The sequence below is a fragment of the Pogoniulus pusillus genome, chromosome 8 (genome assembly GCF_015220805.1).
Source record: "Pogoniulus pusillus isolate bPogPus1 chromosome 8, bPogPus1.pri, whole genome shotgun sequence".
Taxonomy (NCBI): Eukaryota; Metazoa; Chordata; class Aves; order Piciformes; family Lybiidae; genus Pogoniulus; species Pogoniulus pusillus.
Window position 1 is genome coordinate 22529661 of NC_087271.1, and position 143371 is coordinate 22673031.

The 143371-nt window shown below is 43.8% G+C and overlaps 2 protein-coding genes and 2 long non-coding RNA genes across 8 annotated transcripts in view; 2 read left to right on the forward strand and 2 right to left on the reverse strand.

Moving 5' to 3' along the window:
• The window catches only part of LOC135177499 (uncharacterized), a 15789-nt gene extending 14362 nt beyond the window's left edge, over positions 1-1427 (forward strand). The window contains exon 2 of the long non-coding RNA XR_010303082.1: positions 1-1427. This exon is cut by the window's left edge and continues 2423 nt beyond it. This is a non-coding gene — a long non-coding RNA (uncharacterized LOC135177499).
• A 7458-nt stretch (positions 1428-8885) lies between these two features.
• SPATA6 (spermatogenesis associated 6) lies at positions 8886-58590 on the forward strand. 5 transcript variants are annotated; one of them, XM_064147571.1, is made up of 13 exons: positions 8886-9279; positions 15278-15415; positions 17501-17549; positions 18367-18408; positions 20222-20346; positions 24809-24889; positions 27458-27757; positions 29348-29402; positions 31132-31172; positions 32787-32962; positions 44456-44555; positions 48224-48312; positions 52297-58590. In XM_064147571.1, the coding sequence occupies exons 1-13, from the start codon at positions 9232-9234 to the stop codon at positions 52454-52456; spliced, it is 1404 nt and encodes a 467-aa protein (XP_064003641.1). In that variant the 5' UTR covers positions 8886-9231; the 3' UTR covers positions 52457-58590. The 5 variants fall into 5 exon arrangements, with proteins under 5 accessions (XP_064003641.1, XP_064003639.1, XP_064003640.1 ...); XM_064147569.1 differs by having other exon boundaries at positions 8887-9279; positions 29348-29435; XM_064147570.1 differs by having other exon boundaries at positions 8887-9279; positions 20225-20346; positions 29348-29435.
• A 7914-nt stretch (positions 58591-66504) lies between these two features.
• LOC135177501 (uncharacterized) lies at positions 66505-68245 on the reverse strand. Its single transcript, XR_010303083.1, has 2 exons — positions 67478-68245; positions 66505-67201 (listed from the first exon to the last, which is right to left on the reverse strand). It is a non-coding gene; the product is annotated as an uncharacterized LOC135177501 (long non-coding RNA).
• Positions 68246-68717: 472 nt separating this feature from the next.
• On the reverse strand, positions 68718-98196 carry SLC5A9 (solute carrier family 5 member 9). Its single transcript, XM_064148301.1, has 15 exons — positions 98129-98196; positions 97164-97358; positions 95593-95664; positions 92892-92996; positions 90455-90619; positions 87284-87389; positions 86860-86940; positions 85939-86144; positions 84997-85132; positions 83727-83834; positions 82710-82860; positions 80911-81079; positions 80069-80284; positions 73099-73246; positions 68718-69622 (listed from the first exon to the last, which is right to left on the reverse strand). Exons 2-15 carry the CDS (start codon positions 97290-97292, stop codon positions 69414-69416), a joined length of 2001 nt encoding a protein of 666 aa, XP_064004371.1. The 5' UTR covers positions 97293-97358; positions 98129-98196; the 3' UTR covers positions 68718-69413.
• Between the last annotated feature and the right edge of the window lie 45175 nt (positions 98197-143371).

Sequence of the window (143371 nt, forward strand, 5' to 3'; positions counted from 1 at the left end):
AGAGGAGAAGAGAAAGAAGCTTCCCCTTCAGAAAAAAAAAAATCCTATTACTTTCAGAAGTTAATTGCTTAGGACTCGGATGTGTCTCCTAGTACTCTGCATTTTAGCTTCTACATTTGATGGATCTGGAATTCACTTCCAATCTGCTAACTCAATTTTTGCTTTTTAAAGCTCATTTAAAACATTTCCTACTTTCTTCCTATGCCTGTGATTAACACTGATGCACTCTACCCTTTCTTTCCTACTGCTTCTTATATTCGCCCCTTGCTGCAGACAGCAAGGATTCTAATTGGCATCTGCTCTTCTTTTTGGGTTTCCATTTTCTTCTTTCTTCCTGCTCCATTTTCTCTCTGTTGCTACCTGGGCTGCTCTATACCACCCTGTTATACTTTCTAGCCCAGATCTGCCTAGTGCTGTAAAGGATTTGATGATTTTCTTTAGGAAAGACTCTAATAATAGGCAAAATCCTGCCCCTTTACAAATCTTCCTTACAATAAAATGTAAAAAATATGTTCTGCCCTCCAGAGTGAAATCCATTCGAAACCAAAAGTTCTTATTAAGAAAAAGAAAATCCCTCTACATTCTTGATGGACTGAAGAAATTTTAAAGGAGCCATGTTATAATTGATGGGGAATTGGAGCATAGATCTCAGAGCTCCCTATTAGACTCCACTAATACCTTCAGTTGTTTCAGTTTTCTTTTTGAATACAGCAAAAAACTTCCATTTATAACAGGAAAACAAACTAGCCAAAAAGTCCTTGAGGTTCTCTAGTGATTTTGCTGTTGTCAATCAAGTTAACATGGAAGATGCTCAAACACAGCTACTTTAATGGGCAGATGGACAAACCTCCTGACATACTCTAGAGAGGCTTCTGAAGAACAAGCAGCTAGATGCCATGTGAGCTGGATGAGGCTAACTGAGCCCAAAGCCTAGGACTATAATGGGATATGATGGATTTCAAGCTTTAACTGTCACTTCAGGTGGCCTGTGCCAAAGCTGTGATTTCTCAGCCCCCTATTCGCCTTCTGCCTCAGCCACACTGCCCAAAGGTGATGCTTTCCCCCCTGAAGATTGGTGTTTGATGCTTGTTTTCTGGTTATGCTCAGAAGTAGCTTGGTTAAGACAACTTGAACAAGCTCAAAGCCGTTTTATGCCTCAGCTTTCAGGGCCTCAGAGCCAGCACTGCCCCCCAGCATCTCCTTTGGCAACGCCAGGTGCTGCAATGTACGAGCTCTCTCCTCTGCTCTCTGCTAAGTAAGCAGCACTTTACCATCTAATTTCTTAACACAATTTACAAAGTCACAATGTTTACAGACAGAACATTCCATTAGACCATTAGGGTAGCTTCCTGTACATCAGGGACCATTAAATAGTGTTGCTACTCTTCTTGCTGTTTGAATAAAATATATTTTGTTTTGGCAAAGTACTTCTTTAGTCAGCTTCTCGTTTTCCTTTGGTACTGTCAGAAAGTGGAGAATTCATTTTCCTTTTGATAGCTTGTCCCAGTGGTTACCAATTTTCTCTGTTACGCTATAATGCTCAATATCTAATTCAGTTTTTTTTTTAGCTCCAGTTTCTAGCAACTGCCTCTTGCTATGCCCTTCCCAGTTATGTTAAAGATCCATACAGTATCCCACACTTTTCAACACACAAAGGTACTATCCACTGCAACCAAGCCACAGCTTTTGGCTTTCTGCTCAGGATACTATGCTACTGCTGCTGCAGCTACAGCCATCACAGCTAATTCTCTGTGAGCAGCATCTCTTCAGTGCGGAAAACAGGTGCCCTTTTGCACACTTCCAATCCAGCTGCTCTTAATTACTGTAGGACCAGAGTCATCATCTCTGAGATGGCAGAAGAATGGACAGGAATAGCTGGTTAATTTCTGCTTCCTCCATGACGATCGTCCTGAGCTGCTTTGCCAACTCAACAATGTTCTTTTCCTCGCTTTTTTAAATACAAAGCTGCACATACATAAGGAATAAAACGCTCTAATTTATTCTGCAGAAGTGTTCATCAAGTGAGAGACAGGACTCTAGGAAAAGATTAAGAGCTTACATTTTTCATTTGACTTATTTCACATAAAATTTCATAGAGGATAAAATGATGGGAGGCAAAGAAGCGATGATATTTCTGTTTTATCTCTGTCTAAGGACTATAAATCTTCCTGAAGTATCATTAATTATAGCAGCGCCATTCACAACGCTATTGTTAAGGGCCTATCAGCAGTCCCATTATAAGCCCCTATTTTCAGGGGTTTATAACTTCGTTAGAAGAATTTTGTTTCAGGCAAAAACTTCACTGGAGCAATGTCTCCATTTAAGACAGTATTTCTTTTTCATGTGCAAAACACAAAAGGAAGTGTTACCTCTTTTGAACTGACTAAGGGAGAGCCCAAGAACTTTCTAGGCGTATAAAGCTAATGCTGGCTTGGCTGATTGTATCTGCACCATTTGTGAATTCATAAAACTGCATTCATAGAAGTTACCTCTCAGGTGAATTTAGATAATTCCTTTGCAACACAAGTTTCCAATTACTGCAACTGAATTCAAGATATGGAATATTTCTCTAGTGGCTGTAATCGAAGCAGATTGGATTTCTCCTTTAGCTGCAGCCAGTCGAGAAAGAATTTAGTAGAACTGGAAAACAGCTTAAGTGTTAAGAAAACTTCACTGTTGTTAAGTAGCTTGCCTTTTCTTTCAGGCATGAAAGACATTAAGAATCGGTTAATGGTCACAACCACCACAGCAAGTATTGTCTTAGCAGCAACACAGAGGATTTGCTCTGTCATGGCAGAGCCATGGTGAAATGTTAGAGAAGAAATTAATTTCTCCAGATGTGTAGTGAAAAAATGCTCCTCAATGGGCACAGCGAGAGGACAGGGAAGAAAGGTTGCTGCTTCACCTATGTACCAAGACAACCAGGTGGCCTTTTGCCTGTAGCAACTTGTAGGTTCATCAAGGAAGCCAGAGAGCTCTTCCCAGTTGTGTCACTGCACGTTAGGAAAGAGTAAGACACTCAATAATAAAGGATCAACAAAATTACTGCAGCCTTTCTCTAAAGCAATAGATATTAATGAACACTAACTTCTGTGCAACTTTTTTTCCTGCTTTAAGGTAGAAAGATTAGATGAAAATGTATTTTGTGAAGAGTGTGCTGACACCCTCAGGTAATCTCCATTGTCTGTCCTCATCAATAATCTATCACTCTGCCTTCCCTGTTACATTACTGTCTGCTGTAATACAATTCACTTTGGTCCCCTTAGATCCTATTAGAATCTCTCACATTACAGAATCCTTCCAGTTCTGCTGTACAGTGCACTGGGATTGTTTAGTCTTAACTTCTGCTGGCTGTTTTCCTCAACTACAATTCTTTGCACAGGAATTGACTTTTGTGGATTGCACATTTAACCTAGCACAGTGAGTGAGAAGATTAAAATAAGTAATGCATGTGGGTATTGTCCTATGGGGTCCCTAAAGCACTTCAATTCTTGCTTTGAACACAGTTGAATGTATCTTCTGATAATGAGTTTTGCTATCTAAAGTACTTTCTTCTATCAATTTTGATTGTGTTGTCTTTTAATTTCATTGTATGTGTCCTTCGAAAGGATAAATAGGCATGAGTAAATAGGAGAATCCATTTCTACATATTATTCAATCCCTTATGTGTACCTCTTTTGTATTACATCTTACTTTCCTTCTCTCCAAAGAAAACAGTCTTAATGTTTTGTTTGTTTACCTTTTCTAGCATAGAAATCTTTCCATATCTCATAATTTGTTGCTGTTGTTTGAGCAGGTGTCTTCCTGGAATTCTCCACAATTATTAATGACAAGACAATCGTATTCAGTGATGATATCTCAGTAAAGGGCTCAATGAGCAGTAAGGCAGAGGTCTCTTCTGGCTGCTCTGTCAACATCAGGGCCTGAAAAGAGACAGCAATGGCTCTCTGACAACTCTCCTAAGAAACACAGTAGAGGGTGAGAAAATGTGGAAAGCTCCTTTCCTTCCCTCGTTCTTACTGCCAGAATGACTGTGCAATGCCACCTTGCACCCAGCATAATGCTTCCTAAGTTTAAGAAGAAAAGCATTTTTGGCTTCTTAGCTAAAAGTGAATCTCTGACTAATGCAGTGCTGTTAGACTTGCTCTCTGATCTCCAGTCTTATCTGATCTAATTCTGTCTAATCCACAATTCACAGCACTTTTCAGATTCTGATCTCTAGAATATCCACTGATTTGCAAACCTAACTCTCTTTTTCCTAGTTTACCTATTTTGTAACATATTTCAATACAGCGAAAATCCTGAGGCCTGATCATCACAAGCCCCCAACCCCAATGATATGGTACAAATCTTCTGACAGTTATTGCAAACCAGTGCAATCTCAGTCTTTTGACAGTTACTCCAGATTTGCAGTAACAGAAATAAGAGCAGAATTGAGTATTTTGATGACATCAGGTTTTCATAGCAGGCACATCATAAGGCCTGGAGGACAGAAAAAAGATGAGGCTTTTCAATGGAGGAGATTGGGGAAAAAACCCTTACCATAATGCAGAGCTGTCATCCAGGCTCTGTTATTACATGGAACTAAGCATAAGTAGCATTACAAGAAGATTTACTTTTGTAAAAGCAAAGGAATCCATGCATTTTCACAGCAGGGAAAATTTAGAGCAGTTAAAACCTCTCAGGTCTATTAAAGTAGCACACACTTTTTTGGTGGATTTGCTTATCAGGTTTGACTGCTAGCAAATAGATTTGTGCTCAAAGTCAGTTTCCTCAAATTGACCCCTCAAGATTTCTGCATCATTGATTTAGTAGTGTAAATGCAAGGCTAAATCAGACTTTTTGCTATAACGGGAGGGTCCAGATGGGTGTCAACACTGCTGCAGAAAGGTATGGACAAGAAAAACATTGCAGTAGCGTCAGAAGCCTTTCTTTCCAAGGCTTAGTAGGACAGAGTGGCAGAAACTGCAGACCAGAAGGATGGAGGAGCATTGCTGTGCAGAGTGCATGTCCCTCCTGTCTACCCTTGATTTCCTCTGGTTTACCAGGGAAAAGCACTGAAATTCATCACTGCCTTATCACCCTGGAGAAGCTTTCTGTCCTTCCTTGTGCTCCTTTTCCAAGGGTTATAAAGTACTTCTGTTCCAGGGCACTGCACATGGAAATTAAATTTTCATCACAAACATGATGCCATTTTTGATTTTAGCATTTATCTATCTTCTGTTCTCATATGGCCACACTTACCATAATATCTCATACTTCACAATCTTTAACACATTATTTATCCCTGCAAAGAGCATGTATGTGAAAGGCACCTGAAAATAAGCAATAAAGCCTTTTAATACTGTTACCATCTGATGCTATGGATCTTTGAGAATTTTTCTCTCACTAACTCTGGAATGCTATCACAGCCTTGAGACTGACAATGCATAGAAAGTTACTTTATCCAAATGTCAACCCCATCTTAATAGATGTATTATAGGCCTGCAATTCAAAAATGAGTCTTTTCCAGGCTCTAAATCCTGTCCTTTGCTCAGACAAAAAGGACTTGCATCTGTTGTTGAAGTCACATTAATGCCTTCCCAGTCATTTATTTATTTATTTTTAATAACTGGTACCAAGTATTAGCAACTATACTTGATCCACCTATAAATTACATTTTTATCTGGATAGGCATATTATGCTTTGTGCAGTTTCATACAGGCAAACAAACACCACCCCCCTCAAACAAAACATTAAAAAAAACATTTTGAGAAGGCTGTTTGTTTCACTTAGCACTGTCTTTCTAAATCGCTCAGTAGGACTTTTCCTTTGAAACTGTCAAATTAAAGGAAGTCATAGGATGCATTTAAGCCCCTGGTGTTCTTTTTGAGGTAAGTGAAATCATCCACTGAGTTTCCTCCCCTCTGTACAGCTGTACTTGTGAATTTGGGAAGAATATTTAATGGTTTGAACCCCCTCACAGTTTGAGGCTGAAAAAGACAAAACAGAAAGTCAAGACTGTGTTGGTGTATTACGTGACTGCAAATACCCTGAGAATACTCTAACAGTGAAGACACTGGGGAATGCTACTGCCAATGTCATAGTGGTGATCAAGACCAGTGGCACAAATTTCAATTTGTCTAGCAGCAAAAGCAGAAACTTAGGCCTGAAAAGGCAGCATCAGGTACAAGCGTGAAGCCACCTCAGAATATGCCACATCCACTCTGTCTCATCCAGAGAGGGCATTAAAACAAAATCCTCAAATAGTCAAAAGGACCTAGAAGGCTAAAGCACAATGTATCACAGTATCAGGGTTGGAAGAGACTTCACAGATCATCAAGTCCAACCCTTTACCACAGAGCTCAAGGCTAGACCATGGCACCAAGTGCCACATCCAATCCTGCCTTGAACAGCCCCAGGGACGGCGACTCCACCACCTCCCCGGGCAGCCCATTCCAGTGTCCAATGACTCTCTCAGGGAAGAACTTTCTCCTCACCTCGAGCCTAAATTTCCCCTGGCGCAGCCTGAGGCTGTGTCCTCTTGTTCTGGCACTGGCCACCTGAGAGAAGAGAGCAACCTCCCCCTGGCCACAACCACCCCTCAGGTAGTTGTAGACAGCAATAAGGTCACCCCTGAGCCTCCTCTTCTCCAGGCTAAACAATCCCAGCTCCCTCAGCCTCTCCTCGTAGGGCTTGTGCTCAAGGCCTCTCACCAGCCTCATCGCCCTTCTCTGGACAGGCTCAAGCACCTCAATGTCCCTCCTAAACTGTAGGTGAACTCTGATCCAGGCTGGTGTTCCCCTTTTCTGAGTGGAAGGCTCTCTGCCTCCTTCTGCAGGAAACCCAAGACAGAGGGATACAGACATGTCCCCTGATCCGTGCTCCTTTCACATGCCTCACAGCAGTCCTTTGCTCATGGGCACACCTGGTTCTCTTGGCTACACACCAGCAAGCCACCTGTCAACACAAGTCACAATCTCACCATGGTTGTCTGTCCTTTGGAAAGCTAAGGATTGGGGAATTACTCCACTTTTGGTACACTCCAGCAGCATTATAGGCCAGGACAGCCTGTTGTGTGCAGTACCGGGGAAGCGATGGTGCCCCTGTACTCAGCACTGGTGAGGCCGCACCCTGAGTACTGTGTCCAGTTTTAGGCCACTCACTACAAGAGAAGTCACTGAGGTCCTGGAGCAGATCCAGAGAAAGATCTGGAGAACACATCTTAGGAGGAGCAGTTGAGGGAACTGGAGTTATTTATTCTAGAGAAAAGGAGGCTGAGGGGAGACCTTGCTCTCCACAACTACTGAAAGGACCTTGTAGGAAAGTGGGTGTCATAAATAACAGGCATAAACTTAGAATCATAGAATCAATCAGGTTAGAAGAGACCTCCAAGATCATCCAGTCCAACCTAGCACCCAGCCCTATCCAGTCAACTAGACCATGGCACTAAGTGCCTCATCCAGTCTTTTCTTGAACACCTCCAGGGACGGTGCCTCCACCACCTCCCTGGGCAGCCCATTCCAATGGCAAATCACTCTCTCTGTGAAGGACTTCCTCCTAACATGCAAAATAAGGCTTTTAATAGAGTTGCAAGAATCAAGCAATGCACAGGCCTGGGTGCGCGGGGAGACTCTGCTCTACCCTAACGTACACCCTTTGTTTTCAGTTTTCTCTTTTTATATCCTATCCTATTACATAGTCATTACTAATTCTAAGAAAAGGTTGGGTTTTCCTTATCAGTTCTAAGAATGGGAGGTGTCTCTTCCACGCATGTCTCTTTGTATCCAGTGGTCCCTCTGGTGGTCTTCAGTGATGAAGTAAGGGGTCTTCCTCAAGTGTCCTTTCCATGAACTCCAAACTGGTAGTGTCCTTTGTATGATTCTTCCTCTGTTTGCTCATGTGCAAAGACTGTCTCTTCCACCTGCCTTCCTCCTCCACAAACCTTTCTAGTCTCTAATTATTTATTGCTCTGTAATCTTAAGCCAAGTGTATACTTTTGTGATGGTTGTGCAAGGAGGAGTGCAGCTCCATTCAAAGTTCCCCTTCCCCCCTGTCTGTGGCCTCTTGCCACGAATTGATTGGATGAAACATATAATTCTCACATGGGTGTCAGTCTCATCTCCCTAATAACAACATCTAGAACAAGAGGAAATTATCTTCCTGTTTACTTTAAGTAAGAGGAGGCTGAGGGGAGACCTCATTGCTGTCTACAGCTACAGGAAGGGACCTTGTGAGGAGGCTGCTGGGCTCTGCTCACAGGTAACTGGAGATAGAACAAGGGGGAATTGCCTCAAGCTGAGACTGGGGAGGTTTAGATTGGACATTAGGGAAAGGTTTTTCATGAAGAGTGGTCAGGAACTGGAATGAGCTGCCCAGGGAGGTGGTGGAGCCACCCACCCTAGCTGTGTTTAAGGGTGGTTTGGATGTGGTGCTTAGGGCTATGGTTTAAGGTGAATCTTGTAGAGTAGGGTTCTAGGTTGGAATTGGGTGATTCTGGGGGGCTTTTCCAAACTGCCTTTTTCTGTGACTCTGTTGCACCAATGGGTGTTTAACCTGGATATGGGAAGAAACTTTTTCACTGCAAGGGTGAGCACTGGAACACACTACCCAGGGAGGTGATTTAAATCCGTATCTCTGGAGATACTGAACAGACACACACATACGGTGCAGACGAACATGGTTTAGCATCAGTCTGGGTAGCTATCAGTTGGTCTTAACAACCTTACACGTCTTTACCAACCTCAAAGGTAAGAGCGCAAGTGGCAGCACCTGAGAACACCGCGCCCATGAACAGCGGCGAGGCCAAAGGGGCTCCAGGCGAGCCTGGGCAGGCGCTTGCGCGGATGAGTACGGGGCAGAGAGGAGACCACGACATGACGGGAGAGCAGCGACCGCCGGCGCACGGCATGGCGGGAAGGCGCATGCGCGGCCGCGCAGGGCATTGTGGGAGCGGCGGTGGCCGTGAGCCGGCCGAGCGCGCAGCGCCGTGCGAACGGGCGGAGAAGCGCCGCCGGGACGGGCAGCTGGCGCCGCCGGGGCGGTGCGAAAAGCAGCCGGCGAAGGCCAGCCTGGTCTAGCCCAGCCTGACCGAACCGGCCCCGCCGCTATCCACCCACCCCCGGCAGGTGGGGGAGCGCATGCGCGTTGCCTGCAGGAAGCTACTTGGTTGCTGTGACAACGGCGTCGGCCCCGCGGCGGCACTGAGGCGGAGCGGGCCGGGAGCTGGCGGGCAGCCGCCCTCGCCCGCCCATGCCGCGGAAAGCGCTGCTCTGCGTCCTGCAGCTCAACGTCCGCTCGGTGAGTGCCCGGGCCGCGGACCCTCCCCGTCCTCAGCCGGGGCGCGGCGGGTCGCAGGCTGGAGGAGAAGCTGCGGCTTGCTCTTCCGGTGCTGCTTCCCGCCCAGCTTCCCCCTCTCAGCCGCCGCCTCGCTATCCCAGCGCCGGCCCGGGGGTTCTTATGGGACGCTGGTTCAGGCCCGGTTTTTGGGTAAAGTATGCACTATCCGGGATCCTGTCCTTGTACCCTTGGTGGTGGTGGTGGAAGCCGGCGTCCTCCTCCTCCGCAGTTCGGACGTTCCTGTAGAAAAGGGCAATTTGTAAAAGGCGCTGGATGTTCGGAAGCTCTGTAGTGCGAGAAAAGCATTCCTGGGGAAAACAAAACGAAAACAAAAACCCAACAAAAGCCAACTAACAACAAACAAAACCCAAACATGCAAACATAAAACAGGGATCGCGGAGGGAGTCAAAAAAAGCCGGGAAGCAGCGGCTTGTACATGGTTTATGCGCCCCTATTAGGTGTAGGGTGTGGCACTGAGCATGGATCATGTTAGATCCATTCCTTTGTGCACTTTGTACATATGCAGAACACACATAAGGTGTGAGTGAAGTAAAAGTCTGTATTGCTCTCCTGACCATTTTAACAAAGTAGTGAAGGCTATTCTGGAGTTGTTGGCTTTACATGCCATTGCTGCTGTATGCCAGAGGTTACGAGTCCTCCTGGGGCAATGAGAAGCTGAGGTGCCATCAAAAAAATGAAAAAGGGAGCAAGTAGAGATCCCGGAAATGGGACATGGACCAAATGTTCCCACTTGCTTAGCCCCTTTTGTTCGCAAACTTCTGTGGCTACTCAAAAACAGCTTCACATAAGTGATGAGAGTATCACCCTAATAGTCCTGCTGTAATGCCTCTTAACAGCTACTGTTCGTATCGCAAAAGCCTGATTTGTGCTTGGAAGGCAGTTGCTCTGCCTGCCTTTTCTGTTCCTACTGCCCTGAGTTACTCCTGCACCAGGCAAGGTGTTCCTCCAGCACCAGGATGCTTAAGTTCGTGTGTATTTGTTGTTCACTTTGCTGTCAAGGCTACAAATAACTGTGGAAGGGGATAGAATAGGAAAACTACAACAGAGATCTGAGTCTCCCTTTCATCACATGTAGGTTCAGTTATATCTCTCCTATGCTGTATAATTCCTCTCTGATAAGACTTTTAATAATTGTATTTAGCCTGGGTTTGAACCATGTGTTTTGTCTTTTTTTTTTCCCCTGGAGCCCACTTTGGCATTTAATTCCTAAACTTCTTTCTAGCAAGTTGGTGCCCTGTACTTACATAAATGTCAACACTGGCATTTCACTTAAATAGTTTTTTCCTTCCTTGGTGAGTGCTCTCTTCATATACTTTTTGAGCAGTAGTTCTGTCATTTTGCAGTTGATCTTTGTCAGATAAAGAGTAATATTTTTTTGTGGTCAGCTCAGCAGTCTTTTGATTCTCATAGAGATGGTTGCTAGTCTTCCACTTCAAATTTGCATTGATCAGGATCAGAACTGAATTCAGCATTCCATGGTGCATCTTGTTGTTGCCTTAGGTGATGTAATTTACTAGCACGCTCCTCATCTTTCTCTCAGCCAGTGTTGAAGAGTTCATCCACAGTGAGAGCAGAAACTGTGGGCACACCTCATCTCTATTACTGTGGTCCCACATACAGGTTTTTCTCTACGTCTTTCTTGACCTCTAATGATTTTATTATTTCAATTGGGAACACTGACTTCTTGTGTCATGGTCATTAGAAATGTTAAAAGGCATGGATCCCAGGTATACAGCAGACTGTTTTTATTAGTAACCCTCAACTTGATGCTTCTCAGTTTTGCACATTACTGATGGTTCTGTATCATCTTAGGACCTTCATACTGACTCCCATCTTCCACATCTTAAGTAATAATAGATCGTGTGTTAACCTTTTGTTCAGAAAAGAGGCTGTCAAGAAAACATCAGGTTTTCCTTAATTGATCTACTTTTATGAAACATGCACTGCTGGGCTTTTTTTCTAGTCATATTCTCCTTCATATCTTTATTACTGTCTACTTTAATGTATTTAAATATTCTGATATAATTTTTCAGATTGCTTTCTCTGAATCATGTGGACCTTTTGTTGTTGTTTTTTGGGGGGGTTGTGTGTTTGTTTGTTGGATGTTTTTTGTCAACCGATGGTACTGTCCTTGTTTTCATACTATAGGTTCTAGTTCTGTATAGATCTAGCAAGAAAAATGACATTCAGAGCCTGGGCTGAAGGTGATTCAGTCTCCTTGTAGCTCCTTGGTTCTGGTGCATACTAGGTAAATTCTGTTTTCATAATTTTATTATCTAAATTGTTTGTTTGTTTATTTTCTGGACTTGATTAAGTATGTAAAACCTAGGGAAAATATTTGGTTATATTTGAGACACAGATTTGTTGCTTTTCCCATTTTACCTGATTGATATTACATCCATTTGTTTTCTCCTTGTCTGCTTTTTTTGGTGACTAAAGTCTTGTCCAAATATCTGATACCTTTTCCTATTCTTTTGCAATGCTCTGCCTATTCCTTAACCCTCTTAAAAAACTATGCACTTGTGCTAAAAGTTTTGTTCTCTTTGGTTTTCTTTTCTGTTGAGATACTGACAGATTTTGTTCCTTTTAATGAAATTCCAAGATATTTTGATCTGAGTCTACCAGCCCTTTGCTTTATTACAGTGCTAGTTTTCTTCATTTCTGAAAGGCTGCTCTTCTAAAATGGAAAGCCTTAGTTAAAAACCTCATTTGGTTTATCCTGCCATTAATTGAAACTGAATAATTCATGATTGCTCAGACTGAGATTTCATAGTTATTTGGGTATTTGAGACTAATTTTGGTGACTACCTCTGCTGCTGGCATTTAGATTGCTCATGTAACAACAGAATGAAATTCACATTTTTCTTCATGTCTGTCTTACATGGAGAATTCACAAATGAGGCAGTGAAGTTAGGTAAAGCTTTAAGCACTAAGATGAATTAATAGCATTGTGGATTACTGCCAGGTAAGCAGACTAAAATGGTGTCTCTTCACATTGAGGAGATTATTTTTGCAACTCTAAACCCAAAATGCCATTCTGTCTGGAAGGTTGCACTCAGCAGAAGTTCATTCTGTCCACTGTCCTTCATAGGGAATTCCTCTTGTTTTACTGGTAGCAGGCAATTAAAGGATTTTTTTTTCAAGGCCTGTCCTTTTCAGTGGGCTACAGATGCAGCTGCAGTTTTAGAATTGCCATAGAGGATTGTGGGTCAGTAGAATTCCGTTCATTTCCATGAGATCATAGAATGGAAGGGGTTGGAAATGACCTCTGGACTTCATCTAGTCCAGTGCCCCTCCTCATGCAGGTACACCTAGATCAGGTTGCACAGGAAAGTGCCTATGCACATTTGGAAGTCTGCAGAGAAGGATACTTTACAACCTCTCTGCAAAGCCTGTTCCAGTGCTCCATCACTCTCAAAGGAAAGAAGTTTCTCCTTAATTCAAGTTAAATCTCCTGTGTTCTAGTTTGTGTGTGTTTCCCCTTGTCCTGTTACTGGCCACCACTGAAAAAAGCCTGGCCCCATCCTCATGACTTTCAGATGTTTATATGCATTTTTAAGATCTCCTCTCAGTCTTCTCTTTTCCATACTAAAAAGCCCCAGGTCTCTCAGTCTTGCACAGAATCATAGAAAGGTGCTCCAATCCCCTAATCATCCTCATGGCCCACCACTTGACTGTCTCCAGTAGTTCCTTATCCCTCTTCAACTGAGGAGCCTGCCCAGAAATGGACATAGCACTCCAGATATGGTCTCACCAGAGGAGAGTAGAAAGGGAGGGGAACCTCCTTCAGCCTGCTGATCACACTGTTCGTAATGTACCCCAGAATACCATTTGCCTTCTTGGCCATGAGTGCACATTGCTGTAGCATAGTGAACTTTTTGTCCACCAGCACTTTGGTGACTTCCTTCTGGCTGCTCATGATGGTACACCTTCTAGATTATCTTGGGAACTGCAGCAGAGAAGTCCAGGATAACACTGTCACAGGCACTGATCATAGTCCTCTCAGTTATTTGTAAGATCAGTTAATTGCAACAGTAATATTTGTGTTCATTAGCTGATCCATAGGTAATACTATTACAGTTTTAAAATGGGCCCTCATCCTGCCTGAATGGCTTGCAGTCAGATACCAGCTTCAGTTTGTCTCCTTAAGTGTCGTGCAGCTCCATGCATCCATATTATAAAACAATTTCATGAACTGCAGATGGGTGTGTCATTCATTTTTGGAGCTGCTGTGAAGTTACATGAACATGTAGATTAGGTATTCCAGTCCAGGCACTGAGTTGTGCACTTTATCTCACAGGTAGCAAAAACACAAGCTTCCACTTGTGCAGTCTTGCCCTATATGCTGATTTGTAATAATTTATTTTCTTTCCTAGGATATAGCCAGAATAAATGATACTTCTTGTTTTTAAAGCTCTCTACTTTTTATCTCAGTAAAAAAGGCAATTATTGATTGCTTTCTGTAAGGTGAAAGGCGTGAAACCCTAGGTAAAAATGATTATAAATCCTACAAAAATGTCAAGAAGAAAATTGAGAACAAATGTAATACAACTTGTAAGACATAGTTTGAGGGGGCTTGCCTTGTATGAGTGAAATCTGCCTCATTCACTCACTCCTGTTCACCCCTGCAACTGTGTGAGTTCATACAAGTTGTTGAATGCTTGATGGTCTGTTTTGATTGGGATATCTAATATCATGGCACTTTCCTTGCAGATGTTAAGCCTTTATTTACACAGAAAGGAAAGCCTTGTTTTTTTCCTCCTTATGAGTAGGAATACTATTTTTTAGCTTACACTGTACTTATAATCACCTATCACATTTTGTTTTCTATTATTTCTTTCACCTGAGGCTGTTTTTCTGCTGTTTATATAGTTACCTTTTAAATATATTTAGGATTTCTCAAGTAAAATACTCCTTTTGGAGTAGAAGACTGTAACCAAAGCACTTATTTTAATTCCTGTCACTTTCCTCCTTTGTCTTTCTACTTGGCAATTGAAAGTCTGAACACTTTCTCTAGCAACCTTATGTTGGAAGAGACAGCCTCATATTTATTATACTGTGATAAAAAGTGAGCAGTAGAGCTGAAGTGAAAGGTGACAATTCTCTGGCTGGGTAATAGAATAAAACCACAGGGCTTGGAGAAAATAGGAAGTAGTTTTGCAGTGAGCTGTGTACATCCTTGCAGTGAAAATATGAGTAAGAACATCTGACATTCATTAGAGCTTTTAAAAGAGATCAGCTTATTCTTACTTAAAGAATACAAATTGTCCAGAGCAGGTTGAGAGATTTGTAGTATTTGACAGCCTAACGAAGAGCCTTCCTTGCCTTCAGTTACCCTCAAAGGTGGTCAGACTTCTGAGGTAAAACTTTGTGTTCTGTGTGTTTGATAGTAACAGGACAGACGTTCAATTTGCTCATTTATGTATTAGAAGACAGAATTCATATAATATTGGCATAAAACCTTTCTCTTTTTGATGGCCAGATAGAGTATGGTTATGTAAGCATGTATGTTTACCAGCTTTCTCTCTGTAGCTAGGTTAAAATTTGCATAGGCTTTTGTTTCTTGCCATCACATAAACTTCATCCTGTGGGACTCTTCATGTAGATGCTGATGTAACCCTTGATTGGCATATAGTCAGTGGGACTGGGATACCAGGTTTCATTTTTGCTTGAAGACAGTGGTGTATGTTTACTTACAGTAAGAAGAATCTGTTCCTGAGTATTTTGTAAATGGTGACTATTTTTCCTGGTCAGTCTGTACAAATGGAATTGCTTCAGGAAAGAAATTTTCTTTTCTAAAGAACAGACTCCAGTCTGTTAAAATCTGACTCTCAGAAATCAAACATTTTGGCCCTTGCCATTTCATTTTTATCTTGAAAACAGCTTTTACTTCTGTAACTGAAGTTCAGTTTGTTTAATGAATGTGTTACTCTTACAGATAACTTGCCCTGGAGTGCTGCTGAAAGACAAAGAAGAACTTTACCTCAGTGTCTCTGTACTTGGCCAGTACAAAAAAACTCAACATGTCCCTGCAGCATTTCCACTCTTCTTTCAAGAAAAACTAGTATTTGAAAAGGTAATAAAATGTCAAGAGCTAATACAAGCCAAATAAAACCCATCCCAAACTCCACAAAACCCCATTGTGAAATCCCTGAATACAAGTGATGGCATAGTACTCTGACTCCTGCTTCTCTACAGCACAAAGCGGAGGTGTATGCCTACGTTCTCCATACAGTGACTCAAGAATTATGTGGAATTTATAATGTATGATGAGACTTCTTAGGTGTTTGTTCTTTCTCTTGTGAAATTTCCCTTTTCAGTGTCTGTTTTCTTGGCTTGGGAGCAACTGAACACTGTTCTAAAAATTACAGCAAGGCGAAGAACAAAGACTATGTGGTATAGGAGAGTCAACTTAATTTAGTAGAAAGATAGAATAGCAGCTCAAGCATTTTTGGTGATGTCTTTCTTCCTTTGAGATTTTTTTTTTTCATGGTTTGTGATCAGAATTCCCAGATTGGTACTCTGGCCTTATAATTTACAGTTGTTTATCACACATTCTGAGTCCCTACTAGTTTCATTATTAGTACCACAGGGATAATGAAACACAGTATCTTAGAGATATGATCTGGCTTCTTGACTACCTATGCATAATAATTCTTTGCCCTTTCTACTTCTTTTCCTTTAAGCATCCCCCAGCACTTTGAGAACCAGACTGAGTAAACATCAGTGATGCTCTGGTGATGAGTGTAAGAGACAAATGGTGATAGTTTCACCAGCTACTGAAGAGTAAAAACAGTTGTTTAAAGGCAAACATATCACAGACTACTTAAGGGAAATGTACTGAATCCTATTTCCAGTGCAATTTAGGGAAAGTCCAGTCTATCTGCTTACAAAACAAGGAAGCTCAGAATAGTATCAGAGAGATGTCTTCCTACAAATTGCTATTGATTAGGTCTACTGGTGGAGCTCCAGTGCTTGATGGTTTTTAGTACCTTGGACAACAAAGTAATCCACAGCCCTGCACTGAGGCTGTACAGAGTAAGAGGCAAGTTATTACCTGTTGAATACCCAGTGCAGCAGCCTCTTCTATTCCATGCCATCTGTTCACATAACATTCAGGTTAAAAAAGCCCTGAACAGTAATCTATACATCACTTCCAAGAAATTGAAACTTGAAGAACAGTTGCACTTGCAGCCCAGAGAGCCAATCATATCCTGGGCTCCATCAAGAGAAGTGCAGCCAGCAGGTTGAGGGAGGTGATTCTCCTCTTTTACTCCACTCTGACAAGACCCCACCTTGAGTAGTGCATCCAGTTCTGGAGCCCCTATTACAAGAAGGAATATGGACATCCTAGGGTGTATCCAGAAAAGGGTCATGAGGATGATTAGAGGCCTGGAGCACTTCCTGTGGAGACAGAGAATTGGGGCTGTTCAGTCTGGAAGGGAGAAGGCTCTGAGGAGCCTTCCAGGATCTTACAGGGGCCTACAAGAAAGCTGGGGAGGGACTTTTTAGGATGTCAGGTAGTGATAGGACTAGAGGGAAGCAGAGGGAAGGACTAGAGCAAAACTGGAAGTGGGTAGATTCAGATTGGATTATATGAAGAAATCCTTCACCATGAGGGTGATAAGACTCTGGAAGGGGTTGCCCAGGGAGGTGGTGGAAGCCCCATCCCTGGAAGATTTTAAGGACAGGCTGGAAGTAGGTGTCTCTGCACATGGCAGGGGCACTGGAGCTGGATGATCTTTGGGTTCCCTTCCAGCCCTGACAATTCTAATATATTCTTCATTTACCATTATATATATATTATATTATTATGATATTATAAATTTTACAATTTATCTTGAAATTTTCTCAAACACTCTTATCTCTACATGTCCAACTCTTTACAGTACCCTGTAATTTAAGTATGAAGAGTAACCGAGGCTAGAAATCATATGACAAGAACTGCTAGCATACAGTTAATTTGATTGTGTTCCAATTGCTAATTTCAGTTTCCTTTCTTTTTGCCTTTCCAATGGTGATAGTACTCTTGGCAACCATCTTGGCAGGGAAGAGTCTTGGTTTTGTTTTTTTTTTTTTTCTTTATTATTTCTCCCCTCCCCCTTTTCTCAGAAATCCATCTGACTGTGCCATTATTACCATTTAGTAATTTCTTTTTCAGGCATTTGCTGATGTAGTTGATCCTGGAGACCTTGTGAAGTTGCTGGAATGTAGGTTCTACTTTTTTATGGATACTGTGTTGTATGCATTTTGTAGGTGTGATCTCTAAAGACTTTTTAGAGGTTTAAAGTGTGTGATAACTTTTCCATCAGCACCCTGTTCTGTGAAAAGCTAGTGAGTGACCAATGTAATATGTTGTGTACTAAATAAGTAGGACTCTAGCACTAGTGAATTTTCTGAACAGAAGATGCAGTGTCAGTGCAGGTAGAGGCTTTTTGCTCTCTCTGGTTACTGGTAGCTTACTCAAAATAGTGTTACCGAACAAAATGCCTCTAGAAATATATGCTGCATGCTTTAGAACAGGCAAAAGGTAAAAAGTCATCCAGATAGTTAATGGGTTCGTTTTTAAATGCTACAAGCACAGACATTCAGTTTTTTAAAACTTAAAAGAATATTTTTTTAAAGAAAATGATGGCTTGCCACACACAGAGCATAATGGACTGTAGTGAGACAACACTGACTCTGAACTCAAACTCCAGAATATGCTCACTTATACTGAGAGTTACCTGAAAACGTGGCAAAACTTGCATCACCTTCTTTAAAAGGACAAACTTGCCAGCAGATAGACCTGAACAGTTTCTAAGAAAAATTTAGAATTGTCATTTGCTGTTAATACCATTGTGTTTTTCTGTGGTATTTATGCAAGCTGTTCTTAATTTTAGTGTTGGTGTAGTGGAAATAGTGCAGCTATTTACAGTGCTGTGAAGCTTAAGTCAGTGAGCTATTTTTCTTGGGCTTTGACTGTGAGAATTACTTTCTATTTGGGTTAGTTTTAACTCATGAAAAACTTTTTTTTTTCCTTTCTAGTTGACACAGCAGTACTTGAATTAATACAGCTTGTTCCTCCAGGTATTGTATCAGTCTCCTCATAAATTATGCAGTTTAGTAGGTGAATTTCCATGAAGGCATTGCTCATTACAGCACAATCACTTTTTTCAACACACAAACAACATAGAAAGCTCTTGCACAAATAGTCCTCTGAATGTAAAATGTTAATAGATCAAGAGGATCTCATTCCTGAAAGAGAATAATAACTGAATATTGAACTGTACCATGCTCAGGCTTAGGGAAGTGATAATATTTTAAAATGGAAAATAAACTGAAACCATCCAGTGCACACTTATTAACTGCTTCACAATTCACTTGCGAAGTGGCTGTCTGTGAAGTTTCAGAGTGCATAATCTTGTTCTCAGAATGACACTTTTTTTTTTTTCCTTCCATTTTAATGGTGACCATTGGGAAAACTCTTATCCTCACTATAAGTATTATAGGTCTCTTGGGATATGTGAAGATAATAAATAGCAATTTGTCATACTTCCGTTATTGGTTTGTGTGATTATAAAAATCTATTTTAATGAAATTCAAGTGTTCCCATGAATAATGTAAATCTACATTTTATTGGAAATAAAGTCAAGTTTTAAAGAGGACTCGTTTGGAAACTCTGGTATTAAAAGCACTCTCTGTCACTTGTCCTTAGTACTTTCAAGGAGATGAGTGCTTCTCTGGAGTACCTCACCAGACTTTCTACTTGAGGAAACGTACTAAATGTGGATTCTTCTTGTGAGAGGGCAGAAAGATCTTGCATAAGGAATTTAATTTCAGGGGTCAGAGATAAGGGTGATGCAGCCCACATATGCTGACAAGATTACCACAATAAATATTTTGGTTTGCACAATTTTTAATTTTTTGTATAATATATATGCAGGGTTTTTTCCCCCTGAAAAGTAACAAATAGCAATAGTTAAACAAATCTTGAGATAATGATTTTGATGTTGCCTGTGTTTCTTTCTTAATACTATGCTGATTATTACTACTGCTATTGCTGTTCTGTAATATGGAAAGACACAGATTTTCATAAGAGATTGGCTGCCATTAGAAAGGAAACTGGTTTCTTCTGTGGCATGGAAGGGAAAGAAAGAGGAAAACTACTTAAGAATTGCATAGAGAACTTCTCTTGTGTCTCTTAATGAGCTGATACCTTCAACACATGAAGGCTATGGACCTGATGAAGTGGGTCTATAGGAAGGCCACAAAAGTGGTCAGGGGACTGGAACACCTCTTCTGCGAGGACAGGCTGAGGCAGACGGAAAAGAGAAGACTCCAGGGAGACCTACTAACAGCCTTCCAGTAGCTGAAGGAGGCCTATAAGAAGGCTGGAGAAGGACTGTTAACAAAGTGATAGGACAAGGGGCAATGGTTTTAAATTAGAGAAGAGTCAATTTAGCTTGGACATTAGAAACAAGCACTTTACCATGGGGGTGGTGGAACGTTGGGACAGATTGCCCAGGCATGTAGTTTGCGTCCCATCCTTAGTGATATTCAAGGTGAGGATTGACAGGGCTCTGGGCAACCTGATCTAATGGAGGATGTCCCTGCTCATCATAATGGAATTGGACTGGGTGATGTTTACAGGTCCTTTCCAACCCAAATCATTTTATGATTTGATGATTCTTTACTTTTTTTTTGCTATGACAGTGAAACACACTTTCAGAGTAGATTCTGCACATTGCTGTTGCTGCTGATTTAATTTGATATGTTTAGCTTATAGTGCAATATGAGTTTTAGAGCCATGATGTTAAATTTGTACAGAACAACATTTATCTTAGTTTCAATATGCTCTAGTGTTGGTATTTTCCAATTAAATTACATATTTTCTTTTTAGTAGGAAAAATTCTAGCTACATATGAAGAAAATACAAGAGATTTCCTGTTCCCTGACCCTAAGCTTTCCAATGGGCACCGTGGTTTAAATCGTGAGATTTTAATGAAGAGGTCCTCTTCTTTTACAGTGAGTGAATATCTGTGGATTGTATTTATGTTCCAGTGTGTTCACTGTTTCAGTGAAGAAAACCCTTGAATTACTTCAAATGAAAAGTGATTATTCTGACAGATTTTGCATTTCAGGTGTTGCATGAACTTTGGTGAAGGTATAATCTTTTTTTTTTTTCAAAATGCTTCAGGGAATTAAGTTTGTTTCCAGTTGGTTTGCAGTGTGGCACCATGACACATTCTCCATTTAATTTAAACTCTGGTGCAGCTGGCGGTTGAAGGGATGCAAGGGAAGAGGGAGATGTCATATCAGAGTCACAGTTCTTAACAGATAAACCATGTAACCTTTCTTCTGACTATCTCTCTGGCATTCTGTTACAGACCATTTTTGGTACTATTTAGGACAATGACAATCAGAACAAATTTACAGTGTTGTATCTGTAAGACCACCATGAAAATTGTAAGCCACTAAAACTTAGCTTAGTGCTGCACAATTGTTTTTCAATTCCAAAGTCTATTCCTTAAGGTCTGTTCAGGCCATTCACTTTCATTTAGTTTCTTGCCTTTTTTTCCAATTTCAAAAGAAGTTATGATAAATGACAGCTAATTGGCAGAATAAGTGCAATGGATCAGTGTTAATTTTCTGGAGATAAGGGCTTATGTGCACAGCAAATGAAAATGGAGTCATGTCCCACTGCCCTTTCATAGAGTTTGACTGCTGAATCATAGGTGTGGTGGAGTAACTCAGGAAGGCACTTTGAAGATGATAGTGATGATGTGGGAGATATTTTGGGTTTGCTTTTCTTATTTTGGTTAAGTTTTACTAGTGGATTATCAGGACATTTGGCATGGGAGAAGAGAGACTCATTTTTGATTGGATTAAGGGCACATGGCAGGAGGAAAATGCTGACTAAAGGTCACTGGCATTTTTTAACTGGTGTAATCTTTCCCCTGCATGGGCAACATGGACATCACACAGTCACTTGCAATTGGAAGTGCTGATCTGGTGTCTGATGTTTTGTTACATTTGAATGAAGTAAAATTGTGCTTCTGTGATACACAGTGTATGGTTCTGTGACAGATTAATGTGCCCCTGCAAAAAGCAGGCATTATTTTTTGGCTACAGCAACTCTTTGATATGCCTTATCCTATGCATATTAGTGGTGGATCTAGGAAAGAGCTTTCACTTGCCTTATCGGTTAGGTGGTTTCCTGGTATTGAGAAAGGATAGGGAAGCAGTGATAGATGAGGGTTTTTTAGCAAAATGGTTTCAGATTTTTGTAAATGCAGTATAATGAACCTTTTTAGCAGCAGAGTCACCAGAGAAGCTTGAGAGCTTTCTTTGAGCTGAATTCTTTAATACCGAAAGTATGTGTTTTCTAATAAATTACATCTACTAAAATACATACAGTTCTAATAAATTTCTCTAATGAAGAGAAAGTGCCATTATTTGTGAGCTGTGAGAAGATGTGATTAGAGGCATTTGAATGTGTAGCTGACTGATAACACTACCAGATTTAAAAAGTGACTGATGTAAGACAAATATCTACTTCCATGTCCTTGCCAGCAGTAGAAGTGAAACCCATCTTTGCCCTGGAATGAGGACTGCAGAAGCATCTGTTGCTGTCACAGACAGAATAGTTTAAGAAACCATTTTGGCATATTGACCCTGTTTTCAGGAAAAATAAAGAAGCTGTGTTTGAAACTGGAGGGATGTACCTAAAAAGAATCTCTACTACTTCTCCTTGCATGCCAAATGGAGTAGCTGCAGGAGGCCTTTTACCTCCAGTAGAAATGCAATCTCAAGTGCATCCATCTTCTAGTGTCCCTAAGCTTTACTGGCAACTATCTTTTGCTAACTCTGTCAGCACCGAGCACTGAATGTGAATTCTAAGCAAAAGGAAAAAATGTTAAAAAAGGTCTTGAGAACTTTCACAGTATTCCTATGCTAGTCAAGTCATGTTCTTCCCACATGAAAAGTTATTTATAGCTAGCTGAGATGTTGAATATTTTTGACTGACAGCTGTGCTTCAGTGCCACTTTGATTCCCAATAAATTTGTCTTTTATTAAAAAAATAAAGGTAGCAACAGCAAGGTTACGGTTGTGCAGTTCAGATAGGCAGTGACAAGCAGTGTCTGATTAGCACTACTAATCTGCCAGTTGGAAGGAATCCCAAGTTGAGAGGATCAGAACTCCTTCAGAAATCTGGCACTTAGCTGATAATGTCTCTGGCTAAATGTCTTATGAGGCTTACAAACACAATGAGTGTACAAGATGTGCCTCGAGTTATCTCTCCCGGTCCAGTGTTGCCCAGCTGAGGCTTTTGCTGGCTCTTCTGTATTTCTCTGCAACCCTTGCCTTGCAGAATATGTTTAAGCCTTGACTGGTGGTGACTTCTTACAGACTTTCTTATCTCTATTCCTCACTCTCATGCAGTATTTTTACGATGTTACTTGAAATAGTTTCTTTCTAGTTATGCTTTCTTTCATTAGCATACCAATACAAGCCCTATTAAATTAACATGTACTTTTTAAAGCTACAGACTTGTAATCATGCTCCTTATAGTCAAAAGCATTTATTTGACTTGTTTTCTAACCTGTGTTCTAAATACTAACCACCTTTATAGTTTTTGTGTGACCATATATGAATATTATGTCCGTAGCAGTTGTGATTAGTGACTGGCGCAGGAGTAGTGACGAGCCTGCTCAGGAGGGCTGCAAACACCACTAAGCCAAAGGCAGAAAAATAATTCCAAACATACCTTTCTGGCTGGATTTTTATTTACAGGTGCATTTGGAGCAATATGACAGCCTTTACATAATACTATAGTGAATACTTCAGCAATATCTAGTTTAAGAACTACAGAAAAGAGAGGAGCGCCTCTGATTGCTTTTGGCCTATAAGTTACTTTTGACATATCCACACCTTTGTATGTGAGTGCCATCCTGTATTCCCTGTTCACAAACCTGAAGAAACCATAGATTTGGTTTTATTTGTAATTATTTGGTTTAGCTATGGGTATTTTACAATTCTGTAATTATTCCAAGCCTCTTTAAGAGCAGTAGGTCCTTTTCTATTGCTTTTTGTAGAATACTAATTCTGATGTGTCTTTTTTTAAATTGTTGATAGCACTTGACAATTCATTAGTAATAAAATTAGTTGATTAAAGATGGACAGCTCTTTTATATGCTCTAACTTGACTTGATTGAGTCCTGGACTCTGTTAATTGCTATAACTGAGCTTTCCTGGCATTTTTGTCATTTCATTTCCATAATCTAACCTGGAGCCAGATCATGCTCCCTTTTGGGAAATCAGTGTGTTTAGGCAGGTGGTAGTGAATACTTTGTTTCAGCAGTAGACTTCACTCATGGAGTTCCTCCTAACTCTTCAGGCAGAATCACAAACAGACCAGCTGCCTTTCATTTCCTAGTGATTCTGTGTGCTCATGTGCACATATCCCCTTGCATACAGAAGCCTTGTGGCGGCAAACTCTGTCCATGTTCAAACAAGAGGGGGTAGAATGTTGTAGGACACTTGATTCCCTCTTTGCTTCTCCTGAGCTGAGATGCACATAAATGATTCCCACTTGTTTTCAGCATATGTTGCCTTTAATAGTTTTGTGCCTTTTTTAATATTGCTGTTTTGGGAAATAACACTTGTGTGTCATAATGTCTGCTATTTACACCCAATAAACCTTGTATATGTTGGTGAAATATAGCTAAATTTAACAGGAAATAGAGCTCTCAGAGGAATTAAGTTTCTAGACATGGCTGCAGTAAAAGATGAGTTGAACAGAAACTGTTAGCCATGTAATAATGGGGGAACCTGCTGACCACTAGTACATGTTGGTTTACCTGTACTAGTATGGTACTGACTGACCAGGAGGCCCAGCTGGACTCTACTGATTCCAACTAGGGCTGTCTCTTGCCAGCCATGTGTGTAAGAGAAGGCTGAGACGAACATGGGAGACAATCCCCAGAAATCACTTTGCTCTAATGGTTACTGAATAAAGGTTATTCTTAATCATACTGTTACAAAGTAATAGTTATTTGCAGTGTCACTCACTACTTTTTGAAATGCTTTTACTGAAAAGCACAGTTGAGATTATTTATAAATAAGTTTCCAAAGTAATGAAATTCCAGAGTATGACTGGAATTTTTATTGATGTTATATAGCATGGCATGAAAAAGTCTTTGAAAGTGTTTTTGACAAAGAAATGTATTGAAATAAAAGTCAGACCTTAATTGTTGTATGAAAGCAATATAATCATCTGTAATTGAATTGTCAGAAATGCAAATGTTACCATCTTGACATTTACCATTGCTGTTCTGTCTTTTCTAATTATCTTTATTAAAGTCTGAAATTAACAAAGGAAATGGCTGAAAATTAGGAATGATTTGTTACATTATGTGACATTTACTTCTTTGATACCCTTTATCTTGAGTTGGAGCTTGATGTTCAATTATTGTCTCTCTTCTAGGGAATTGCACCAAAATTGAGATTTTCTACGAGCTCCCTTATTACAGAAAGTCTGTTAAGCTCAGGAAGGAGTCACATACAGGTTAGCATAATTTAATTGTTTGCAATTTAATTTCTAGATTTAATATTGATAGCCTTGGTTCAAATTTTTGCATATACTGCTCACTTCAAACTTTTCTCATTCTTTTGTTGTGGTTAAAGCAGTTATCATGGGTGCTTGACAACTTGATTAAATTTTTAATAAGTATGAGTAAAGAGTGGGCTTGGTGCATGACAGTAAATGCTGAGAGTTTCTTGAATCTGAAACAATTATCAGCTGCTATGTTCTATGATCAGCTGAAGTGTCAGTCCCTGGTGTATTTGTAGGTGGGAAGATGCCTTCTCACCATTCCTTCCTGCCACTTAAAATTAAGAACAGTGAAAGCTAGGTAAAGTCAGAGAAGGTACATGATCAAAACCAAACCAATTAATTTAATTGTTTTCCATAACAATATCAGTAGCAATAATGGAAATGAAGATTTTTGTTGAAAAGGCTGTCACCAGTATAAATCTGGAAGTGCTGCTTCTGCAGTGAGCAAAATTAAAAGGGAAGTAGCTGAAGAGACTAGAGAGAGAATCAAAAACACTTCTGTGATGGGTTTGTTTATTTGATTGCACTCTTATCTCTGGGATCAGAAATTTAGTTGGATTTCCTGGTACAAGCTGTCATGTAAAGTACTCTTACTTCCTCCTTTTTTGTTCCATTATTGGAAAAACGATGCAGTATCATTAAAATGGAATGGCTGTCAGAATGCAAAGAGGTTTAGGTGAAGTTGACTGTTTGTGGCGTGGACAATTAGTGCATTGAGAATTTTCTACCAAATTATCAAATTAAATGTAAAGAAACACTTAGATGAAGAATTAAAAAGAAACAAAAAGATGAAATTGTCATCGTCAGAAAACTTAACTTCCCTGGAGATGACTTCAGTAAAGTCAGTTTGGTTTAAAATACAAAGTGTCCCTAAAAGTATTCAGCGTGTTGTAAACAGCCTATCGAATTTGCATATGTTGCAGTGAAAGTCTCGTTTTACAGCTGGTGTAAGCCAGAAGCCCAGCCTACTTCCCGTGAAGTCAAAGTTAATTTTTAGAGAATTAGGTCTGGTTTTGTCGGGCTCATTTCCAGACTGTGAGCTCTTAGCTTCTAGTACAGGCATGAGAACAGCAGTGGCATGAGTAGTCAATGCTGATGCTCGGTTCAACGTGTCGTGATGCCACACTCAGCCTCGTTGGGTGTAGAGGGAAAGACTTGAAGGCAACCTGGTCATTTATTTTGGGTTCCTCTGGAATGGGGTGGCTGCCTGCAGCAGTCAGGTTTAAGACCTCAATTTCCTCATGCTTGGAGAAGAATTTCTAACAGAATGAAAAGTCTTGCAGTGCTGAGATTTTTATCTCTTACAGCCAAAATTGACCAAAATGCTAATTATCCATCCTGAGGTATTCAAAGTTAAAGCATGCTGCTAAGTAGCCTGATAAGAGTTGTGCAATCTAGAGTGCCTTGACCTATTTAGCTTGCAGAGTAATTGAATGCTCATTTAATGCCAGAAATTACAAGGGACTGCTAATGTATTTCAAACAAAACATGAGTGCTGGAAGCAGTTTCTCAGAATCTGAAATCAGTAGCTGAAGAAGTTAATAGTTACTTGGAAGAGACGTCAAACCTGACTATTAGGTAAGCTTTACTTGTTATAACAACAGCACCAGCCCGGTCCTGTGTTGTGGGAAGGAAGATTGTGAGGCTGGTTGATCTTCCACTTTTCTTTATTCTGCTGTTTGTAGGTATTTTGAATATTGACTCAAGAGAGACAATAATTGATAATGGTGAGATTTTTACGAATTTTAGATAAAAAAGATCTGTATTTTGTATGCCATGTGCCACTTACAGAAATAAACCCTGACAATTCTATGATTGTATGATTCTTTGCCTCTTTTTTTTACCAAAGCAGTCATGTGATTTGGGAGGATCTCTGAAGATGATCTTTAAAGTTGGGGGTTTTGACTAAACATAGCTCTTGATTATAACTCTTTAAAGAAACTAGTTAATTCCCCATGATCCAAGAAAATATAGATTTCAGAGAATGTAATTGCACTTCATTACAATCATATTACACTGTGAAGCTTTAGGCAACTTTAAATGCATATAATTTAAGCTATTAGACAGGCTTCTATTTTTATTTATCTATTTTATTTTAAAGGCTAAGAATTTTAAGAGATTGGGGCGGGGGGGGGCTAAGTTTAAGTAGATGAAAACCATGCTTCAAATCTGTGTGCATCCACTCCAGTTTTGTTTTAAGTGAGCTTGTGACAAAATTCAGTTTAAATTTTTACAGTCTTTGTACAATATCTGTGTGAGAAAACTAATTGGGTAGGTATCAACCATTTAACCTTAACAACTGACACGCAGTAATGTGTGTTTTAACCTCCTTCTGGTCTCAGAGAAAATGGTAAATACATTGTTGCTTTTTAAATTGCTGTTTGATTACAGTTCTGTGAGGAGAACTTCAGCTGACATGGCACCTATTTCTGTTAAAATTATTAGTTCCCTGTTGGCATTATTTTCAGTGATCTTTGTTCTGCATGCTGTCAAAACAGATAATTTCTCTTTTCACTTTAGGATGGTTTGAACTGGCTACATCACTCCACTCCAAATGGAAAAGTGCAAACAAAGTTACCAGAGAAAAATATGTTGTTACCAGAGAAAAATACGTTTTCACCTGAGAAAAACAGGCACAGCTTAGCAACAAAGAACTACGAGCAGCCTACAATAGCTTCTAAATCACGTTCTCCATCTCCATACACCAAAAGACGAATGTGTGAGCTATCAGAAGCAGCCAGGCAACGACTGGCCCATTTAAATCTTGGTCCTTTTGAATTTAGAAGAGAAACCGATAAACCTCCATTTGTAGTTAGACGGGTTTGTATTCTCTCCAAAGTGCTTCCAGCTTAAGCTCAGATCAAATATTGTTCTTTCGCTAACTACCGTGCCAAAAATCCATTCAGCTCTTAGTTTAGATGAATAATTTTTCTCTCCCTAACAGTCTGTCACATAGTGATTTAAATGTAAAATTAACTAAAATTTCTTTTATCCACGTTAGTAACAGACAAAGATCAAATTCTTTCATGAATATCTTGGTTAAATTCTCTGAGGCTCCATTTCTTTTCTTCCAGCGCACTAGACAGGATAATAGGTGTATAAATTCAGCTTGGAAGTAATTGATACTAGTATTAAAAACTCCAGAATAAGACTTTCAAGAAAGAATGTCTAGTCACATTATGAACATTTACACTTTCTCTCTTTCAACTTTTTTATGTTGGCATCCTATAATCTTTGAAACACTTCCTTTGCCCAGAGCGACATCTCTAACACCATGCCTTACAGTTCATAACCAGCCTGACTTTAGCACTCTCATAAGAACTTCTTGCTAAGCATACGTAAAAAATTGTTCTGAAATTAGCTACTTATTTGAAGAAATTTGCTTTAATGCAAAGGGAACAGATTTCCTAGGCTCTTGGAGGATCATGTTCTCCTATATATTTTTTTCTCTTTTTTTTTTTCCTTTTTATGATGGCAACAATCCTTTATTTTTAGAAGTCCACCTTAAATGTGTAGCAACAAAATGGAATCATTCCCACTTTGTGTACTCGTCACAGTCATTGAGATAATTTAGTGTTTAATTAGCTTGATTTTTCACTTTATGTAAGTTGTTTCTAATTTATGTACAAATAAATTAATATCTTGTCCAATTTTTAGAATGATTTTCTAGAATGATTTAGAATGAGTTTCTTCTTTTAGAAGTTTTATTCAACCAATAGATAGGTTTGTTTTAGAAATTCAGATTAGCCTTAATAAGCCATTAATCATTCATCAACCTACTGTTTATCTCTCAGATATTTTTCTTTTAACTCATTTTAATCAATTCTTCTGTTTTCTGATCTATAGGTGAAGTTCACAGTTTAATTATAGCATCTGTAAATACTGATTATTGGTGTTGATTGCTTGGTTGTGTTTGTACAGAAAAGGGAAAAGCTTGTCTCTTAGTGTACCATATCCTGGCTGTCATGGCCTTCCTAGATTGAGAATGCTCCTTTTAGGGCATCTTTACTGCTTAAGACTCTTTTGGCTTGGAGGTTTTGTGTTACATAAAGATTAAAATTAGATCCTGTAAAATGTAATGTTTTTAATTAGGGAGAGATTCAGATCTCCCTTAGTGATATCTGAACTGCTTGGAATAAGTATGAGATACCACAAATTGCACTCATTATAGATGAAAGAGGAACAATCTATTTATTTTTTTAAAAAACAATGTGTTGCTCAGAGTTTTCTGGACCTTTTTAGCACCATTTTCATTTATGCATAGTGATACCAGTAATAAATATAATGGTGATGTGAAAGTAGTTTTAAATAGTATTTAAATAAGAATAAAATATTTCAGAAAGCACTTGATGTAATCTTACAAAGGAAAACAGGATAAAAACATGTTTTTTACTGTATCTTTGATTTCAGATCGAACAACTTAGCCCTGGTATTAAACTTCATACCTGGTGTCCCACACGAGAAGGTACAGCAGAAGCCTGGACTAATGTAGACCACGGTCAGTGTTTTCCAATATATAGCTCATTAATACTGTTGTTTTCTGCAGTAGTTTACTTAGGTCTGTTTTGTTTGGGGGGTTTTGGGTTGGTTTTTCAGTTCTTATTAAAAAAATTAGTCAACAATGGAGAAAAGGCTGTGCTTTCTTCCTATGAATAGGAAGAATTCTGAATTAGCCACTGCTGCAAAAAGGTAGTTGGGATTGTTCTTTACATCATGACATTTGGAACGTGGTTCTACATGATGTGAAAGTAGGAGTAGAAAATACCGAAGCCCAGGCGAGTGCTGTTTCACTCCACTTATTTTGATGAGTTGGATAGTGGAGCAGATCTGCACCACAGTCTGTGGGTGTGTTGATCAGTCTTGGAGTATTGATCACTTTGAAGTTCAAGGGCTCTGTTGCTTCCAAAATGAGTAATGTTTACTTCAGCAGTATTCGTGAGTGGTGGATCAGTGACTTAACTGTTATTAATGAGCATCTTGGATGTGCTCATGTATCTGTTTTGGCATTCATTGGAATCAGTGAGTGAGGATTTAATGAAAGGTATGGGACTAGAAATTTAAGAAAGTACCCTAAAACTTGATTTTATTGCATGTGCCTGGCAATATGAGGATTTTAATGAGTCTCATCAGTATTTGTTTGTTATGTGTGCTCTGCCTCAGTTTTATTGTGCCTCCTCGCTAATTATAAATTGTTATAGAGCAAATCATCATGAAATTGTTGTTTTGCATTTGTTCTTTGTAATAACACTGGGTTTAAGGACTTTAAAAGTTTCACATTGCCTCTGGGAATATGGAGTAACTGGATAACATAACAGACCTACTACTATCTGATACCATTGCATACTTATGAAATTATTGGTGGTTTCTGGACAGCTGTTAGAAGACCAAAATGTACCTCACTGTTAATCTCTAGGGGTTTCACTGGTCACCTGCCTGTCCCCTAACTGTAACTTCTGAAAAAAACACAAAACCAAAAAACACAGGTTCCTAGGGTAAGAAATCTTGAAACAGTTTAGTCCTTTTTTGCTTTCATGCAGGTAGCTAACAAAGCAGAGTCTTTGTGTTGCCATACAGCATAGAAGGCTTGCATCTCTTATAGGCCTGTTGGTGGTTCAGTACAAATTTGTAAAACTAATGAGGAAGGCAGAAATAATTTAATGTCATTCTCTCAGAGATGAGGTACCTATTGACATTGGTGAAACATCCAACCTGGTATATATCTAATAGTTTTCCAATGTACGCTTTTATGGGTTTTGCAATCATGTCTGTGGGTCAGTGTTTCAGGGAAGAAATGAAGAGGGTGGTAGGAGAAAGGTGATCATGAAAAAGTTTGTTCAGAGAAGAATAGTTAACCTGGGATTTTTTAGGAATGGTAGGGCTTGATTTTATATTGATTTAGGCAGTTAAGAGCTTAACAAAAAAGTGTCCCTTCTGTCCCTACGCAGAAGACAGTGCATGCACTGATTTGTTATTATAAACATTGTACTTCATTAAATGTGAAGTCATAGTTTTCAGCTAAAGGAAGTGATTTCCTGAAACATCCTGAGGAAACTGTTTAGAATTTCACAATGTATAATAATAAATTGCTTTACCACTATTTGGGAGGAGGGGTAAGCAATTTTGTAAAAGATTTCATAAGATTTAGGACGTTGAATTTTCCCTTCATTTTCTCCTGTTTTTCTTTCCCTCTCTAGATCCTTCTCTTCTTGGCAGCTACAGGCTCAGGAAAGCAAAAGTGAGTACTCTGAAGTGGTATTGTTTGCAGGTTATTTTTTGGGAATCTCTGGGTGAGGAGGATTGCCTTGCATAGGTATTTTTGAAACTTCATCTACTGTAGTATCAAAAGAAATGAAGAAAAAAGGACATTTTTTAATCAGATCTAACCCAGTTTAGGCTTGTTGAGAGATTATTTATGAACAGAAGTGTGAAATGTAACACTCCATAAGAGATTCATGCCCATAGGTACAGGACTTTGGCATTAAGGCTTATGAGAATCATAGAGTCTTAGAATGGTTTAGGTTGGAAGGGACCTCAAGGATCATCCAGCTCCAACCCCCCCACGATAGGCAGGGATACCTCCCACTAGAACAGGTTGTAGAAGACAACAGAAGGCTGTGGAAGAGCCTTTGCCCTTATCTTCCCAGTCATTCTGTGAGCACTTTTCATTCTGGAATTGCATGGAAAGGTAGTATTGGTACAACTGGCAAGCTACTATTCTGTTACTTCACATCCTCCTTTTGAAAAAGAATTAGATGCTTCATGTTTTAAACTCATCTAAAGATTAATATCAGGGGTCTGGGTTTTTTCAATTCTTTCCATCCTCATTTATTTGGTTTTGCCTGTGTTCCTGAAGTACTGTACAAGTTGTGGATTTAGGCCTTTAGTTACGTACTACGTTCCCTTAGATTCCATAATGGGTAGGAAAACCAACGATAACAGGGAGGAGGAAAGAAGGGGATAAACTGTGCTATATGTTAAAAGCATTTCTGTCAGATTCTAAACTTTATTACCAAGGATTGCAGTTTTATGTACCACGCAAGTCTAATATATTGTGCTACTTCTAGATTGTTCCATAGTGGTAAATGAGAAACCATAAAGAACAGAATTTCTACTAAGTAGTCTAAATATTGGGGAGGGAGGAGTGTAGGAGTGTTTTCTTTTTTTGAATTACAGCTATTTCAAGGTCATGTTGTCTTCCCCCAGTCCTCTGGCTCCATTGCCAATGGGAAAGTAGATTTTAGGAGCAGTAATTGGAGAATGCAGATAGCAGAGCTACAGGTTAATTCACCATGTTCTTGATGCCACTAATCACTTGTGACTTTCACAAAATCAGGACTGAAGAGAACTCATTTTTTTCATGCCAGACCTGTAAGAGCTTTATTTAAGAGGCGAAAGGCTTTCCCAAAGCTGCATTAAAACAACCACCTCACAGCCTGGAAAGAGCTAATAAATAACCTGATTGTTGTTGGTCTGGGCATTTTTGTGAGTTTTGAGGGTTTTATGCAGAAGCTGTTTCTCAAAGCTAAGTCCCCATGCCAGGTGAAAGGGAGTAACCCATTTTAGGGGCATGAGATTCTTGGGAAGGGTAGGTCTTTAAGCTGTGCAGTTAGAAAAGGTGATAAAAGGGCTGTTTCAGCAAACTTTGCCATGAGATGGTGTATTAGATATCAACAGAAACACTTAAACCAGAGCTCTTTCTATGAAACAAAGGTCCTTGTTCTTTCCCCAGCAGGCAAATTTTCCTGCATGTGTAACCTTTAACATTCTGGTTGAAGAAACCAAAACATTAAAATGTTCATCTTAGTATTCATAATAAATCTTAGTAAGGTTTTCTGGGTTTTTTTTGCAGACAAAATCTACTCATGGAAAAGACTTTGAGAGTTCTGGTGTTTGCAATGAGGATATGCTTGCAAATCCACCTGATAGACAGTCTCGTTCTGCTGGTTCATTGGAGCATTCAGCGCCTCCAGCTTTTCAGAAGCATTCTCCAAGTTCTGTGCTAAATCGATCATCTCTAAGGGAGAGGTAATGACTTGGTTTTGTTTGTAAAATTGTGAAGTTATTAACATGAGCAGATGATAACAGTACTTTCATGAGTACAGTTTGCGTTTTTGGAGGTGTACAGGCTCAAGAAAATGAATTTTTTTTTCCCCAACAACTCTTTTATTGTGTAATTTGTCCTCAAGTGCTGTGCTTGCCATCACCTCTCTGCTTACTGAGTACAATCCTAATAATACACCAATGAAAAGGGTCTTTGACACTTGTGTTGCTAACCTCTGAAACAATGAGGTCCCAGATTTCAAGTTGCCAAGGTTCCTCTAGAAGAGAAGATATTTAAATAAATAATCACTTTTTCAGAGGTGATTAGAATCTCAGGACTGTAACTACAGATTCATGTCAAGTAGGCTTTATTTGATGTGCTTGGAAGTGTTTTTTTCCTTTTGACTTCAGACTAGCGTTTGTAAGCATGTACTTGTGGCTGTGTTGTTGTCAGCTATGTGACTAGTGTTTGTAAGATGCTTGGGCTAGCTTTAATCTAGTCAGTGTACTATTTTCCAGTCTTTCTGCTTTATTGACAACCTAAGAGTTTGTTTTGTTTGAACTGAAGTCTGGGCCTCTTCAGCAGTTGTGTGTTTATCTATTGCTGTACTAGATGGCTTTCTGGGAACAGAAAAACTAGATACAAAGCTGGGCCTGAATAATAGAATGCTTAAAGTAACTGGGAGAAGCTGAGGATCAAATTGATGTCCTGCTCCAAATGTTGTGTTTCCTGAGGCCCTGCTTGCAAATGTACTGTGGTGGTTAGTTCACACTCATTCCAGGCTTTTTCTTCCATTGGTCCCTCATTTAGTCAGTGCTTGCAGGGTGTGTTTTGTATCCTACACACAGCCTCATGTCTTTTTCAAAACAGGAAAATTGCCACTGTTTTTTCCTTAAGAAAAATGACAGATGGCAGGTGGGAATTGAATTTTTAATACTCATAAAGATCAAGTTGGCGTTTTAACATCTCCCTCTGCTTGAAAATTTGCTTGTTTGTTGTTCTGTGTAATAGTATTTTTTGAGAACTGTTACACAGAGATCCAGAGGGATCTGGGGTTTGGAGGAACTTTCTTTGTCATCTTGTCTACATCCCCATTCTCTTCTGACAACATCTGGGGAAGAGATATTGTAATAGTGACTTCTTTGTCCTTTTTGTCAGTGGTACTCCTTTTGGAAATGGAGAGGGGGTAAATTCTGAAATGCATTAGATTTAAAGCTGACAATGTCCTTTATACTCTTGGCAGGAAAGCCTCTCATGCTTTGAGCTGCTGTTAAATACATAGCAATTCAGTCATCTTCCAGTTAATCTTGAACTTGTTTGAATGTTCCTGCTTTTTATGAACTCTCTCCAGACAAGATTTGTGATCTTGTGAAATTGTTTTTCCTTCTCATTAGAACAAATGCTCTCAGCTCTTTAGAGATGTAACATCACTTTGTGTTAAAGATGTAAGCATTTATTTTTGTCATGAAAAATTCAAATTGAGGTAGAGGACATAGTCTTAATATTATCTCTGTTTCATGCTTCTGAGATAATGGTTTTAGCTGACTGTTGGAATGACAAACATGGATCAAAGGTCAGTGTTTGGAAATGCATGCAAACACTGCTGTTCAGCTCATTGAAATACAGAGACAATCAGTACTACTGAAAGTAGTGTATTTGCAAGAATATAGTTTCATCTTAAAGTATTTTGGTGTTTGTTTCCTCAGCTGTATTTTGAATTACAAAGACAAAGAGCTTAGCATATCTATGATATTTCTTTTAATGCTAGTCAACTCACAGTCAATATGAAGTTTGACTCCCAACCTCAACCTTTAGCTCTCTTTTTTTTCCCCTGTATTTTTTTTTAAAGGTAGTGTGAAGTGAATATCTGCCTTCTTGGGAGTACTTCCCAGAACCCTGCTGAGCAGTTGTTAAGCTACTGCAATACTTTCCCGTGATACAGAAATTGGGGTCTTGCAAAAGGTCCTCTGAGCCTTTTTGTATCCTTTCTAGCAGTTTCCAGTCCCTTTCTGTGAGCCTGCTCAAGAGACCACAAATCAGTTCTCTCTCCCCTTTTCCACTGGGTTAGAGCCAGAAGCAGAATTGTAAATAGATTTGCTATTGAACAAGGCAACATAGTATTGAATATTTATATTTCTTATTTTACTTTCACATTTTTCATTATTGAGGTCACCTAAGGAAAGAATTTGCTGGTGTAGCAAACCAGCAGCAGAGTCATGTGGCCGTACAACTCCCCCTTTTGATTCTTTCTCCTGTACAGACCGACTGCACAGACATTATTCAGATTCTACCCACAGTCTGTAGCCAGTAGTATGTCAGTGCAGTTGACCAGCACCAACAGTCTGGTTTGGTGTGCATAGGTAAGTGTCCTTTATGCTTTCTGAAAGAGCATTAGCAGTGCGTTCTCAGTGCTAGTGCAGGAAATCAAAATTCAAATCAAATTCAGTCTTTGCTTTCATGGCATGTATACATCATCATGCACGCTTAGGAGATGGTGCTTCTCTCAGAAGCTAAGCCTTCTTTGCAGCACTGAAATCTGCAGCAAAGTACCTTTCATAAAGGGGAAGAGAAATAGTGGTGGCTTCTCTAAGGTAGTGACAAAAGTCCTCTGAATGGAGCTATGTGCTGGCACAAGAGAAACCCTTTTCTCAGGAGACCACAGCAATCATATGAGTGTTTGACCAGTTCTATTAAGAGGCAAAGTTACTTCTGATGCATTTGGAATGAAAGGATTCTTTTTTCTACTCCTGAAGAGGCAGGCTTTTTCTTCCAGGATGAAATACAGCTCAATGTCTTTTTTTTTAATGTTCTGGTTATACTGCTGATGTGTGATCTCACCTACTATACTATTTCACAAAAACCTACATTCCATTAGTTGTAAAACAAGGGTTAACTGGACCAGATGCTCAAAACAAGGGTTAACTGGACCAGATGCTCTTCTGTAATATTCCTGTAGTGGTTCACTATCATCTTTTTATGTTATCATTTTCCAAGTACTGGGGAGATACCAGCATGAAGTTATGACAGTAGATATAATGGCAGATAGTAATAGTCAGTTGTGATGGTTTGGGCTCTTACCCGCCCCCCCACACTTTTGAATTTGCCCCAGCTAACTGAGATGGCCTCTGGGAATATAAGTGAAGCTATTTATTTTACAGCAGCAAATATACAAGCAGCTATTTACAATATAAACAGTTATATACAGAAATATACAAAGGATAAACAATACAGAAGCACAACTCCCCTCCCAGAAACCTGAGTCCCCAGGAGGGGCTCTCAAACCACCCCAACACCTCCCCTTGCCCTCTCAACCTTACCCCAGTTCTCAGGAAGAAGAGAGGTGCAGCCAAGAGGTTAGGGAGCAAGATTAGTGGGAGCAAATTTAATGAGATGTGACTAGGTCTGAAGGCAAAGGCAGAATGAAAGACAAAAATGGAGAATGTTTTATTTCTTCTTCCCAGAGTTCTCAGCGTGACTGTGAGCGAAGAAACACAATTGTTTTTCATTTCACTGCCCATTATCTAGTTCTTTTACCAAAACATTCCAGCTTGCTTCAAACTAGCACATCAGTGCGAGATCCTACCTGAGGTCCTTGAAAATTCCAGTCATCAGAAGCTTTGGCTTCTGCAAGCCTGAAATGTGTCACCCCCAATCCTAGGTATGAGTTTCGTTGCATAGCAAAAGCCAGACACAACTAGTCCAACTAATTTTTTTAGAGAGTGGCATGCATCCTGAGTGAGGATATACTTCTGGGAGAGTGAATGTTTAAGTTCTGAGAAATCTCTGCTACGAAGTTGAACACTGAAGAATTTGTCAGACTTCTTAAAAACAAAAAAGGCTTGCTCTAGGGAGAAGGCTGCAGCTGGGGTTCCTGTCTATTTCTAGACATTTAAAAATCATTATTTGCTATTTATTTATTTAAATTGTAATATGGTAGTAAGGTCATTCTTGAATCTTCTGCATCTGTCAGTCACACCTCTTGGCAAAGTTAACTTACTTTGTTGGGATCAGCACGTGAAGATAGCATTTCATAGTATGCTCTGTAAAAACCGATCAGTACCTAAGCCCCATGTCATGTTCTTGACTGTGGTGGTTTGGGTGTTACCCACTCCCCCCACTTTAGAAATCACCCAGACTAGACTCACCTGGCTCTGGAAATTGAATGAAGCTTATATTTACAGCTTAGCACAATATACAGATATTTACAGTATATAGTTATATATGGAAATATACAAGGTAAAAGGTAATACAGAAACACAACACCCTCCCAGAAACCTGAGTCCCCAGGAGGGGCTCCCAGCTGCCCTTCCACCTTCTCCTTCCCCTCTACCTTACCCCAGATGTTGCCTTGTGCCCAAGGAAGAATCGAGGGTCAGCCAGGGGGGTTAGGAAGCAGTTGGATTAATCAGGTTAGGTTAGAGAAATGCAGCTCAAAGCCCAGACAGAGAGCGACTGCCTTATCTGTGTTTGGATTCTTGCTCTTACACCTCTCAGCAAGCCTATCAGTGAAGCAGACATCACCATTGTTTCCCTTTCACAGCCTGTAATCTAGTTCTTCTCACTAAAACATTCTAGCTAGCTTCAAACTAGCACATTGACCAACATCTGAACTATTTGTCGTTTTCGTTTGTTGACTTTGCAGCAGCAATAAGTAAATTTGAAATTGATTGGGGGTTTTTTTGTATGAATTAATAAATTCATAGAAGATGGAAGTTAATGGGAAAACCTCCAAAGAGAGTGAGGAGGGGCAGCACATTTATGACATACCATGATTTAGTACCAGAATGACTTAAACTTTTTGGAACAACTGCTCAGCTTAGAGTATTGCCTTCCATGAAATTTTGGAAGTTGTTCCCCATTGAAATTTCACTTTTTGCATGAGGATTACATATCTTGCCAATGGTTTAAGAACTAGATTTGAAACTTAGGAAGGAAAGAAAACACTGATTTAAAAAAAGTCAGCACTCAAAAGTACCTCTACCACTTCAAGTCCACTTTGCTGGACTTCAGCAAAGCCTTTGACACTGTCTGCCACAAGAAGCTCCTAGCCAAGCTGGCAGCTCATGGTTTGGACAGATTCACTCTGTGCTGGATCAAGAGCTGGCTGGATGGCAGAGCTCAGAGAGTGGTGGTGAATGGTGCCACATCCAGTTGGCAGCCAGTCACAAGTGGTGTTCCCCAAGGATCAGTGCTGGGCCCAGTCCTGTTCAATATCTTTATTGATGATCTGGACGAGGGCATTGAGTCCAGCATCAGTAAGTTTGCAGATGACACCAAGCTAGGAGCAGGTGTTGATCTGTTGGAAGGTAGGAGAGCCCTGCAGAGGGACCTGGACAGGCTGGATGGGTGGGCAGAGGCCAATGGGATGAGATTTAACAAGGCCAAGTGCAGGGTTCTGCACTTCGGCCACAATAACCCCAAGCAGCGCTATAGGCTGGGGACTGAGTGGCTGGAGAGCAGCCAGGAGGAAAGGGACCTGGGGGTACTGATAGATAGTAAGCTGAAGATGAGCCAGCAGTGTGCCCAGGTGGCCAAGAGAGCCAATGGCATCCTGGCCTGCATCAGGAACAGTGTGGCCAGTAGGACAAGGGAGGTTATTCTTCCCCTGTACTCAGCACTGGTCAGGCCACACCTTGAGTCCTGTGTCCAGTTCTGGGCCCCTCAATTCAAGAAAGATGTTGAGGTACTGGAACATGTCCAGAGAAGGGCAACGAAGCTGGTGAGGGGCCTGGAACACAAATCCTATGAGGAGAGGTTGAGGGAACTGGGCCTGTTTAGCCTGGAGAAGAGGAGGCTCAGGGGTGATCTTATTACTGTCTACAACTACCTGAAGGGACATTGTAGCCAGGTGGGGGTTGGCCTCTTCTCCCAGGTAACCAGCAATAGAACAAGGGGACACAGTCTCAAGTTGTGCCAGGGTAGGTATAGGCTGGATGTTAGGAAGAAGTTTTTCACAGAGAGAGTGATTTGCCATTGGAATGGGCTGCCCAGGGAGGTGGTGGAGGCACCGTCCCTGGGGGTCTTCAAGAAAAGACTGGATGAGGCACTCAGTGCCATGGTCTAGTTGACTGGTTAGGTCTGGGTGATAGGTTGGACTCGATGATCTTGGAGGTCTCTTCCAACCTGGTTGATTCTATGATTCTATGATTCTAAGGCCTAACTGTCAATGAGGCTTTTGAAAGTCAAGGAGATTACATAGAATGGATGAGAATATTTTACCTTTTTAAAAATGATTATTTCCTCCTGAAAAAGGGGAAGAATAAATGGGCACACAGCTAAGCTGTCAACTTCTGCTTCCAAATATTTAGACTTCTATGCCTTGACAGTGTGTAATTGTTTCTACTTCATAGCAGTGTCCTGACGTTGTGAAAGCAGCCTGCTTCTTCCACTTTAAGTACTGCGAGGCTGTAAGGACTTTTTTGTTGGTATATTTTCATTACAGTTCAGGGACTGGTATGTGCCAGTATAGTCTGAAACACTTTTGTGCTCTATCTGCAGTAGGGTTCATAGCCATGAGTCAATTTAAGAAAAAACAAAACTAAATTGCATCCTTTACTAAGTAGACCAGCAAAGCTCTGAAATGCAGCCCAGCCCTTCTATTGTGCCTCTGCACAGACCAGTATACACTGAGAACCAGGTTCATAGTACTAAATTACCACTTCATCTCTTAAGAATAAAGCCTACTTCTCCATTTACTCTGAATGCTGCATAAACACATGCTTGGATGTGAATTCTTTGAGTGTTTTTCTATTTCAGAAATAAATATATTTGCTTTTCTTAGGAATCTCTCTTACTGTACGATCTTGCAGATGGTTGAGTTGGGTTTTTTTTTAGGTTACCCTATGCTTTAAGAGTTCACAGGATTGCAGGATGTTAGGGGTTGGAAGGGACCCAAGGAGATCATCGCGTCCAACCCCCCTGCCAGAGCAGGACAATACTATCTAACACAGATCACAGAGGAACACATCCAGACAGGCCTTGAAAGTCTCCAGAGAAGGAGACCCCACAACCTCTCTGGGAAGCCTATTCCAGTGCTCTGTGACCCTTACAGTAAAGAAGTTCCCCCTTGTGTTGAGGCAGAACCTCTTTTGCTGCAATTTACACCCATTGCTCCTTGTCCTATCACAGGTACAATTCTTTCTCCCACTTCCTTCCGACTATGGTAGTGTTCTCTCCAAGTTCTAATCTGGTGCTACAGGACTTCATTGGATTTCTGTCTTCTGATACTTTGTCCTTGTATGTGGTTTTGCCCAGCACGAAGTCGGTGTCTTTGAAGCTGGAGAATTCTGCATGGAGGGCACATGCACCAAGTTGTTCACAAGGATAGGAGGTGTGATGGTGGGGGAAAGGGTCATGACAGGGTTACAAATATTCTGCAGTAGGCTTTTGCATTAATTCTGTGCAGATAGGAAAGGTATTAGTATCTCCTGCTGACATGTGATATTAACATTTTTGCTATGTACGAGCGGGTGATTGGATTGTCTGACATTTGAATATACCTATTTATTACATCTCTCAAGTTTGCAAGCTGCTCTTTGACTAGAGTACATGGCTGTTTGTAGCTCTAATGGAGTATTTCATCCTAATGGATAAAATTACCCATGAGCATAACTTTAATCTTTAACACAAGATCTAGACTATCTGCTTAGCTTCCTTTTTTGTTTGCCTTCATTTGGGTTTTGTTGTTTTCGGGTTTTGGTTTTGGTGGGGGTTTTTTTCCCATCAAGGTAGATGCTGTCTGTATGACCTTAAAAAAATTCCTTAACTCATAAAAGAAAAATGCTTTTAGTCACATTACAAGGGAAAATGGTGCTGTTTTCTTGATCAGACTCGACACAACATCTCTGAAATTAATCTTGAGAAGTTCTCTGATTGATCTGGCTTTTTCTAGGTCACTGAGCTATATTTCCAAAGTGTTTATACAATCTATTGGAATCAATAAACAATTTAAACTGATGTAGCTGCAGAATGTTTGCAAGTCCCAGGGAAAATTGAAAGTATGACAAAGAATACAGCTGTAGAAGTTTATTTCGTTTATCAGGACAAAACAGTCATTGAAATGAAATGACTTTCCTTTCAACATTGCAATATGATAGCGACACCTTAATCACATAAATAAGTAGCTAGTCATTTTCAAAACTCGTTGTTGGTGACTTTGGGCAAATGGAATCCATTTATTTATGCTCTAGGAAGCTGTGCTGTAAAGCCTGTTTTATAAACTATGTCCATTCGCAGCGTGAGAATATCATAGAAAGGTTTCACTTCAGATTATGGTTATTTCATTTCAGGTATGATTTTATTTCAGTTGGAGGTTTGCTTGGTGTAAATATTAACATTATGACTTTAAATGTGGATTAGACTCTGTCGTTATTACTAAAATTAGACAACAACCGGACTAGGAAGGCTAACTAAAAAGAAGCTGGTTCTGGTTTTAATCACGCTTAAGGTTTTGATTTTTGGGGGGCGGAAGAGAAGTTTCGGGTTTGTGTGAGCAGCTGACGTTCCTTATGCCACAGCGCACACTAGTGGTTGGATCAGTAAAATCACCTGAAGACATTTAATAGTTCTTGAATTAAGTGCTTAAATCATCCTCTTCTTGCAGACACAGCCACGTATTTTCTAAATGAATACACCAGCAAGCTGAGTTTTCTTTTCATTTTTTTCCCCAGAAGTAAATACATTTATCTCCAAGGATGTTTGTAAATGTAAGATTAATAACAATGATCTGAAATCTTACGTACGAATTTCATAACATTTATTTCCCAAAGGCAATCTATTCCAACTTCTCAGCACCAGCAACCTGTGTGTTGGAAGAACAACAGCTGCTGTATTAATAAGAGGATATGCCATGACATCACAGGGCTATCTTTTATTTCTCAGGTGGAAAATTATTCACTCTTACTGCATTTAGGGTGCAACAGTTTTAAACATACATTTCAGACGTTCTTTAATGTTAGTAAATGTTTGTAAATGCTAGTGGGAGGTCATAAGATGATAGTAGCACTTCAGCCCCTTTATCTATCTTTTAAAAAAATAGTGTTGGTTTTGGATTTCTTTCTTGTTTTGTTTTGTTCAGAATGCCACTAGTGATAGAGCTCATAGAATCATAGAATCAACCAGGTTGGAAGAGACCTCCAAGATCATCTAGTCCAACCTATCACCCAGCCCTAACCAATCAACTAGACCATGGCACTAAGTGCCTCATCCAGTCTTTTCTTGAAGACCCCCAGGGATGGTGCCTCCACTACATCAAACTGGATTTGACTCTGTTAGGGAAATGAATGCTCATGTCTGCTGAAGTTTTTATTTCTTTAAAGGCAAAGCTTTCCTCCTCTAACAAAATTCCCAAACCATTTTCCTTTCTTTTAGAAAACTTATGTGAGATCTTCTAGTGCAACAGATCGTTAGGTTCTAGCATGCAAAATAATTGAACAGAACGGATTTGCTTTATGTGCTGTTTGATTTGAAATTAGTTGTGAATGTTCAGGATGCTAACACCAATGTTACAGCCAGGTCTGAAAATTCTTGCTTGTAGTGATCCAAGGATAAACAATGTTATATATCATTACAAACATGGAAAATACATCCCCTCACAGATTATAGAATTCATCTTTTGCACTATTGTGTCATTTCTTGGCACTTTTTCTTGAAGGAAAGTAGAAGCATTCAGAAATAGATAATTTGATGTAAGGAAGCTTGCAAATAGTCTGAAAATATTTGGGCTCTTTAGAGCAAGGAAATATTTTGGAAGGATGAGCAATAAAAAGTAAATCCAAATAAACTGGTTAGACACAAGAAAATAGCAATTTACTCAAAACCAGCAACTAGTAATAGAAAGAATGATCCAAAGGCATGCAAAGACCTCCCTGTCCTGCCTGTGGCTTTCAAAGCAGCCTGGTGCTTCCCATTTTCAGGATCCAGCTTCCATTAATTTTAATGTTGCCAAGTTACTCGTTTTGTGAAGCTTTTGATCTGTACTTGATTTAGAACCATAGAATCAACCAGTGTGGAAGAGACCATCTGCTCCAACCTATCACCCAGCCTTATTCAATCAACTAGATCATGGCACTAAGTGCCTCATCCAGTCTTTGCTTGAACACCTCCAGGGACGGCGCCTCCACCACCTCCCTGGGCAGCCCATTCCAATGGCAAATCACTCTCTCTGTGAAGAACTCCCTCCTAATATCAAACCTATAGCTCTATGAAAGGAGTTGCATAGTTCTTAGTGATACTGAGATTTCTGGAAATTTCCTGAAGGTGAGCTAAGCCAGGCATGATCAGCTTGAGGATTTCAGAGTGATAGAAAGACTTGGCAGTCTCACTCGCACAAGTGCATCAGAGCCCACTGCAGACTCAGGGTTTAGGGCCATGATGTTTCTCCATTGCAGCAAAAATTTTGAAGGCTGTTTCTTGTACTCCTAATCCACCCTCTGTATGGCAGCCAAGGCTGGTGGTGGTTGTTGTTCCTTTAAGCTCCAGTTGCAGCGGCTTGCTGGTTCACAACTTGCCTGGTGACCTGCATTCGTATCAGCATGATACCACATAATGGAGGTTTATTTTCTTGGTGCACCGTCAGGTTCTCAGAGGCTAGAAAACATTGAAATCAAGGTGCATAATCTTCATTTGATGCCCTTCTCCTGTTCACTGTGGTGAGCTTGTATAAGTAAAGAGTTCTTTACTTTTTCTGAATGCTCTTTTTGCTTTATTTGGAAGATTTTCTTTTTATAGTAGTACATTTTTTAGTGTACTGACTTGTGGTTGGTGTGTGAATGATGCTATCCTTAAAATCTTCGTTGCATCCTTGAACAGTCTGAGAATAGCTATTAATGTGGAGTTCCTGCCAGCTTCTGAACTTGCTGAAATGGATGAGGAATTTAATAAAAAACAAGTGGGAAAAAAACTCTGCTACAAAACATAAAAGGGTAAAATGCAGCAACAGGTTTTAACTGACTCATAATAAGCAGGCTACCTGTTTTTTAATGTAAATAAGCAACTAAAAATGCAATTCCATCCTTTAATAACTGTGAATTTGTATGTTTTTAGGTCCGTGGACTTTCCAGTTTGCATTGGGGTTATCTTCCTGTTGATTTATTTCAGAGAAAAACATTTTATGTCTGTAATACCGCCTTTAAAAAGAGGAAAACAAAATCTGATCACTGGGAATAAAGTGCAGTATATCTTTTCTATTCAGTAGGGACAATACAAACATTACAGCAATATTACTCAAGTTATAAAATCATGAACATTTTCTGTGTTTCACATCTTCTGTTGGCATTGTGGTTGCATCCCGTTTGTGCACTGCTTTGAAACGTTTCTTTACTTGTACCCCAGAGGAGAAAAGGAATTGAATCTAAACACTGCATATGTTCCAAATGGAAGTAAAGCATGCTTAGTTATTCCAACAAAATAATAATCTGAGACAAAAGCATGCTTGAGCTTTTTAACAATACTTACTCTGTTTGCTTTTCTTCTTCCAGATTTAGTTCTGGTTGGCCTTCACCAGCAAATGGAGATGAGATACATAAAAGAGTGAGAAATATTTTAAGGACACACAGTGCCAGACAGCGCCTTGTATTTGTAAGTATAAATGCAAATTAAAGCTTTTTCTTCCTCCAAGGTGGGTGAGGAAGAAAACCATGCTTACAGTCCTGGATTTTTTGCAAAATGTTGTCCTTTGAAGCATCATTGATTGCAGAAACATGGATACAGTGTATAAATGGAACTATTTTGCTCTGATTTCAGTTCTCTATGTGTAACTTTTATGGACAGCTGATGTAGGTAACTCTCTCACAGGTTATTGACAACAACTGTGGGGTTTCTTTAGGTGTGGTTTTCCAGTATATTGCAGATCTGTAGAACAGGCTCAACACATTGTGCAGCTGCACATCAGCAGCTGCTTGTGTCCAGCTGTTTGTGGAGCTAATATTATTCCTCAAATGTGTGTTTTTTTTCCCTTAATTACCTGACTTCCAATGAACAGAGCTCTTTAGCTGATTAGATTATGCTCAAGATCAGAATATTTTGTCCTTGGACCAGATGGAGTTTTGAAGTGTGGCTTTAGACAGATAATTTTTTTCCTTAGTGCAGCTTTGAGAAATCCTGTTGTGGCACAGGATGTCCTTGGCCATAGCATTGTAAAAAATGAGTAACAAGGCTGTTCATCTGCAGATAACTTAGGATCTTAAGTGTGAGGTGCCTACATCTACCATTCTGTGAAAGCTAAGATAAAAGGATGTAAGGATGAGAGAGGTAGGTGAAATCAAGATTAGGAGCTCTGATGAAATCCACTGTTTTAGTCTGGCAATATTATTGATTGGTTCAAAGAGACATGACTCTCTCAAAATGGAGAAAGACATATTTTTGTGCTTCAGTAATTCCTCTTAGAAAAAGGAGTGTTGACAGAAATCTGCTTTTGAATGTTGCTGCAATTTTAAGTTACTGCTGTCCCCAGCTGTCAACCTCTGTCATGGCTTGCTGTATCAGTGAGAAGCACGATCAAGAGTGTGAAAGCTCTGGCCTCCCCACCTCATGCTTCAACATAGAAATGGCATGTGGATCACTGGTGTGCTTCAGTATGAGCTGTGCTATGCAGAGGTTCCACTGACTGCAGTAAACTCGTGGCAGAGGGCTGGGCAGATATGAAAGCTGTTCTCAATCCACTGCTGCCATAGATGTTGATCAACATCTCTCTTAGATCCAGTCTCTATTTATTTATCTCCTCAAATGCAGCAACTTGTTTTGCCTGTGTTCTCACTTAATCTGATTCTTCTCTTATTTCTGTTCATGCTTCATTTTTATCTTAATTGTTATGCTTTTTGTTTAAACTTTGCATGCTAAGACTATTTAATGTAGGTCATGCTGTACCTCCCTGAGTTTGTTGATGAACTTTATGATCTTGTGAGCTGCCACCTGTCAAATAAAAGATGCCCATCACATTTGTCTGTGTTTCAGCCACTCCAGAATAGGTACAAATCCTGTCAAATGCTTCTCTGATGTTATAGTGAACTTAAGATGATAAATTGAATTTCATGATGGTCCAGCACCTACATGTAATGAAAGTCTGCACAACCTTAACTATCTCCAGTGGTCCTTGACTGCTTTCCTTGAACGGCAGACCATGACTTCATGATACAAGATGTACTTGTTAGGAAAGCTGGATAGCTGGTAACACAGTCTCTCCATACAGTCATAAAAAATATTAAATTTAATAATAGAGAAAGGAGAATTTGATCATTTTCTTCCTGTTTGTTTATTTTGCTTATATAATTTAAAGTATTTTACTCTAGAGTGACTTAGACACGCTGAGATTCAGTTGTTGCTGCACTTTTGAATGAATGTACCCAATTTTGCAAGCATGGTGCCTCCTGTTGGCTTTCCATTAGTGCACTTTATCCCTTCCTGTATTGAACCTTTGATGAGTACTCACAGGACTTAATCATAGAGGTTACGTTTTTCTGTTTCCTGTCCTTTTGGAAAAATTCATGCTTCTGCCCTAAAAAAATCCAAACAACAGGGTATTGGGTAAGATTTTGGAGTCTTTTAACTACCAACCTGGTTAGAGCAAGGCTGGGAAAAGAACATTTTTCTCAGTCTGTTTTCTTCCACTGAGCAAAAGCAACGGGAGGATATCACAAAGAAGTCTGAAAGGTGTTTGATAATTGTGCACAGCTAACTACTGAAAGCTGTGCTGACAGCAGCTGACCTGCTTGAAAAAAAAATCAGGTCTACTTCCAGTGAGTGCTATAAAATACACTGGGGTTAGTTGTGCTTCTCTGAATGGCCCAAAATCTAGGCTGCATTGCTGCACAGTGGAAGGTCATCCTCAAATTGAGGGAATAATAAAACAAGTATACTGGTGATAGGGTGAGTCAATTTTGGCTGCTGCCTGGTTCCTCTTCCAGACTTTGAAAAGTTAAAAACTATCTCTGTTTCATTTCAGGGAGCCTAATGCTAAGTGACCATTCCCTGAAGCATCCAGATATGTTTTCCAAAATATTATTTCCATCATGCTCTGTAAAAGTAGTGTGGCTGAAGTTCTGCTGCCAGTTCCTTAGAGTGTCCACTGCAGCTTTCTGCTGTGACGTTCTGACAGGAACGTAATGTTTCCATCTTATTTTTTGCTTTCCAAAACATAATATGCCTGCAGCAGATGCTGCAGAGTTTTATTTACCACTATACCCTGTTTCCTCTTCAGTACTTTGTAGCCTGTGACTGCTGAAAGAAGAGAGTTTTCCTGTTTACAAACACACTCATTACCTTGTATTTCTCCACAATACATTGTGTTGTTTTTTACCTCATCCCAACAGCTGCTGAAAGATGAAGGTTGTTCTGCATCTTATCACCATCTACCACTATATTTATTACCTTTACTTCCAGGTTTCTGTTACCAGCAAGTATGATTATTTTTACTGCACAGTCTTTTTTCCTCCAGTTACTTCTTCTATAGCATGAAAGATTATTTTGTTTACTAATCCTTACAGCAATTGGCTTCTGCTGAAAGCATCACTTAGTACCACCTCTTAAGTAGTGTCTTTGCTCTTCAGAGTAAAGTGAACATGCTTGTATGTGGTGGAGTTTTTACCATCCCATCTCAGGTGAGCAACTGGCTCACTTCACATGAGATATTTTGTTTCTTCCTTGCCTAAGAGGGCAAATATGGGCTAATTAATGTCTAGATAGCATTTTAAAGGTAAGCCCACTCTCTAGCAACTCATAAAAGTAGCACTGAAGGGTCATTATATGTGTCATAGATATTTCTTCAAGTTGGCTAAGCTCTGTATGTGAAATCACAGTATTCAGATGTGTGGAATGCTTCTGTCTGGTACAAGGCATTAAATGGATAATAATAGCTCAGTCTAAATGCTGATAAATAATGAATTTGAGATTCTCTTTGTCCTTTTCTGCAAGAAACAAAATGAAGGCAAGGAACAGTAGGTTTCATAGCATTTTACCAACGTTTTTGTTGGTGATTATTGGAGCTTGTGCTGTCTGCATAGTTCTCTAGATTTACACTGTCTAAAAATTCTTTCCAGTTTATTACCTGAAAATTCAGCACAATTCAGCTAATAACTTAATTAAAAGTGTTCATAAATGGCATTTGGCTCATTACACTTTGTCCCTTTCTCCCCAAGAAATGTAAGCGCTTTAATAGTCTTCTGCTAAATGGGAAGAAAGTATTTTTGAAATGAGATCATTGTAATCAGAAACCAAGGTAATGAGAATTTGATCTCTGTGTTTTTTTTCAGGATGAGACCAACTCATCAAAAGGAGACTTGACTAAGACAAGAGAACCTTTGCATAAAGCACCCTTATCTGTGAGCGAACTGCAGAGCAGGTAGGGAGTCTTACTCTGACCAAGACAGAACCTACTCATGATATTGCCCTTTAAATTCAGCTCAAAATGTCTCTTCCTATTTTGAGCTATGCAATAATTACACTAGGAAATGGCTTCTTTAGGAGTTAGTCCTACTAAGCCTTCTCTCTGAAAAGCAAAATGCAGTTAACTGTAATTATGCTTTTCAACTTGTTTGGCACTATGTCAGTTTAATCTTCATGAAGCACTAATATTGGAAACAGACTTGGCCATTGAAATGATCCTTGGGCAGAAGGGGCTATTTTGATTTTATGATCTAGAGAGCAAATGTCACTTGAAAAAAATAAGCTATTGGTATTTTGGTATTTTTTTCTTCAAATTCTGGGAGTGCAAAAGTAAATTTATGTAGTAATGTGATCTGAAGTTGTTTTGTTCTTTTGTTCTTTTCTTTCCAAAACATCTATTTGGAAAAGAGAAGCAAATATATATACCCTGGGTTAGTGATTCAGTGTGTATCCATTACAGAGGATATCTTGAATATTTAAGGCCTTGAAAACCTGGTTTGTGTAGGTTAATTATTCCATATACTCCTCACATATATGAGTAGGGGTTTACTTTGAACATTCTACTTAAAAGACATCAATTGAATTGACTCTGACGACTTCTGTGGTGGAAGTTTTCAATAGTGATGTTATCTATGTATGCTCACAGTGTTTTATACTTTTTGGGTACTTGCTGGAGGGAAGTAAGTAATATAAAATACTTCTTTTATTTTCCTTTATATTGAGAGAGAAGCCTTAAGACTGTGGTGCTAAATTTGAGAAGTCTTGACATTAGGAAAAGTTTTATTGATAATTAAGTATGATGTAATATTCTGTACAAAGGCTTCCCAAATCATAGATTCTTAAAATGGTTTGGATTGTCAGGGACTTCAAAAATTATCTGCTTTCAACACTCCCTGTCATGGGCCGGGGTACCTTCCACTAGATCAGGTTGTTTAAGACCCTGCCAGCCTGGCCTTGAACACCTCCAGGGAAGTGGGGACTCCATGAACTACCTGGGGAACCTATTTCAGTGTTTCCCACTACCCATGTTTCCTGCCATGACCCCATGGTGCTGCTCCTCGACTGCTGCACGCCACTGAAAGGAGGATTGTTCAATGTGAGTGTCTTACTCAACTTCTGCTTGCAGTTAGTAAGCTCTAAAATAGTTACTGATTTGTTGGCTTATTAAAAAATTCCTCTAATTTGTAATTGATTCTTTGCAAGGGTCTAGTTAGTCATATTCTCACATGTATTGCTACTGAAGCTGTTAGTCTTTCTATACCCATGCTCACTCTTGTGTTCTGTGTGTAGCCTTTTTGCTCCCTTGTCCTTTGTCCTGACAGCTTCAGCAATTAAATTGTGTAAGATGTGTTTGTGAGAGAGAAAGTGCAAGTTTTTGTTTTGTGGCAGCTTTGGGACTTTGAGATGGATACTGAAATGGCAGACCATGAAAAAAGAGAAAAATAAAACCAAATCCTAATACTACAGAATCATGAAGTGATGGGATATGAAATGCAGCACTCAGTTGGGAAAGGACTGCTCCTCGGGTTTAGAGGCCAGCAGCAGTAGTCCCATTCACCAAAGGGCAAGACATAAAGGACTCAAGGACAGTCTGATTGCTGAGTGTTTGGCACAGTGCTCATAAACAGGATACAAGGACAGAGACAGAGTTCATAGAAGGACGTGGTACTGTCGACCAAATGTTGGCAGTAAAGTAGATAGATGATTGAAAACCACTGGGAGTAAGGAAAAGGTCCATGTTTTGTGAAATATTTAGTATATGATTCACTCAGAAAAGAACTTCTGGGACTCTTAAAGGAGATGTATGAGGGAACAAAAGCATATGACAGGTATTTTAGAGCAGGGAGTTGCGTGCAGAAGTCCTGCTGTTAATATGATTTGTGAGTGTAATTCCCAGATTGCTTAGCTCAGGTTGTCAGCTGGTTTCCAGTTGAGACAGGAGAGGAACTCTTTTCTAGTTTGGCTGTATCTTTGCCCACACCAGTGCCAAGTATCTCATGTGCAAGGACTGGCTAATGGGAGTACATACACACACATGTCCCTTCCTCCAAAAAGGTAAAAAAAAAACAACCAAAAAAAAAACCCATGTCCATTTTCAGGTCTTTGTCAGTACCAGGGAAAGGAACTTGTGAATGTTACTATTGCTTTTGAGAGTTTTTTAAACCTGGAGTGAAAGTGGATGGATTTAGAGTTCCTCTATGTAGATTAAGCTTTCAGTAGAAGAAAAGACAAGTGCAAGGCTGACTGCAGAAAATGGATTCAAAGATGCATGTCAAGGCTGTGGGTTGTATAGTTACAAGTGCTGCTTCTAGTGCCATGCTTATTTGTTGGCCTAAGAGTTCTCCATCAGAAGTGAGGTAACAGGAAATGTAGAAGGGAGAAGGCAAAACTTCAGCTGTCGATGGGTCCCCAGGGTGTTGACTTTCTACATTTAACACAAGCCTGAATAACTCTTCTATTGATTTTGCTGCTTGGTGTGTTGGTTTCATTGTGTCCAAACTGCGAAGCATTTCTCTCCTGGATGAAAAACAGGTTTCCATTTGCTTCCTGGTATTGACTGCCTTTAAATGGTGGAGCTTCTGTGAAAAAGTCTGCAAGTGGCCTTCCTCCCTTTTTAGTACTGGAGCCACACTGAGATGATCTTGTAGTTTTGTGTGGTATGTGTTTGCATCACCCTAATATTTGAATGCAAGAAATCTGAAAGCAAAACCTCTCCTTTGGTTTTCCTTGGGATAGTGCAAGCTTAGAAATGCAAATTCAGGAATCTGATCTTGCATCTTCCTCTTCTTCCCTCACCATTTTCCATTCTTAAAGTCAAAACCTTGTGTTTTGATGGAGCTTGCTTGAAGTGTATTTGTGAGTCCTTGGGCAGAAGGTTTATTGCAATTTGTCACACGTGTTTGCTGACATTAACTTGAGAACTAAGTTTTAAAGTGGTTTGACCATAGTAGATTAATCAATTATATGTATATAAGAAAATAGAAAGCTTTCCTGTGAAATGTAATCCATGTTCTAAGTGAAATGGTCATAGTGAGCTTTACATTTCCAGTTTCATTTCCCAGTCTAAGAACATTCGCAGAGGACTGAAGATAACTCTGTCCTAATTTTAAAGTGTCTTAAATGCCTAAATCTCTGAGCAGATGTGAAAAATGTCACCTCAGTAGTCATTTTTTGCTTCTGATTTTTGAGTTACTGGCTTCATGCTTTATTAGAGGAAAATGTAAATTTCCTCCTGTGACACTGGCCTTTGTTTGAAAGTTTCAAGAGAAGGCAAATAGTCCTGAAGTTTAGATATATAGACTTCAGATTTGCCAGTGCTTTGTGATGCTTTACAGAGAATAAATTTGCCTTCCATAGATCTAGGAAATAATTTCTCAAAGCAGCTGAAATATGAGACTCTATTTGTGTTCAGGATTAAAACAGTGGCACAGAAGACAGGGTGGGGAAGGAACACTCGATTGCCACTATATCATAATGTATTTGCTTGAATACTTAATCCAAGATGCTTCCGATAGAGCACTTTACAGCTGCAACCACAGTGATTTAATATACCTCTGATAGATTGTCTTCATATTGAAATAGCTGCTTGTGGTTACATTTTAACCTTCAAAGGACACAAAAATCCCACTGTGTTGCTCTTGCACAGGCTTAGTGCCTAGTCACACTGCCTATCAAAACACAGCAAAATGACTGCATGCTCTTTGAAAATTAATTCTCTTTCTGTTTGGGAGTTATCATCAAGTGCACTCAGATAAACGAGGGAGAATTTGTGTGGTGCTCTCATTTCTTAGAAGTAGCTGCAGTGCAGCTTTTATTTCGGTCTCTGAAAGGTAATCTGCGTTTAGCAGCCCTGCATTTGGATTTCTGCTGGGTTTGTACTTCTGATTCCTTCTCCATATCTTGATTTGATTGTTATTTCCTGTTTTCTTTCTGCCCACAGTTCACCAGTGCAACAGAAGGCTGCTGCCCACTTGGATAATGGTGACTACTGGTCAAGTCGTGCAGCTGTATACAAAGGGAAGCCTCACAGAGCCATCTTTGAAGAGAGTCTTGAGAAAATATACAGAAGCATGTACCAAAAAGCTTCTGGCACTGTTTAGACTCCTGATAGCAATTCACCTGGAAATACACAGCATTCATATTTGTAATGAAACCTATTTTTATGCAACAAGTTTTTGTATTCTATTTTTAATATGTAATTATGGTTGGGCAGGGTTTTGAAGCAATGAAGTTTTGATCTGGATTGCCAAAAGGAAACCTTTAACATCACAGAATGGTCTGGACTGGAAGGGATCTCTAGAGGTTGTCTAGTCTGGTCCCTGCAGCCAGCAGGGACATCCCCAGTAGAGCAGGTCACCCAAGGCCCTGTCAAGCCTCACCTCGAATGTCTCCAGAGAAGGGGCCTTAACCACCTCCCTGAGCAACCTGTTCCAGTGCTCCACCACCCTCATAGTAAAGAACTTGTTCCTGCTGCTTGCCTCCCACCTTCCCTAAAAAAATAACCCAGAGAACCAAACAAACAGCAACTAAGCCCCTCCTTGGTTAACCAAGGTGGTGTTGTTCTTTTCAGGCTCTGAAAAGATAGTCATCTGAAGACTAATGGGTCTGCTGGACATTCCTGTCTGACATCAACTCAGGTTTCAGCTGTAGCCAGTTCTTTCTCAACGATTAAAGCTATTTAGTAACATAAACAGAACTGGCTTAAGAAGGAATATGCCACCATGTTCAGAGAGGGGGTCTGAAGAGAAAGGTGGGCATGAGTGTTGATTTAGAAGTCCCATCTGGGACAAAGATAATTGTTTTCCTGAAAATTGCTTTTGAATTATTTATTTTTGAGAAGGTCAGAGACTGTGATACTGACCTCCAGACACCAGCACCTTTAGCCACAGATTTCCTAATACTGTCAAATTTTGAAAGAAACCCACCCAGCCCAGCAGCCTTTGTATCTGAAGAAAGGTCTTCTTCACACACCCTCTGCATTTGAAAGTTTCCAGGTTCTCTTGTATGCAGCCATGGCATTTGCCAACATACTTGTAATTTTAAAGAAGATGAATGAGAAAGGATGTGAAGGGGGAAAGACTGGAGCTAGTCAGCATGCTCCTCTCATACACCCTGTACAGGCCTTCTGAAGTTCCTGCATCACAATCCCACCTAATTTGGAGCGTGTCCTACCCAGTCTGCTGGGATCTCCTTGGCAGAAATCACACCAGTTTTGCTAAAGGCCACCAAATGTTCATTAGCAGTTCGATGCTTTCCCTGGGGATGGAACCTTTTCAGCCTTGCATTGAACAGATCCCACATTAGCAGACCAGGGCATATTGCCCATCTATTGAAAAGCAGAATGTTCTGAAAGGGCAAAAGTGTCCATCTCCTGCTTCCTTTCAGAATGAAGGGAAAAAACAAATGCCTGTGCTGGCTCCTTCCCTGACTGAGGCAACAGATTCAGTTACACCAATGCCATTTTACCTGTTATGATTGGATAAAAGATAAAGCTAGCAGTACAGATGGCAGAACATATGACTGTAACCTGCCAGCATGCATAGATAAACAAAAAGTCGGTCTACTCTGCCTTCCCTCCTTTAATGCTGAGACAACATAATTGATTTGAGAAGGCAGTTGGTGAGCAATTATGCTAGTGGGAAAGCACATTGAAAGGCTGTGTGCCTCTGCTTCAGGAAAGGGGACTCTCAGAGGAAGTGTCTTGCATATAGACATTTCTATTCCTTGCAACTGTTAAACCAGTTGAAGTGGATTAACACTGATTACTTCCTGTCCCTGATGCCATTTAGCACATTAGTGCTTTCAGAGGGCATTAGTTGTGCAGTCCTGTGCTGTGGCTAAGTGTTGAGTCACTCCAGGAAGTAGCCATACACCTTTTTTTTTGTCGCTAGAAGTGCAAAGTAAAACTTAGCCAAGCTGTGCCCTGGTACCCATTCATCAGTGTGTTCCTGTGGCCTCATGTTAGCCCATAAAGAGTAGTCTCTTCTGCACTGCAGCTCAGGAAAGTAGGTATGTTCAGAGGGATCCTAAGTAGGCAGTGCACTTTCTGAGAAATACTTTCCAAGCTCTTGTTTGAAAATGAATCTACTGAAATCTGAAGGTTGTTGTGGTTTCCTGTATGTGTTTGAGCCATAAGATTTAGTGTTCTTGCCATTTAATATAGAGATACAGAATTTTCATTCTATATTATCTGTGTTTCTCTCCCCAGTATCACAGCTTAGTAGAAGTTAGTCTCCTGAAGATTGGCTGTTCCTCCTAGGCCTTATCTGGTTCTGAGACATAAAAGTTCCGTTCAATAATTTTTTCTCTCCTCAGCAATTGAGGAGATTTTGGTCCCTGTGCAATGTGTAAGAAGGCCTGAATGCTGAGCCTTTCTTTGGGCATGGGCAGCAGAAGTTGCCATGAATTCAAGACTCGAGCTGGGAATGAGGAAGTTTGGAGGCCACTGTGAAAACACAAGGATAATGTTTGCAAGTGCAGAGGTATCTGTTTCATATTCCTAGCTGAAGAAAAGAAGCCTATGGTAATGTGACAGTATCCAGTTTTTTCATCAAAGGTGAAAACTGGGTGGGAGAAGAAAAGGAAGTGTCATATTTTGGCCAGTATTAATATTCTCACTCTAGCCCTGTCATATGCAGAACAGCAGCAAATGAGGCAGACAGACTGTGAGTGTCTTTGGCCCTGCTCCAGCTGCGAGGGGAGATGATGTGTATAATGTCTTTCTGAATCAGCTGCTGCAGGATGTGTGTTTCTCTCTTGGGTCAGTCATTCCACAGTTTACATGCTGTGATATAGCAAAGAGTGTTCTCTTCCAAGCACTGTCCTGGAAATCTGGTTTGGTTAATGGAAAACTTTTCTCTGAAATGTGGCTTAAGACCCAAATTGCTCCAATCTGTCCATAAAATCTGCAAGCCACTTTGCTTTCAGAAGCATTTGGCCCCTTCCCTGTTTGCTCAGCTAACCCCCTATTAATATGCACACAGCTCAAGTGTTCTGAGCACTGCTGCTCCTTTGCTACTGCACTATGTGATAAGTATAGGTTCAGGCAGCAAACCAACATAGTAATAAACTGTAATTGTTTAGTGCACCTTGCCTTCTAATGCAATTTAAATCCCTTCTATCAAATGCAAATTCTTAGGTTCCTGAGTGGAGCTTTAAATAGCATTTTCCATGCTCATTCCTTATCTTTTGCCATCCACAAAGTGGTCTGCTGGTGACACTGGGGTGGTTTGACACCGCCCCCCCCCCCCCAATTTTACCTCATAAAGGAAAGCTGACTACTCAAACCTAGAAATAAAAAGGCTAGGTAAAGAGTGAATTAGTGGTTTTCTGTAGAGTCTGTCTCTTTCTCTTGCCCTCTCCAAGTTGTTATAACCCTTGAGTATTCTCACTAAATGCTATTCAGCATCTGGTGCCGTTTGCAGTGTTTAATCAGTGCAATATTTTATTCACTCTAAGCCAGAGTCTGCTTCCTACTTGCTTCACTCTCTCTTTCCCACGAGTGACTTGATCAGATTTAGGATCGTGGGTCGTCTTTAGGCAAGCTACCTGCCTCTGTGCAGTAGAAATGTAAATGCTTTGCTGTGTGGTCATTGCTTTGGAAGCCACTCAGTCACTGAGCTGTTGTGAATTAAAGGCAATAAGGCTAGAGTAGTGGGAACAGGTAGGAGCAGCTTTGTAAGGTAAATGGGCAGCAGTGTTTATATTCCCAATCTAAGCAGCTTAGAAAATGAAGATGAGCTTGAAGATTATGAGGGCTGTTCTCTGGGTTGTGCAGCAAATGTTTGAGTTTTACAGTTACTTCAGAGGCTATCAAAATGGTGAGGGGGGAAAAAAGAAAGCTACTTAGAAGTGTGGGGAATCTTATTTTGGGGATGAAATAGCAGAACATTTATCTCTGCTCAATATTAAACTTCATTGTTACCTCAGCTGTAACATGGGGAGTTTGTGCTCTGTTGAAGCTTAATTAAGCGACTGTGAAGTGCTTTGGGATCCTGAGGTGAGTATTACAGAAATTATTTTGTGAAAGCCTGGCTGAAAAGTCCCATCTCATTGCCAGGTTACTGAAAAGGCTTTATTTTAATTTTCCCAGGTTTATTATGTTTTAATCAGACAATTATTAGGCAAGTCTTAATCTTATCAAGATGGAAACCTATTAAACCTCAGAGACAGCTGAAGAAGATAATGAACTGCTTTACTACATGTGCTTTTAGGAGCTAATCTTTACAGTAGGTATCCTACTCAGTTTCTTTCTGCTACTTGATCTGGGTTCATCTACTCAAACAGTTGACTCTCATGATACCTTTTTTCCTAATCCTTTTTTTTTTTTGTCATCCTGATGTTTTAGTGCTGTCTCCTCTGTGTACTAATCAGCACTATTCACATCTATCACATTATTTGCTCTCATCCTCTTCCCCAGCAGCACGGGGCACAAGGAATGCATGCAACTTGACAGTGGAAGAGTTTGTGTGGTGTGCCATAGGTTTGTCAGTGAAGGTCCCTTCGAAGATCTCTGCCTTTTCAGTGCATGTGCAAGGAAAAGCCCTTCTAATTTTTAAGCTTAAAAGTGGGGGCTTTCATAGAATCATAGAATCAACCAGGTTGGAAGAGACCTCCAAGATCATCGAGTCCAACCTATCACCCAGCCCTATCCAGTCAACTAGACCATGGCACTGAGTGCCTCATCCAGTCTTTTCTTGAACACCTCCAGGGACGGTGCCTCCACCACCTCCCTGGGCAGCCCATTCCAATGGGAAATCACTCTCTGTGAAGAACTTCTTCCTAACATCCAGCCTATACCTACCCTGGCACAACTTACCTTTCTAATTAAGTATTCACTTAACTGCATAAACCATGCAATGTGGAATCTCTGGGTCAGAGGAAAGCCTACTGTGAAGTTAATTACTTGAGTGAGCAGTATCAGGGGGCTGAGAGTATCTCAAGAGATTTGTTTTACTAGTCAAGACATTTGGGGAAACTTTGAAGTCAGTGAAACAGCTTTTTCGTTCTAGTGAAAACAGTTGAAGCTAAGAGAGGCAGGAGGACAGCACTTCCGTGGTGATCTTAATGAACTACCTCACTGACAAAAATGCTGTCTGGTTTAGGTGGTCTCTGGTCTTTGCACAGTTCCTTTCAGTTTGAGCAGATAAAGCACTGTTGTGGGAAGTGACCCAGGACACGTGCTAGCCCTATTTCTGTTACACAGGGAGGTATTAAGCACAAGCCTCACCGACTGCATTGGTTTCTAGCAGTTTCTCCAGGGAATTCAAAACATCATCAACCAAAGCCCGTAAAAGATGAGGCTGTAGTCGCTTTTGTTATCAATATTGGCTTGCCCAAGACATGCAGTTTGTTCCCTGTTTGTCTTCAGTGAGAAATTCTCTGAAGTTCAGGGGTAATTTGTCTGGGTGGCAACCTGAAGGAACTGCAGTCTTTCTTTTTTCGTGATCGATGTGGAGATTGTGCTTTTTCTTCATCTGTATTTCCATTCAATTCTGAGTGATTGCTTCTGACCCAGCAGAGAGCTTTCTGCAGTCTAGGAAGTGGTGGTGATCTGAGCCACCTTCTCACCACTTCAAGGGCAAGGAACTCGCTGTTGCAAGCCAGCATCCCTCTTGGTTCATAAGAATTTACTGATCCTGAGGATGCAGCACAAAAAAATCTGTTCCGTGGTCAGGCCTTTCCTTTATCTTGTAGAGCCAATGCCATCAAATGCGCAGGGCTTCACACAAAGTGGGGGTGAGAAGCTGAAAGCAGGAGAGGCCTCTCAGAGTATTTTGCTGTGTGGCATGCAATGAATTATGCATCTGTCTGCCATGAATTGCCAGGATATGAAATAACCTGTGAAGCTTACACGTAACAAAAGCACCACTTGTGTGGCTGAACGGTGGTGAATTCTAATGCTTATATTTGTATTGTTACACTGACTGGAAGTTTTGAATGTTTAGCTAATTGTGTTGTTACTGAGGCTCGGGCGGTAGGAGCTGTTTCATTCAGTACTCCAGTAGTAAACATTTGCTAAGAGGTTGCTTTCCCTGCCTGCCTTGTTTTCACCACAGTCATTTAGTGTTTACACACACTGTAGCCTCTCTGCCATTTTTGAAGGCTTTATTTGTCTCATTTACGTTTTTGGTTTGGATAATACTTAAATATGAAATCCATCTGGGAAACATATTGTATATTCATGTTGAGGGGTAGAACCAGTTTTTAATTAAAATTTTATACAGCACTTGTATTTCACTTTGTCCTGCTTTATTATGAAACACTTCAATCTTCTTCCTAAAACACATATGTCTTGTGCGTTCCAAGATGTTCCTTGCTACTCATGCAGAACCAGTTTCTGAGCTCTGTCAGCAGAGTGCCATATGTTCTGGGGTTCATTTAGCTTCTCTGGCGTTTGTGTAGGCAGCATATTGGATGTAATGCAGCTAAGCTCTGCTCCATTCTTTTCTTTGTAAACTTGTCAAGAGATGGAGAAAAAAAAAAAAGCAGGGAGAGGAAAACACTGAATAATACTCGAGTGGTTTGAATGATCAGGAAGTTATGGCAGCTCAGCCAATCCAGAGGGAGGTTTCTTGTCTACCTGCAGACTCTCCTTAATTATGGCTTGTGCATAGCCTGTTGGGTGGTGCATCCCTCAGTGCTACCTGTCATTGCACCCAACATGAGTGCTGAAGATTGAGCTATAACTCGAGCCATTGGGACATGACAGGCATTAAGTACTTTTAATTTTGCATTGATCTGCTGTTTTAAACCCAGAAGAAGTGGGTAACAGCAGATGGGCACATGAAGGGCTCATTCCTCTCTTCTCTCTTTGTTGTCTTCTGGCTCTGTGGAAATTTACACTTCACTATTTCAATGCCTGGCACTGAAAAGAAAAGAGTGATGATGCCCTCCTGGTTTGTTTGTTTGTTTTTCAATAAAGCAATTTTTTTCATGCCACACCATTCCAGTTTCTTCCCTGCCCCAAATAATCTTGGCCACAAACCAGGAGGTACCCATCAGTCTGTAATGTACTGCAGGTATGTAGGAACACAGCCCAGGCTGTTAATTGTTAGTGGCCTTATACTGTCAAATACTGATGTAAGGTGCTCAGAACCATCTTGGTGGCTGTGACAAAGTACCAAAGTATTTCTCTGATTCTGTAACTGGAGTTTAAAAACAAACAAACAAAAAAAGGTCGGGGGGGCGGGGGGGGGAATAAGAAACTAGCGAAAAAGGAACCACATTAAACTGTTTGCTGAGGTGTGAGGCCAGAGGGAAAGGGCACCAGTGGCTGCTTGGAACGGCTGTGTGGAGGAGAGGGGAGGGAAACTTCGCAGTGCTAACCTAAGGTCGGTCAGAAATAACCAGCTGGAGTGACATGAGCATAAACCTGCCTGAAGTGACAGGCAGCTCAGCTCCTGGGAATCTATTTACATATGTTTAAAACAAACACACACACACCCCAAAAAAGAAAAGCTGCCTTTGTTCCCCAGGAAAATCTATTTACTTGGCATTCAGCTCATGTGGGAGCTGGAACTTACTCATGGAAGATGTCAAAGCAAAGCAACTGACGTCTCTGCTTTAATGTGAGGCTGAAGCAAAGATTTAATTTTGAAACATGGAAGTAAACTAAAGCTCCCTCCCATTTAAAGGTGATGTTTTTTATTGACTTCAAAAGTTTTGAGAAGGGGTCGTGGTGGTTTGGGGTTTTTTTTCTTCCCCTCCCCTTAGGGACCAGAAGAAATGATAACAGTAATCTTACTTATAGCTGTAAGTCTGCAGAGACAGTGACTACAGGTTAATGAAAAATTGACACTGCTGCTTGCCTGTGCTTCCAGCAGGATTTTTTTTCTTCAAACTGGTGTGAACTATTGCACTGTGTGAGTTGGTTATGAATCTCACATATTAAACTGCATGCTGCTCCTCTGGAAGCTACAGGACAGAGACTAATGTTTGGACCAATCTTCCCGTGCTGAACAAATGCAGCAAAAAAATTCGGGATGGTTTAAAATGCTTACCTTGGTCCTCACACACTGGTTAGTCTGAACCAGAAAGTGGGCAGAGGAATTGTCCCCAGTGATGTGCATCCCACTGCTGGATCCAGGGTGCTGCCACAGAATCAAACAGGTTGGAAGAGACCTCTAAGATCATCAAGTCCAGCCTATCACCTAACCCTTCTAATTAACTAACCCATGGCACTAAGTGCCTCATCCAGCCTCCTTTTAAACAGGTGCAGGGATGCTGACTCCACCACCTCCCTGGGCAGCCCATTTCAATGCCAATCACTCTTTCCGTGAAGGACTTCTTCCTAACATCCAGCCTAAACTTATCCTGATGCATCTTGAGGCTGTGTCCTCTTCTGTCACTGGGTGTCACTCTGGTGGAAGAGACCAATCCGTACCTGGCTGCAACCTCCCTTCAGGTAGTTGTAGACAGCAATAAGATCTCCCCTGAGCCTCCTCCAGGCTGAACAACCCCAGCTCCCTCAGCCACTCCTCTTGGGGCTGTGCTCCAGCTCCCTTACCAGCCTTGTTGCCTTTCTCTGGACACGTTCAAGCACCTCAACAGACTGTGAGCAGACAAGCAGAGAAAACTACACCACGGTGTGGTAACAGAGTGCTGGAAGTGCAGTTGCTCCTGTGTCTTGCAGACATATGTGTGCTGTTGCCCACACCTACACACAGTCCGCTTGTGTGGCACTGAGTCTCCTTGAGGGTTACCCTGTGACATGTTGTTCAAGTACCCTCTCCAGGAGCCTTTCTGCAGTGTCTCTGGGTGGAATCGTGCACAAAAATGGCATGAGCTCAGCACCTCAGGCTGACTTTGGTTTGTACTCTGACAACTTAATATCTCTTTGTTGTCCTTTGCATGGTGGTGCCATCTGGTCTTGCTTCGACAGCTTATCTGTAACATTGCACTGCATGATATTTCAGGTTTCGCTTCTGAAATCTTGGTCTGTGCTTGGATGCAACACCAACACCTTCATCTCAGCCTTTGACCAGATGGCATGCTCTTAAATAACATCCCCCCCACCCATGTACTGTGATGGAGATGGATGCACAGAGGTGTTGGAAATCACATCTGAGACAAGAGGATGAAGATGGGTTCAGGCTTTGCATGTGATCACTTGCTCCTCTTGAAAGACTTTAAACAGACTCTGCAGAGTGCCCCAGTAGCTGGGCTGAGGGCTGCTCTGGGAGCATCTCCTGCAGGAGGTTCAGGATTCACTGGGTCACAGACACGTGAAGAAAATGCCTGACCTGAGGGCCAGGGTACACCTGGGAAGAGGTAGCCTTGCATGCAGTGGAACGTGGGGCAGTGAGGGGCAGCATCACACAGACTCCTTCTTGAGCATGTTGCCATCAAGGACATCTGTGTTTTCATGGTCACAGTGGATTTGTTCTCTCCTCTGGGGAGATGGTTATGTTTGGGGGATGAGAAAGTCTTTCACTTTTCTGAAGAACAAGCTGTGATGTTTCCTTGCAATCTTCTTGCAGCCTGGAAGCTGCCTTCAGTGCCATTCAGCAGCACTTTGTCGGTGTGGCAGCTTGGCAACTCCTTCAGGCACCTTCACCTGCTTCAGAGGCAGTTGTACAAAAAGTGCAAATTGTTCTGACACCAAAAGCTGAATAAAAATCCCTTTCATCTATTTCTCCTTGTGTTGCCTTCACAACACCCTGTGTATCACTCTTGCTCTTCAATGCAGACGAACTACAAAGTGTTCACACCTGGCTCTGGGAGATCACCAAGGTTGGATAACACCTCCCACATTATGCTGCCATTGGCCTGCAAGGGGGAAAACAAACTCCATTAAAGGTATGCACAGGACTGTGAGATGACAGAGTTGAATCTGAGCTTTTTTGCATCTGCTACATTTTACCCTTTCCCACTTCCTTTTGGCTTTATCCCCTTTATTGCCTTTCCGTGGGTATAAAAGCCTCTTTCTCTGCATGCACTGTCTATAATTTATACTTACATGGTGTAAGTTCATAACAGAAAGCAGCTTAAATTAACTGAAGAGGATTGATGAAATCCAGCAGTTGAAAGCTGAAATGAAATGCTCCAACACCAGAAACTAGGTGCTAATATTGCTTTTTCTTTTCTCCTGTTGTCATAAGAAGTATTTCACTAAAAATGGTTTCTTATCTTGCAGTCTCTACGCCAGCACTGATAACCACACTAAAAGAGCCATGGCTAAGCTGGCATTTGGTGAAGCAATTGGCAGGGATGTTCTGCCATGGCACAGAATCATAAAATGGTTTGGGTTGGAAGGGTCCTTCAAAGGTATCATCATAGTATAGTATCATAGTATCATCAGGGTTGGAAGAGACCTCACAGATCATCAAGTCCAACCCTTTACCACAGAGCTCAAGGCTAGACCATGGCACCAAGTGCCACGTCCAACCTTGCCTTAAAGTGCCCCAGGGACGGCGACTCCACCACCTCCCCGGGCAGCCCATTCCAGTGTCCAATGACTCTCTCAGTGAAGAACTTCCTCCTCACCTCAAGCCTAAATCTCCCCTGGCGCAGCCTAAGGCCATCTAGTCCTGCAGTGAGCAGGGACATCCTCCAGTAAGTCAGGTTGCCCATAGCTCTGTTGAGCCTGACCGTGAATATCTCCAAGTAAGGGGCCACAACTGTCTCCCTCAGCAACCTTTTCCAGTGTTCCACTCCCCGCATGGTAAAAGACTTATTCCTAATGTCTGACCTGAGTCTACGCTTCTCAACTTAAAGCCATTGCCCCTCATCCTATCACTACAAGCCATTGTGGTTCTTGTTTAGGTAAAGATCAGTTTGGGACTCCACAGGGACAGGGATCTGCTGGAAAAGGTCCAGATGAGGGCTACAAGGATAATTAGGGGACTGGAGCACTGCCTCATGAGGAGAGGCTGAGGTGCTTGGGGCTGTTTAGTCTGAAAAAGAGAAGACTGAGAGGGGATTTAATAAATGTTTATCAATATCTGAGGGCTGTCAGGAGAGGGGGGGGACAGGCTCTGCTCACTTGCGCCCTGGGATAGGACAAGGAGCAATGGATGGAAGCTGCAGCACAGGAGGTTCCACCTAAACACAAGAGGGTACTTCTTTAGTGGAAGGGTCCCAGAGTACTGGCACAGGGTCCCCGGAGAGGTTGTAGAGTCTCCTTCTCTGGAAACTTTCCAGGCCTGTCTGGATGCATTCCTCTGTGACCTGAGCTAGATTGTCCTGCTCTGGCAGGGGGATTAGACTTGATGACCTCTTTGAGTCCCTTCCAACCCCTGACATCCTGTCATCCTGTGATCACAAATCCTATCAGTAAATGCTAGGTCAAAGTAGAAGATAAGGCCTAAGCTCAGAATCTGGTCCTACTTCAGTACATGTAGCCTGGACGTGAGCTCCTACTACTTACCAAACTACAGTGTCCTCAAAGATCCAGCTTCAACATAAGCAGAGGACCACCTTGCTTCTCCTGCTAGCCCATTACCTTTTAATTGGCAGCCAAGACAAACCCTTCTTTGGGATATATTCAGGCTCTTCCTATCTGTTATAAATTTTTCAAGACCTGTGCTAAGTTGATGACTTTTTAATTAAGAAGGAAAAAAAAAAAAAGACAAAAACTCCATTTTAGGTAGCAATAAAATGTAAGAGGTAAATACCAGCTGGTTTAGTGAGTGTGCTTTAGCTGCTCCACAGAGATACACAAATGCACACTCTGAAATCCTCTTGTTGATACGTCAGCAGCTCAGAACTGCTGCAGCTTGAGGCTAGCAGGGTTATTTTCCTTTGTCTGGGCTTTAAAACATTGCTCCAGACCTCAGAGCTGGGTAAGATAAGCTGAATCCACAGACGGTAAGAAGTTGGCTTTATTATCTGTGGGAGGAATGCTTCTTGACTATGTAATTCACAATCGTTTTAAGCAACCTTCTCCTCTCTCTCTCCAGGCATGGAAGAAGCGGAGTTTTTTTGAGGCTGGAAGCACTGGGCACTGAGAAATGGGAGAGTGAGCTGCATTATCAGGAAGGAGGGAGAAGCACCTTCCAGACACAAGGCTGTGGAAGAAAGTAGGGGAAGGCAGCTCGGGCTAGATGACCTCTAAAGGTCCCTTCCCACCCAAACCATTCTGTGGTTCTATGTTTCCCATTGCCAGAGATATCACAGTGCAGAGCCAGGCACATAGGGAAAGTCCTGCAGAGACAGGGTGGAAAGTACCTGCATGAAAAGTGAGCTCAGAATCCACGTTCACAGGTATTAAAAAAACAATGCAAAACCAAAGCTGTGACAGGACAAGGGGCAAGGGGTGGAAGCTGAGGCATAGAAGGTTCCATGTGAACCTGAGGAAGAATTTTTTCCCTGTGAGGGTGACAGAGCACTGGAACAGGCTGCCCAGGGAGGCTGTGGAGTCTCCCTCTCTGGAGATATTCAAGAACCATCTGGGTGTGTTCCAGTGTGATCTGCTCTAGGTGATCCTGCTCTGGCATAAGGGCTGGACCAGATGAGCTTTTGAGGTCCCTCCAGCCCCTGACTTCCTTGGATTCTATGATTAAGCTTCTGCATTACTATTCACAGTAAAAATATGTGGGTCTGGGGGAGGATCAGATACGTTCTTTGATGTATATTTACTGTGTGTTATTGTTTTGCTCAAATGAAGAGAAAGTAGCAAGTATCTGCAGAAGAAAGGAACTAAACCATGCAAATTTACTGAGGTTTTTTTCCTTTCCTCGTTGGGATCAGAAATGCAGAGAGGTCTTGGGATTTTGTCAGCCCATGCATGCCCTCCTCTCCTTCAGCTTTCCAACAGCTTTACACTGGTGACATTTTCCTCCAAGGAATACAGAGAAGACAGTGGTCCCTACAGGGATGGGCGCTTGTGACCCACGTTAACCCAGGAGCTGTGACTTGCAGATACATTTCAGGTCATCATCTGCACAGGGCAGGTGATCCTCACTGTCGGTACAGACTGGGAGTTGAGTTGCTAGAGAGCAGCCCTGTGCAAAGGGACTTGGGGGTAATGGTGGCTGAGGAGCTGGACATGAGCAGACAGTGTGAGCTTGCAGCCCAGAAGGCAAATCATATCCTGGGCTGCATCAAAAGAAGTGTGGCCAGCAGAGCCAGAGAGGGGATTCTGCCACTTTGCTCTGGTGAGATCTCACCTGGAGTACTGTGTCCAGTTCTGGAGCCCTCGTTATAGGAAGGACATGGACTTCATGGAGCAGGACCAGAGGAGTGCCATAACAATAATCAGAGGGTTGGGGCACCTCTGCTGTGAAGACAGGCTGAGGGAGCTGGGGGTGTTCAGTCTGCAGAGGAGGAGGCTCTGGGGGGACCTAAGTGCAGCCTGCCAGTACCTGAAGAGGGCTCATGGGAAGGTTGGAGAGAAGCTCTTTACAAAGGCCTGCAGTGACAGGATGAAGGGCAATCGGTTCAAGCTTGAGAAGAGCAGATCTGGATGGGATGTTAGGAACAAAGTCTTTACCATGAGGGTAGTGGAGCACTGGAACAAGTTGCCCAGGTAGGTGGTTGAGACTCCTTCCCTGGAGACACTCAAGGTGAGGCTTGATGGGGCCCTAGGTTGACCTGGGCTAGTGGGGGATGTCCTTGCTGACTGCAGTGGGGCTGGACTAGATGACCTCTAGAGGTCCCTTCTGTCCCAGACCATTCTATGATTCTAAGACCATCAGCACACACCAGGAAGGCTGTGGGTGCCGCTGCCTCCTCGGCCCAGAAAACGAGCAGAAGGGAGCAGAGGAGACACAGTGCCCTGTTTGCTAACAACACCCCCTCTGCTGCAGTGTGCCTGGTTTCACTTCTTTCCTTTGTAACAAACTGTGCCCACCACGGCGTAGATGCTTTTAAATAACATTTTTAACTATTTTCTGGTAAATTAAAGTGCTGACATGTTTGTAGGGCTCATTGTTAATTTCATTTCCTTTGGCTCAGCCAGCCAGATAAAACACATTGTGATTAATCTTTGTTTAAAAGCAGATCCTTTGCTGAACAGTAATAAATGTTCCTGATAGATTTGTCAGGAAAATGAATGATAATCATTTGTGGATAGACACAAGCCTAGTAGGGAAGAATAATAAGGAAATATGTATTGGCATCATTAATAACATCTGCTGCCAATGGGCTGCTGTACTGGTCACAGCTCTGAAAGCGCTGTGCTTGGGTGGGGGTATTGCAGCTGGCCACGTGTGTGAGGAGCCAGGCTGCAGAGTGCTCCTGGGGCCATGACAAGCTGCTCCCTAGGAAAGGTTCATAAGGAGCCCAGCTTGAGGTTGCAGTACATCCACCATTGGCTGAGCCTGTCCTCACCAAGACCACTGCATTGCTAGGCTCTGGCTTCCCATGTCACTGCTAAAAACTCTGCTAGACCCCCTGAATGTTCTCGTTCCCTGCTTTTCAGGCTGCAGCTGCCTGGATCCATAGATAATTGTTTTTTCCCTTGGAGTTCTACCTCACCAAAGTCTCTGTTCTGCTAGGCTCTGACTTCCCATGTCTGCTAAAATCTCTTGATTGACCCCACAAATGTTCTCATTCCCTGCTCTTAGGGCTGCAGCTGCCTGGATCCACAGCTAATAATTTTTTTTCCCCTGGAGTTCTGCCCTCATGGTGTGGGCTGAGCAATGCTGGTGGAGACGCTGCTGCCAGCATAGAGCAACTTGGGCTTTGGCAGCTGGGATTTGACAGGTGCTTTCACTCAGAGCCTGCCCTCGTCCCACATCATGTATCTCTAAAGAGGTTCCTCCAGAGCCTGTCACAGGCGTTTAAGCACTTGTATGTCTTCCCAGAGTTTTTAGGAAACACCCTTGCTTCATGAATGCACAATACATGAGGAGATAAAGCTCTTCACAGGTGCTGCAGGTGCCTTGGTTTTTCAGCAGGCTCTGAAATGAGAAATAGCATGTAAAGAAACACACATCCCCCCCTCCCCGCTTCATCTTCAGCCAGCAGGAAAAATCTCATCTCTCTTTGGTTTGGCTTTAATTTCATTTTTTTCAGCTAAGTGCAGTGTTTTCCTAGAGAATACAAGGAAAGGTCAGGATGCTTTGAGATGCCTTTGGTTTATTTATTTAAAACATTTCAGATTTCCCCTTTCCAGTCATTTTTTTCCCCCTTCAGTTTGGTGGTTCAAAGCAGAGTAGTAAGTCAAATAAATTTACCAGTGAAATGTGTTTCTCCTGTGGGGTGCACAGCTGGCAGCATCTGGCAGTGTCTCCTTTCCTTCTGTGGGCCAAGCTCAGAGATGCAGTCACTTCTCTCAGAACACAGATATCACCATTCCAAATGAAACATCATCTCCCAGGGTCCGTGGAGGAGGATAGGGAAGGGAAGGGGTCAGCTATTTGTGTCATTAAAAAATCAAGAGAGAATTGGCTCCTATTACCTGCAAAACAGCAATTCTCTCCCAGGAAAAGAATGATCTCCAGCATTTAAAAACTGCCCCAGTTGTTTTCCCTGTGGATTTAGCAGCTGTGTGGTCCAAAAAAAGCCAATCAATGCATTGAGCTAAAAGTGCTGCTGCAGGGCTGTGTGGCTTGGGAGCACTCAGCCCCTCTCTGCTCTAGGCTAGAGCCATGGTCCTTCTAAATGCATTAGAAATGTGTCTGCTATTATCAGATATTTACCAGCTATTAATCACAGCTGGTAACTTGATTTCCTCTAAATGTTTTGAGGCAGCCTCTGATCTGGGCACCACCTGCTCAAAATCGAGCGCTGGAAAGGCAAGGTAAGCTCTGCTTCGTAAGCCTCTTCCCATGGGTTGGATGGATGATGGGGCCAAGAGCTCCCTTATTCAAAGGAAATCTGCTTTTTCCTCTTAGAATAAGAAAATGCTTGCATTGATCTGCAGGAGCACAGCACAGACCCCATCCTGCATGGCCTATTCCATCTCCATCCAAGCAGGATAACTGGAGAAGCCATGCCCTGGGCTCCCTGTACCAGGTGAGCACAGAGCCTTTTTTGTCCTCTCTTTGTTGGATCATGACTCATCTTCTTCATCTTTATGGTGTCGTGCTTCACCACATGCCCTCACCTCCACACACAGCCCATGTCTGGTGGCTTGGATATGTCCCTCAGATGCTGGACTAGAGGGTTTCAAGCCTGTGGACAATATCAGCTTAACCACCAGGCAAAGATATTAACAGTGGGTAGCGTTGTCTGTTCCTCTGGAGGTGGTTTAAAAGATTATGGCCATGCTACATTAAATGATACTACCAAGATGGGTCACAGAAGCCTGGACTTGCTCAAGAAAGAAAGATCCAGCCCTGGCTCCAGCCCAGGGAGGAATATTTCTTTTCCCTGCCACAGGCAGGTCACCATGGTCCCAGGGTGATCTTTGCATGTCACTGCAGGATATATTACTACAATAACCCAAAGTCAGAGCTGGCTTTGTTATTAAGACACCTTTATTGCTGGTAATGCTGTTAAGGGGCAGCACTGGCCTAGTGAGTAACCAGGCTGAGGCTGTTGTAAGACCTACTGTCACATAGCAGTGTGCAGGGTTGAGGGCTTAAGGGAAGCCTCTGTCCCCTGTGCTGGTGCCAGTGGGGTTGGGGGAGCAGAGATGGTCCAGCACAGATTGTGGAATGACTGTGAGAGTCCAGGTTCTCATTGCTGGTCTAATTCAGTGGTCCCACACTAACCTTACCTAGATTTTGGCTGTATAAAAAGCTGCAGGTAATCCTTAAGTCTCTTACCCCACAGCATTGTAAACCAGAATTCCTTCAGAGGTCACTCCTGTAAGAGCAGTGGTAGGAAATCAGCCCTGAGCTGGTACCAGAGGGGAGTGGAGACACAGCCATGCCACAGATGGGCTTTTCAAACCTTCTGCCCCTTGCTGGGCTTAGCTCTGCGCCTTTAAAACTGCCCCCACGTCTCCTAGTTTGACCTATATGCTGTCCCACACATCCCATGCACTCTGGAAATGAGCCCCACAGTCACTTCCAGCAAGCAGTGCCTCCAGGGAAGGGCTGCACCAAGGTACGCCAGTGCTTATGGGAACATCACCAGGGTCTCTGTCACCAGATGCTTCTACCTTACATATGAAGATGAGGATTCCCTGAGAGAAAGCAAGGCCACATTCTAGCTGACCTCTTCTCAACCAAAGTATGCCCACAGGAAGACATTAATGGTCAGCAGGAGAACTGCATTAATATTGCAAACAGTCTTCCACTGGGGCTTTTCCTCGATGCTGGTGAGTTTCCTCTCCAGGGCAGCTCTCTCCTCCTGGGACAGGGTGGGTGTGGGGCCAGTGGACAGACCACAGAACCATAAATACAGCATTTTCCAGCAGGGAGGCTTGGCTGCTGCAAGAAATGAACCAAAAATTGGGTATTAACATCGAGCTGGGGCTCTCCCTTCACTCCTTTCATGAGCTTAGGAGGTGCATTGACCAGCCTGGTGTGAGCTTTGAGATGCATAGGTGGGAAAGGGGATAGAGCCAGCTGCCTCAACAGCCTGAGCAAGGTTGCTTGATTACACCACCAATCTTTAGTTAACTAACAGAACCTCTCTCCCCCAACCTAACCCAGCTTCATCATTTTTTTCCCCCTTCAGTTTGGTGGTTCAAAGCAGAGTAGTAAGTCAAATAAATTTACCAGTGAAATGTGTTTCTCCTGTGAGAAATTCATAAATTCATGACAGTGGGATTGTCCACTTAGGCCTATCCTGGCTTACTTGTGACACATGACATGCCAGGTGAAGCATAGAACCATAGGTTCATAGAATCACAGCATCATAGGATCAGTCAGGGCTGGAAGGGACCACAGAGATCATCCAGTTCCAACCCCCCTGCCATGGGCATGGACAATTCACACCAGATCAGGCTGTCTAGAGCCTCCTCCAGCCTGGCCTTAAGCACCTCCAGACATGGAGCTTCCACCACCTCCCTGGGCAACCTGTTCCAGGGTCTCACTGCCCTCATGCTGAAGAACTTCTTCCTAACATCCAGAGTGAATCTATTTGTTTCCAGCTTTGTTCCATTCCCCCTAGTCCTGTCACTACTGACAGCTTAAAAAGTCCCTCCCCAGCTTTTTTGTGGGCCCACTTAAGATACTGAAAGGCCACAAGAAGGTCACCTTGAGGCCTTCTCCTCTGCAGTCCCAGATGAAGTCTGTGCATTAATTGCCAGGCCTGTGCCATGTGTATTTCCCTGACTGTGCCTTCCAAATATAACTTTTTTTCTGCCTGCAGGATGTCAGAAGGCTTTGAAAGAGGTGTTACCCAGAAAGAAAAGGCTCATTAAACTGTCAGCTGCTGAGTTTTGCATTTCCTATCCCATAGTTACTAATTACCAAAATACCAAGACACTTGTTTAGAAAAAACCTGAGCTAGTTAAATGAACTGGAAATTGATAATAAATAATAAATAATGCTGAATGGCTGCATTCAACCTCAACTCAAACCCTGATGGGGGGGAAAAAATACCAAGAGATTTCTTCAGCTGCTCACTTCTGTTTATCTTGGCTATAATTGGTAGCAGTGTCCTTTGACCTGGCCAGTAAAAGGAAAGAGTGAAGAAATCTTGGCTGTGTGTCTCTCTTCTGAAATTTCTGCTCTGTCACCTTGGAGATTTAAAAACATTTCTGGCCCCAACCCAGAAATCTGCATTGTTTTAAATAGACTTGCAGAGTAATCCTATGTCCACTCTGAAAAATCAGAGCTTGCCTGCACAGCAGCTCCTGATACTATTCTGTCTCCTGACAACTCTGTCAATTTGATTCATTTGATTCTTTGCCTTCTTCCTTATCAAATGCCTTTGGTAAGACACACACAGCAATTTGAGCAATGTGGGCCTGAGCTCTAACCATGGCTGATATGCTAAGGGAAGATGAAAGATGCTATTGGCACAATGTTCAAACGCAGGCAGATTTATCCTAGGACACCCATGAAGTGCATGTGCCTGCTCCCAGTATGTCATGGGCACTTCAGACCATGGTATCATATAGAATCATGGAGTCATAGAATCAGTCAGGGTTGGAAGGGACCACAAGGCTCATCCAGTTCCAAAGCCCCTGTCATGGGCAGGGGCACCACACACATCAGGCTGTCTAGAGCCTCAGCCAGCCTGGCCTTAAGCACCTCCAGGCATGGGGCTTCTACTACCTCTCTGGGCAACCCCTTCCAGGCTCTCACCACCCTCATGCTGAAGAACTTCTTCCTAACATTCAGCATGAATCTACCCATTTCCAACTTTGTTCCATTCCCCCCAGTCCTAGCACTATCTGACAGCCTAAAAAGTCCCTCCTCAGCTTTCTTGCATGCCCCTTTAAGATACTGAAAGGTCACAATAAGGTCACCTTGGAGCCTTCTCCTCTCCAGACTGAAAGCCTCAATTTCCTCATAGGAGAGGTGCTCCAGCCCTCTGCCCATCTTCATGGCCCTTCTCTGGATACCTTCCAGCACATCCATATCCCTCTTGTCCCAGGGACTCCAGAACTGGATGCAGTACTCCAGGCAGGGTCTCACCAGTGCAGAGTAGAGGGGGAGGATCACTTCCCTCGACCTGCTGTTGGTGACCTGATGTTACAGCATCCCTGGCTAGGTTTCACCAGTGAAGTTCACCCAGGACTAAGACAACATCTCCAGCATATGCACAAGAGGTTTATCTCCCAGCAGTGGTGCAGACAGGAAGGGATGCCACTCCTATCTGCTGAAAGTTGAAATTACAGACCTTGCCATAGCTTGCCTTGTGCTAGTGGTCACTGCTGCTTCAGTTCTGCCTGCAGTAGTACTAGGGAGCTTCTCAAAGAGCATTTCAGCGAGACAAATAAGTGCAATGTCACGGCACAAAGCCCCAGTGTCAGTGGGGCAAGGAGCAACATTGCAGCAGCACAAACTTCCACCCTCCCACGGGATGTTTGTAAGTTGTCTTTGACTTCTAAGGTGGGAGTCCAGCACACAATTAAATGTCCACTGACTGGGGGAGTTCACATGAATAAATAACTTGTTCTAGAGAAGAGGAAGAAAAACATTTCACTGAAATGTGGGATTTCCACTTTTTTTCCCCAGAGATGGCAGCTTTTCTGAGCCATTCAGCAGATTGTGCCATGGAGATAAATGCTATAAGATCACAGTATCAGAGTATCAGCAAGGTTGGAAGAGACCTCATAGATCATCAAGTCCAACCCTTTACCACAGAGCTCAAGGCTAGACTATGGCACCAAGTGCCACGTCCAATCCTGCCTTGAACAGCTCCAAGGAAGGCAACTCCACCACCTCCCTGGGCAGCCCATTCCAGTGTCCAGATATGTTAGGAGGAGCCAGAACCAAAATACTTTCATTTGCCTCATGCTTTCAACTGGTATCCTGGTAAATACAAGCCTCAGCTAAAGTGAAAGCAGCAGCTGGGGCTTTAGAAGGGCTTTCATGCTGTCTTGGCTGTGCTTTCACATGCACATGAGTGTGCTGGGGAGAGACCTCATTGCTGTCTACAACTACCTGAAGGGAAGTTGTGGAGAGGCTGCTGTTGGCCTCTTCTCACATGTAACTGGAGACAGAACAAGGGGGAATTGCCTCAAGCTGAGACTGGGGAGGTTTAGATTGGACATTAGGAAAAAGTTTTTCATGGAGAGAGTGGTCAGGGACTGGAATGAGCTGCCCAGGGAGGTGGTGGAGTCACCCACCCTGGATGTGCTAAGGGTCATTTGGATGTGGTGCTTAGGGCTATGGTTTAAGGTGAATCTTGTAGAGCAGGTTTGTAGGTTGCACTTGGTGATCCTGAAGGGCTTTTCCAGCCTGGATGTTTCTGTGATTCTGTGCTTATTCACAGAGAGTGACCCTACCTGCCTCCTCCTTATCACCTGCAGCTGCAGTTTGGGCTAAGTCACTCTCTCCACTGGCTGAGTTGATCTGTGCTGCTTCATTCTTGTAATAGTTCAGGTCAATGGCAGGGACTTTTCTGTTTCTTGTCCACCACGTCAGGCAATCAAGCTGCAAAGTGGGACAGAGAACAAACAGGTTATTGCCTATCAGTCCCAAACTGGCACGGTGATCATCTCCTCCATTGTGGGACACAGATCCAAGATGGTGAGGCAATGGTCATTCCAACCATTTTTCTCATCTGTCTTCTGCACAGATGCCCACACCCTAGAAAAGAAGCCTGGTGCCATCCAGTTAGAGCTGAAAAAGCTGAGGGGAAAAAAGTGTGAATTAATTTAGCTTTTTTACCTTCTAGTGTTTTAATTCTCCTGTCCCATCCACCTGTCTAGCAGGAGTAACCTTTAAGGAGACACTGAAGAAGCAGCTTTCTATTTGCTAGTCTCACTTGATTGACATGAAATGATGGTGATCTGCATCCAGAATGGCAACTCTCCAACATGGAAGGGTAATAAAGTCAATTTAAAAAGAAAAAGGAAGCCAAGATAACCCTCTCTGGGTACAGTCAACCTCAGACAGCAACTCTACCCTCAGTAAACAAGGTTTAGTTGAGTTTTGCCTTGCAGATGCACAGCCATAAGGGCATGATGCAGATACACAGCCATAAGGGCATGGTGCAGATACACAACCGTGGGAATGATGGCATTTATTTGAGCAGCTCCTTCTCTGGGACATAGACAAGACCTGGGGGACCTCCTGTCTTGTTTCAGTTGTCATTGTATAGGAAAAGAAGATCCCATGCGAGTCTAAAGCCCCACAGTTGGAACAAGCTCACATCAAAGCAGTGACCTGCACTTCCAAATGAGCTCATTTCAGGACTTTCAGTGAGGAAAGTGGCAGCAAAGTGTCTCTGCTCTGTGACTGGAAGCTTGCATTCATGAGGTGCAGTTGGGTGGGCAGACAGAGCCATGATGGTGAATACGAAGTCACAATTCACAGGGAGGATTACACTCCATGTTAGACCGACAAGTGTAGCTAAAAGTAGAAAGACATCAGCTCTAGACACACACTGTAAGACTTGCTCAGCCAAGCACCTTTCCTCTTCTCCTGGGAGGAGAGACTGAGGCAGTTGGGGCTGTTCAGGCTGGAGAGGAGAAGGCTCCAAGGTGACCTTATTGGAACTTTTCAGTATCTTAAAGGGGCCTGCAAGAAAGATGGAGAGGGACTTTTTAGGCTGACAGGTAGTTCTAGGACTGGGGGGAATGGAACAAAGTTGGAAATAGGTAGATTCAGACTGGATGTTAGGAAGAAATTCTTCAGCATGAGGGTGATGAAAGCCTGGAAGGGGTTGCCCAGAGAAGTAGTAGAAGCCCCATGCCTGGAGGTGCTTAAGGCCAGGCTGGCTTAGGCTCTAGTCAGACTGATGTATGAGGTGTCCCTGCCCATGGCAGGAGGGGTTGGAACTGGACGATCCTTGTGATCTCTTCCAACCCTGACTGATTCTATGATTCTTTCATACCTCTGCAAGAGGTCAGGAATTCTTGTTCTAGATCAATTCTAAACGTCTTCTTCTCCCTGGAAGACAGGAGAGTGCAGATTAATCTTGCAAAATGCACAGTGGTCCTTCTGCAGCTGTGGAGTGGGGTTAACCAGCTCTCTGAATTCAAGCCAAGCCTGCTATTCCTTTGGCTGACCATGACACGCCAAGCAGGTCGGTGGCATTGGCACTTCCTAACCTCTGCTTGCTCTGGCCAAGCCAGACACCAAGGACTAGGCTCATCAATCCCATTCAAATGCAGCTGCCCAGGTCCAGGATTTGTCCTTCCACTCCAGCCTGTGGCTGCCCTGTAGAGAAGCTGTAGGACAGGACTGGGGCAGCAAATCTGCAGCAGTAGCACCAGGTCAGGCCTGAGGAGCTGCTGCTTCCCTGCTCTGCCCCTATGGAAATGAACACCCCCAATGGGTCACTCACAAAGTAAGAGTTTAATTTGTGAATTTCACACACACAAATCTAGGCAGGAGCTTCCAGCTGACACAAAATGTTGCATAATTTCTAGAAGATTTATAGCTTTATTTAAATCATTTTCAACCAAGATGAGCACTGGGCAGGGCTAATCTTTCTTGTCATGATGTGCTAAATTGCTTTGATTTGATGATCCTCATCTTTCTCAAGGATCCTTCTTTTATGTTTTTTTTTTCCTTCTTTTTTCCTTTTTAATCACTTAGAAAATGTCACTGAAACACATCAAAGTTTCAGGATACTAAAACATTTCCAAAACTTTTTTTCCTTTCCTTCCTCTTCCTGTGAGTCACTGAATGGCTGAGACTCCACACAGCAGCAACACTTGCAAGGGCTGGAGTTTATCTGGGGCCCAAAATTTGCCAGGAATGATTGCCAGCTGAAGATAGGACAGGCATATAGGTATAGAATCATAGAATCAACCAGGTTGGAAGAGACCTCCAAAATCATCCAGTCCAACCTAGCACCCAGCCCTGTCCAGTCAACCAGACCATGGCACTAAGTGCCTCATCCAGTCTTTTCTTGAACACCTCCAGGCACGGTGACTCCACCACCTCCCTGGGCAGCCCATTCCAATGCCAATCACTCTCTCTGCCAGCAACTTCCTCCTAACATCCAGCCTATGCTTCCCCCGGCACAACTTGACACTGTGTCCCCTTGTTCTGTTGCTGGTTGTCTGGGAGAAGAGACCAACCCTCACCTGGAACCCACGCCATCAAAATGACTGGTAACTTCACTGTGTGTCTCGGCACTCACCCAGGCTGGAGCTGGTGCTTTGACTGTGGCCATATAAAACAAACCACCACCAACACCAAGGGCTCCCTGGTGAAGCATCACAGCAGCTTCAAGCTCCCCCGTGGTGGGCACTGGCTGGCTAAGTTCCTTAAGTCACGGCTTTCTCCTCTTTCCTGTCACCAGAAGGGCAGCTTCCAGTGCATATCAGCAGTGTTGTGTGGCCATGGAGGCCAGCACGGGGCTGTCTCAACTTCCCTGGCAGAGACTCTTGAGAAGATGGGCATGGGGGAGGCAGAGGCTGGCATGTGCTCTGCATGCCTGAAGACAGCAAGTAAGCCTGTAAGAACAGAGGCAGCTGCCTTGGCATAACTGGCTCGGAAAAACACTGCCTGCCGCTGCTGTGCCCAAAGGCAGGAGAGTGGGGGGCAGCCACTTGGGGGGTTCTAGGGAGCCGTGCGTGGGCACTGCTTGAGGAGCCCTGTGTGCCCCCTTTGTGCTTATTCCCACAGTAACTGAGAATGCTTTGCTCTCAGTAGCACTAAATGGTGCTGTGGGAGCTTCAGCTGCAGCACCTCAGAGGGCATGGCATGGGTTCAGGCCACATCCAGCCTTTTCTTGAACACCTCCAGGCATGGTGACTCCACCACCTCCCTGGGCAGCCCATTCCAATGGCAAATCACTCTCTCTGTCAAGAACTTCCTCCTAATATCCAACCTACACCTCTCCTGGCACAACTTGAGACTGTGTCCCCTCCTCCTGTTGCTGGTTGCCTGGGAGAAGAGACCAAACCTCACCTGTCTACAATCTCCTTCAGGTAGTTGTAGACAGCAATGAGGTCACCCCTGAATCTCCCCTTCTCCAGACTAAAAAACTCCAGCTCCCTCAGCCTCTGCTCATAGGGCTGTGCTCCTCAGGTACCAGTCCCTCAGCCTTTCTGGGTGAGCCCTGATCCCTCAGGAGGTGACCTGCTCAGGTGCTTGTGCTTTGTGGGCTCTTCCTCTCCATTTTCACCCTCCCTTTCTCCTTGGGCACAAGAGTTTGCAAGAACTCAGCAAAGCTTTTCTTTTGTTGTTTGTAAACTAAAATAAATCCTTCTGTTCCAAAATGCCATCTGGCACCTGACAGTTGTGTTTCAGCTTCACAGTCTCAAATTTAATTGTAAGCTCTTTTGCAGGGTTTTCAAGGACGCCGTGACACAATATGGACTACCTGCAATGAAGACATATGAACTCTGGAGCATACCAAACAAATTCTTTGCATACTTGTTTTTCAGCACAGCATCAATCACCACAGGGATGGGAGAGTGTCCAAAACAGCAGGAGAAAATGCTACAGCTTGCAGTTCTTGGACTGTAATTCATTTAAAGCCAAGCATATTAGCTGCACCAGTCTAACAACAGATACAAATCTCTTTTCTCCTTTTGCCCATTTACTATCTCAACAGCATTGAGATTCAATATTTAAAGTTGTCCAGTGTAGATTTTCAGCTGGTGTAAGGCAGCATAACTGTGTTCAACAGCTGTTCCTGGTCTTTGAAGGCAATGGAGCTGTGCTGATTTACATCTGCTGAAGTATGATCTATCACTGTATTTCCTTGGCTTTTTCCTTTGGTGGTTTGTTTTTCTTTGCCTTTTGCTTGACAAAATAAATGGTGTAATTCCTAGCTCTTACACGGTGTCTTTCATCATTCCATCTCAAAGCCCTGTGTAGATAAGGGCTGGCAGAACTCACCCCATGTAATTTTCAAAGGGCAAATATCTCAGGCTCATAAAGTGAGCTGACCAACATATGGGACGGGGAAGCACCAGAGCTTCAGAAGTCAGCACTCAGGACACTCAATACCAGCCTCCACCTCTCAGCCACTGTCAAAGGGATCCACAGGCTCCTCGCCAGAGGTTTGCTCACCTCTGTCAGAAGCCAGTAATCCAAAGCCACTAATGGCCAAACACGAAGTCCAGGTGCTAGTTTGTACCCAGAGAGTTAGAGTGCAAACCTATACATGCCCTCATGTCCAGGGTAAATTTTGGATGATCTTTCCTGTTGGAATCTGGGACGAATACAAGAAATGGAACAAAAATCAGACTGAAACCATATAGGGCCAGATTATCCCACTCCTTCCAAGATATGGGAAGAGTGGATTAGCTACCACTTAGCAACACCCATTGCCTGGAAGCCCATCTCAGTTTTCTTGTGGTGGAAAGATGCTGAGGGCAGGAGTGGAGCACATGGATGGTCATCACTAGCATCAGACAATTGACTTGAGTCTCTGTGCCCAGCATCTCACTGCCACTAGCAGTTCTTATTCATTTTATTCAACAGAATCTTTTATACATCTGTGAAGCAACAAGCTCAACACCATGTGAGTGTGAGGTTCCTAGCCAACCAGAAGTTCTCCAGACCATTCCCCTTCAGAAAAATCTCACCACAAAAAGCCCAGCCTATGATTGTTGTGGCTAGCACTGTCCTTTAGCAAGATCTCCTACCTCCTTGTCCCTGAAGATGTGGGACAACTGCAGACAGATTTTTTCAGACAAAATCCTATCCTTCTTGCCCATCCTGTGGGCTATTCTTCCTGCACCTCTGCCCAGCTGAATCCACCTCAAATCAAAGAGCATCGGATCTTTGAAGAATATGTCAAATAAAGTCCCTTAGATCCAGCACCACAAACCCACCTATTGCTACTGAAAATCTCCTCTAAGGAACCTCTGGTAATCATGTTCTTCATCATGAGGGTGGTGAGACCCTGGAACAGGTTGCCCAGGGAGGTGGTGGAAGCCCCATGTCTGGAGGTGTTTAAGGGCAGGCTGGATGAGGCTCTGGCCAGCCTGATGTAGTATGAGGTATCCCTGCCCATGGCATGGAGATTGGAACTGGATGATCTTTGTGGTCCCTTCCAACCTTGACTGATTCTATTTTTCCTTCCCTGATTCTATTATAACAGATCTTCATCCTGAACTCCCTCCCTTAAAATGCACTTGAAATGTTTTCATACCTCTGTGGCCAGACTAAAAAGCCTGTAGGTGCTGGAGCCAGTTTCCTCGTTCCCTGTGATGTTTCCTGTTCATCAGTTAATACATCTTATCTCACTGTTGCTGTGGGCAGGGAGCACTGCACATGTTTAGTTATCACAGGTCAGATGATGAGTGGGAACTCATTAAACCACGGTAATTAATTGCTGGCAACCATCTGGCCACCCCTGAGCAGCAGTGAACAACGTAAGCAGCAGAATTAATGGTGCCTCCTTGCCAGTATTTCTCTCTCCCATGTGGATCCTCTGATAGCCAATAAAAGCTGAAACTTTATCTTAAAGCAGACACAAAGATAGAGGAGAGGGGGGAAAGAGACAGAGAGACTACCTGAGCACTTCATTTCATGTAATCTTTAGGAGCTGGGTATCTTTGACACCACTAATATTCCATCAAACATTGATGGAACCAGTTAATGCTTTACAAGTTATGAGGAAGCAACAGATAGAAAATGCTGTGATGACATCACCCTCATTTCCTCATGCAGTTAGACAGGAGGAAAATAGGTCTTCTAAATCTACCCAGTAACCTTTGTTTGGAAGTAGATGGCAGTTTTGTTATATTGACAGCTGCTTTAATACTTGGGACTGGGAAGAGTCGCTTCAAGGTTTTATTACACCAAGCCTCCCAACTCTGCACTGTTTTAATGTGTTAAGTAAAAGAAAGTTGTTTCTGACTCAAAGTTATGAAATGTAATTGAGCTCACATTGGGACAAAATGTTATTTTCCTAAGTGCCCATGTTGCAAAAGATATTAATCTTGTTTGCCTGCAAGACGGATGCTGGCTCTGCTGAAACAGGGTAGATGCTACAATTAGATATATTTAATTCCTCCTCAGCAGTGCTCTGTAATATAATTTCATCTCCTTCCCCTCCTTCTTTTCTTTCTACTCCAGTTATGATGGGCTGTGGTGTCTGCCCAGCTCTAGGCACAGCATGGGAACTCACACTCAATTTGAAGCACTCAGTGCCTCAGGAATCATTAACACTCTGCGACCTGGGGAACAGAAACCTGAGGAGCAAGGGCTTCTTGGCAGCATATGCATTACACACCATTTCTTACCCATGGGAGGAAAAGAAAGGGCACATTTCAGAGGGGTTTTAGGAACCCAAATGGGGGGGATTCTGAGTAAAGGGTGCCACTGCAAGCCACTTACCTTTTCCTCAGGGATTGGTGGGGTGCAGAGACTAATAAGGACAATGACAGCTGCAGTGAGGACACAGAGGATGAGGGCAAAGTAAAGGTAGTGTAAGTCCTTTAGCACAGCTGGTCTTCTGTCCTCCTCACCACAAGATGGGGTGCTATAAATAAACTCCATGATCATCCGAACAAGACCAACAGCTAGCCCAGCCATGAGGCCCCAGAAAGCACCCTGAGAAAATGCAAGCATAAAGAAAAGGTCACTGCATGCTGCCTTCTGCTGATTTTTTTGTCTTTTCTGCTCTTTTTTTTCCTCTTCCCACTTCTGCTCTTTTTTTTCCCCTTTCTTTATTCCCCCCCCTCCCCCCCCCCATGCTCTTTTATTTTCTACTCTTTTCTGCTCTTTATTAGACTAAGACCTTTTATGCCTGGTGGAAATTCACACTGGCATGTATCAAAGGAGGATGTTTTCAGTCAAAACTCCTCAATTTCTCTTTCTACCCTTGAATGTGGAACAGACAGAGAACAGGCAATGCAGGAGTCTCCTCCTAGCAACATGTCTACAACCAGACTTTGACACATCATCCCTAAAGTGCAGAATAACTTTTGCCTTTCATGCTTTCAAACAAGCTGCCAAGAAGTGCCACTTGCAGTGGCTTCTTGGAAGCAAACACACACACACTAGACTGGGCTAAGATCCACTATAGGATGCCAGGGAAAGGCTGTCTAATTGTCACACTGTAGCTGGACTGGCTTTGAGTTTAGAGAGTCTGAAAGGCAAGGTACTGAGGGGAGAGTTATTTATTTATTTTCCCAAATTAAACATGTATCTCAATTGGTTGTTGACACTCCACTTACAGGCTCATTAATCCTCTTGCAGAAGATTGCCAGGATGAAGAGAGCTGTGATGGGTGGGGCTAAATAGCTGGTTATGGACTGAATGTAGTCAAAGAGCTTGCCGCTGTTGGCTGATTGAATGATGGGGATCCAGAGAATGCTGATGACTACAAGGATGAGGATAAAGACCCTGGAAGATGAGGATAAATTATTTTAGCTCTGCAGGTGGTGGAGTCCATACAAACATGAAATTTTGCAGCAAAACACACTTCCCCATGCTCTCAGAACTTCCTAAGAAATAGCCCACAGATTGCTCTCAAGAAGAAATTTTCCCTGTGTGTCCAGGAAAAGAGACAATTATTCTCATCTAGAAATTAATGTCAGCCACTTCCCAAAGCTAACTTCACAGATTTCAGAGGGAGCTGAGCTAGAACCTGACAACCAATACGTGTGAGAGATCCTTATGGGTGTAGTGGTTCCCACCAAGTAATTCAACCTGGCATGCCCAAGAGAGCAACATATTCTTCAAAGGACTGGTTCTTGGATGCAATAGAAAGAGGAAGCTGGAAACTTATGGAAGAAATCTTTCTCCCACCTTTCCAAGCAGATAATATGCTCAGAGTACTGTCTTTGCCAAATTACAGCTCATTTGCTGCTCACTAAAATTGCTTCTGGGATCTCAGATGCATACCACAGCCTTCCATCTTTGCACTGTACACCATAGAGGTTTCTCCATATTGCTGAGCAGGAGGTACTTCCCTTGTCACGACTCTGCAGTGGTGGAGTAGGAGATTGCCTGTAGCCTTCTACCACTCCACAGCAAAGTTTAGAGCTTAATGCTCATGACTGCAGAGAAAAAGCACCACAAATGTACAGAATGCAGTTTAAATTCTGTTATCAGGAGGAGAACTTTGCATCCCCCTGATATAACACAGTATGAAAGCCTGCTCACAAAGGACGCTGTAACTTATCACAGAGACAGGTAGCTGGGAGGCCCAGTTCTCTGCACTTGTTCTAGAGAAAGGAGTAACTGCAAAGTATCACTCCTTCCTGAGTCAAGAAACAACACAGAATCACAGGGGCTGGAAGGGACCTCCAAAGCTCATCCAGTCCAACTCCCCTGCCAGAGCAGGAGCACTTAGAGCAGATCACACAGGAACATGTCCAGGCAGGTTTTGAATATCTCCAGAGAGGGAGACTCCACAAACTCCCTGGGCAGCCTGTCCCAGTGCTCTGTCACCCTCACAGGGAAAAAAATCCACCCTCATGTTTAAATGAAATGTGCTATGCCTCCGCTTCCACCCATTGCCCCTTGCCCTGCCATCTGGCATCACCACAGAGCCTGGCTCCAGGCTCCTGGCACTCACTCCCTACATATCCATAAACATTGACGAGGTCACCTCTCAGTCTCCTCTTCTCCAAGCAGCAGAGCCCCAGCTCCCTCAGTCTCTCCTCATAAGGGAGATGATCCACTCTCATTTAATAGTCTTTGCAGCTCTGTACTGGACACTCTCAAGCAGTTCTATGTCCCTCTTGAACATCTTCTAAAGTTCTCCAGGGACAGTGACTCCAGAGCACTGTTGGCTTTCTCCAAAGGCAGTATTTATGGCTTACAGAAGAGAGAGACGATGATCCACGCAGCTCAGTGGTGCACTCAGTATTTCTTTTTGACCAGGTCTACCTAACAAAAAGCTCTTTCCCAGGCTGTGTTCTTACTCTATATTTTAGGCACCAATTTTTTTCACATGCCCAGGCTGAAGAATGTAAATGCTGCACTCAAAGAGGATGATGAGAGCAACAAGACAAAGAAATGTAAAGACCTGCCCACAATCATCAGCTCCTGCTCTGAAGCCTTTCTGTGGATCCGTTGCCAGATGTCTATAACGAAAAGAGTGCTGCTGCTGTTGAAAATAGAGGTGAGGGAACTCATCAAGGCTGCCATCATCACAGCAATCATCAAACCCCGGAGCCCTGGGGGAGCAAAAAAGGAAAGGAAATCAGAATGAGACCTTTGGCCTCTCGGCAAGTTTTTTTCATCCCAATGTAGTTAATGCAGTGAGACTCCTTCATCCTTAGGATTGATATGGGCAGTCTGATCTCCCTGTGCAGAGCAAGGCTCAAGCCCATCTCTGCAAGTGTAAAGAGAGCAGCCCTGGGGAGAGTGACTTAGGAGTACTGGTGAATGAGAAGCTCAGTATAAGCCATCAGTGTGCTATTGCAGCCCAGAAAGTCAACCAGAACCTGTGCTGCATCGAGAGAATTGTGGCCAGCAGGAGGAGGGAAGTGATCCTCCCCCTCTGCTCTGGTGAGACCCCACCTGGAGTACTGCATCCAGTTCTGGAGCCCCCATTACAAGAGGGCTATGGATGTGCTGAAAGGTGTCCAGAAAAGGGCCACGAGTATGATCAGAGGGCTGGAGCTGCTCTCCTGTGAGGGGAGACTGAGGCAGTTGGGGCTGTTCAGTCTGGAGAGGAGAAGGCTCTGAGGTGACCTTATTGGCCTTTTGGTATCTTAAGGGGGCCTACAAGAAAGCTGGTGAGAGAGTTTTGAGGCTGACAGGTAGTGCTAGGACTGGGGAGAATGGAACAAAGTTAGAAATGGGTAGATTCAGACTGGATGTTAGAAAGAAATTCTTCAGCATGAGGGTGGTGAGACCCTGGAAGGGGTTGCCCAGAGAGGTAGTAGAAGCCCCATGCCTGGAGGTGCTTAAGGCCAGGCTGGCTTAGGCTCTAGACAGCCTGATGTAGTGTGAGGTGTCCCTGCCCATGGCAGGGGGAGTTGGAACTGGGTGATCCTTATGGTCCCTTCCAGCCCTAACTGATTCTATGATTTCTCACCATCAGGCATGAGTTCTATCACAAGTTTGGGGTAGGCAATGTTGGAACAACCCACTGCAGCTCCACAGACCCTTTTACAGATGTCTGGGTCCACGCAGCCCACTTCATCTGCAGGAGACAGGAAAATAAATAGGAGTCAGCTTAAACTCCATTGATGTTGAAGTTGTTTAACTTGAGGAAACAAATATTAATGCCTTCTGTGGTTTCACATAAATACAGCTAGAATGAGCAGAAATGAAGAACAATTCAGATCACAAAAGTGAAATTTCAAGCTGACACTTTGCAATTGTGTTCAGGGTTCAGATATAACCCTCCTGGATGTGGGCAGCAAGGCTGGTGAGGGGCCTGGAGCACAGCCCTACAAGGAGAGGCTGGGGGAGCTGGGGTTGTTCAGCCTGTAGAAGAGGAGGCTCAGGGGGATGTCATTGCTGTCTACAACTACCTGAAAGGAGCTCACAGCCAGGCAGGAGTTGGTCTCTTCTCCCAGGCACTCAGTGACAGAACAAGACACAGCATCAAGCTGCATCAAGGCAAGTTTAGGCTGGATGTTAGGAAGAAGTTCTTCATGGAAAGAGTAATTGGCATTGGAATGGGCTGCCCCAGGAAGTGGTGGAGTCACCATCCCTGGAGATGTTTAAAGGAGACTGGATGAGGCACTTAGTGCCATGGTTTAGTCAATTAGAAGGGTTAGGTGATAGATTGGACTTGATGATCCTAGAGGTCTTTTCTAACCTGGTTCATTCTGTGATAGTTGTAATCCTTGATGATCTGTTGTTTGTGGGATCTGGACTGTTTCCATGCATCTGTCAACTGGGCTATCAAGGATGTTGCAGTCTGATTTATTTCTGTTTGGGGAAATCTGGGAAAGGGTCACTTTTTCTTCCACGAGTGGTCCTCCTGGCCAGGGTATTATTCCCAGTAAGTGGCATGCTCTGGAGAAACCAGCAAGGAGAGCTCCTTGGGAGACAACAGGAGGGAACACTTGCTTGTTCACAAAAGAGGGCAGTTTTGTATAAACCACCATGGGTTGAAGAAATCTGTGTGGTAGATTGCATGCAATGTCCACAGCATGGAGATACATACTCCCAGCAGAAAAATATGCCCCAATATGGATACTCCCAGTGACTTCTGTCACTGTGGGAGCACCAGAGGTAGAGGGAGGGTAGGGGAACACCACTGTACAACAGGAACCTTTGCCTTCAGGACAGAAGTTTCTGAGGTGTGAAAGTGCTGCTTGGGTTTAGTGGTCAAGGAACATGGGAAGGCTTACCTGGGTAAAGAGCTCTGCTGATCATTCCTGGCATGACAATGAAAAACATAGGGAAGATTTTCAGATATCCTCCGAGCACTGATCCACCTTTGGCATGGGAGAGGTTCTTGGCAGAGAGAGACCTCTGGACTATCACCTGCAATCAGTGCAGAAAAGGAGCAGAGACTAAAACAGAAGCACTATAGAGAGAGCAGCATCCATCCTCTCTGTGTCTTGTCCTCATGGATGACTTTCATCCAGCAGGATCCCAGGGTGTTTTGCATGCCAGTGGCAACTTTCCCACCTGAGTTGACTGCAGCCTGCTGCCACTGCTCAGAGCTCAGTGAGCAGGCTATAGGAGAGGGCAGCATGGAAATTTCCTTTGCAGGAATCATTTCACCCTTGACTGAAATGAAGCCACCTTGAGGATTGGAGACAACAGCTGTACGACAGCAAGAGGGAAGGAATGAAGCAGCCTGTAGGGGGTTTTGTAAAAGTTCAGTGTTTGGTTTTCACAATTATCCCATCTGAAAGCACAAAAGCACCGTGTCTTGGGAAACAAATGCACTTTTTCTTTGTGGCTTGGAAAGCAATAAGAAAGGTTAGACCTCTGGGAGTATGAGTGTCTTGTCTAGAGGTCTAAACAAAGTCACTGCAGAGCCAGTTCCAGATCCACATTTTCATGTCCTTGTCACACTAACTCAGTGAAGACACCTCGCACTCACCAGTCCACAGTGGGAAAAAGATGGAAGAGAATAACCTGCTCTCTCTGCACTAAGAAACACACAAAATTAGCAGCTTGCTGAGAAAGGAAGGAGAGAGAGATTTTGGTCTAGACCAGCAAAAAGGTAGCAGCTCCTGCACAATGAGTTAAAGTCATAATTCAGCTCACAGATCCATAGAGAAATGGACTGGAAATAAGGAGCATGATGGATTACCTGGAGAAGGAAAGACTTTCTTTACCTGGTCGGTGCACCAGCACCAAAGAGCCAGCACAGAGAGGCCAAACACAAGGCCAGGCCAAGGAATATCTCCTGTGACTGGATCCCTGAACAAATGAAAGGCGTCTGCACGTGGGAGGTGGCAGGTTGTGTTTGGGACTATGATCTTTGGTATTGCTGTGCTGTATTTTTCCTGAAGTCCTTCATACCAGCCAACTTTTTCAAATCCTGAAAAGAAAATGCCAGTGATTTAAAGTCTGGTGCTTCCTGCAAAGTTATTTCCTTATCTGAGACTCGTGACTACTTTTCTCTTATCTCCCTCTTATCTCCTTTCTCTTCATTCCATCTTTGCTTTTGGCTGTCAAGGTTTTTACAGGCGTCAGATGGATTCTGTGCAAAGTCCTTGTGGTTTTTCCAGTGTACCTTAGAGGAGAATCAATGCAGGATATTCTCTATGATGCTAATCCCTCAACATCTGGTCTTTACTCCCACATTTTCCAAGAGCTGGACTAGGATGGTATGACACAAACCAAGATATGTCTGTACTTCTGTTTGCCATGAAGGCTTAAAGCAAAGACTGATGATGAGCAGTTCCTGGTTGCTTTTTTCCTCCACTTTTATAATGTTTGGTTACACCCAGATGAATGCACAGCAGCTCCCAAAGTCAGCTGGCAAACTCAGCACAACTACTCTGGATTTACAGGACCATAGTGAAAGCCAAGTTTGTCTCTGAGAATGCAGTGTTCCAAGCTCTTTGGCAACTCCAGGTAAATCTCAACTAATAAGGCAAAGTCATTCAGGAACTCATCTCCATACAGTGAGCACAAACAAGTCTGGAGGCTTAGCCAGTGACAGTTGTGCTGCCACCACGTTTTTTTTTTAAGTGGTTAAAACTCATTTCTGCACCATACCAGTGAATGACACCACTGCAGGTTCCCCCTACCTATGAACATGAGGACCAAAGCTCCCAGAACCATGATCAGGGTCTGCAGTGCGTCTGTGTAGATCACAGCTGTTAAGCCACCTGTCAGAAGAATCAGACACAACAGGTAGAATGTGTCACTGTGTGCAACAATACAGGAACTGGATGACCCTTGTGGTCCCTTCCAACCCTGACTGATTCTATGATTCTGTAGTGCTAGAGAATTCTCTAGAAATCATGGTGGTACCCCCATACCTGTTTTCCTTGGCCAGGAGGGGAGAGGTAATAGCCAGAGGTCTCCACCAGTTGGGAGTGACAGAACATGTACTACCAGCAGCTGAGGGAATCTCTCCCTCAGACCTGAATATTTTCCCCAAAGGAGGCAAGTGAAAAGATATATCCTGGGCCCCAGTTTGTAACACTTCTTTTTAAATCAGCTATTTACCAGCTATGGTGTAGACAGCAGTCACTGCTAGCAAGACTACAGTGGACAAGTAGAGGTTCCATCCCAAAGAGATTTGGATGAACAATGCTCCAGAAAAAATATCTGTCTGGAATAAAAAACAAAACAATGAGGGCAGCTTGGCATAAGTGGTTCTTTGAGCAAGTGAAATCTAACAAAGTAGCCTGTAGCTCTCTGCAGCTGAAACATCTGATGAGGGAGGACACCATGAAGGTGAAGTGGAAGAGAAGGAGAGAGCATAGAGATGCTGGCTGTTGGCTATGAACTTTCTTGCTCTTGGTGTAAGGAAAATCCTTCCTTCAGGTCGGAGCTCTCAGCATTGGCTCTCAGCAAAAGGGTAAAACTAAGTTCTACACAGAGAGACCAAAACATCATTAAAATAAAATACTGTTTTACAGGCAACCTTCAAACCAGGTAATCCTCACTGGCACAGAGAGGTATTGGTGGAAATTCTCATTCCTTTTACCTACTGAAGACATCCATGGGGAGCAGAAGCCCATTTATCCACAAGCAGACACAGGAGGGAAAGGAAGACAAATATCAGAGACCAAGTTCTTCTCAAGACTATATCTTGGGAGGCACCCCTGCTTGAAAGACATCTAAAGAATCACTGATGTCTTGTGCCACAGTTGACCCAGCTGAAAAGGTCAACAGTTTGCTTTTCTATTTGTGCAGTTCAGCATACTAGAGTGAGTCCAGAAAAACAGGTTACACCTGCTGAGGACCTCACTTGAATTAAGGAAATCCTTATCAGCTTCTGCTTTGATTGGACCTACTGGCAGAGAGTAAAATCAGGAATGGAGTGAAACCTGAAATTATATAGATAGCATCATTCAAATGCAGAAGGTGATATGGAAGACATGCACATTGGGAAACCAGTTTGAAGGGCATCTGGTATGGGGTGAGACACAGGTAATGACATCTGCCAAGTGAGGCAGAAAGGATGGGGCAGGATTCCTATTTGCTGTGCCTGAAATATGCATTTTAAAAGCAAGCACCCAGTGCAACTCCTGACCTCTGCAACACTGAGACAGGGCAAACACTGTCAGTAAACCACAAAACCCACAGCCTCTTCTGGGTTTTGGTTTCTCAACAGGAAACACAAGCTCCTCTTTAGCTAGGCAGGATCAGTCCTTTGACAACGCTGGTTATTGAGATCTCTGTTTTTCTCTGCAAGCAGGGAAAGGTTCTGCAACGCTCTAGTTGCTAACCTGTGTTTGGGCAAAAAGCACAGGGAGAAAAATCCTTCTTGTAACCAACTGCCTGCTGTCCAGCCAGCCGCTAAATGAGCTCTCCACAAACAACAGCACTGCTTAATGGAAAGCACCTGTCATGCCCAGAAACTCCACCGGCCACATCCGTCAGCCACGCGTGAATTAGCGGTACAGAGACAAACCACTGAGACGAGACAGCAATGGCTGTGGCCAGGATCCTGCTCTGAAAGGCACTGGCAAATACTGCTCTGGTGAAGGTCATTTTGAAAGACTGATTTGTTTTTGCCACATACCTTGACTGTATAACTGTGCACTTTGTGGTGCTGCTGCAGGAAAGATTCACTCCGGGTGATCCTGCTCTGGCAGGGGGGCTGGACCAGGTGAACTTTTAAGGTCCCTTCCAGCCTCTGACATTCCATGACTCCATTTAGCCATCATGGGTAAAGAGGACTCAAATGCCTCCTTACAAGATCTCATCCTGGACAATGCCTCAAACTCAACAGAGTCACAGAATATTAGGGCTGAAAGAGACCTTGAAAGCTCATCTAGTCCAGCCCCCCTGCCAGAGCAGGATCACCTAGACTAGATCACACCGGAACACATTCAGGCATGTTTTGAATATCTCCAGAGAGGGAGACTCCATAATCTCCCCGGGCAGCCTGTTCCAGTGCTCTGTCACCCTCACAGGGAAAAGTTTTTCCTCACATTTACAGTGGTGACAGCAATGAGTGACATGACTGAGAGCTGACAACTTGACAAGGGGTAATGGTTTTAAACTGGTACATTTAGACTAGATAGAATTAAGACATTTTTTACAGTGAGGTTGCCAAGAGAGGTGGTAGATGCCTCATCCCTGGAAACACTCGAGGCCAAATTGGACAGGGCTTTGAGCAGCCTAATCTAGTTAAAGAGGTCCTGGATCACCGCAGGCATGTTGGACTAAATGACCTTTGGAAGTCCTTTCCAAGCTAAAGCACTCTATGGTTCTGTGATTAAAAGTGGAAACCTATCCTATACCCCCAGCCTAGAACCTGAGCACCTGAGACACAAGAAGTCTAGGAGAAAGACCCTGATCCAGCTGCAAAAAGCACATGGGCTCCTGATCTCTAGTCAACATCTTTGAAGGAAATTTGACATCTAAATCAGGGTCCAAGGAAAACTGACTTGTAGTGGCTATGGGATAACCAGCTAGGAACAAAAGACTGGCATGTCTCTTAATGGACTCTGAAATATAGTTCTTTTCCTCCAAGGGCACAGGTAGTTCTGAGCAGAAGAGCATAAAATCTGCCTCTTTATTATTAATGGCATTTATATGAAGGGAAACATCCAGCAGTTGACATTGCTTTTGAGTTGCAAACAAGGTACGATGCTACAAGCAATCCAGGGAAGGAGTTTTGTCTTAAACCAGAGTCTACCTCCATTTCACCATATTCATTTTTAAACAGCACAAGGAACAGAAGGAGAGAGCAACAGCCAAAGCACACCTAATGCTGAAAACTCAGCTACAACAACAGCAGCAGATTTGTGATCACTGAAGAGAATATCACATCTGGAAGATGCAGACAGCCAGATCCTCAGATAGGGTGATGCTGCAGTTCCCTGGTCTACATTGCTCCAGATTTGGTCTGATAGAAGAGGGGAAGCAGGCAGGTAGCTTATGGTACTTAAGCTGTTTAGTAATTAGCTGCAGTGTCCCTGGAAAGTTCTCGCTGTGCATTGTTGTTTAATGAGGGCGCTCTCTCTTAGAATCGGTCTGCATGATCAATAGAGAGGCAGACATTTACCCGAACAAAGCAGTACGCTAACGTGCTGCTACTGTTTCTGGCAGCAGAGTTGGTGCTTTCAAGGACATCTGAGTTATCTCTGAGCAGCCTTGCACTGTACAAGGCTGGGCTACCCCTGCCCTAGACACAAGGGTTGTGTTCAGTCGGATACATACGGAGATCTTGGTGAATATATAGAGAATGAGGGACAGTACGGACATGTAGATTTGAATCCTCTGCCCTCCAAATCTCTTCTGCAGGTACTCAGGCATGGTGACAACTCCTGCTGCGATGTAAACAGGCACAAAGATCCAGCCGAGAGCCAGAAGTGCCCAGGTAGCCTGTTAAGGAGACAGAGAAAGAAAAGACACACGATTCAACACAAGGGAACATCCTTCCCATCTGTTCCTTCAGTGAGCTTCCTAAGGAAGCAGAAAGGCAGAGTGCCGTGCACTATATTTGGGAAGCAATCTCACCCTTCCTCCCTGCATGGAAGATGAGATGACAAATGGAGAAATTACTACAATACAATCAGCAGCTTTTGAAGTTATCTTCCTGAGCCCCGTGTCTCCCTGTCAGGGGTGGTACATCCTCTTACATCTCCTGGTCTTTCGGGCAAGACAGTGTATTCTGTTGTTCTGGTTCTCTAAAATATAGTGGCCTTTGAAAGCAGGGATGATGTGGCAGTGAAGAGTTAAGCAATTCAGAGAAGGATGGGAGCATCTGTTTGTTGCTTGATTAGCAAGTGATGAGGCTGAGGCAGCAGGCTGTCCCTGCAGAGCATAAAAATAAGCAACAGCAAGACTCTGTTGGGATGTTCTCCTTGCAGGCTGACGCAGATGTGCTGCTGTTGCTGGTAGATAAAGGAGCAGTTCAGTTGCTTTGCCACAGGTAAAGGTTCCTTTACACCCTCCACCTTTTGGAGGTGTAAAGGCATCTCCCATCAAATATTTCTTCTCTGAAACCCAGAAAAAACCCAATCAGGAGATGTCAAACATAAATAAAAGCCATTGGATCATCAATCCTCACCTCCTGGCTATGTCAGGCCATTAGCTTTCATCCAAGTACCTTACACGAATCCAGATTTTGCTCTGGTCAGTTATATAAGTTATCAGAAAGTTTAAGGGCATGGAACATCTCTCTTGTGAGAGACTGAGGGAGCTGGGGCTCTGCTGCTTGGAGAAGAGGAGACTGAGAGGTGACCTCATCAATAAAAATGTAAAGGGTGAGTGCCAGGAGGCTGGAGCCAGGCTCTGCTTCGTGATGCCAGATGACAGGACAAGGGGCAATGGGTGGAAGCAGAGGCATAGGAAGTTTCATTTAAACAAGAAAAGGGATTTTTTTCTGTCACTCTGAGGGTGACAGAGCACTGGAACAGGCTGCCCAGGGAGGTTGTGGAGTCTCCCTCTCTGGAGATATTCAAGACCTGTCTGGACACGTTCCTGTGTGATCTGGTCTAGGTGATCCTGCTCTGGCAGAGGGGTTGGACTGGATGAGCTTTGGAGGTTCCTTCCAGCCCCTGACATTCTGCAGTCTTGTGAAATGAAACTGATCCCTGTGAGGAGAAATTGTGAGGGTTTGAAGCAAACAGACATGACAGAGACTGGCTAGGTAAAAGATGCCTGTATAATCCCTGCAGCTGAGTGGTGTCCCATGGCAAAGGGAGACAATAATGGCCTATCTAAGGTGCTTCTCCACTCTGAAAGAAATGAATCTAAACTCATGGAGTTAGATTTGCCCTGACATACAGTCTTGTCTTCAAGGGCTTCTAACAAGGCTTGAATAGATTTGCTATTCGAGTACAGCAATGTTGGTTCGTCCTGAGAGCACCAGGCTGAGCACAGGCTCTGGTTTCTTCAAAAGGACTTAAAGGTGATCTTAATGGCTTAGAATGAAAACAGTGCAGTGAATAGGTATCCCAGGGAAGAGCTTTTGGTGTGCCCAGCCTGTGCTTTGCAAGTATCTCGCACTAATAGCAATCTCTGCTGGGGCAGACAAGAGATTTAGAGTTAGGTGAGTGATGCTTATTGTGAGGCTGGCACTAATCTCGCTCCTCATCACTGCAGCTGAGAAATTTCATTAGCATCACACACAAAGGGCCTGGTTTTCATGCTCTGTATGGTGTCCATGGCAATTTTCCAGGCCACTTCAACAGGGCAGAATGAGACCTGCCTTCACACCCAGATGTTCACCCTAGAGATGTCACATTTAGGCAGCTGGCAGGTGAATGCAGCATGCCAATTTTCATAGCTTCACATGGATTTTAGCAGCAAAGCTGCTTTTTCCCCCAAACTCCTTGTACCCTAATCCTGTGATTATCCAAGTACCTTTTCAACACTCATTATCTTCTATGTTAATCTTCATGAGTACAGACTAAAGCCTAAAAATATGGCCACATGCTCCTGGGAAGGTCAAGGAGCTAATAATTTTAGTGAATTCCAGTTAAACTGAAATAAAGATCTCATCTTTTAAAGGCAGTCTGAATGTCTGGAGGCTTCCCTCCCAAGGCTTGAGAACTTGCAGTTGCAGATACTGTTAGTGTCTGATTTTGGAGACCAACTGCTAGTCCCTTTGTGCAGTGATATCATAGTTGACAGTATAACCAACTCTTACATTCCACTCGAAGCCCCCAACAGCAAGGCCTCCAGCTGCTCCAGTGCCTGCCAGGCCAATGAATAAGCCACTGCCCACGTTGCTTGACATCAAGGATGCTCCAATCTGAAACACATGACATAGGCACAAAATCCAGAAAGTCACTTTGAAGAATTTCTGTATCAGCCCAAACATTCTACCCAGGCACTCTCCTTCCCAGGGCCTCATCTCTTTGTAGGTAGGTAGCTGGATGCTAATGGAAACTTGGGGGTTCCTTCTCCTTTCCCTAAAAGCTAAGTTTTAAATATCTTACACAGGGTGTGTCTGCTCCCTTCAACTGTCCCTACTCCAATGCAAAGCTTAACCTCAGAGTTGGGGTTCAGTTTGCCAATGGTTATCCTGAAATACATGCCCATTATAGGGAGTTCAGTGGACTGAGGGAAGTTCGGTGGCAGCCACAGATACGTCAGTGCCTGTGGAACATGATGGACTGCTTTATTCCTTTGCTTCTCAGCCAGCACTGTACCTCCTCCAGTCTTGATGACCTTACTCTACCTCTCTACATCGTGCTGACAGCCCAGTCTCTTTTAAGTCTTACACTGAACATGCATGTGGTGGTTTACACAGCCATCATGGCAGGAGAGCTCTACTGGAGTCACTTCTAAGAGAGAAGGTTCCTGAACCATAGCAGGGAGGATGACAGAAACATGAAGGCCTCCTATGTTTAATATATACACACCGGTTCAAAGACAGCAAGCTTTGCAGTGGGCTGGAAAATGCTAATGCCTCAGGCTAACCTTAACTGCAGGCTGTGGACATCATTGGCTGTTCCTACCATGGCTCACAGACACCTTAATTGGAAGAATGCAAGCTCCAAGGTGCTTTAAACAAGGCAAAGTCTATCTGACTTAATTATGACTTTTACTTGGCAGAAAGCCTCACCTCCTTTCTGTATGCCAACATCAAATCTCTCTCAGGGTCAAATGAGAAGTTACCCAAAGGACAAGACCAGCCCCTTCATCTCAATAGGAAGTTTGCTTTTAGCCTACAAGTGGTTTTCCTCTCCTTAGTGCTGCTACACACGAAACAAGGAATGATGGAATTTGATCTGCTTCTCACCTCTGAGCAAAGTAAAACATTAATATGGCATCAACACCCACACTGATTCCTGCCAACAGCTCTGCCTTCCTGTCTGTCTAAGAAAACTCTTGATAAGAGAGCTGGCTGCTGCAACATGAATTGCAACTGTGGTGGGGGCTCGTGCTCTCAAGAAATGTAAACAGTTTTCCTGGTATCTATATCAAACAAAAAAACCCCAGATCAGAGAATGGTTTAGGTTGGAAGGGACCTCAGAAATCATCTAGTTCCAACCCCCCACCGTAGGCAGGGATACCTCTCACTGCAAGATCAGATACATCAGGCAGGAGCAACAATAGTGTCAGGGTTTAGTCGAGGGTATCTAACACACAGCAGAAATGTCAGCCATGTAAACAACACCATACACATAAGCCAGTCAGGTACTCAACATGAAGGCCATGAGAAGTGGAGCCTGCAGGAGAGGTGGAATTGTCTCTCCAACAAACAAAACTGAAAAGCGAACAGCATAAGAGGTTGCTTTAAATGTGGAATGGTAAATCAGGAAAGCCAAGAGCCAGTCTGTACCCAGCAGACTCCTTGGCTACCTGTGGTTGGAGCCAAAACCAATAAAAAATTCTTCTGAGTTGTTTGTTTTTGAATGAAAAAAAGAATGAAATTTGGGGACACACACACACACAAATGTTCCATTTTAATCTTTCAGTTTTTCCCCTTCCTAATTAGAGAAAACCACCAAGCTAAGCTTTTCCATTAAATGTCACTTGGCCCAGGCAGAAGTATAAAGAACATATAAGACATAACACATTTTAGAGAGATGCATGTGTCTCTGATGGAAGAGGTTGAAAATCTAGCCTGGTGAATTTATGGGCAATGTACATTCAAAGGAAAAAGGGAGGGAAAAAAAATACAGTGTTTTGGTTGAGAAGTGAATTCCTTTACCCACGACTCACTGGAGAGATATACAGTGCTGGAGTCTGGCATTGGCTGAGAAGGATCTTTATTCCTGTGGTGTTTTTATTCCTTTCAAACTTTAAATTATCTTTATATGTGCCTTTCACTCCCAAGAAAAGGTGCCTTCTATAGATTTTCTTTTTCTTCATAGTGAAGATTTATACTTTGGTGGTTTGAAGTTTATATCCTTTACATCGTTAGTCAATAACCTCAACTTCACTCTAAATAGCAAGGACTCAGAAAGTCCTGGGCTTTGGAATTGTTTTCTCTTCAGTCTCTAAATGCTCTTTTTTATTGGATAGAACATTCCTAGATCACTTAATGCCCTCTTGGTTGGGGTACAGAAGCATCTTTGGGGAGTTGGGGTCAAAGAATTTCAGACCTAGCTAGGCAGTCAGTGCTCCCTCACTTCCATCAAAGAGAACATTTTCATTGCTGACCTAAGCAGAGAAATGGAGAGTGTGAAAACCTGAAGATGCTTAACTATCCTTTTTGGACTATCAGCTCCATGCTACAGTCCATTAGCCAAGCTGTATGAGATGATTCCTTAAGGGTCCTCTTCATCTCAAGACTACACTCTAAGCATGTGTGGACTGGGTCCCTTCACTAGCTCTGTCCTCCTTAGAGCTGGCATTGCTTTCAAATAATGAGAAACAGCAGAATTCATTTCACTCACAGGCCACCAAGTCATGGATCTTCCAGCTAGGAAATAGCCTCCAATGGTCCCCCGGCTTGCTCTTATTGATGACTGGAAGCACAGGAAAAAGAGAAGTACTTTCCTTCATTCACCCATCCAATGCTCATCCCAGCAGACTTAAAACTTCCCGTCAGTAACCTCCTGCAACACCTTAGTTCTACTTTCTTGGGTGTCATTGCAATCAGCTGGCTTGTCCTACTCAGAACAGCACAGACAGGTGGCACTCAGCTCTGCTGCAGGCTGAAGCAGGGCCTCTGTGAACGGCATCTTATTTTGACATACCTAGGGGCTTTTTCTGCTCTCAGCCATGTGAAGATACATGCTCACAGCTCCAGGAAGAGCTTCCCACCTTCTGCCAATGGTATCCATTAGGAGGCAGCACTTCCCTCCTCATTGTTCAGCACTCCTGGCAAAGGCCTCCAAAGCTAAGTAAGAGGGATCATGGTACAGGGGTGAGAATCAGAAGTCAACTTTGCATCCCATAGGATGTCATCCAATGCCCTTTGCATATGGGAATGACATGCAGGTGCACTCCAGTATGGCTGCAAATGAATTCAAGGTTTCCAGTAGCCCCACACTGAGGGAATTTCACAGAGCTTTAGAGGTTGGAAGAGACATCCAGAGATCACCAAGTCCAACTACCCTGGGGTAGTTCACTCAGGAATGCATCCAGGCAGGTTTTGAAAGTCTCCAGAGAAGGAGACTCCACAACCTCTCTGGGCAATCTGTTCCAGGGCTCTCTCATCCTCACTGTAAAGAAGTTTCTCCTCATGTTGAGGCGAAACCTGCACTGTTCCAGTTTGTAGCAGTAGGATGTCTATGGGGTCCTCCAATGTGACTGAGGCTGGCTGTGCCTGCTGTTTGCAGCAGCTGGGATCTTGCAGCTGGACACTACACTCAAATGGTTTTCTGCAAAGCAGCTATTCACATGGCAGTACCTAGATCTAGCACTGCTGGTGAGCAGCACTAGCACCAAGCTGAGAGAAGCCTGAATGCTTGGTCTCAGCATGAGCTCCAAAGGTTTCATCCATTGCTTCTGCTTCTCTTTGTAGAGGTTTCTGATAGTCCAGCTTTGGAAGGAAGCTGCTTGAGCATGTTTATTGACAGGTTCTTGAAAGATCAAACACTTCAGCCAAGCAGAACGTGATGGGTCTCTATGAGGGCTTTCACAAAGCAGTATGAACAAATAGTTAACTATAATCTTTCCAAAGCTTTTTAAAGTCCCATTTCAGCCTTCTCCATCCCAGCCCTGGCTTTTCTTCCACCCCTTGTCTGCCCACCCCCTGGTATGAGACTACTTCTCAGCATAGGACGCAGACATCATCCCCAGAACAACCTCTAAGGAATGACCCCTTAGTTGTAGGACTGGGGGCGAGGGCTTATAGGAAAATCACCTGTCACACAAAAACCTGCTTAACAGGTTCTGGGTTAATGGCATGCACGGAGGATGTCCTTTGCAGGGGACATCCTGTGTACCCAGAAGAGGTCCAGGTAGGATCAAAGTCTCTCTGTCTCAGGCAGATCTAAAGCAAGTTACCTCAAGTACTCACCCATATCCCAACAGTGAGGACAAAGGCAAAGTAAACAACCACAACGATGATGTCTGCCACCCCAAAGGCCACTGTCATGTCCCCTGGTATTGTGGGCAGCTCTGTGGCAGGTGGGGTTGGATGGCTCATGGCTGCAGGCAAACTGACTTTCTCTCTCACAATGGACTTTGGTGCATGTTGGTCTTCATCAATTCCCTTGTAATAATTAACAAGATGGAGAAGATGTGAGCAAGGAATCAGACACTGTGGTTAACGTTTTCCCAGTAGACCTCAGCAGGAGATTTGCCTCTATGGTTCATCAGTGAGGACCTCCCCAAAGCTCTGTGGTGTGAGCATCCCACCCAGCTGCTCCTGCATTTTTTTACCAGCTGTTCCATCTCCTGTTCATTTAGCCACTGGGATGGCAAATGGATAATTGTCATATCATCTTGTTACCCTCTCCTTCTTCTCATCACTCCCTCTACAACATTCTAGAGAAGTTCCTCCTAAGAGAAGCTGCCACAGAGGGGAACTGATCTTCCTTCCAGGCACAGATGGTAAGGACACTGATTTGTGCAGGATGAGTGCAGCACGTGCACCCACTCCACAGGGAGAAGACCAGCTGCAGGCAAAGGCCCTTTCCTCACTTGGTCCAGCCATGTGCTGCCTCCTTCCCCAGTCTGTGCTGTAGCTCAAGGGTGCTCCAAGCTGCAGACCCAAAGCCCCAGCAGACAGGCAGTAGCCAGGGAGCATGTAATGCACTGTACCTTCACTTTGCAGATAGCAGAAGCTGGAAAATGCAGGAAGGAGACAGCTGAGTTTCCTTGTCAAGCCCTTCAGTGTGCCTGTGGCCAGCAGCAAAGGACTTAAGCTGCTTGCTGGACAAGCAGAGCTGATGCCAGGTCACCTACATGAGTTGTGAAAGCTGCAGTGGCAGCAAGGGCATCAGCTGTTTTGGGACACCGGCAGGTAGGCAGGGGCTGTACCTCAGGGTGTGCTTCTTGTCCTGCCAGTCACCTGGTGCAGCAGAGTCGTTTCTCAGCTGTGGGGGGTGTCCTCCACCTCTCAATGCTGGGGCCAGGCAGAACCTGTGATTGCACCTCCCTGTTCACCAGGGCCAAGCTCAGAGGCACTGGGAGTTCAGGACAGTCCCTGCAGGTGCTTCAGTCCTAACCAAGGAGCCTGACACGGGTAAATGGGCACAGACCTGGCTTCTCAGTGTGGTTCTCAATGATTCTAAGAGACATTCACCTCCTGCAGATTTCTGGCTCCTGACACCAGCCTCCAAGGAATGAGGGCTTGCAGCATCCATTTCATTCTTAGTTTATAAACACAAACAGCTGTCCCTGGGCACCCTTTGGGGATCCCTCTAGTCTCTCTTCACTAGCTGAGAAAGACCTAACTTTTAGCTTTCTTCTCAGTACCCACAGTGCCCCTCCAAAACAGTGTAATTTCCCTGCCTTGTTTTCCCCACCTGCAGTAACACCAGAGAAATCATGACTATGCTGGAGATGTCTCCTGACCACTTGTATGGAGGAGATGCTGCTGTAGAACAGGACAGGGCAGTGGGTTGGGCTGGCAAGGAAAGGCAGGGGCTATGACAGGTGTCTTTAGAAGATATTTGACCTGGGACTGGCACCCTGGCAGGCTCAGCGAGGCTTACCCTGGGACCTGTCAGGAAAAAAATAATCATGAAGGACTCTAGCTGAATGCTAAAAGAAAGAGAAGAACCCTTAGGATGCACGTGGGGTGGTCCTGACTGTTGCTCCAGCCCCAAAGAATCAATCTCCCACAAGGCTGCAAAAGTCCCTCCAGTATCTCTCTCTGTAGCTATCTTGTACTTGCCAACGGGGACAGGACACTTCAGCTGACAGCACCAGCCTGGTCTGTAGGCACACTGGGGACTGATCCAACTCTGAATCAGAGGACAAGGTCACACCACCCCTCTGCTCCTTTGCTGAAACAGCTTTGGGAAGGTCACCCAAGGCTACTGCTGTGTTTGCAGAGGCATTGCAGAGCTGGCTGCAGGGCACAAGACTTCTCCAGGCAGACCTTAGTTCTGAAAGCAGAACCATCTCCTACCTCCCTCCACTCTCTGCCATCCATGGTCCTTCATGCTACGTCATGGCAGGCAGCTATATTTTATATCTAGGCAAGCTTCATTAGTTCCTGGTTCCAAGGGAGGCAACAAAACCTCTCTCATTGTGTTTTATTCCCCTGTTTCCCACTTTTCTTTTGCAAATGCTGGCTACCTACTTGCTCATTAATTGTACTGCTAAAGCAAGGCCTCCATTCACCCCTGCTCCCCAGTCTGAGGCTCTCTGGGAGTGGTGGCTCCCTGTAGTCTCATTATCCACAAGAGGCTTTTCAAGACTGAAATATTTCAACAAGCTGAAGTGCAGTTACTAGAAATTAAATGTCTAGAAGTCTACATCCCCTGGTGTGAAGAGGCAGCTCTCCCTGCACAGAGCTGATTTACACTCACCCACACACTCTTCCCACTTAACACAGCAGCACCCAAAAGCAAAGACAGTTACCTAGTCTTGAAATGCATCAAATTCCTGCCCAAGAAGCAAACAGAGGCAATATCCCTGATATTCCCAAACCAAGAATCCTGCTCCCTATGGGAAGCCCATCCCAAGGTACTTGCCCAACCCAATCCTTCACCCTACCTTCCCAAAGCACTGTACCAGCAGCGGCTGACCCTTGCAAACACTTGAAAGCCTGCAGCCCTGAAAAGTAAATACATCTAACAAGCCAACCCTAGCAGCTGTGAGCTATCACAAGCTCATTGGATCCACTAGAATGATGCTGGCTTATGGTGGCAGGATGTTGTCAAATATTATTACACCAGTTGGATCATCCCAGGCTGTAGTGGGTAGCTCCAGATGCTGGCACAGTTGGGTAGAGTTGCAGTGGCTGTACCTCAGATATGGACAATACCTCAAACACATCTGCAGCAATCCCCTCGTCACTGCTCAGCAGTCTGGTGGCTCCATTCAGGCAGGACTTGCTCTGCTCACCACTCCTCAGAGCCAGTCAGGGAGGTGTGCTTCTCTGGCCCTCCCTGGGACGCGGCTGCCGTCCCTGCACACATACGCCTGTGTTGGCTGCTGCTTGCTCTGGCTCCTGGCCCCGTAGCAGGAAATGTGGGGCACAGCGTAAGGTGCACAGCTCCACCGGGTCCCGGCAGCAGGGAAGTGCTTATCTCCTGCTCCACAAACTCTTAAGTCAACGCTGGTGGCTATTCACCCCCAGGAGACGTGGCATTCCTTGACCCAGGGGTGGATCCGGGAATTCGTGCATCCAGGAGCAGAGTACAGCACAGCTGACAAACAAGCAAGCAGCCACTTAGAGTGAGAGACTGCAGCAGCAGCAGCCTAGCAGGTGCAAGCAAGCTGATCTCTATTGATGCTGGGGGAAAGCACACTCCTTTGCTTCTGCTTATCTTCAGAGGACCTGGCAAAGGGCCTTGGATATTCTGGTTAACTGCTAGGACAAGCCCATCTTCCCCCACAGGCAGAGCACCTCAAAGCTTCCCAATCATGTCAGAAAAGATGAATTTTGCTTCCCCAAGGCTAGGGGACAGGTTGGCTTATGGTGTCCGTGTTGGTGGGAGTGGCAGTGGCAGAGGAAGCACTAGGAATGGTGAGGAGGCAAGAGCCAGTGAATACGGGGGACAAAGCTGTTGCAGGGTGGCACCCATGGCACTGACTGCTGTGGTGCTTGTGGAGGTGTTGGCTGTTATCCCAAGGGTAATAGGATTACCCTTGGGCTGAGGATTATAGATCTTCATCCTCATTCACCTCTTGAGACATTGCTCCTCTGCCTCCTGAAAAACCCTTTCCCCCTCCCTAGCTTCATGCAGTCTCTCCTGCACTGAAAGGAAAGCTAGCAAATGATGGGGAGAAGAAAGCTTCTAGACCTCAGGTAGTGGGGCTGCAGCTGCCTCAATATATCTCATTTGCTTGTCCAGCAAATGCATGGGACAGCCTGCATAGAGCAGCAGACCTGCAAAACCACACCATTTCCACAGCATCTGAGAGCTGCAGCTTACCTGCCAGAGACCTCCTGCAACACAGTTAAACCACTCGCCTCCCTGCAGCAACAGTGACAGGATGTTTAGTGTCCTCTGGTGGAGCTCTCTCCCTCACTCATGTCACAGCAGCTGAGAATGAGTCCTTCAGGGACTGGAAATTATAAGTGGCATTTCAAAGTCTGCAGCAGAAGAAAAAAAGAGAGAGAAAGTGTGCTGCAGAGCATGTGTTTCTGGGGCAAAGCATGTTCACTTAAGTGACAGGCAATTATTTTCTCAAATGCTAACGAATAAATGGACTTCCCCTTCATTACAAAGCTACTTCGGTCGTCAGCAGATAGGTCTGGTGACAATTAGTGGATTTCTGAATGGATTGAGAAGTGGGCTTCTATAGGGATAACAATGCAACGAGGCAAGGCGATAGCCAAGGCTTACTCCTCACCCTACCTCCTGGGGGCAATTTTTTCCAGCGCCTTGGATGGGTGAGGCATTCAGCTAACCATTATTTTCTTCTCAGCCCTTTCTCGGGGGGGATGACTCTTGAATGAATTCCAGCAGTTTAATTTCGGGTTGATATGAACGGGCTTTAAATGTAGTTAATGTTTAAAGGCAAGCTATTCAGCTCAGAGCCTGCTCCGGAGGAACAGCGAGCGCAGTGGGGAGCAGGCTCGGGCAGAGAGAAGAGGAGCAGACCCCGGGAAGCTGCGGCAGTGCTACCACAGCTCTTTTCTCCCCTCTGCAGGCCACACTCTGATTTTCACTCCTGGATTGTCCCACAAACCTGGAGCAAGTCCATCCCTTCCAAATCCCCTTGCATTGTTTTTTTTTTTCCCCATTTAACCCCGGGGTGAAGGATACCCGTGCTGAAGGCAGTGCTCTAGGCTCCAGGGAAGGTGCTGGTTTCAGTGGGATCTTGGCGTGCTCCTTTCTGCACCTGTTTTGCCAGTGGGAAAGCTCACAGCTCTGTCAGCTGGAGGCCAGGCATGTCCTCTCCTTGGTCGGTGGAGAGCTCCGCAAAGGATCCTTGCCGTGTTTCAGCCATGCCTCGCTGGTGCAGAGGCAGGTGGGCTCACCTAAGACCTGCTTTCCTTGGGCAGAGAGCTGCGAGCACGGAGCTCTCCTAACAAAGGACAATGACTACTGCTACCCCCTCCTCACTCTGCCCCAAATATTACCTGTGGGTCCTGCCTCGGCGCTGTGAACCCACAAGTCTGTCACCTGCATGTATGCTAAGGATATCTTTGACCTAAAAAAAGGCAGTTTCAAGTTAGTTTTTGCTGCAGTTAATTGATACAGTTGAGTGAGAGAAGACACCTTGGACTAAGCCTGGTCTTAATAACCAGTCAGTCTAGGCTGAAGTGAACGTCATTGAGAGTGGAATCTCATCCCTCTGTCCTTATTAACTCACCTGCCAAGCTGAACATGGCTTTGTGCCTCCCTGTTCAGCTGAGCTGTCACAACTCTTCTGGTCGCCCCTTCTGTCTTCATGCATCCTGCTGGGAGACTGAAGTGAGAAGTCATGGGAAAAGTTTAAAGTCACACTTGCAGACATGGCTGTCTAGAAAAATCATTCTAGGACTGAGTAGACTTAGGTTGGATAAAATATGTCACATTTACTGAGTGACTTTTCTGACTAACAGCCAGACTGTGAAAGATATTAGCAAGGGTAAAACATTAAGTGACAGAACAAGGACACTTTAGATGAAGGATGTTGTTCCCTCTGTAATTTACTCCTCCATACAGCCTTGCAAAGATCTCAGCAGAGTAAGTGTCCTTATTGATGGATATGCCATCCTTGTTAAGATGGGACAATATACTTATTTACAGCTTTCATCATTGTCACGAAAGCACAAAGCAAACAGATATAACTAATGAAGATTTAGCTATTACATAATGTCTTTGCCAAGTCCGTGCAGAAGTCTGGGTAAAAGCTCTGGGAATAAATCTCTTTTGTAAGAGCAGTTTTGAAGAATTTAAGACACGAGGAGCTCCACTTGTCTTTTGTATCAGGACTCTGGGTATTGCTTTTCTGGAAAGATGGCTCAGGTTTGGAGTACAAATGAAATGATGGTCTGAGGAAGACCAAGGAAGCGAAAGGCTCATAAGCCCTATGATCAGAGATGTGAGTTAGTGTGTTCGCGGCGGTGCTACACAATGAGGCTGTAGTGAGCTATGACCATTAGCTGCCACCAGCAAGATGAAGACTCACTAACAATGAATCAACAAGCAAAGGAGAAGGGAGGAATTGCAGTAAGAATGTGTTCACCTTGTTTTATCCTCTCCAGGTCCCTCTGAAGATGATAGCTAGCCAATGGGGAGGGTAGGATGCAGCAAGTCTTCTCTCCACACCTGGGACAGTAATGCTTTACAGCCCCTGCAAAGGGCTTGTTTGGTAAGTACTACAGGAGCAACTGGTTTCCTTTGATGTTCTCCTGTAATCCATTGCCTGAGAATCACAAGGTGCTTAGGCCAAGACTGGTAAAACTGGAGAACCTCAAAGAACATCCAGTTCCAAACCCCCACCCTAGGCAGGGACAGCTCCCACTAGAACAGGTCGCTCAAGGCCTCATCTGACCTGGCCTTGAACACTCCAGGGAGGGAGCAGCCACAACCTCCCTGAGCAACCTGTGCCAGTGGAAAGAACTTCTTCCGCAACACCTAGTTTAAATCTCCCCTCCGCAAGTTTAAACCCATTACCTCTCGTCCTTCATTTTAGAGTCAGGAGGCAGAATAAGGACATTCTCCTTTGTAACTGATTAGTCAGTGTTTGGAAGTTTGGCAGTTCTCACCAGGAGGTGAAGGCTGGCACAGAATTGCTTGTTTAGAAATTGAAGTCCAACAGGAGGAATCAAGGAATGCTTTCTTCGCATCTGGTGCTCCCATCCCACAGCTCTGCAGGGGCTTTTATTAAAGTTAAAAAGTCTTTCCCATGATCTGCTGTTGTTCTTTCCCTCCCTCGTATGCAGATCTCTCACTTAGCATCTGTTCCCCACGCCTGCATCAAGGCCCCAGGGAAGATGCCTCTGCCAGTGTGATTTGGTTGCTGACCCTCCCTCGAACGCAGACCTAAGAGTCTGGGGCAGCAGCTCCTCTTGCTCCACTGAGTAGTCTATGAACACACATCATTTTTTTTCACATCCAGGCTCAGTGAAGACAATTGTATTTCATTGTCACTTCCCTGTTGTCACTGCTTTACAGACTCTCACTGAGAGTCAGACCTTATAGCTGCAAGACCCTCTTTTCAGCTCCAGCAAGAGCTTTCTACAAAGCCTGCAGATCCATTTCTAGTTGGGAAACTTTTCAAAGTAAACTGGGCAGATAAAATACAGCTTTTTTTGTTGTTGTTTTCAGAATGGAGAATTTTGGAAGGATGCTGCATTTCCTTTGACTAGCTGATAAAATAGGTATCGACAAGCTCTAAGGTTGAAGGGTATAGATGAAGGGAGTACAGACTTCCCAGTTACTATTCCTAAGGAAAAGAGCCTGAAAGGAAAGCTGAGCCAAAATGGTTGCTGAAAGAATGGAGGGGGAAAAAGACCCCCAAAAACCCAAAACAACACAACTACTAATAAAAATATAAAATAAAATCATACTTAATAGTTTGTAACAGTTTGTGGAGACTGAGGAAGCAAAGTCTGGAACCGAAGGAGTTGTCAGGCAGTGAGATAGGGTTACATTTCCCCTACACAGAGCCTGCAGTGTTGGCTTGATTATGTGAAAGAACTTGGGATGGCTACAGAGAGAGCCGCCTTGTTCCCTGTCAACTTGCAAAGGCTAATCAGCATCCTAAAATGACAGCTCCCTCCAGGGCTGAGATTTCTTATAACACAAAACTGAACTAAAAAGTCTCTTTGGTCCAGTTTCAGACTTAGCTGCATTACCCCAAAAAAAAAAAAAAAAAATAGAATGAGATGAAAAAAAAAACAACCCTGTGACACTCTCCACAACACCCCCAGTGCTAATCTTTGCTGTGATAATAATAATGATGAGTTACATGACTCCCATACCTTAGTTGAGCAGCTTGTATCCTGAGGAATACATCAGACTTGATAAACTACTGCCATCAACTTGCACAGTGTGATGAGCCTTAGCGTGGGAGGGTGCTGCTCTTTCATGATGCCCTGGAGAAGCTGAGGACAAAAATGTGATAAACAGACCCATGCAGAGCTGGATTTCCAGAGAAGTTGAGTACATAGAAAGGGATTCTTCCAGTTTGGGACACCAGCCAGGACACATGAAATAATGCCCTTAGTCTCAGCCAAAACATCAGCAGAGTTTGATTACTGCCAAATCCAAGCCTTAAAAATTCTTGAGCTAGGGGGTCAAAATTAAGTGATATTGGTTTAGATATCATCAGCACTTTTCCCCCCCTTTTAAGCAGGGAAGGGTTTTTTGTTTCTTCTAGTTTCTGTTCCCAGAGGGTGCATTTTAACACTTTTCTCCATCATGAGGAATTCTAGGAGTCAGTCCCATACTTGCATGAAATTTGGGATTTATACTGCAGTCCCTCAACTCCATAAACTGAGACATTAGGGAAATCTCACCATTTCCACAGGAGAATTGTCAGTGCTGGTGTTCATCTGAGACCCCACTCTCCTAGCATAGCCTTCACCCTTCAAGCTTTCCAACGTGCAGCTCTGAGGGAGAGTCTCCAAGAGAATCCCAAGAAACAAACTCTTCTGTGAGTAATTAAGCATATGAAGCATGTTTTCCTTTGGGTCTATGTCCTAGTGTAGGCGGCTCTAGTGTCAAAGGGGGATGTGAAGCCTCATGCATCCATTCTGGTTGTCAGAGTGTGCTGCTGTTATGAATTGTCTTCTGACTATGAGCAATGGATATAAGCTGCAGCACAGGAGGTTCCACCTAAACACAAGAGGAACTTCTCTACTGTAAGGGACAAAAGCACTGGAAGAGGCTCCCCAGTGGTTGTGGACTCTCCTTCTCTGGAGACTTCTAAGACCTGTCTGGATGTGTTCCTGTGTGACCTGAACTAGATTGTATGCTCCTGCTGTGGCAGGGGGGTTGCACTTGATGATCTCTTTGGGTCCCTTCCAACCCCTGACATCCTGTGATCCTGTAATTAATGAGCATTAAAACTCACACTTCCATTTTTCCTTCACTGATGGGACTGATGTGGTCTTTCAACACTGTTCCATCATTTATTTTCATAAACTTTGAAATGGACTCTATATATTCAAAGCTAATAATTCTCTGCCATGTTTAGTTAATGGGAACCAGCACAGCCAGTAGGATGCAATACTCACAAGGACCAATGGATGCCCAGGAAGTCTCCCTCCCAAATCCAGAGAAATAAATTCCTCAGATCACTTCCAGAAATAACTGTGGCTTTCTGCCTCCCACCTACTAGAGTCCTGCATGCAGAGAAGGCAGGAACAGCATCACAGGGCCTGGCACTGTCTGAGACATTTGCACACCTCTTAGCTCTATACAGTAACCCAAAGCAGAGGGCGAGACGCATCAAGTTGTGTAGAGAGGGGACAGATGTCTGCTGGCAGGTCACGCAACAAGCCATGCTGGGCCACTGTGTTATGTGAACATACCTGACAAGGGCTGAGATAAGAGGAACAGCTGCAATGCAGGGCAAGGGTGTCCAGAGCAGCACCCCAAACCTACTGTCCACACTGTAAGGGACAGCTACTATTCATGTGACAGATCAAGGACTTGTCTGACATATATTCTTTGGTAAGCATGCAGCAAAACAGCTCCAAAGTTTCAACATTCAATTAAAAACAAATAAACCAACCCAAACTCCAACCCCCACTAGTCAAAGAGACAGGTTCTCAATAACCATTTCACGTTTTGCTAACTTGCTTTTCTCTGCCTAAGTGACTGGAAAGCAGCAGAAACATATTTTAAACAGATTACTTCCCACCTCTTCTCCGCCTCCCCAGACAGGTTTAATATCTCTCCAGTGGGAAAAAAAAAAAACAACAACAACAAAAAACCCCACAGCCTCCAATAAATCATCACATTTACTGCGGCTCTTAAACCCTGCTTGTCCTTCAGTGCTTCCCTACAGGGGGACCGAGTCATACACGCACCCGGAGCCAGCTGTTGGACGCAGCTTCGCCGGCTCCCGCTGCCCCGGGGCTGCGCAGCGCCGACGCCAGCCGGGAAAGGTCCAGCAGCGCCGCACGGGCTGCCCGCTCCGGCACGTCGCAGCTACCAGCAGATGGCAGCTGGAGATCGCGGAGGTTCCGCTCCACAGCCGCACAGAGGGAAAGCTGGGCTTTCTCTGCGCCGGGCAAGTTCAGGCCGCAAACACTGAGTGACCTTGGCAAGGGCACGGCTTCGCCACCGAGCGGGGATGTGACCTCCCTGCTTTGCACCCCGAGCGGAAGGTGAGCGTACGAGCAGCCCCAGCAGGAGCAGAGAGAAGAGGCTAGGAAGGACATGGCGCTTATCCTTCTGTGCACAGGGAGAAGGACAACAAAAGCCCCAACACACAAAACAAACCAACCAAAAAACCCAACCAAACAAAAAACCAACCAAAATCCAACGACAACAAAGAAAACCCCAATCATCCAATTCACAGACCACATTTCTCCTCCCTCCACCCCAAGCTCAACCCCTCAGACCAGAGTCGTTTAGATCTCACTTTCTAAACTGACCACTCCTCAGATTTGCAGGTTCAGGCCCTAGCCAGTACCAAAAGGCATTTTAAGCAGTCACTCAGAGTGCAGCAGCAATCCCTGCTCTCCCACCGCGTCAAAGCCTCATCCACAGCACATCACGCTGCTGGGCTGCAGCAGTTCCTTACAGCACCAGGCCCTACAGTAAGCAACCATTAGCCTGTTACTATCACTTGCTAGGTCTTTATTTTCAGGTCTCACTGCTCAGAAAGGTCATTCCCAGTCAGTCCTGAAACAGGAGCATCTTACTGTACCACACCACAGTCCAACTCCACATTCTTTGCTGAGACACCCTCATTCTTCTCTTCTTCCTCCCAGCTAATGGCTTAAATAGGCTATCTCCCACATAAGGGAGAGATGCAAATCCCAGCTCACACAGAGCAGCTGTGAGAAGTAATCAACACAGACCTCCTCACCCAGAGGAGCTTTTCTCTGAGGAGCTGCAGAAGTGAGTGGATCCAGCCATTCTCTAACTGGCTGAACAACTGACCCTCTCTCAAGTGGTCATGATGTGCTCTGCTAAGGCAGCTGCTGGGGTTACACTCTCAAGCCAGAGAACAGCAATGCTTTATAGCAATATCTGTGAAACTCCCAGAGATAACTCATCAGCTTAAATAAGTCCCCTCTTTCCCAAGGGCCAGGGTGTAAGGAAACACTGTGTGTCAGCCAAGCCCCCCACAAACGTGTAAGACACACACATAGGTGGTGTGTCCCACCAAGAGTGAGCCTGCAACACAGCTGAATCTGTGCCCCTAAGCAGTGCTTTACCCTCAAGAGGATACATTCTGTGCCACCCACTTGCAGCCTTCCATGGACAGAACAGAGATGACTGGCACAAGAGAAATGTCATTTTTTGTGTGGCCCCCAATCTCTAAAGCTTCAGTACTGCAGAAACCATTGGACCCTAAAAAGAGACTAGGAGATACATAGAATCCAAAATCGACCAGGTTGGAAGAGACCTCCAATCCAGTCCAATCTATCACCCAGCCCTGTCCAACCAACTAGACCATGACACTAAGTGCCTCATCCACTCTTTTCCTGAACACCCCCAGGGACAGTGACTCCACCACCTCCCTGGGCAGCCCATTCCAGTGGCAAATCACTCTCTCTGTGAAGATCTTCCTCCTAACATCCAGCCTATACCTCCCCCCAGCACAACTACACGTTTGATCCAGTCTCTGTTCTTCATTTACCAAAGTCACCAACCTAACCAAGCTTCCTCTGGCTTTCATCTCTTCTTTTATCTATATGTTGTCTCTGATTTGCCCCTTCTGGTTGCTGCTGCTTTGATCTCCTGAACCTCTGTAATCCAGAGCTGTATCCAGGATAGCTTATGCCGAAGAGTTTGCACGTTTTTCCTGGGTTTACATTCTTTAAATTGTTTCTTCCCCCCACCTCCAAATTTAAGGAAGATTTCTTCTGTGCACCAAATGGGCATTTTAGATGTGACTATAATAGTTCTTTAGATCATTGGGCATTTGCATCCCTCTGCTGTTGGGTTTTGGGTTCTTCCATCACAACATTATAGCAATCTCACTGTGCAAGCTAAGGGCTGTACCTGGCTTCTAGAGGTCTGCAAGGGTCCTGCAATTGATCACACCATCTGGTTCCTAGGTAGCACAGAGATTGTCTGCTGTTCCATTAATAGTTTCATCAGACAAGCATGGGACACAGTGGGAACCCAGTCTGTGAGCTACCTCATTAGATTTCAACTGTTTTCTTATCCAAAGTATGGTAAGAAGAAAAAAGACAACAGCTGAAAGGCTTTTAAGAAAGTTCTGCTATTCGTTGCTAGATGAGGATGTAGCCATTGAAGAGTTATGGAAGCACTCATCTTTTCCATCCTGGAAAGTGCAGGAGCACTATGGTAGAGCCAGAGCACTGCACGTGGATTCCATGTGAGCGATACTCAGCTTGCTAGCTCAAAAAGCAGCCTCTCATGTTGATCATCAGCAGTTTTCTACTTGCTCTGTGCAAAGCAAGTTCTCTCATTGTCTAATTACAACTATGGGAGATAGAAAAAAAGAGAAAATATGCTTGTGCCGTCAGGCTCCTGATTCTTCACCATAAGGGACAGAGTCATTGCAGAGACTGTTCCCTCTGGCTGATACAGACTCAGTAAAAAGGGGCAGGGAGTCACTGCGCTGAGCTTTCTGCCCCAGTTTGCAGTGGCATAGACCTACCTGAGAGCAGCCATTTCCCCTCCTCCCCAGAGCCACTGCAGGGTGAGGACTCTCCTGCCCCAGGCGCCAGGCTGCTGCAGAGATGCAGACCGCTGCTCGGCCTCATCTCAGCATCAGGGGGCGGCAGCTGATGCAGCAAAAGCTGCCCTCGCTTACCACCAGCCCCCTCAGCTAAGGGCCCTGCTGACTCTCTTCAGGCTGATTCTTTTTGAAAGCAAAGCACAGAACATCAGGCCAGTGTTTATTTTCCCCCGAAATTAGGGTGGCTTGATTTTAATGGAGAGATCTGCCAGAATAAGGCACGTTTGTGCAGCTGTCATCAGAAATACACACTTGTTTTTTTCTTAGGCTTCTTTTTCTTTTTCCTTTTCCTTTTCTTTTTCTCTTTCTTTCCCTTTCTTTCTTTCTTTCTTTCTTTCTTTCTTTCTTTCTTTCTTTCTTTCTTTCTTTCTTTCTTTCTTTCTCTCTTTCTCTCTTTCTCTCTTTCTCTCTTTCTCTCTTTCTTTCTTTCTTTCTTTCTTTCTTTCTTTCTTTCTTTCTTTCTTTCTTTCTTCTGCTTTCACTCCTTCCTTTCCCATTTATCTTCTTCTCTTCTTCTTTTCTTGCCATTGTGTATCAGTTTGCTTGATGCAACCCTTCCCAGGCTAAGCTGTTCTACTTACAGACAAGAAACAGGACAAAATGGGCATAATTCCAAGAGGATCCCTGGGGACTCAGCTGAAGGGGAGGTGTCACCCTTCTCCAAGGCATCCTTGTCTCCTGTATCTGATATGCAAAAAAAAAAAAAAAAAAAAAAAATGCTGTGGTTGACCTTCCACTGTTGATGGTGGTGTTGCACAGTTATGCTCATCTACTGGGTTGCACACTGGTGGGACTTGGCAACCTATGCATGGTACCCTTCAGAGAGAGGGCTGCAGGGGACACTCTGACACAACGTGTCTCACAAGGAGTTTTTCACAGCTGTAAACCAGACTTCCTTAGAATACATGGAGTTTGGGAAACTAAAGGAAGACACCAGGTCCATATCATTCCCAGACTTATAGCTGGTCAGCACAGCACTCTTTCAGGACTCTGATGGGTAGTGGTCATATATATATGACACTAGAAGTGACTCTGAAAAGAGCAGTTGCCCAGAAGAGAGAGGGGTCTTGCTGAAGTTCTTTATGACATCACCACCTTAGCATCCTCTAGCCCCTTGATCTGTATCCAAGAAGTCCACTTACATTATGGAAAGCAACCAGGGAGACACAGCTCCTCCTGATCCTTTTTTTCTCATCTGAAACAGCTGGAAAAAGACAGTAGCCTGAGAAATTGGCTGACCTTCTTGATGCATTCAGCTGTCTAGCTTTATATTTGTCCTTTAAATAACTTGCCAAAACCCAAACAAACTCAAAACAACCAGTCCCCTGGAAAGAAGACCCCAAACAAAACAAGAGAGACTTCCTCTTCCTGCCTTGCCCTTCTGCAGTGGCTGAAGTAGTTTAATCTAAACCAGGCTTCTGTAATTGCTGGAGAAAGCGATGTCCGTGGTGGGTACTTAGAGACCGGGGCTTGCCTGCCCTACACTATCCAGGGGTTTATTACCTGCTGAAAAAGCTTAATGTGCTTCAGGTGCCACATGATGTCCAGATGTCATGGCAGAAGCAGCTTGGAGAGTGGTGGTGATGGAACGGCTGCTAGGTGGACAGAGAGACGTTAGTGCTAAACATGATACTCAGTTCCAACTTGCCTATTAATACAATAACATAGGAATGGCCAAACTGGTTAGGACCAAAGGTCCACCCAGTCCAATACTCTATGGCAGCCAGCCCCAGTAGGTGTTTAAGGAAAGATATCAGAACAGGGCATGCAGACTGTGGCTCAGGGCCAGTGATTTGTAGTGCTAGGTTTTCCAGAGCCAGACATAGTGTCTTTGTATTTAATAGCCCCTGGTGAATTTTGCTTCCAGGAATTTATCCAGCTAATTCTAAATCTCTTTGTATCCACAGTTTCCTGTGGCAAGCAGTTTCACAGCTTAACATGTATTGTTTGGTGTTGCCCGTGTTTTCATACCCTGAAGCTGAGTGAGTTTTTTGCTGTTGGATGCCACTCAATATCAGTCCTGGATCCAGCTTACATGTGAGAAATGGATGGATGGGTGCTTGAAGTCTGAAATAATGTGGCTGTTGTGATCAGATGTGCAATTCTGAATAGACCACAAGCAGAGTGTTGTTTTTAGGAGCCAAGACACAGCTCCTCACCTGCCTGCTAGTTAATAGTTCCCATGCATTATGGAAAGAGTGAGTTTCCACAGAAGAGCAGAAGACACAATTTGGGAAGTGAATGAAAGAGAGTGTAGAACAAAAGGTGTTTCTCAGGTTGCTAGAGAACAGTGTGGCTAAAGGCAGCATTGCTCATGTGGGAAGTGGAAATAGTGTTTGAACAGCTTTATACCCAGTTCAGGTAAGCAAAAGAGAGTTGCAGGAAGTCATAAGCAGAAGCAAAACCTTAAACTGGGACATCCTACAGGGAGAAAGAATACAGCTCCCACTGCTGCAGCAAAGAGAGGGCTGATTTCTGTGTGGAGGTCAGTGAGGCTGACCTGGCAGACACAGTTGTCTCTTCTCTTGAGAGCTGACAACATTCCTGTGTTGGCTAGGCATTTGCAAGGTAGACTAGCTATGTTTGAATTAGATGACCCAAGAAGTTCATCTTACCCAAGTCACCAGCATCTTTTCCACCCTAATTAAGATGAGTAGTTGATGGGAATTGATCAGCAAGCTGTGGCTCGGGAATGGGGGGATTTAGAAACTATTCTGAGATCCACATATGGTAAAAGCGTCACCGTGCTTCATTTCCCCACCAACATGGCTGGTGGAGCAGAAGTGGGAATGTTTTCTACTCAGAGTCCAATTTCCAGAATCACTAAGCTCCCATTTAGGCAACAAAGTCATTGGCCAGATGTGGGAAAGAACCAGTCAAAGGCTGGGTGCTGAGCAATCGTATGTCATCTCTTCCTTAAATCAGAAACTCAAAGCCTTCTCAGCTGAGTGGCAGCCTTGTCCAAGGGCTATTTATGGAGCCAGAAGCAGCTTAAAAGCTGCATGGTTGACCTCCAGCACAAGATAAATGGTCAGCATGGGTTTTTTTTCTGGGCAAGTGGAGCGTGATCCAAGATTTCTTGTAACTTTTTTTTTGGTTGTTGTTCACCTGACACACATGCTCCAAAGACAGTGAAAGATGAGAAAATAATATGGGCTTGATAAATGACCAAAAGAAAGTTTCCGATCTGTAACGGCTCTTATTATTCTTCTTATTCTTGGCATCAGCAGTTACAGCAATCTCCCCCTCCCCTCCTCCCCCCCCCCCCCCCCCCCCCCCCATCCTTCCTCCTCCTTAACATTTTTTTTCCTGTCAAATTCACAAGAGTGGCACCTGGGAACATTTTGACCAAAGGGAAATTGACTGAGCAAAGTTGTCTTTCCTCAAACTCAAATACATTTTCTTATGGGACTGGAATGAATGAGAATAATAGTCATAGCATAGCTAAACAAGCTTTGTTTAACTTAATGCAATATAATAACCTAAGTGTTGCAACACAGCTCCTTGCTGTGACATCCTTTTTTCCATGTGCTTAATTTTCACCCTAAATGCACACTGTTAATGAGCTGCTGAGAAAATACAGCCCTTGTGACAAAATCCAGAAACTGAGCCCCTGTATGGTGTGTTAGATACACAACTCTTATTTGGACTGGCAAGTGGCACTGAAATTGGCATTGAAAAATAGGTCCATTTTTCTTGCTGTCAAATGCAATGGACAGATGAAAAGGGAGGTAGGGCTGGAGAAGTGGCTGGCAATAAGCAGAGAACAAATAAAATCAAACCCCTGATAGAAAGTAACACGTGAGTTAGAATCAACATGCCATCACCAACAGGGAAATGCAGGATGCAGGGTGCTGTGTCAACAGCCAAAGTTAAAATAAATGTCACACTGGCACGGGAAACTGCAAGATTAAACTCCTCCTGGTGAATTAGAATTTAAGAGAGAAAAGGGCATACAGACACCCAGTGATGTCTGGGTTCAAAAGAAAACCTCCTATTGACTTTCGTGGCTTTTGGAATAGGTCCAGCGCAGTGAAGGTTCAGATCTGATCTCTGGAGTTGCAGACTGTTTAGCCACTGATTTTAATCAGCAGAATCAAGCTCGTAATCAGTTTTGTTTACATTTTTTTCTGCTTTTTCACTTGCTGTGTAGCATACCTGGAAGTCAGAGTGGTTTGGGGGGTGTGGGGGGAGGGCCAAATAAAAGTAATGTCGTAAAAATTGTGACATCTTTAAATTAAACCACAGCCTCAGTAAGGAATAACGCCTAAACCTTTCCCTTTCATTTTCCCAACCCAGCCCATTGCTTTACAAAAGCCTGAAATAAACTCTGGTTTTGTACAAAAAAAAAACCTCTCAGCATGTTGGAAGTTTCACAAATTGTCCTGCAGACTGATAGGGGAGCAGATTTTCCCCTCTATTACTAAGAGAAAGCTGCAAAATACAACATTTTATGCAATTTATATAAAACAATATAGCCAAAAATAACAAGAGGCTACACAGGAGAGAAAAAACAAGGTACAAAGACTTTGGTTCCCAGACCTTCATCCTTCCTGTACCATTCTTTGGCTTTTCCACCAGGGATTTGCAAAATGCAGTTGAAGAGAATATTTGCTAGGCTCTGAATACTGAGACCCAACCTGCAAAAGCAAAGATGGAATTGAAAAACAATAAAGAAATTTCAGGTTTGGCCACTGAAACTCTTCCTAAGGGTCTAAAGCATGCTTTAAATGTGTTTAGTGTTTATGGAAGAAGTCTTCAGCACATTAGTTCCTTTGCACAGAATGAAGTGTCCACCTCTGTAAGAGTGGATGGGTCATAAGCGTATAGAAGAGAAAACACATAAATTCTGTTGAGGCTTTCCACATTCTGGAAGTGACCATCCAGGGGTTCTGATGCACTCCAGGTTGCTCTATTAACCGTGGACAATTTCATAGAATCATAGAATCAGTTGGGGTTGGAAGAGACCACAAGGAACAGGCAGTTCCAACCTCCCTGCCATGGGCAGGGACACCCTACCCTAGATCAGGCTGGCCAGAGCCTCATCCAGCCTGGCCTTTAACACCTCCAGGGATGAGGCCTCAATCACCTCCCTGAGCAACCCATTCCAGGGTCTCACCACTCTCATGCTGAAGAACTCCCTCCTCACGTCCAGTCTGAACCTACTCACCTCCGGCTTTGCTCCACTCCCCCCAGTGCTGTCACTCCCTGATGCTGTGGGGGCAGGGAATTCATGCAGCTGAGTCAGGAATTTGTAGAAAAGCAGAGTTATTCTATTTTCCCAAAAACCTGCCCCCAAAACTACATACAGAAATTAACTTAGTGTTGATTACTAGATTCAGTTAGGTTGAGAAGATCTCAAGATTGAGGTGCTGGAATGTGTCCAGAGAAGGGTGACAAAGCTGGTGAGGGGCCTGGAACACAAACCCTATGAGAAGAGGCTGAGGGAGCTGGGGGTGTTTAGCCTGGAGAAGAGGAGGCTCAGGGGTGACCTTATTGCTGTCTACAACTACCTGAAGGGAGGTTGTAGCCAGGTGGGGGTTGATCTCTTCTCCCAGGCAACCAGCAGCAGAACAAGGGGACACAGTCTCAAGTTGTGCCAGGGTAGGTATAGGCTGGATGTTAGGAGGAAGTTCTTCCCAGAGAGAGTGATTGGCATTGGAATGGGCTGCCCAGGGAGGTGGTGGAGGCACCGTCCCTGGAGGTGTTGAAGAAAAGGGTGGATGAGGCACTTAGTGCCATGGTCTGGTTGACTGGACAGGACTGGGGAGTAAGTTGGACTGGATGATCTTGGAGGTCTCTCCCAAGCTGGTTGATTCTATGATTCTATGATTCTGTGATCTACAAAGATGCCATAGGTAATTTGACTGTTTAGAAGTCAGAAGTTGGAAAAGGCTGAGCTGTTAAATAGTAGCATCCCTCACTATAAGCAGGATGAGCCAGAGTTACTCACAGGTGAGTCAGCTGGCCGAAAAGAAGGGCGGTCCAGCTGCTTGTCCCCCTGCTCTCTGTCAGAGGCCATCCGAGGGTCCTTGAGGCCTATTGAGCCTGCACAGAAGGTGCTTAAGGTGGGCAGCCTCCTTCGGAGCAGAGCGCCAGGGGCTCCTGCTGCAGAAGCTACCCAGGCAGGGTGAACTCGAAGGCGGGAACCCCAAGGCAGGAAGTCCCCCAATATTTATACCCTCCCTAGACGAAGAGCAGAGCTACCACTGCCCAGGCACAAAGAGCACAGCCAAGCCCCAGCACGATTCTCAGGGCAACCCCTCGTGGCGGAAGGGCCTCTTGCTGCCCCCCTTCACACCTGCAGGGCAGGGGGGAACAGGTCTTTTCGCGCCTTTTCCTCCCCCATTCAAACCACAGAGGGAGAGGAGTTTTGGGGTATACAGGACTCCAGGACCCCTGGTACCCTAAAAAGTCCCTCCCCAGCTTTTTCTAGGCCCCCTTCATATACTGGAAGGCCACAAGAAGGCCACCTTGGAGCCTCCTCTTCTCCAAACTGAACAGCCCCAACTCTTTCAGTCTGTCACCACAGGAGAGCTGCTCCAGCCCTCTGATCATCCTTGTGGCCCTTCTCTGGACACACTCCAGCATCTCCACATCCCTCTTTTCATAGAGGCTCCAGAACTGGTTGCATTGGCACTGCATTCATGCCAAAGCAAAGATTTCTCATTTGATGTGCTTCCCTAGGGAACACATAGGCAGTGAAAGAAGGGAGGGACCCAAAGGTAAACTGAGCCTTACCCAAATCATCTACCAGGGATGGTGATTTCAAGAGTATTTTATGCTTACTAATTTATGAGTAAGTTTTCTTTTCGGTTAGATACTGAAACTTCAGCAGGTGACACTTAAGCTGTTGTTAAGTGCACTGAAAAAAGTGATGAAGTCACAGCAGTATTACACATAGACGTTGCCAGCTATGAGCAAACAGCATTTCTGTGACATCTGTGAAGGCTTTGGCACAAGTTTTAGCAAAAGGAGAAACAGAACAGCTTTGGTATTACAGTTTTAAGCCAAATGAACAAACACATATTGTGCTTCTATGGAGAAAGTGCAATCCACAGAGAGAAATGGGGTTTACTGAGTTCCTTTTAAAAGCCTCTGAAAAGGCAGGATTTAAATCTGAAAAGCCTATGACTTACCAGAAGAAGAAACACACATTTTCATTTCACATGATAACTAATGAGGAAACTTTGTGCTTAGTTTTCTGTAGCCTGACTGTAGATTTCTGCAGAAGCTCTTCTTTCTGTCTGCTAAAGACAAATAAAATGGATGATTAAAACTTTCCAGTGTTTCAGAAGTTATATCAGGCTTTGTCAAAGAGCTCCTGGGTAGTTCAAAGGGCTGTCTGAAGGGATTACAGCTCACTCTTGTTAGTGGAATCCTCTGTATAAAGACCTAGTTCAACAAAGCTGAGTCAGAGTCACGGTTTTGTGAATAGAGTCTTTTCTAAGTCAGGGGAAAATCCTTCTCTGTGCCGTGCTCCATCGTTCTGACTCTTTTATAGAACTATAGACAATTCTGGAGCTGCAATTTCTGGTGGACAAGGGCCAACATACAGCACAGGTATTGTTCTGGACCAGAGACCGTGGCTGTGATCATCCAGGAGAAGAATGATTAACTCTGTGGGATAGCTAGAAATCACTAGCTGAGATGGGAAAATGTCTCAATGCCAACACTAGGAAAAGAAAGAAAAGCTGAAGGCATAAAAGAAGGTGTAAGGTTTTCCCTGTATTTGGAGGGCTCTGTGTGTGTGTGAAGTTCATACAGAAGTTGCTTTAATGCATGAACATTAGCAAAAACCTCCAGAAAAGATCTCTACTTTGAAGAAGGGACACATCTTCACCACTCAAAGGAGTTCCTTGATGCTGGATGTAAAAAGTCAGGACAGCTGCAATATCTTACAAGGCTTTGGCTCAAAGGCCAAAATAACTCATAAAATCATGGAATGTCAGGGGCTGGAAGAGACCTCAAAAGATCATCTGGTCCACTTCCCCTGCCAGAGCAGGATCACCTAGAGCAGATCACACTGGAACATATCCAGATGGTTCTTGAGTATCTCCAGAGAGGGAGACTCCACAGCCTCCCTGGGCAGCCTGTTCCAGTGCTCTGTCGCCCTCACAGGGAAAAAATTCTTCCTCAGGTTCACATGGAACCTCCTATGCCTCAACTCCCACCCACTGCCCCTCGTCCTGTCACTGGGCATCACTGAGAAGAGGCTGGCTCCATCCTGCTGGCACTCACCCCTTTCATATTTATAAGCATTAGTGGGGTCACCCTTTAGTCTTCTCCTCTCCAAGCTAAAAAGCCCCAGCTCCCCCAGGGCTCTCCTCATAAGGAAGATGTTTAACTTCCTTCATCATTTTTGTGTCTCTGCACTGGACTCTTTCAAGCAGCTCAGGAGAGCTGCCCACCTAGGCTAGAGACAGAGACAAACCCGAATCACACAGACAAATAAAAACTCCAAGAAGTAATACCCAGAAATGTAGAGATGTCTGTCTCTGTGAGAGTGGGATTGGACCTCACATTCATTGTGATTTTTGTTTGGCATTATAAATACCTTTGGAGCAGGCTTTGTGTAACAGCAGCATTGCTGGAAAGCAAAGGTCCTGAAAAATGTCTTCAAGCTTTTCTATATATGCGTGTGAATATTAAACTGCTTCCTTTCAGGCACACCACTGAACTCTGCACTTGTTTGGATGTTGAACCTGGAAGCTTCTCAAAACTTTTGCCTAGGGATAATTCATGAGTTCAAGCCCAAATTGAAATGCCATGTTACAACTTGTAGAAATGTTAGACAAATATAATGACCATATTTTCCAGTTACCTAATGCCCACTCAAAATATAAACCCCAAAAGGACAGGATTGTTTTCATTGCTGTTAACCAGACAATATCACTCTGACTAAATATAGTACGTGATGAAAACAATTTAAATATTGTCCAAGTATTTAACACTGTAAATATTAGACTTAGCACTCCATAAAAACAGGCTTTGATGATGCAGGCTGACAAAAGGAGACTAGTTAATTGCAGATTACATCATGGCTAGGACAGCATCACTGCTAGGACAGCCACGATAAATGTGAGGTGCAAAGTACATGTAATAAAGTAAAAATAGTCTCTGTTCAATGTTCACCTTTATCACTTTTGCTAACCTTTCCTAGCAAAGACAGGGGGAAATGCAGTCCTAAGTAAAGGAGTAGCTGGAGTTTAGTCTATCCATGAAGTCTGCACTTAGGACTTGAGTAAGTAGAACTTTCAAACCTGTGTTTGACTTGTAGGATGTGTTTATGTCCCTTCCACTGACAGGGACTCACAGGTTCTTCTGACATTCCCCTGGGGTGGGAAGCTTTCCTGAGTCGGGGGCTGAGCTCTGTTAAATCTACTCTAGGTTTCACAAGGGATAACCACAGGTGTTACATTTGCTACCTTCCAGTCCATTGGCACCTCCCTGCTTAGCCAGGACTTCTGGTAAATAATGGAAAGTGACTTGGCAAGCAGTCTGCCAACTCCATCAGCACCCTTGGGTGCAGCCCATCTGGCCCCACAGACTTGTGTGTGTGTCTGAGTGGCACAGCAGTGACCACTTCCTCATTTATCATGGTGTCCTCGTTCCGTTTCCCTTTCCTGACTCCTACTTCACAAGGGTGGGTGCTCAGGGCACTGCTGGATCTGGTGCTAAAGACCGAGGCAAAGTAGGCATTGAGCACCTCAGCCTTCTCCTCATCCTTAGTCACTAGGTTTCCATCTGCATTCCATAAGGGATGGAGATTTTCTCTACTCCTCCTTTTGCTGTTAATGAATGTATAGAAACATTTTTTATTACCTTTAACAGCTGTAGCTAGATTAAGCTCTAGCTGTGCTTTGACTCTCCTCATTTTTTCCCTGCATAGTTTTGCTACATCTTTATAGTCCTCATGAGAGACATGGCCCCTCTTCCAAAGGCCACAGACCCTCCTTTTGTTCTTGAGGTCCAGCCAAAGGTCTCTGTTCAGCCAGGCTAGACGCCTTCCCCACCGACTTGTCTTGGCATGCAGGCACATCCTGCTCCTCTGCCTTTAAGACTTCTCTCTTGAAGTGAATCCAAACTTCCTAAATTCCTAAATTCTTCAGGATAGCTTCCCAAGGGACTTTGCTCATCAGCTTCCTTAACAGGCTAAAGTTTGACCTCCAGAAGTCCAAGGTGTCCATTTTACTAATCCCTCTCCTTGTTTCCACAAGGATAGAGAACAGAATCATCTCATGATTGCTGAGCCCCAGACGTTCTCCAGTCTTTACTTCCCCCACTAGTTCTTCTCTGTTCACAAGCAGATCCAGGAGGGCACCTTCCCTGGTTACTTTCTCACCATATTTTATACTAAAGCATGACATAGCTCCACCAGAGCTGAGGAAACAAAAGTTTAAAGCTTTTGATTATTGATAACTTAAAGTTATTTCTGAAACTTCTGAGCTCAGATAACTGTGTTGAAAATTGCCTGGCATCATAGGCTTGATTTTCTTACTGTAGCTACCCTTCACCCCTCATCTATCAGGTTAAGCTAACCTTCATTGAGATCTTCCCAGATATTAATAGCCAAATAGATTCTTCCCTGTGCTTTAAGAAGGCAGGTTCTGTGATACTAGGATATCCCCAGAGCCTCTGTGTGGAATGTTTCTAGATGGGGTTAGCTTCAGGTCCATATTAGTAGGAGATACAGTTCCAGGAGACACCCATTCAGTTGCCCTTTCCCCTCCACTGAGGGCTCCCAAATGTGTAACATGAAGACCTATTTTTTTAACTTGCCCAAGAGAACAGAAGTGCAGTTTAATGGACTACAAAAATTGTGCTGATTTCTCTGAAAGGGTAGTGAATGACTCATTGTAAGGTCACAGCTGCTGTGGTGGTGAGTTGTCAAAGCATCTCATGGGCAAGTCATTTAGTGTTGATATCACGGAAGGTGCTTCTGGTGGCTAACACTAACAAGTGGTTGCCACTATATTTTGGACATAAAGCTTATGTATCTCCCAGAGTGTTATTTCTTTCTCCCATTTCATGGATCTTTTTTTCCTCTCCTTTTGCTATATATGTTGAGTTCCAGCACTTTCTACAACATCCATTGGTGCCTAGAAAAACACTGATGCTGGAAAAAGCCTCATGATAATGAAAGGTCTGGTCCCAAAGTGGTTCATGAGGTCTGCTAACTTGTCAGAAGTCATATCAAAATAATGATATTATATAGAATAAGTGAGTCCAGCTGTCAATGTTGACAGTCTTGAGCCATGAAAGGAGAGAAGTGATACAACTTAGGGTAACTTTGGCTTGTGTGGCCTAGCTTCATTATCTGACCTTGTATTTTTATGTATGTGTGGGTGGTTGCCTGCAGATATGCAGTACTTTGGGTAAGTTCATCTTGAGTTGATGATCAGCTTTACCTCAGCACTAAAGCTGGCAAACAAAGTCTGCACCTGAGATAAAAACTCTTTTTTTTGTGTGTGTCTTTTCTTGTACTCCACACTGAGTGATTACTTTCCCACAGCCATGGTCCACTGCTGAAGACAGCTGTGTTGTGCAGATTCAGCAACAGGGCACATCTACCACAGGCCAAGAGCACACTGCTCACAAGTGCAGGCAGGACTGGGATGTGGGTACCTCTTCATCTTCTCTTGTTTCCACTGTGTTTGTCTTTCTTAATTAACCCTGCACCATGTTACCGACCCAAAGACACAACAACAGCACTGTTGAGAGCTGCAAGGATTAAGACATTTGCCTTATAATACCTGAGCCATGAGATCATAAATGCCCTTATGCTCTATTTTGTTATGCTGGGTTGATAATGGAGGCTGATAGAACTCCCACTTTCTCTCTCTTATTCAAGTGAGCTAATGTGTCTGGGCTTGTGAGATCCTGGCAGGCAGAGAAAGCCACAGCACAAAGTCCCCAATCTCGGATGTAATCAAATAATGAGGCTGTTTGAGGACATTACTTGTTAGCATATTAGCAGGTACCAGGGGTAAGTGAGTGTTTATTTAGTCCTGGTGTAAAAGCATGTCGAAAATGATTTATGCCGGAAGCTGTTTCACAGCAAACAGGCTGCTTTCATGAAAGCAGGTCAATCACCATCTCCCTCCTGCCCTCATAAATCATACTCAGGTGCTAATGTAACCAAAGGCTTTCTATAATCTGCACAATCAGCGTGGAGGTCTGGGCAGATACAGTAATAGCCTGCCTGCACAAATGCCTTCTGCGTCTACAGGCTGATTTTGGGGGCAAGTCAAATGATTGATCTAGGATAGAAAGAAAAGAAATAAATGACTGTGACAAGTAGCAGAGTGTACATACAGTTTTCCAGCTACATTTTGCATATGTGGAAGTAGCTTGCCACTGGCCAGATATGCTGCTGGGACTGGTTTTGCATCAAGATGTAGTTTCCATGCACATGCAAAGCAAGCTGTGATTTTCATGTTACAATGACAGGTACCAGAAACACAGCACCATAAACAGACACTGGCTTTTTATTTTCACAGTTTTCTCTAGTTAAAGGTTAGTGTCACACAATCAACTTCTTTTTCATATTGGTGAAGTACTTCTTTAAGAGATGACATAGGTCTGGAAGGAGCTCCAGGACCACAAACAATTTAATCAGGTTCCACATTGAAACTTGCCAAATTCAATAGGAGAGGAGAAGAGAGGAGAAAGGAAAGAAGAGGAGAGGAGAGGAGAGGAGAGGAGAGGAGAGGAGAGGAGAGGAGAGGAGAGGAGAGGAGAGGAGAGGAGAGGAGAGGAGAGGAGAGGAGAGGAGAGGAGAGGAGAGGAGAGGAGAGGAGAGGAGAGGAGAGGAGAGGGAATGATTTCAGGAAAGGGCCTACAATGATCATCTAGTTCAGCTGCCTGACCACTTCAGGGCTGACCAAAAGCTAAGTTTGTTATTAAAAACATTGTCCAAGTGCCTCCTAAACACTGACTTGGCACATTCGTTGCCTCTCTAGGAATCCTGCTCCTGTGTTTGACTAACAAATGCTTCCTAATGTCGAGTTTAAAGCTTCTGTGGTGTAGCTTTGGACCATTCCCATACATCCTGTCTGTGGCTCCCAGAGAGAAGAGATCTGATGTTTGCCTCTTTCTCCCCCCTCATCTTACTGTAGAGTGTTAAAGACCACATTTCTCTTTTGCTGCTTTCCAGCCTGAACTTACTCAGGGCCATTTCATATATACAGACAGACTTTATTTTATTCTTCCTGGTCTTTCTCCTATAGCAACACAGTTCTTTTAAATAGTTTATATCTCCCACAAGTATTTACCACTAGATATCTTTCTAGCTTGGATCTTCATCCTGGTCCAGAGGAGGCCACAAAGATGCTCAGAGAGCTGCATCAACTCTCCTGTGAGGACAGGATACAAAAGCTGGGGCTTTTCAGCCTGGAGAGGAGAAGGCTTCGAGGAGACCTTGTAGTAACCTCCCTCTATCTGAAGGGGGCCTACAGGAGGGCTGGGGAGGGACTATTTACAAGGTCTGGTAATGACAGGACAAGGACTAGTGGGTTTAAACTGTCAGAGGAGAGATTTAAAGTAGATGTTAGGAAGAAGTTCTATTACAGTGAAGGTGGTGAAACACTGGAAAAGATTGCCCAGATAGGTTGTGGCTGCTCCCTCCCTGGCAGTGTTCAAGGCTAGGCTGGATGAGGCCTTGAGTGACCTGTTCTAGTGGGAGTGTCCCTGCCTATGGCAGGGGGCTGGAGCTGGATGATCTTTGAGGTCCCTTCCAACCTAAACCACTCTATGATTTTATGATTCATGAATTGTTAGATTACAGAGCACAGAACCCCATAATATGGTACAGTTCAGAACTTGCACAATTTGTGTTCCACGTGCTTCAGATAAAAATGTTATCATTCTGGTTCTTAGCAGTCAATAGCATCTTCTCTCCACCCTCAGTGGTTCATGACAAACAATGCAAACAATTTACCAGGCACAACAGTTTGGATCAGTCTTGCAGTGGCACATATCTTGGACTAGTATCAGTAGCACACAAATTCTATTTACAAAGCTGCAGCTATTTCTTTTGCTAACACATTAACCAGCCAGAAAATTAATGTTGGGGAGAAATGCTCCAAAATACTGTAACATAATGTTTTGATTCAGGGACAGAATTTTATGAATACAAGTGCCCAATGTATTTGTTCTGAGGAGTGACATCATATTACCTGTCCGCTGAAAGAGTCTGGAGTCTTATTGATGGACCATGAAGCCCAGACTGTAGGCAATGACTGCTTCTAGGACTTCAATACTTAATTGCTTTTCATTATTTGCTTCTTATGAGTCATATTATGCCATTATGAAGTCAGAAAGCATTAAGAATTGACTAAGAAAACAGAAAGGGATACTGTGCAACATAAATAACCAGTCATGTGCTAAGATGAATGAATAGCTGCTATGATCAGATTCAAAGAATCATAGAATGGTTTAAGGTTGGAAGGGGCCTCAAAGATCATCCAGTCCAAACCCCCTGCCATAGGCAGGGACACCTCCCACTAGAACAGGTCACTCAAGACCTCATCCAGCCTGGCCTTGAACTCCTCCAGGGAGGGAGTATCCACAGCCTCCCTGGGCAACCTGTTCAGTGTTTCACCACCCTCACTGGAAGGAACTTCTTCTTGACACCTGGTTTAAATCTACCCCCTTCCAGATTAAACCCATGACTCCTTGTCCTGTCATTACAAAACCTTGCAAATAGTCCCTCCCCAGCCCACCTGTAGACCCCCTTCAGATACTGGAAAGCCACTCCAAGATCTCCTTGAAAACTTCTTCTCTCCAGGCTGAAGAACCCCAACTCTTGTAGCCTGTCCTTGTAGCACAGCAGCTGCAGCTCTCTGAGTATCTTTCTGGCCTCCTCTCAACTCGCTTCAACAGTTCCATGTCCTTCTTGTGTTGGGGGCTCCGGAACTGTACACAGTACTCAAGGTGGGGTCTCACCAAAGGGGGAGATTGAAGGTAACAAATATTGTTAGACTTGTATAAGAGCTGAATTTTATGGTAGTACAGAATAATGAATAAACATTTCTGTGACTAGAAATCTAATGGAGATGAGGACCTTGAGTTTGTGTCTTTTCACAATTCTCTCCCCATCACAATAACCCTCCTTGGGGGTCAATCTGCTACCTGGCTGTGGATAACAGGATTTTGTTTATTGTGAACTTCTTACGATACCAAGCTAAAGAGGATTGGGTTAGTCCAGGCTGTAAAGCAGCTCACTGGGAGTAAGGAAGGTTGAGTTTGTTTGTTTGATGTGCAACCGTGATAAACAAACTGCATCTGGAAAGCATGCAGTGGCTTGAGTGACAAACACTGCATGTGCAAGCCTTAATGTTTTGGTCTAGGAGATCGTTAAGCAGTGACTTCTTCTAAAAGAAAGTAGTTCCTTTTGTTTGTTTATTTTGGGTTTGCTTTGTTTTGGTTTGGTTTTGTGTTTTGGCACTTCTTTAGAGAAGATGGGAATCGTGGTCAGAACTTGTGTCATTGCATTTTCCACTTTTTTCTTTTTAACCTGTTAATGTGTTGAATTATTTGGGTTAATCTAGCAAGGTAAAAGGAAGAACAAGGTTGTCTTAAATTTTATTCTCAAGTCTTTTTGAGTTGCATGTAAATTAGGGTGTGAACTTGTTTGGGTGTTGCTTGACTAGTTGGCCATATCAGATGAGTACCTACTGTCAACAGCTCTGCTTTCTCCTCCTCCAGAGACCTGCTCTGTGACACTGGACAAGCTTTCTTGCCCTTTCAGCTTGCTTGTTTAGTTTGAAGTTTGCCAGTGAAATTGGTGTCTGGCTGTAGACAATGTGGGGATGGGGGAAGTGGGCTCAAACTGCAAAGTTGTAGTACAAATATAAGAATGTTTATTGCACATAATGGACCACACAGTAAATGTGTCAGTCTTATTTAGAGACTCTCATGTGGCCCTCAAAGCCATCAGCACAGCATGTTAGTAGTCTTTCAAAAGCTGAATAAAGATGACAGAGTAGGTGACTTTTCAGAATCACAGAATCAACCGGTTTGGAACAGACCTCTAAGATCAGCGAGTCCAATCTATCACCTAACACCTTCTAATTAACTAACCCATGGCACTAAGTGCCTCATCCAGCCTCCCCTTAAACACCTCCAGGGATGATGACTCCACCACCCCCTCAGGCAGCCCATTCCATTGGGCAATCACTCTTTCCCTGAAGAACTTCTTCCTAACATCCAGCCTAATCCTGTCCTGGTGCAGCTTGAGACTGTGACCTCTTGTTCTGTCACTGGGTGCTTGGGAGAAGAGACCAACCCCTGTCTGGCTACGACCTCCATTCAAGTAGTTATAGAGAGCAATGAGGTCTCCCCTCAACCTTCACTTCTCCAGGCTGAACAACCCCAGCTCCCTCAGCCTCTCCTCATAGGGCTGTGCTCCAGTCCCCTCACTATTTTAATCCAAGGCATGTATATATCGAGGCATTTTTCTGTGTCAATTTGTTTCAGTTTTCTCTCTTTCTTCAAGAACCATTTATTGACTTAAGTCATCTGTCATTTGGACAATCAATGCGATCTTGAATTCTGACTTAGAAATCAATATCATAGGAGACAGAATTAATATCCCTATTGCCAATGATTAGACAGGTCCAACCTGATTAGTCAGCCAGCAGTACACATACAAAGATGAATACTAAAAAGTGCCTTTTGGTACTACCATTAAAATGCACAATTAATCATCAGCCCAGGAGCAATAAGAGGTTACTTATCAGCCCTAAGACAGGGAAATACATACCACAGAATGGCACAAGTCTTTTACATGTTTTTTTGCAAGTCTTTTGAATGTTGTTTTGCCTAAATACAATAAAAATGTGCATACTTGCCATAACGTTCTCAAGATGCTTTTGTTGGGAGATATAGGACTGTATTATCTGTTCAAAAGAAAAGAGTAAAAGCAGGTATTAGCCTCCCAAGGCTTGGTTAGGTCAATGAAATCTAACTGACTTTATTAGACATTATATACCTCTTGATGCATAATCCTAGAATCATAGAATCAGTCAGGGTTGGAAGGGACCACAAGGATCATCCAGTTCCAACTCCCCCTGCCATGGGCAGGGACACCTCACACTACATCAGGCTCTCTAGAGCCTCAGCCAGCCTGGCCTTAAACACCTCCAGCCATGGGGCTTCCACCACCTTCCTGAGCAACCCCCTCCAGGGTCTCACCATTCTCATGCTGAAGAACTTCTTCCTAACATTCAGTCTGACTCTACCCATTTTTAGCTTTGTACCATTCCCCCCAGTCCTATCACTACCTGACAGTCTAAGAAGTGCCTCCCCAACTTTCTTGTAGGCCCCCTTAAGGTACTGAAAGGCCACAATAAAGTTGCCTTGAAGCCTTCTCCAGCTAGAAAGCTGTTCTGCCTCATACACTGCACTTGCCTGTTTGTTAGGATATGAAGATATTGTTAAGATGTGAATCTCAGCTAAGATTAGATTTATTACAGAAGAAACTGACCCAATTCAAGATCGAGTTACTCTGTGGTCCAGGTAGTCACACAAACCCCAAGCGGAAGGATCCTGGTTGTGACGGAGAACTTCCAAACTAAATACATGAGAGAAGACCAACATTAGAAATTATCAGACCAGAATGGAGAAGCAATCTAGAGCCATGCACTAAGCCCACACTGTGGGTTGTTACTTTTAGGACCATAACTGCTGCTCTTCATTTCTTGCCTGATGCCCCTGTATTGGGCTGTGTCCCCCACCTCAGTCAGCCTCAATTGCCTGTTGTTAAGCTTCACAGTTGTGCTACCCATGATACCCAAGAGCTGACTCTTTCTTTATAGAACAGTTCATGGCAGGATTCCTCCAACTTTATTGTAGTAATTTTAAAGTTTAATTTCTGGACTATGTCACTTATGGAGAATCCCATTGTGGGAATGAAAAGAGATTGATATTTTCAACCGTGATTCATGACTAACAGAGCAGACATGGAAGGAAGAGAGATTGTGGAATGACTTTAAATCAGATACCTGTTTCTTTGACACTATTATTATTTATTAAAATTTCTATTATTAGTTATTAATTTTGGTTATAGTGTGTGTAATGTATATTAATTAAAATATATTAATAGCTATTAATATTTTTATTATTGGTAATAATGTTTTCTCTAATTGAAGTTACAGGGAACAAACTTCAACCTTTCCCTGTAGAATTAAAAGCCAAATTACCTGACTCCTAAACCAGACCTCCTGAAAACCTTGCTGCCTAAACCCCTGTGTCAGCCTTTCCCCAAGGCCATAGAATGAATGTAGGGTAATGTTTAACATAGATGGGACAACAGGAGGAAGCAGCATGTGGTGCTGGGAAGGCAGAAGCAATATCTCTCTGGTAGCACTAAACAGGATTGCAGGGACCGTGGAGACACATTCTCCATGGTCTGGGAGGAGTCAGAAACAGTAGAAGCAAATGCTCATTCGTTTCCATACTAAAATGTTCCTGCCCATGTGTGAAGAAAACATTGCTGAGCGGCTAGCCAGGCAGCAGTCAGGGTTTTTTTTTCAATCCATAATAGCACCCATCCATTAACCATAAATAATCTATATTTATTTGAGGAGTCCCCAGCAAAGCCAAGTGTACAGTGCACAGAGCATTAGACTATCAAGGTATAAACTATTTAAAGCAGCCAGTGTTTGAATTGTCAGTTTTTAAGTTTAACATTATGTCGTTCCAATATCTAAAGCCTCCTTCCCAACGCAGCAGAAATGCAAAACACATTGAGAGAAAATGTAAAACATACTAACTTGATTATTATGAGTGCTCTGGATTGTGTCACAATTCACTATTAATTTAGACCACATTCCAGTGGCTTCTCCCTTCCCTCTGCATTCTAGACCAATCTGTCAGAGAAATACAACACCGATTAAATAGCAAATATATACTCGTATATATATATTTTAAAGCCTGCTGCTTGGAGGAAATGTTTTGGATGTACAGTTTAGCTGGAGTTGTTTTCCATTAGCAGCTTGAAATGACAGACTGCTTTTGAGGGTCATTTGCATAATGAATTTCTCCTGAGCATCTAATACGTCCTCGCAGTCAATTCTATGAATTCCACCGTGGTCCTAATGGTGAGGTTTGTCTCAGCTCCGCCCACCCATGGTGGAGACCCAAATGATGGTTAAAGTCCCTCATTGAGAAATTGTTGCAGCCAGAATCAATTTCTGCTTTGGGAAAGGAGGAATGGTCCTGTGGTTACAGCTCCAGAGTATGCCTCAGTGAAATTGGGTCATGTTTCTGCCTCATTTTTAGACTTCCTTTGTGACCTTGTGCAAAACGCTCACTCCTTTCCACCTGTAAAGTGAAGAGAACAGAGTTTCCTACTTTCTCAACCTAAGGACATACGTTATTTGGGGTCAGGGTAATCCTAACTTGTGTTGTGATGTGACAGTATGAGGCACAATGGGACCCTTGTCTTAGTAGAATTACTATGAACATAATATTCATTTAGGGCATTTTGATCACACTTTGTCTGTGATGGTTTGGGTATTCCCTGCCCCCCCCACACACTTTAGAAATCACCCAGACTAGACTCAGCCGGCTCTGGGAATATAAATGAAGCTATTTATTTACAGCTAGCACAATATACAAGCAGATATTTACAGTATATACAGATATATACAGAAATATACAAGGTAAAAGGTAATACAGAAACACAACAGCCCTCCCAGAAACCTGAGTCCCCAGGAGGGGCTCTCAACCACTCCTGCACCTTCCCCCTGCCCCTCTCAACCTTACCCCAGTCCTAAGGAAGAACAGAGGTTCAGCCAAGAGGTTAAGAAGCAAAGGTGAGTGGAAGGTGAGGTTGGGGAGATGCAGCTCAGTCAGAGCCCAGCCAGAGAGTGCCACAAAATGGTGAAAGTGTTATCTAAAGTTTTCCTTTCTTGTTCAGCAAGACTCTGAGGGGAGTAGACATCACCATTGTTTTCCTTTCACAGCCTATGATCTAGTTCTTCTCACCAAAACATTCTAGCCTGCTTCAAACTAGCACATTGTCCAAAGCAGCTTTTGGATGGTTCAGGGTTCTTTTCCTCATATGCATAGTCAGGCAGTTCTCTGTGTTCTGCCGCTTTGCTGGCCACGCAGCATGCAAGTAGCATGGCAGGCATGGATTCAAGAAGTACCAACTCCTCCTAGTCAACTCTTCTCTTTCACAAATCCAAAAAGCCAAGCTTCAGAGCACCTTTTAGAAATCCCAGAGAAACTTTTTGTCTCCCAGTAGAAAATTGCTCAGAATTTACCCTACATAATGACAAAAGGACCATGTCATGGTGTAGCTCCACCAGAACAGTGGACAGATCATTCTCAGCCTGTGAGGTTTTGATGTTCTTGCTTTCTGTGTTTGGTGGTGGTAGTAAATTTTGAGCCAGCAATTTGGAATCCAAAGAGTTTGTAGTTGGACAGCACAGCTGTATTATCTCTATCCAGTTTGCACCCAGAGGGAACCATAAATGCCCAGCTGAGCACTCCCACTTCTAGTTTCTTGCTTATGGGAGAAGAACAAGTCTCTCAGGGAAGACATCATCTTTCCAAGTCACTGCCTGTGTGCATGGGACAAAAGTTTGAGGGATTAAGTAAAAGAAAAAAAAAAACCCAACCCTTTGTGATCTGTGCTAGGCAAATCCCATAGGTGCATGTCCTGAATAAAAGAAGTTTTCAAAGACCGCCTGGGGTCATCTAACTGCTAAATCCTGACCCCAATGTGAGCAAAGTTTGTCACAAATGGGGCACCACTTGGGGAAAAAGTTTCCCTTCCTGAGAGATTCTGCTTTTAAAATGACTTTTTTTTTTTTTTTTGTCCAGAGACACAGTGTTTTTTTCACATGCCAATGAACAACTGCTTCTCTGAGGGATAAAACCAGACTACGCAGGGCTTGCCCCATAAAGACTGGCTGGTCTCCAGTCTGGTGATTCAAACAAAGCTATTAGCTACGGCTCCAGTGCATCCTTGTAATTTTCTACCCCTCGTTGTAGTGTCCAAGCTAGAAGACTCATCACCCTACGTCCCTGCCATAGCCTCCAGCAGAGCAGAGTGCCTCCAGGAGGGCTTTTTCAGCCCTGCTGATCTTTTCCTCTGACTGGAGAGGGAGCCTAATGCAGGTGTTTTGGTTATACAATCCAGATGTAAATCCAGTGGCACATCCCTCAGGATTAGGCATGTCTGGAAATGAACATTATTGGCCTGATAAGATTTCTGAGCATTTTTTCCACAGGAAACGCACTGATTTTCATCTCTGGGTTTGGCATGCAAGCTCCCTAAGGCTCCTGGAGAGGCATACCTTGGATTGCCTGTGACGAGATATGAACAGGAGAGCTCAAGATGACACGAAGAGCCAGGCTGGGATGGCAGTTAGTAAGGAAGGAACACTCTATTCTTTACTGTCGACTTTGCAAACGTGCTCAGGAAGAGATGAGAATGTCAGGACTGCAACAGCAGTTGCGTAAGAGCTGCTGTGCAGAGGCAGCCGCTGTTTGGAGCAAAAGCCAAGAGAAGAGGCCGTTTGCTCCGTTCCTGCTCATACGCCAAATAAAGAGAGATCAGCTAAACCACACACAACCCCCTTTATGCTTTTGTAGCTGCTCATTTTTTCCATCAAAGCTCAGACCATGGAGCTAAAACTCAGTAATGAAAACCTTCCTCACAGCCATTGGCTTTGCAGTGCCCTAGACCAGAATGAGATTGAGGTGAGATGGAGGCGAGCTCCAATTCTCCAAACGGCAGTGGGACATACGATGGTCTGAGCTTTAATCTTCACGCAGGTGAAACTGTTGCAGTGGGACTGATTTCCGGGCTGATGTTTCTCATCACTCAGTTATTGAAAGCCTGACAGGAAGCAGAGAAATGTTATCAATTCCCGCTGCTCTGGCCCATCAGTCTTGCTCTGCTGGCATACCTGACAGCTTGAAAATGATCAGGTAGCAGCTGCTTTTTGATTTCTTCTATTACCTCTAATCCATCGCCTCATGAAATGGTTTGTTAATGCTTTGAGGACGTCCTAGTGAGGAGAGTGTGGTTTTCCGTCTAGCCAGCAGGTAGAGCCAGCAAGCCTTGCTTCGTGCCACAGGTTATTAGCAACTTCACAGAAACCTGGATAAACAAATAGCTTCCTCTCCCCTTCCTCCTCCAGAGAAAGCACCAAGTCTAACAGTAATCATAAAAGTCTGAGTAGGGAACGAAGCATTTCACGCTTGGAAAGCACTTACATAGGTGACCATCTGTAAAGAAGACTTCAGAGTCGGCTCAAGTGGCTGTGCAAGTCTGAAGCTCAAGTGGCTGTGCAAGTCTGACCAGGGGTTGGGAATCATGTTGGATATAAACCAGCATCCAAACCATGCTGGCTCTATATTTCTGCTGGCTCTGCATTTGGCTCCTTATTTTCTTATTGTAGGAAAATAGAAAAGAAAATGAACACTACCTTGTTGCTCCCCACAGCGTTACATTGTAAGGGTTGGTGGCCCCAGACAAGGCTGCTCTGGGCATCTCTGGAGCTATGATGCACTTCTTTCCTCTTGCAATCATGACTTTGAGTCATCATATCCTTCCTTCAGCATTCATGAGTGAAAACAAGGTGATGTGTCCCAGGAGGTCTGTTGGTCCATGTGCTGCAACCACCTGTGTGCTTTGACCCCCATCAGAACTCATCTGCCTGCCTCGTGGTCAGAGACATGGTCTTAAATGATGTGTTTTACAAAAGAGTGCACTTCATCTTAGATTACTTCTTGTACTATACCTGGGACAAAGCCTAAACAACTCTTCATGCAATAATTACCTATAAATAAAATACAATAGCTCCTGACAGCAGATGTACAGAAATATCTTTGATTATTTTGGTGAATCCTGAGGCTATTCCACTTCAGCCTGTGATCACTTTGTATAATTTCATTTTAATATAATTAATTACAGAATCATAGAATGTCAGAGGCTGGGAGGGATCTTAAAAGCACGTCTGGTCCAGCCCCCCTGCCAGAGCAGGATCACCTAGAGTGGATCACACTGGAATGTGTGCAGACGGTTCTTGATACAAGCAGGCAAGAGTTCTTCAGAGGTTTCCTGGGTGAAAATTGAAGATTATGGCTTGCACCTGAGCTGTGAATAGAGGTGTTCAGCCATAGCTCAGACCCACAGTGATCAGTAAAATCTGAAGCCTGCTGGGACCATTTATAGCAAATGTTCCAACAGCCAGGGGAGTATCTCAGAATTACAGAATGTCAGGGGCTGGAAGAGACCTCCAAAGCTCACCCAGTCCAACCCCCCTGCCAGAGTAGGGTCTCCTAGACCAGATCACACAGGAACACCTCCAGGCAGGTTTTGAATATCTCCAGAGAGGGAGACTCCACAACCTCCCTGGGCAGCCTGTTCCAGTGCTCTGTCACCTCACAGGGAAAATAATCTTCCTCAGGTTCACATGGAAACATAGGTTTAATATTTTGTTTCAAAAATATAACTGACATTACAATCTACCTACAGTTATTGTATAAAACATGTAGTCACTCTTTTTTCCTTTCCCCAGTGCTTTTAAATTGCTCTCCAATCCCATTTCTAGGCTTTCCCAGCACAGCCATTTATCTCTGATAGGCAGAGTTTTTCAGAAAGGGGTCAAGGATGGCAAAAGTTGCTATCACATCACAGGAGTTGATAGTGCTGCTTTCCCCTCAGTGCTTTCTTTTGCTTGCTTTGCAAGGCCTCTTTCAGTTCCCTTGACCCTGCTGCCCTGCTCCTTTCTACTGATACAAGAGAATTAATAATAGAGCTGCACAACTGCTGGGATATGGCAGTAAAACACACAAGCACATGCTCACAACAGCTCACCCCTCCACCTCCTAAAATCCATTTTCTTTGAGGCCTTTGATCTGGGGCAGGTGGGAAAGAAAGCAAAAAGCCTCTGGGAGAGTTATGACCACACTGCCTTCTTAGGGGGCACTGCCGCTTCCTTGGGACTGCCCATGCCATTAATGGCTTCATTGTGCCAGCGTGGATCAGACCACCAAGGCATTTGCCCAAAGGCTGTGTGTAGGACAAAAAGCAACGTTTTGCTGCTTCTTTCTGAAGGTCAGGTTTCAGTCACACAGCAGTTTGCACAGGCAAGTTGGGAGAAGTGGCTTTCTCATCTCTTTCTCTGTCCTGTGGGAAAAGCCGTGGCTCCTCATACTGTGTGTGCTCCCTCCCACTGCTGAGTCCCAATCTCCTTAAACCAGTTGACAAATCACCTTTCTATTTACTTTTCTAAATTCACCATCAGAGAAATAGCTCATCTCTTTGCACAGTGTCATTGTAACCTCAAAGGCCAGCACTGAGTTACACCTGACTCTGCTCCTGAACATTTTAAGCTATTGCAGCAGTGTCTTGCCAAAGTACTGGTCTCTCTCCATAGTTTGCAGAGCTCACATACTCTACAGGTGGTATGGCTGTAATCAGCTAGCTGGAACACCTCAAAGAAATCTCTACTGTGCTTCTGCATCTAAATGTCAAGGACTGGTGAACAACACAAATGTAACCCTGTGTCAGTTGTGTGCAGGAAAGAAGTCAAAGAACAGTGGAAGTTCCTCCCCAGTCTGTGAAGAACCTTGAAAAAATTCATAGGACCATAAATTGTCTTATGTCAGAAGGGATCCTAGAGGTCATCTGCTGGATACCTCTCAGCTAGACTTGGCTGCTCAAGGCCTCATCCAACCTAACCTAGCACACTCCCAGGGATGAGGCATCTGGGTCGAGGCAATCCCAAACACCAAGGCAGGTTTGAGAGACTGGCTTGAGAGCAGCCCTTAGGAGAGGGACTTAGGATGCTGGTGGATGAGGACCTCAATATGAGCCATCAGTGTGCCCTTACAGCCCAGAAAGCCAAACAGATCCTGGGCTGCATCAAGAGAAGTGTGGGCAGCAGGGAGAGGGAAGTGATCCTCCCACCTCTGCTCCACACTGCTGAGACCCCACCTGGAGTCCTGTGTCCAGTTCTGGAGTTTCTATTACAAGAAGGATATGGATGTGCTGGAAGGTGTCCAGAGAAGGGCCATGAGGATGATCAGAGGGATGGAGCACCTCTGCTATGAGGAGAGACTGAAAGAGTTGGGGCTGTTGAGTGTGGAGAAGAGGAGGCTCCAAGATGACTTTCTTGTGTCTTTTCAGTACCTTAAGGAGGCCTACAAGGAAGCTAGAGAGGGACTTTTTAGGCTGTCAGGTAGTGATAGGACTGGGGAGAATGGAGCAAAGCTAGAAATGGGTAGATTCAGACTGAATGTTAGGAAGAAGTTCTTTAACATAAGGGTGGTGAGACCCTCGAGGGGGTTGCCCAGGAAAGTGGTGGAAGCACCATCCCTGAAGGTGTTTAAGGCCAGGCTGGCAGAGGCTCTAGACAGCCTGATGTAATGTGAGGTGTCCCTGCCCATGGCAGGGGGTGTTTGGACTAGATGATCCTTGAGGTTCCTTCCAACCCTGACTGATTCTATGATTCTGATTCACACTCTGCATGGGCAACCTACTCCAGAGTCTCACCACTCTTGTATTGTAGATTTTCTTCCTAAGCAGTCTCCCAAACTAGTGGTTTTTTATCTAGTGGACATAAGGGAGAAATGAGGAGGTTGTACAGACTCCTTGTGACATGGTGGTATCAGGTACAGGGCAATTCTAATTGCAGCTGAGCAGAGAATAACCAGATGCTTCTACAGAAATTGCCTGCTGCCCTGAAGTGGAGGTTTGTGGGGACGACAAGCACTTTGCCCATCCTCATTTCCTCTTTCCATCCTCTCAATCCCTTCTTAGCAGCAAAAGCAGCAACCCAGAGCCCCAGGAACCTCACTCTGCTTCTCTGTCCTACACATCCTGCTCCTGCCACCTCCTTGTTTCCCCCTTGGCCTAGGGCTCATCCAGAGACCACTGAAATTCAGCTGTGCCAGTTTCATGGAAAAACCTGGAGGCAGATGTGGAGGGCACATTCAGGCTAAGGAAACTACATTTCTGCACTAGTGAATGCTTTCAAACTACATGGAGGGTGTCCCAGGCAGACAGTCTGCTGGGTGTGCCTCAAGCAGTGAATACCTATTTTAAATCAAAGGCAGAAATGTGACTATCAGGTTAATTTGACCCTTAACCAACTGCCTTGCTTTGAGGAGAAACACAGGTGCATCATTTCACCATTTTTCCTGAGTCTCCTAGAAATTTTTTACACTGAAGGCTGCAGATAGAAGCACTGAAGTGCAGGGTGTCCAAGGCAGTGTTTGATCAGCATTTTGATTTACTGCCACAGTGGCTTTGGAAAAGTCATCGTATTTTAGAAATGAAAGAAGGAAACAGAAAAGAGAAATAACAAGGGCTGACGATGTATCTCCATACAATCTCTTGTAGTAAATTCTCAGTAAGGGTCAGTGGAGCCCATTCAGACTGAACAGAAAAAAAAATATGCTCAGGCCTGTGGTCATTAAGCTGACTTAGAGGAAGCATTCCCTGACTTCTCAAATCTCATGCATCTGCAAGTGAAATATTGAAATCGGAAATTGAGAGCGATTCCATTCCCCAGCTACCATTCGTAGACAACACTGCTCAGTTGTGTAACCCCCCAAAGACATTAAAATGTCTTTCCTTTCCTGTAAGAAAAGATTTTCTTTCCCTTCTCTTAAGACATTAATTACAGGGTCACTGACTTTGGCAGATTATTTGCTAAATTGAGTTGCATCCTGATATCTTATATGTTATTGTGATGACCACCCATCTTGACAGTCACTTGGGCTTGACCTGAGATTATCTGACACTGAAATCGTGAGTCTTTGAAAGGAAAGGATTAATGTCTGGTTTAACATGATTTAAGGTCATTGAAGAAAACAAGAAGCATTTGCCTTTCTCCAGTTCCTGCTCCTTCCTTTGGTTTTGCCATTAGCTGCATGTGGAGTTGAACGTTTGGTGATCTGGCTTTAAAATAAATAAAGTAATTAGTTGCAACTGTCTTCTCATTAAGGTGTTTGAAAGCTGGATCAAAGAAGAGGTCCACATCCACAATTGTGGATGTTACTGCAAGGAGCAGATGCCCTCTCCAACATTAGCAAAGGCTTGGTGAATGGCGGGAGATGCAGTGTCTCCTCATGGATCCCAGAGATGGACAACAGGAAACACAGAAGAGCCATGAGCCTCAGATATGGTCAGTATCTACACTGTATGGAAGCTGCCAAACCAAGGGATGGCATGCATGCCTCACCTGTCTGACCAAGGCAGAAGCTCAGAAGGAGCAGCAGAAGGAGCCCATATTTGTCTCCTCAGAACAACAGTCAATCCATGTGAAAGAAGGCACAGAAGCTGGTCTCCAGGTTCTTAAGTCTCTTTCTCATCCTTTACTTTCACCTTATAGTAACCTCTGTGTAACTAGATGAAGTGTCACTCATTGGATTTACATAAACCTCCACTCTCTCACTTGGTCTTTGAAGCACAGTTAATTATCACAGCACAGAAGCATTCAGGCTGGAAAAGACCCTCAGGGTCACCAAGTCCAACCAATATCCTTACTCTACAAGGTGCTCCCTAAACCATATCCCCAAGCACCACATCCAAATGACTTTTAAATACATCCAGGGTTGGTGATTCCAGCACCTCCCTGGGCAGCCCATTCCCATGCCTGATCACTCTTGCCATGAAAAAAAAGTTTCCTAATGTCCAGACTGAAACAAACTCTCTGGCATCTGAAAATTGACATGTTTTTGTCAAAAGGCTTGTTCAACAAATGCTTAGAACGTTGAGAAAGACTGCTGGAGACAACCTCTGGTTGCAGTTTCAGAGCTACATGGTATCCTTGCAGCCGTGATTCGGGCTAGAGCATTCCTACATCAACAGGCACCATTTATCACTAAGATGCAAGAGAAGGAAAACACTGGCAATGTTTTCATTAAAAGGTACAAAAGATTTGCAGTGTAGCTGACAGAGGCCATATGTGACCTGCTTAGTGTTCGGCAGGGCTGATAAAGAGCAAAAGGAGAGTCCCGTGAAGGTAAAGCTATACCTCACCTTAATGAACAGCAACTCTAGGCAGGAGGTGGGAGGGGATGATCAGATTTCCCTTGACCTGGAGTTCAACTTCTTTGGATGCAACCAAGAGTGGCTGAGATAGCAAGGTATCAGCATAAAGGGGGTGAGAAAACAGTAGGGGGAAAGCGTAGTCTGGGGCTGCTCAAAAGCTGCCAGCATCAGCAGCAATGATATGCAGGCAAAACAGTGCATTTTGCATGCCTCAGCAAAATCCTGCTAAGAGACCCACTGGGGTCAGTGCCGAAAAGTCACCTGCTTCCACACATGTGGCCTTGCAGAGAGAGACACATTGAGCAGATGCACAGTTCCTCTGCTGGGGCCAGTTAAACAAACTCTAGTACCTCACAGAGATGAAAACAGGGGCTGAAACATGCCTCACATCCAAGGAAGCAGTGGCTGATGCTGTGGTTTGCCCAGCAGATGTAATTTCTTTTGCAAACAGGCATCTTGGATGAGCAGCATCTGCCCTTTCATAACTCCAAGGCAGTGAAAGAAGCCACTATGAGTGAACTTGTGTAAGGCCCTTTTGAAGGTGTGGTGGAGCAAGACTGAAGCACTTGCACCAGCCAGCCTTCTACATCCATTTTACACACATGTGGAGAACCACAGCAGTGGCCCCTCTGCTCACCAAGGTCTTGGCAAAGCAAGTCACCTGTCAACTTGAGCCTTGTGAAGAGGCTACAAGAGCTGCATCTCATCTTTTGATTTTATATCCAGGCCATGCAGAAGTGCTGAGGCACTGCGAGCAGGAACCCAGATTGTTTCTTACGATAAAGACTCTGGTCTTCTCTAACCTGACACAAGGCAAGATGCTCATCACTCCTGTTCATCTCATTGCTAATCTTCCCATCTGCCTGCTGCAGACACCTGCTGCATTTTGCCTGGCTTTTTAAAGTTACCTGTTCACACAATGCCCCCTGTTTGTCAACTTTTATTTCTTTCTGGTGTTTTCAGCTACTACTGGCACCAAGTGCTACGTGGCACTTGGTGCCATGGTCTAGCCTTGAGCTCTGTGGTAAAGGGTTGGACTTGATGATCTGTGAGGTCTCTTCCAATCCTAATAATACTGTGATACTGTGATACTGTGAAATTGATGAGAACCAAAACTCTTGCTGAAGCAGAGTAGCGGAGATGGTCTGTGTGATCATACCAGGTGTAAGAAAAAAGTGAAGCAGATCTTGATCCTGTTTCTTGCTGTTGGAAAAGTATCTGAAAGGGGCCTACAGGAGGGCTGAGGAGGGACTATTTACAAGGTCTTGTAATGACTAGACGAGAAGTAACGGGTTTAAACTGGCAGAGGGGAGATTTAAACTAGGTGTCAGGAAGAAGTTCTTTACAATGAGGTTGGTGAAACACTGGAACAGGTTGCCCAAGGAGGTTGTGGCTGCTCCCTCCCTGGAGGTGTTCAAGGCCAGGTTGGACAAGGCCTTGAGCAACCTGTTCTAGTGGGAGGTGTTCCTGCCTATGGCAGGGGGTTGGAACAAGATGATCTTTGAGGTCCCTTCCAACCTTAAACCATCCTATGATTCTATAAAATGCTTGAAGAAATCCAAACATTTCCTCAGAGTTAAATTGGAGGTCAGGGATTGATTCAAAGTTGCTTCATTCCCTGTACACTCAAGATCAGAATGACCACAGCTGCCTTGTAATGCCAGTCACTGACACACAGCCAGCTCTGGGGCAGCACTTTGCAGTATTCAGTCCAGCCAGGCCAGAGACTGCAACTGCTCTGACTGAAGGCATTGGAGTGCCAGTTCACCTGTTGGCTGCTGGTACCCTGCTTACAGCAGGGCTGCTTGTGAAACGCTGCAACTGCTCTATCAATCAGCAGAACGAACCACAGTGAAGAGCTAAGCTACCCACAGCTGAAAAAGTGAATACAATAAGTTCTGTTTTAAAATGTTGTGTATTGTGTGTTCAAGCAGCAGCCATACACAGGGCCCTGTGGTTGGAGTATGGGTTGACAGAATTTCTGTGGGCACTTGTTTAGGTGCATGGGGGGAAGATGTGAAGATGTGTTCCAGCTTCCTGACATGCCCCCATTGCGGATCACATCTTCCTTGCCTCACGCCTGCCCTCCGCTCACCTCCTCCACTGCCCCATCTGCGCAAAGGAGGCTTTGTAGTGCTGGCAGGGTCAGTGATTAATTACACAAAGATAAACAGAGTTAATATTCTTCCTGGATAGAACTAATTACTCGAGTGTTTGCTTTTATAAACCTCAGATTGATTGTCTCGGGGACAAACCAGTCTAATTGAAAAGACCCTTTGTTTTCAAAAAGGGAGAAATAACACCTTTGTGCCTTGTGGCTTTGGGGGGACCTTTTCCCCTCTCCTTTTCCAGGAAATGGGAACAGTGAAAGGTCTTCTCCTCTTTTACTCTGATCTCATCATACCCCACCTGGAGTACTGCGTACAGCTCTGGAGCCCCAGCATAAGAAGGACATCGAACCCTTGGAGCGAGCCCAGAGGAGGCCATGAAGATGCTCAGAGGGCTGGAGCACATCTGCTATGAGGACAGGCTATGAGAGTTGAGGCTCTTCAGCCTGAAGAAGAGAAGGCTTAGAGGAGTCCCTGTAGTGGCCTTCCAGGATCTGAAAGCAGCCTGAATGAGTGCTGAGGAAGGGACTATTTAGAAGGTCTTGTAATGTCAGGATGAGGAGCAATGGGCTTAAACTGGCAGAGGGGAGATTTAAACTAGATGTCAGTAAGAAGTTCTTTGCAGTGAGGCTGGTGAAACACTGAACAGGTTGCCCAGGGAGGCTGTGGCTGCTCCCTTCCTGGAGGTATTCAAGGCCAAGTTGGATGAGGTCTTGAGTGACCTGTTCTAGTGGGAGGTGTCTCTGCCTATGTCAGGGGGTTGGAACTGGATAATCTTTGAGGTCCCTTCCAACCTAAACCATTCTATGATTCTATGATCTGGTGCATATTGTTGCTTCCCATACTGGACATTGCAGTTGTCTCTGCAGCTGTGCCCTAGCCATTCCACAAACCATTCTCCCTTTAACATAAGCTGTTATGTTTCTCACTAGCACCCTGTGGAGGATCCTAGTGTGTGAGACGGAGGATATGTTCTTACTGAAATATAGCCCCAGCCCAAAATGCTCAGGGTTTATCTAAACAAATGCAGGTAGAGAGAAGGGACATCACTTGGTCAAGAGCACAAGATTATGCTGATGTTTTTTGCTTGTATATTCTCTGAATCAATTAATGAGGCTTCTTACATCTGGGAGTCTGAAAACAACTGGCATATCATTTCTGCTCCAAAGAACATAAATTATCTTCATAACCTTTCTATTTCCACAGTCTGCTGTGATATCTCCCACTGTCTTCTTTATGTGGCACCTAGGCATCTCATAGCATTTTGAACTGCTCTGTTCTTCCTTGTGGCCCACCCTCTGCAATGTCTTCTACCACTGATGTGTCATTTGCCATTTTTCATTTATCTCTGTTCTTCTCCAGTAGATTTAAGCCCACAAGATTGGCCTCACAGAACAGCTACAGGACAAGAAAAGAGTCCAAGTGTCATGACAGAAAATTCCTTTGCATCAGAAAAGGTGCCACAGAGAGTTGGTATAAAATGCATGACTGGACCCTTCACTTTTGAGATACCTGGTCCAATGGACTGAAGTAAGGAACTGGAAAAAGGGTCAGATCTCAAGGGGGACCTTGATTATTGCGACATCAAGATGTCCAGGAGCGTGAATTGAGGCTAGGCAGCTGATCTCCAGTCCCTAATCCCTGCTTACAGTACCAACCTGCTCAGTTTACATCTGCATCACTGTTCTCATGACCTCTTGTGAGTGCAAGGGAAGAAGTTCTTGCTGTGGAGTTGGGCCTGTGGCTGAGCAGGACACTTGCACATCATTCAGTTCAGGTTACTATTAGTTAGGGAACTGTGCTGGCCAGGATAACACAGAGGGTGGGTGAAATTCTGTGCCTTTTGCCACAGGGAGCACTTCCCATTTTCATCTCCAAAAATCTCTCAACAGAGATGACCCCCATCAGTCTGCTTCCTGACACCTACTGCCTGAGTGAGGCTGTGTGACATGAAAGCCATCTTCCACCCTGGCTAAAAGTCATCAATCTTAAATTATCTGTGCTTAATGACAACTGAGACAAGGTAAAATTGCCTCCCAAGCATGCAACTGCATATAGGCTGGGGCACCGAGGGACAAGAGGTATTTCCAAGGAAGTTGATGGTTAGTGCAAGGGCAGGAGGTTGATCTGAGATTGAAGTGGCACAGCAGTCCCAGGAGCTCTCAGACAAGACAAGAGAGAAGTGCCAGAGACCACCAGGGGAGAGTCAGTAGCATCTTTCTAGGGAAGAAACAACAGAGGCTTTTCAGGCAGAAAGAGGCTCAGCTCCGTGTACAAAGAAATCGCCTCTTGCTGCTTGTTTGCATCTGCTTGTTTGCAGCTTGCTTGTTGAAACAAAGCAACGTGGCCATCATTCAGAAACAGACATACAGAGCACCCACTTCTCTGCCAGTGAAAACAAGACTCTGGACACTTTGTTAACTAGGGCTGAAAGGAACAGAAATACTACTGCTGAATTAAGCTCATGTGACCTTGTGGCCAAGAGGGCAAATGGGATCCTGCATTAAGAAGAGTGTGTCCAGCAGATCAAGGGAGGTTCCCCTCCACCTCTACTGCACCATGGTGAGACCTCATCTTGAGTACTGTATTCAGTTTTGGGCTCCCCAGTGTATGAGGGACAGGGATCAACTGGAGAGGGTCCAACAGAGGGCTATGAGGAGAGGACAGGAGCACTGCCTGATGAGGAAATGCAGAGGAATCTGGGGCGTTTTAGTCTGGAGAAGAGAAGACTGAAAGGGGATTTAATCAATGTTTATAAATATCTGAGGGCTGGGGGTCAGGAGGGAGGGGACAGGCTCTGCTCACTTGCTCCCTGGGATAGGACAAAGAGCAATGGATGGAAGCTGCAGCACAGGAGTTTCCACCTCAACACAAGGAAGAACTTCTTTACTTTAAGGGTCACAGAGCACTGGCACAGGCTCCCCAGAGAGGCTGTGTGTGGAGTGTCCCTCCCTGGAGCTTTTCAGGGCCTATCTGGATGTGTTCCTGAGTGACCTGAGCTAGATTGTGTGGTCCTGCTCTGGCACGGGGGTTGGACTCGTTGCTCTCTTTGGGTCCTTTCCAACCCCTGACATCCTATAATCCTGTGAACCCTCAGTAAGACAAATGTGGCCCAACTTTATCTAGAAACCTTTTCTA

Bases quoted from the DNA above. Each gene is read 5' to 3' on its own strand.
- SPATA6 (XM_064147569.1), top strand. From the start codon at position 9,232: ATGCCGCGGAAAGCGCTGCTCTGCGTCCTGCAGCTCAACGTCCGCTCG. The intron at 29,436-31,131 runs GTCAGTGTTTTC...TTCCCTCTCTAG, and splicing joins CTGGACTAATGTAGACCACG to ATCCTTCTCTTCTTGGCAGC. The intron at 48,313-52,296 runs GTAGGGAGTCTT...TTCTGCCCACAG, and splicing joins GTGAGCGAACTGCAGAGCAG to TTCACCAGTGCAACAGAAGG.
- SLC5A9 (XM_064148301.1), bottom strand. From the start codon at position 97,292: ATGAGCCATCCAACCCCACCTGCCACAGAGCTGCCCACAATACCAGGG. The intron at 81,080-82,709 runs GTCTTTACATTT...CTCATCTTCCAG, and splicing joins GAGCTGATGATTGTGGGCAG to GGTCTTTATCCTCATCCTTG. The intron at 69,623-73,098 runs GTAGGGTCACTC...CATTTCTTGCAG, and splicing joins AGGTGATAAGGAGGAGGCAG to CAGCCAAGCCTCCCTGCTGG.